The sequence below is a fragment of the Haliotis asinina genome, chromosome 3, assembly GCF_037392515.1.
Source record: "Haliotis asinina isolate JCU_RB_2024 chromosome 3, JCU_Hal_asi_v2, whole genome shotgun sequence".
NCBI lineage: Eukaryota > Metazoa > Mollusca > Gastropoda > Lepetellida > Haliotidae > Haliotis > Haliotis asinina.
This window is the reverse complement of record NC_090282.1, coordinates 39,360,734-39,504,912: the sequence shown is the minus strand read 5'-3', so window position 1 is coordinate 39,504,912 and position 144,179 is coordinate 39,360,734. Positions and strand designations below refer to the sequence as shown.

General features: G+C 40.4%; 3 protein-coding genes across 5 annotated transcripts; all 3 read left to right on the top strand.

The window, feature by feature from the left end:
• The first annotated feature begins 35,951 nt into the window (after positions 1-35,951).
• Positions 35,952-104,454, top strand: LOC137277981 (uncharacterized). 3 transcript variants are annotated; one of them, XM_067810002.1, is made up of 3 exons: positions 35,952-36,287; positions 52,151-52,242; positions 98,544-100,793. In XM_067810002.1, the coding sequence occupies exon 3, from the start codon at positions 98,600-98,602 to the stop codon at positions 100,271-100,273; it is 1,674 nt and encodes a 557-aa protein (XP_067666103.1). In that variant the 5' UTR covers positions 35,952-36,287; positions 52,151-52,242; positions 98,544-98,599; the 3' UTR covers positions 100,274-100,793. The 3 variants fall into 3 exon arrangements, with proteins under 3 accessions (XP_067666103.1, XP_067666106.1, XP_067666104.1); XM_067810005.1 differs by lacking the exons at positions 35,952-36,287; positions 52,151-52,242 and adding an exon at positions 66,737-67,018; XM_067810003.1 differs by lacking the exons at positions 35,952-36,287; positions 52,151-52,242 and adding an exon at positions 81,558-81,672 and having other exon boundaries at positions 98,544-104,454.
• Positions 104,455-110,343: 5,889 nt separating this feature from the next.
• LOC137276826 (trafficking protein particle complex subunit 9-like) lies at positions 110,344-141,603 on the top strand. The gene is made up of 24 exons (XM_067808473.1): positions 110,344-110,408; positions 115,061-115,954; positions 118,348-118,493; positions 119,343-119,483; positions 120,030-120,139; positions 120,467-120,535; positions 127,085-127,156; positions 128,628-128,823; positions 129,298-129,391; positions 130,086-130,262; positions 131,251-131,393; positions 131,631-131,716; positions 132,305-132,431; positions 133,204-133,414; positions 134,040-134,125; positions 134,508-134,645; positions 135,031-135,086; positions 135,262-135,404; positions 135,820-135,930; positions 136,308-136,458; positions 137,690-137,783; positions 138,840-138,938; positions 139,202-139,317; positions 140,088-141,603. Exons 2-24 carry the CDS (start codon positions 115,113-115,115, stop codon positions 140,421-140,423), a joined length of 3,744 nt encoding a protein of 1,247 aa, XP_067664574.1. The 5' UTR covers positions 110,344-110,408; positions 115,061-115,112; the 3' UTR covers positions 140,424-141,603.
• On the top strand, positions 123,460-125,593 carry LOC137277221 (mucin-2-like). Its single transcript, XM_067808892.1, has 2 exons — positions 123,460-124,110; positions 124,307-125,593. The coding sequence occupies exons 1-2, from the start codon at positions 123,460-123,462 to the stop codon at positions 125,591-125,593; spliced, it is 1,938 nt and encodes a 645-aa protein (XP_067664993.1).
• Positions 141,604-144,179: the final 2,576 nt, after the last annotated feature.

Genomic DNA, 144,179 nt, shown 5'->3' with positions numbered 1-144,179 from the left:
ACACTAAAACCTCCATCACACTACAATCTAAACTACAGTCCTCACTACAATCTCATCACACTATAATCTCCACTACAGTCTCCACTACACTACAATTTCCACTACACTGAAATTTCCACTACAGTCTCCACTAAAATCTCCATCACAACCTCCACTACACTGCAATCACCACTACACCACAATCTCGCTACAACGGCTTGTGAGTGTGTGAGTGAGTATTGTTTTACGTCACTTATAGCAGTATTCCAGCAGTATCACTGCGGGGAACACCAGAAATGGCCCTCACACAGTGTACTCATATGGGGAATCGACCTCGGGTCTCCGAAGCGATGAGTGACCACTTCAACCATTAGGCTACCCAACCGCCCCGCGACTATAAGAAAGTCTGTTAATTGTGTTCATAATTCTATCTACACATTAATTAAACTAATAAAAACGCTTTTGTATTTTTGACAAGAATGCCAAGTTTAGGATTTCATGTCAGGTGGCCATATAGATGGAACATTGCTGAGCGCGGCGTAAAACTAAACGCATCCACTCACCAGACAAGTACGTGTCGCTCATTTCAACATATTTGCGTAAACTGAACATCTATTTAGCAACGTTATTTGACTGCATTTCTGTTTTAATGAAGCTTTCTCACAATGCACAACACCGCTAGAAACAATGTTCAAAGAATAAAACGACTCTAATAACACGCAGATGAAACACGTGTCAAAATGTATTGTTCACCGTCTGTCACAGACGTGATGCAGCTTGACCAGTGTCCAAGGTTCCCCTTGAGTACGCAATAAGGAGACTGACCACCTGATCCCTGACTAATATAGTCCTCATGCATACATAGGCCCCCACTTCAGGGAATCTGTTATGGCAGTTTTGACTGCGACCTGCGTGTTTGTGCGAGGTAGGGATACTGGGAGCTCATTCAAGGGGATGTGTAGGTATTCTTTACGTGTAACAGACAAAATAGATTCAGGAATAAGTCTGTTTAAAAAAAATCTGGATTTTGTGTGTTATATTTGATTGATAACTAAAATTATACCAAAACTCAGACGTTAGTTATATGATTATACACCGTAAGCCTTAAAACCAATGTGTTTGACTGAAACGTGAAGTGAGTGAGTGAGTTTTAGTTCTACGCCACTTTAGCAATGTTCCAGCAATACCACGGCGTGGGACAACAGAAGTGGGGCTCATTGTACCCACGAGGGGAATCGAACCCGGGTGTTCGACGTGACGAGCCACCAAGTGTCTCCACCGGAGGGAAGAGAGGGCGGTGGGGTAGCCTAGTAGGTATAGCGTTGGTGGGTTCGATGCCCTACATGGTTGCAATGTATGAAGCCCATTTCTGGTGTCCCACGCGCTGATATTGTTGGAATATTTCAAAACGCGGCGTAAAACTAAACTCACTCACTCTTCCGGCATCAGGATAACTCCATAAATGGTTTATTGCTCGATTTGTCTTACTTAACATTAGCGGTCACATTAGATTCAAGCATATGTCATTTATCTAACACCATGCAACGCTACAATTGATTTTGCTTCGTTCTGATCAATAAATCTTTTACTTAGAATGTGTGAAACTCATTACTTTTTTTGTGTTCTTAAATATCCAATTTATTTCCCAAATCGCTGTGTGCAACAATCGCAGCCGGCCGTTAAATATCAGTACTTAGATCGGTGTGCGCTATGCCACAGCTCACCATCAGATACTCCGGGCACCACGTGCATAAATACAGCACATGAGTTATCAGAAAATATTGGATAGAAAATCCATTGATATTGTTACTGTTTCCGTAAAACAAAGTCATAAATATTGATAAGAGACTGACTCATATCTAAAGAAACGTATTGAAAACCATGATGCAGCGAATTGACTTTCTATCTTACAGCGGATTTTCTGAGTCATTTAGTTTCATATTTTGTTTAGAACGTTCAATAAAAAACTAATTTATTGGTAGTCATTTCTGCAGTCTTAAAAAATATTGATTATTAATTCCCTGGGAATATCTCAGTAATATAATTTGATTCTGATGCTGAATCTAACGATTATCTTTTATCGGTAATGCATAAAGGAAATTGAAAATTGCATATTTTTTACAGGTTGTGTAATAATGTTGAGATTCTAGATGTGCTTTGTTCGTTTGACACTTTCAAATTGGATTTATTTTTTTTATCTTGAAAAATGATTGTGTTCAGTTGTTTTATTCCGACGATCGTGGTTACACGTTAAACAATGAATAATTTATCAAGAATAGCATATCTGTCAAATCTTCTTTTAAAACTGTTGACACGTTTTTGACGTTTAAGGAGTCTGTTTTCTTTAGTTTTCTTCAAACTTTAAGTATTTTCACAACCACTGTCCATTATTCTTTTTCCGAACAAAATAAAGACAATATGCAGTTGCGTCAAAATGAAAGTACGTTGTATGTATCTGCATGTTGTATCTTGTGTGGACGCTTGGTGTTGATAATCAGATATTCTAATTTATTCTAATTAACGTCAGTCAGGATTCAGAGTGAGTGAGTGCGTAAGTGAGTGATAACGCTGTGTTGAACATTATCATGCAACATAAAAAGTACATACATGTATATTCAACAGAATTTCCTTAACATGTAAGTGATGGAAAAACGGATTACATATGTGCCCAAATTAAAATGTTTGCAGCTGAACACGGCAAACATAAACTCAAGTCAACTAAAACTGAACTTTGATGCGTTTATTATATATCTAATACACAGGAAAAACACCATCGTCAAACATGGCTGTATGCGTTCTTTTGCCTCGATGTATTTTGATAATTTCATGTAACGTCGAGACCATTTCATTGCTTAGTGCGGTGGTAAGAAAACTTAATGCTAAAGTGTTCTCTCGTAAAGCTGAAGACCCTTTTCGATTCCCTACGTGGGCGCAATGTGTGAAGGCCATTTCTGGTCTCCCCCGCCCTGATGTAGCTGGAATATTGCTAAAGGTTTCCTAAAACCATACTCACTCACTCCTTGTCCAGTCATCCGAGGCAGTGATCTGGTGATTGTGCCCGTTTAGCTCTGAGGAGGAAAATCCTTAGTGCCTCTGAACGTTCCTGATACCCATAGAACCGCTACTATGTCGAGGTGATAGTTTAATGCCCGAACAATGCATACTGAACAGTAAAAGAAACGCAACTCTGCCTTTTTGTCAAGTTTTAATAGAAACATGAACGCTTACTTTTATGAAATTTATTGTTTTCGTTTCTTTTGGTGTTTAGTATAACTTGTTTCATCTCACTTACAGCCGCACGCTAGCCAAATAACCTAAACCAAACACCCTCACTAATACAATATACAATTCACCACTTCAACACTTATACTGTCTTCACTCGACCTCTTTCCAACAACACAGTTCACAACCACCAACCACATTCAGCATTTGTTATACTGTTTACACGGGCAGCACATAGTTTACGATCTATAACCCAAAACGAGAAATCTTTACTGATAGATTTCCCTACCTATAGCCATCCACAGTCAACAATGTCAACAGTCAACTTGCAACAGGCAACAAAGAGTTTAAGACATACAACCCACAGCCACCAGCCTTTAACGAGTGAAAACAGCCCGTGAAGATCCGGGTAGGAATTGATCTTCAGCAATTCTTGCTTGTCGTAAGCGGGGGCTGACGGGATCGGGTGATTCGTCGACTTGTTTGACACATGTCCGAATTGCGTAGATCGATGCTTATGATCACCGGATTGTCTGGTCCAGACTCGATTATTTGTATTTATTTACAGCGTTAAACTATAACCAAACCAAAACTAGCAAAACACAACGCGCATTTCACAAGCAACAACCCACAGGCTTCAGTCCTCACCCAGCAGTCAATATCATCAACCGTTGAAACACTCTCAGGATCCACAAACAAACAACAACCAGACACCCACAGTCTAAAGCCCCCGTTCATCCCTCGCCGTACAGATACACTGCATTAACTTAATCCCAGCAAAGATCGCATTCCGCCATCAGCGGATTCAAACACCAATCTCCTACAGCTTACAGCTAAACCAGACAGATATTAGGCGCCCGCTTAATGAGATATCATGCACAACACCCACTGAATATTGAATAATTCCTGCAAATGGTTATGATATTCGATAATTTCAAACTGTTATTATTTGACCCTTGACATTGCCCAGAAATGTGATTGATAATGCTTCGCGTTGTAGAAACTAAATCTATCGGGAAATCGGTGAGTAATAGACATTGCTGCTCTTTATGAGTCATGTTCGTTTGTCTGCCAGGGTTAAGAAATGATATAAATCAAATTAGTATATAATTATAGTTATATAATAAAGATAAATGCATTTAAATTTAATTTGCAAAGTAATATTTACTTGTAGGTGCTTATAACATAGGTTCCGAAAGAGTTCAATATCGGTGATAAATTGGTCAGGTTTTGAGTTCACGAAATGTCACAGTGAAACTCATTCTTATGCTGTCGAGTAAACCAATTAACGTTTGATTGTGTGGCTATAACCCATCTCGACGTCTCATACGAATCAATTTAGTGGCCACTATGAAACCAGGTGTCGAGTAGTGTTCTCATTATGCGTGTGCTGGAATGGGTCTGTATGCTCGTTAGTGGTGTAACTCGAAGTGAGCTTAAACAGGAAACGCGGGAGTTGAAATAACGGAGAATATACCCACATCGTAACGACCAACCTGTGTCTAGCGGCGGTGAAGAGAAATACTAGCTTTCCCAGTCGGAGAAGCATCGAGTATAAACATCACTGATGCGGAATATAAGCATCACTGAATGCTTATATACTGTGAGTGATGTGGGAAAATTTCCACTAAATGAATTCGCATCAGCTTAGTGAAAAGAGGTGTTTGTCCGACACTGCGGTGGCAGAAACTAATAGTAAGTTTTAGTTTTACCTCGCTTTTAGCAAGATTCCAGCAATATCACGGCGGGGGACACCAGAAATAGGCTTCACACATTGTGACTTATGGGGAATAGAACCCGAGTCTTCGAGGTGACGAGCGAACGCCTTATCCACTTGGCTACTCAACCGCTCCCAGAAACCAAGAATCGTATATTATATAATGAGGCCGGGTATGAGATTTGAACCAACGATCATATGATTCTTGTTGACCTAAGGGAGGTAACACAGATAGTTGGACCGACCGCAGTTTTATACTTTGTTCGTGGTGGTAATCTACCGTGGTAATCTACCGAGATTACAATAGAACGTGTACAATAGCATCCGTTGTAGTCCAAGTAGTTGCAACAGCAGCAGTCGCAGTAGGAGTTGTGAAATTGGGCCGGTGTAGTAGTAGTAGTAGTAGTAGTAGTAGTAGTAGTAGTAGTAGTAGTAGTAGTAGTAGTAGTAGTAGTAGTAGTAGTAGTAGTAGTAGTAGTAGTAGTAGTAGGCGGGAAAAGCAGCAGCAGTAATAAAATATTAGCAGTACTAGTTGGGTTTACGTTGTCTTTTGTAGATGTAGTAGTAACTACAACTATTGTTGTAACAACGGGTCAGAGCTTGATAGATAGAGTGAGTTAAGTTTTACGCCGCCTTTAGCAATATTCCTGGTATATGAGAGAAATCAGAATGGGGTTCACACATTGTACCAAGTGGGGAATTGAACCCAGGGTTTCGACGTGACGACCCAATGTTTAAACCACAAGGCTACCACACCGCCCCAGCTGACAGTAGTAGTAGTAGTAGTAGTAGTAGTAGTAGTAGTAGTAGTAGTAGTAGTAGTAGTAGTAGTAGTAGTAGTAGTAGTAGTAGTAGTAGTAGTAGTAGTAGTGGTGGTGGTGGTAGTAGTAGTAGTAGCAGTAGCGGCAGTAGCGGCAGTAGCAGCAGCAGTAGTAGCAGCAGCAGCAGTAGTAGTAGTAGTAGTAGCAGTAGTTGTAGCACTCATGGTATCATGAAATGTCCTACTTCTATTACGGTTAACTTTAGTCTACATTTTAACAGGGAGTCCACTTCTGAAGCAGTCAGTCAGTCTCACATGAAAACACACACTGGAGGCAGTACAGCCCATCTTAAAAACTGAACTACGTCAATAGGTGTGTTTGGATAGAGGCTTGGCTAATCAGACCACCCCATCATCCTGTAGAGATGCAATCAGTGCCTGCCCCCGGCCGCCGTCACCTGTTGGGCCATGGTTTATACATAACATTATTTACCTACCTATGTAGATAAAACAACAGGTGAACGCAGTGTTCAGGCAGTGCTCTGATAACGCTGGAATTTCGCGCCTTGTTGGAATACCTGAGAAAATTTAACCTATGTCACATGTGTATTAAACTTGTATATTGGGAATTCCTTTTAGAACGCCCTAATCATTAAACGTTGAAGCCTGGCGTGCCGTATGGTCAGATTTGATACGTATACTGACCCGACACAGGGGTCTGGGGCTCTGTCCACGTATGTGACCGTGATACAGACATGATATTGACAAGATGGACACAAGGTGACGTGTCAAGATGATTGTACACAAAGGAATAAGAATGACTTGCGTACATCGATGCTCATGATGTTGATCATTGGATTGTCTGGTTCAGACTCAATTATTTGTCCACTTCTGGAATATTGCGTTTGACAAACAAACAAATAAACAAAAATGGGTGTTAATTATATTTTCTTTCTTTCGTGTCTTGGTTGGTTAGGGGAGTGGGGTGGTCTGACGGTATATATTGGCGGGGTTCATCCTGTACTAACTGTTGTGACATGTGAGTTTCATTTCAGTATGACATAAAGATTGCATGACTGACATAGCTGATCACAAAAACAGGGAGCTAGGGGGTTGTGAGAGAGGGCTGTGTATGTGAGGGGATACGGGCAATGTATGGTCAGGACTATACTTACAACTCGTCTCCGAAATGAACATAATTTACAGAAACAAGTTCATACTAAAAAAAATAATAAAATGTGATGAAAAGGGGCCGTGAAACTATCTTCTTTTTCAGAGACTGTGGAAATCTAGACTTGCCACATTTTCCAGACTTGCGTGGGCTTTCTTGGATATGTTTGCTTCAACGTCTGTCTCACAGGCTAGATCAGGACGTGTGCATTACTGAAGTGTTATACACACGGCAACTGCATATTGACTTAACACGTACTGCATGAGGTGTGCTATTGACATGGGAACCATATATTGACTAAACAATGGCTGCACTGGGGTATGATATAGGTGTGTTATCGACATGTTATACACACGGGAACTGTACATTGACTAAACGCTGACTGCATTAGGATATGGTATTGGTATGTTATTGACAAGCCATTAACACGGGAACTGTATATTGACGCGACACGGACTGCATTAGGATTTAGTGTAGGTGTATTATTGACATGTTATATGTCTGACGTATGATCAGATGTGCCATTTCATATACCGTAATTGACAAGTTATATCGACATGTTATGTACAACCATTGTACATTGACTGGACACAATTGCTGAGCAGGGACATCAGACAGCTGTGATGTTGACTGGGACTTCTATTTCTAACTTACCTAGAGATGTACCTATAGGAGCAAGTGATAGGTGTGGTTTTAAAAAGACGTACACAAGTAGGCTATACGGGTATTTACATACTCCTGCTGTATAAGAACATAAGACAAGTGTGATATTAACATGATATACACAAAGGGACTGTTCACTGAAGACCAACATGAACAGTGCGATAACTGTGATATTGACATGTTGTAAACTCATCTGTATAGTGACGTAACATTAGCTGTTTATGTGCTTGAGGTAAGTGTGATATTTACATGTTATGTACAAAGGCGGTCACTTTACATTGACAGGAGAGAAAGGCATGACACCCAAGAATGGCTATCAGACATGTGATACTGCAAGTATATATATTTACATGAAACTGACATGATAGTTTGATCCTTCTCATCAGTCTCATTTCATTAAGACGTTCACCATGGTAGCTCAATGAACGGTATAAAATAATAAATATACACCACAATAATGAACGTCAGGACTAAGATAACAACCCCGCATGCCGATGGTATTCAAACAGATTAGATTCAACAGCCCAAGACCTGGAAAACATGATACTGTTTTGAATAAAAACATCTCATTTGGTGCGGTCTCCCTTGGGTCAATAACGTAATGTCATGTATTCGGGGCTGTCGTGAATCAATCATCTAATTATCTCCCTTGTACGACCATAATTCTTCATGAATAAGGTCAAAACGCATTTTAAACGCGTCTTGATTTTCTTGAGTATAATTTCCTAAGACTGCATGGCCGCATTGTTTAGGAGCACTGATCATCAGTGTTATATTGGCATTAATCGAGGCATACTATGGTTGGCTTTCAGTTAATTATGTTCGTCCATACCGCTGACCATCGTTGCCAGCAGTCATTGGCAACTGGTGTAAACTGTAATTAGGTGGACCAGAAGCTAATGTGGGCTGACCGTGGCTTATCTTGGCTTCAGCATCTCGATGGTCAGTTTTCGCAATGGACACGCTAGCTCCGTGCGTTCCAACTTCTCTGGTCGTGCTTAAGGCAGGAATCAGTGCAATCAGGTTAAGTCTGTGCTTTGTATCAGGACCGCGTTCCACAAAACGATCGAATCGCTAGGTTGACCCTAACACCCAAACTTTAACAGAAAGCTAGATTGCCTGTATGTCTGAAATTGATATTTTTTCGGTGCTCTGCATGTCGTGTTTTTACTTACGTTTTGCACATCAGTTTTAAATATGATACCCGTATTTCCCGGAAAACATGGGCTGGTTTATAACAATGAGTGAGTTACCTTAAGTAACCTACCTTAATTCAATCATTGAATACTCACTTGACTGCTACTGAAAATTAACCCAGATCACGAATTGAAAAAATACCCTGGTTGAATTATGACACGTGTATATCATTACTTGACTTTTCAATATATCTAAATTCAGTATACAGTTTGGAAACAGCGACGGTCATTTTCAGCTAAGGTATCTTATCCATACGTGACCCGGATTAATTTTCATTACGAGCCGGTTGTTTATTCGATGTTGAAAAAACACCATTGGCGCTGAAAAGTGAGTACGGGTATTAATTCAGTGTTGAACAAGTACCTTTATGTGCACGGGTATTATTTCAATGTTATACCGGCAGCACAGGTTACTTCAAAAAGTGAAAATTCGGAATTGAAAATGTCTCACAGATTATTGAACAGGAACCAAATCAATTTGGGTTCGAGAAAACGTTCTAGTCCTTCGATGATGAGACAAAACTATTTAATGCACTATGAAAATGCGATGTCTACTTTTACTTTTAACTCCAGTTCTGCATTAGCGGATATTACCCTCCCTCGGAGAATGTATATTTTTTAGGCCCGGAAGGATCTGTTGACGACAAAATGAAAACGGCCGCAGTGCTACAGCTGATTGGGATATGGTTGCTCTCGTGGGGCGCATTGATCGCAAGAAAATAGTTCTCAAGACAAGGCGTGAAATGAGAGAGAATTTCAACGTCAACATCGCGTGTGTGACCGTCTGGCAGGTGTGAAGAGGCAGTCGTTAGGCACACGTGCATCTGAGGCAATGAAAGGCGATGACAACATGTGACTGGTGTAGAGATATCATCCAATCGCTTGTGGCACCTGATGCTTCAGTAAACTTAGGTGCGTAAACGTCAGTAGGTTTAAAGGAATAGCGAGACCTGCAAAATGTAATGACCCCTATAAACGCGTGCACGATGCATTTAGCTTTACGTATTTTTACCAATATCCAAAAATTATCTCTGTGGGTGATACTGACAAATTGACGCACACATTATTCCTAATTTGGCAATCCAATTCGAGCCATCAGTGTGGCGGGCGAGTATTTTAACCACTAGACTATTCACTGATTTTTTACCAATTACACAAACCAGTAGTTGATATTTTATGAGCAGTGATCAGAGGCTTTTGAGTAAGAATACAGCCTGTATCACCGTGCTTACATTGAATGTAATCTTTGAGTAGACACCAAATGACGTTTCTGCACCTGAAATGTTATGGCTGCTTTAAAAATATGTGTGGTCACGTATTAGCAGCGAAACACCACAGCTTCCTTTATGGTGTTAAATCTACATATCTATCGAAATTAGCAAAACTATTTCTTGGAGTATTGATTTCATAGTTTGTTGTTCAACGCTACACTCAGCAAAATATTCCGTTTGTAAATAATCGAGTAAATAATCGAGTCTAGACCAGACATATCCCGTGATCAGCAGCATGCACATCGATCTACGCGTTAGGGATACGATGACATGTGTCAATCATGTCAGCTAGCCTGATCAAGCAATCCCTTTAGACGTTTCATACGACAGGCACGGCTTAGTGAAGATCAGTTCTAACAGGGATCTTCACGGTACTGTCGAAGTATGACACCGGCAACACTAAAATAATATCTTGGCGTATATGTCTTAGCAAATCTTTATGTTAGATAAACTGTTAAGTATTCTCACTGAGTTGGGATTCTGTACAACGACATGGTATAGAAAGGTTATCAAATGTGCCTGATCGTTTACATTTATGTTCAACTTTTTGTGAGACCCACCACCACATGGACCACCATTCCACGATTATAACGACATCCCGTAAATAGGCATGTGTTTACGGGTCGATATTATGAGCATTGAGCCATGTGTTGTCACAATATGGAGAGAGCGAACAGACCAAGCATCGTAATCAGATGAGATGTTGAATGAACCACAATCAGAATGTGTCTTAGATGCGTATTTCAACGAACAGAAACTACAACGTTTGATATTCGGTCACCCAAATCTTCACCGAACTCCTTTGAGAAGCATTTTAGACGTCGTATAGGTGACGAAAAACCAAATTTTATCACTGATAATCTATAGCATCCGTGTCTTCTGTTCTCCCTGGTTCTGTGGCTAGTCAACTTCCTTATTGAAATAACGTACTAGCACCGTTAACAAGCGAATGATCCTCTTCACTAAAATAAAAAGTAAAATTAAAACGTTATACTCCAATACTTTCTACATGTTCGGTGACATTTCTGTACTAACTAGCCTTCCTCACACATCTAAAACTTTGTAGAAAGTTTGAATGACTTCACCAAATTAGTTATATACCATGATGACTCTTCCCGAGGGACCATGAAAGTAAGAACTCCCTTTCAACTTGAAGGATTCGACACCAAACACTCGAGTTTAAGGAACCTTGCTTAACATGAAAAGAAACTTAGCTCATAGGAACTCAAAGTCCTCATTCTGGCATCCAGCCCAGTGGTAACAGGCCCATCACTCGGCATCACTGGAAATAGATCAAGGCACGTTGGCAAGGGTTCTGTGTCAGTGGGTTTTAGATGTCCCTAGAATCAAAAGGACAGGTTTAATGAGTGTATAAGCAGGGTTTCCTATCGTAGCAGAGTACTTGTAATGGTTGCGTCATGTTGGTACTTAACGCCGCGTCCATCGCCATTCCACGATTACAACGACATCCCGTAAACAGGCAAGTGTTATAAGGATTGATATTATGAAGACTGAGCCATGTGTTCTCACGCTACCTACCACGTGATAAAGCCTCTCGATCCGTCTCGCCACAGATGGGGGAATGGGAGAATTCTACGATGGACATCCTAGGGAAAGATGTGTTAATGTGCAGCCTCATTGAGTGTTACGAGTGACAAGCAATCAAATTAACAACAATTTATGTGTTGTTCCACGCTATAGTATATTGAATAGCGAAGGAAACGCAAGTCAAGGTTTTGAATAGAAGATATGAACGCTTATTTTTTATGAGATTTCTTTTATTTCGAAACTTGCTTTTCTTTTGCTGGTCAGTATATAACATTCTTATATTTAGCTTGTGTTGAATTACCATTCCATTGTGATCATCACAAAGCTTAGCACCCGAAATTAGATATTTTACATTGATTTCTCTCGCGGATGACATCCATTCGTTGGCTGTCGTACATTTCTTTAAACCTGAAAATTACATGCTTTCACTAAATGTCTATCAACGTCTTTGTTTGGTTTCTATGTTTTATGAATCTATCAGTTTGAATTATGCTTGAATCAGGATGCCAGCTGATTACATGTAGTAGTCATCATCATCGACATAAAAAAGAATGGAGAAAAAACATCTGTCTGAAATATATACAAGAAATGAATGAAGACAACACTTTGAGGGTTACAAATATTGCCTTCACTTTTATATACATCTGGGAATCGATCCAGCACCGATCAAGTGCATTATCTCAGTGTACTGGGAGACCGTGACTCCAACTGGTAATTGGATAAACGGGATGAAATTCACTTTAGTGGCTGCTGCCCTTGCCTTGAGACACTATGTCATGTATCCGGGTTTAACCAGTAGTTACCGTATCATCGATAGCTGTTGATCACAAAGAAGCATTCACTATTACACACTCAGTCAGTACACTTCATTGCTAAGTTAACCTTGTATGAACTAGCAATTAGCTACCAGGGTCAAATTCCATTGATCTTTGCCTCCAGGAAGACAACGCGGAATTAAAGAGATTGTAGATGTCACATACCATTGTCTATATCTGCTTGTTAAGCTCCACATTCACGCAGGTTATTATTCGTCCAGTACTTGTTGACGTGACCTCGTTTGACCTCAGGAGCAAAGGGAAGCTGCATGGAGTCTAAGGCACGAGTCCCAAGTCAAATACAAACAAACATCTAGTCTATTAAATAAGCGTATTTTACAGACTAAAATACAGTTAAGAAACAAAATATATGTCCTCGTACTTAAATTATAACAGTTCTGGGCGAAAGTGTGCCTTATTACACTATACATGATGGTATTTAACGAACTGTATTTCTTATGCAGTGTTTGTCATTAAAGCACGCTTGTCCCGGAGTCCATCATTTGGCAGGCCCAATCACTGTGTTCACGGCATCTGCACTTTGTCAAATTATCGACTTCAAATATTTAGTTTCGTGAACTAATGAACATTTTCTGCCCTTAGAAAAATATTTCTGTAATGAATTGCATATATATAAGGATTAATGCGTCATTATAGACACTGTTGACCTCAACAAAAGTGATATTGTGTATGTGTGTGTTTGTGTGTGTGTGTGTGTGTTTGTGTATGTGTGTTTGTGTTTGTGTGTGTGTTTGTTTGTGTGTGTGTGTGTTTGTGTGTGTGTGTTTGTGTGTGTGTGTTTGTGTGTGTGTGTTTGTGTGTGTGTGTTTGTGTGTGTGTGTGTGTGTGTGTGTGTGTGTGTGTGTGTGTGTGTGTGTGTGTGTGTGTGTGTGTGTGTGTGTGTGTGTGTGTGTGTGTGTGTGTGTGTGTGTGTGTGTGTGTGTGTGTGTGTGTACACTTTGTGCTGGAAAACCACCGAAACCACTAAATCCAATATGGTCATTTCCTGTTACTCTAAGCAAAGATGATAGAATCCATTCACCCCACACCCGGGGTGATCTCAGGTGATGAAGCTGCTCTGCGTGATGTAAACATGTGGCTAGAATGGCATCTATTTAAAACGATTTTTTTCTAACATCCAACATGTATGTTTCTAATGAAATCAGTGTGCGCATCGGGATCTTCATCCCAAACAGTGATCTTCAACCAATCGTGTCTAACTAAATTTCATCTTAATGGCGATCTCTCGTCTTCCCTTTGGCATGCAACCATACACATTTTCAAGTTTAGATTACTGCATAATGACAGCTATCTGTTTTCAGGAATGAGGTCTTTGCCTCAGAAACAGGAAATTTAGAATATAATATTCCCATTTCATGATTACCTTTGTCTTCTGGGCAAACGTCCTGGCCCATTGCGTGAGTTATTTTCTTGAAATTTTTAAAGTTGTATTTTTACTGAGATTTTCAACGCATTCATATTACCGTACTAAGCAGGATGGACATTGGGCCACATGGGAGCTGCCATATTGAGTGACGTGTGGCAGCACCCTGACCTCATTACGTAATGAGCGCAGGAAGTCACGGCGCTCTAGAATACCGCAGAGTTTGGGTTAGTGTGGATTTCCTCAAACGGCAGTCTCCAGTTATTGATGTGTCGTGTGAAGAGTCACTCTGAAGTATTTTAAAATTTACAAATGGGTGTCTGAAGATTTGAAAAAAAGCGAGTAATAGGGGTGTGTAAAGTGAGCCGTGGAGGGGATATGTGAAGTAAGTGTTAAAGGCGATTATGTGAAGTGAGCGTTTGAGGAGGGAAATTTGAATTGGCTGTTGGAGGTGGGCATCTAAAATAGTTGTCTCAAGGGGATGTCAGAGGCGGGTATATCAAGTGGATGTCAGTAGCTGGTATATCATGTGGATGTCAAAGGCGGGAATATCAAGTGGATATCAAAGGCAGGAATATCAAGTAGTTATCGAAGGCGGGTATATCAAGTAGTTATCGAAGGCGGGTATATCAAGTAGTTATCGAAGGCGGGTATATCAAGTAGTTATCGAAGGCGGGTATATCAAGGGGATGTCAAAGGAGGGTATGTGGATTTCGAAGGCGGGTATATCAAGGGGATGTCAGAGACGGTTATATCGAGGGGATGTAAAAGACAAGCGAGCCTAACATCCGTACAATCCTAGCTTGAATTTTTGCCTGCCAAAAGGAAGGTAGCAAAAGGTACACTCGGTCTTTTAATGTCTTTTGGTGTAAGGTGACCGCAGATCTCAAGATAGGCTCCAACCACTTGGCCTCATATTATTGTGCGTTATTCCCCAGGATGCGTGTCTGGACAGTTAATTACGTCTGATCGCCTAAAGTCGTACTTGTAAACATATTCAGAATTAAAAGTTATTCCTAACTGTAATTTTAAGAAAGAGAAACCATACGACCGCCCAAGGAATACAACTTCCAAATTCGTAGCACGGTATCAGCCTCACCTACTTTGAATCTGCAGTAAAACACATTCATTTCATGTGTTGCGGGGCAATACTAATCGATAAAGGCTTTTAAAATGTGAAACGGCTAGAAATTTTCTGCATGACCCGGAGGGAGAAATTTACTTTAAACACTTGTAACTATTCCAGGGTTCGCAATGTGATTAGAAATTGGTGAGAAACTTTTAGAGAAAAACAGATTTCGTTTCTCTGAAACTAATTAGCCTTGAAGTCCTTTTTGAAATGTACCTTTTTTACTTTTAAGTTTCCATACATGAAAATAGTCGGCGTGGATAGCCCGATGACTCATGGGGATTAGGATTTTTGTGCGGTGAATTTCTTTAGAGAAATGCAGAGAGTCTCCACTCAAACCTGCAAAATTCTGGTTTCAATAACCAGAGCATTCTTTATAAAGTCAAACTTGTCTCTGCCCCATGAATCTTCAAGCGTTCATATTTTAAGCGCTTCTATTCCACCTGGGTGCATTTGGTTAAATTGACTGGTAATTAAACTGGGATTGCCAGACTTGCTGGTCCCCCTTCTGGTTTGAGTGAGTTGTGTTTTACGCCGCTCTTACCTATATTCCGTCACGGCAGGGGATACCAGAAATGGGCTTCACACATTGAACCCATGTTCGAATCGAACCCGTGCCTTCAGCGTGACGAGCGAACGCTTTAACCATTAGGCTATCCCACGACACATATACATTTAAGAACATATCTGACAATGAGAAACGTGTCATTTGAAGTCGCTAAGCATCTTTTATGAACCATTACGGTTTACCCTAATTCTCGTGAAGAACACATCTCTAGACCATCCTGTTAAATCTGACATGGACAATATTTTGTCCAAAATGCTGTTATTCATTTAAGTTTAAATCTGAAAATTATAGTGATGCCACAGAAATTGGGGATATCAAAATGGCACCCAAAACAGTCATGTTTCTTTAACTCACGTAATTAAAGATTCCTGACATTCACATTTTTATCAAACTTTGACAACTAGCAGGTCTTTTCGACATGTATTGATTTCCTTGCGTTGGGTCACCCCTTGGTCATCGCAGTGTTTGTCATTAAAGCACGCTTGTCCCAGAGTCCATCATTTGGCAGGGCTCATCAATCTGGTCATGGCATCTGCACTTTGTCAAATTCTCGTCTTCAAATATTTAGTTTCGTGACGCAACTAATGAACATTTTCTGCCCTTTAGAAAAATGTTATAAAAATATTTCTGTAATGAATTGCACGCTCAACATCTTTGCCTGTGTTTTTATAATATAAAATTAAAAAAAGGATAATGTGTCTTTCAGTGAGTACGAAAGTATCAACCATGAGTATCGATCATGTCTTATAGACAATGATGTATGTATACGTAGTATGTGTGGGACAGCAGACTAGGGCGCAAATAAAGGTGCAATGCCGCTCTGAACAGAGTCATCTCCCTTTTTGTTTGTTTGTTTGTTTGTTTGGTGTTTAACGCCGCACTCAGCAATATCCCAGCTATATGGCAGCGGTCTATAAATATTCAAGTCAGGATTAGACAATCAAGTGATCAACAGCATGATCATGGATCTGTGCATTTGGGATACGATGACATGTGTGTACCAAATAAGCAAACCTCACCACCAGATAACGATAGTCGCCTCTTACGACAAGCATGGGTTGCTCAAGACCAATTCTAAACCTGATTTTCAAGTTCATTTCTTTAAATTGAGCAAGACCTTAGAATTGAACGACTGGGTGAGTTGATCAAATTGAGTGAGTTGACCAATAGGTATTGCTGTTGCTTTTATTGCGGTTCTTGTTGATGCTGCTACTATCAAAGTCTGATTAAAGCCCCGTGGCACTCCCAGACAGACAGATATCAGTCCCTGTGTGTAATTCTCCTGGATGTTTTTGGTATGAGCATTCGTTGTTGTTGCACCTTTACTGAGTGAGTGAGTATAGTTTTACGCCACTTTAGCAATATTCCATCAATATCACTGCGGGGGACACCTTAAATGGGTTTCACACATTTTATCCATATGACAATCGAACCCGGCTCTTCGGCGTTAACGGGCTCACGCTTTAACCACTAGGCTATCCCACGGCACGTATACATTTAAGAACATATCTGACAATAAGAAACGTGTCATTTGAAGCCACCGAGCATCTTTCACAGTTCCAAATCCGTGCCAATTTCGCCCTTATCATTCTGTGATGTCAAAGTCTAGATTTTCTTCAGGTTCAGGTTCGGGTTCAAGTTCAGGTTCAGGTTTTGAATCTCCCACTCACCGGTGCTCTGTCCCAGGTTAAATGGAACATTGTTCTATCTAATATGTCATCATGTTTTCACGAACTAAAATTTAATAGTCTAGCAGGCACATGGCAGCGATATGGTCGACCTCTCAAACGAGGGTCAGTCGTTAAAATGCGATTTCTGTGTATATTGAGTCCATCCTCATTATGTTTCTTTCTTCATCAGAGCCTAACAGGACCTCATGGATTTCTCCACAGTTGTAAAGACCTACCACATGCATCACCACAGGCTAAAGCTGATACGTTGCGATGTATTTCACAGTGTGTTGTTCAGTAACAAATACAATTTGATGCGAGTGACTCGTTGTGTTTTTTTCTCGTGAGTTCAAATCTTCAATTCATACCGACGATTCTCTTTGTTCTGCCAACATCTTACCGTGACACCGTATTTCGTTGATGTGGAATGTTTTCGTGCTGTCGACCACTGGTTTGTTTTGGACGAGATTGCGAAGATATTGCGATTACACATCTCCCTCACATACTCACTTACTCAGCCACTCACGTACACACTCAACTGCTCAGTCAACCACACAATAACAGATAGACTAACAACCGGTCTCTAAAATAAACATATTTTACAGAAAAAAGTTCACAGTAACTAAAATAAAATATAATGAAAAGAAGTCATGAAACTTTCTTCATTTTCAGATTATTGATCCTTTCACTTTTGATTATGATAGCACACCCACTTGTCCATATGCACCCTGTCTCTATTTTAACATCTTTGTTCAATGCACAATGACAGGTTGTTCTGTCCTGCTCCCGAGACTGCTATGCATATTTGACCGTGCCCATGAAGGTAATCCCATTAAGTCTTGAAAATTCCCTCTAAATCCCCCAACGGCCAAGAACCATTTCCATTGGCCAGATCCTGTGAGTTACGTTCAAATATTTGACTCCTTTATTGGAGAGTTATCAAGGGGGCATAAATCAGTAATTCCATTAAACGCTGAAATGTCTGCACGTCGAGCGTGTGTATTATTACTATGAATATTAGCTCCCATTCATAAGGAGACAGCACGTCTTGAGGACCAGACGTCCAGGGCAGTATCTACATTCAAGATGGCGACACGTTCGGGCTTGCTCATCCGGGGCCTTTACATTCAGAAACACGAGGCGTCGACTGATACTGTAGTTGCTTGACGTGGATTGACTGAGAATTGTGTTTGTTTATTTGTTCTCACCAAACACACGCCGCTTAAGAAGGTATCAATCATCGTTATGGCATTAATAACTTAAACCTGTTAACGTTTTAGGCGGGATCAAGTTTGCACGTGCAGAATGAAGGCGTTTCATTGATAACTGGAAGCCAGATGGGAACAGTGTTTAGATACTGATGGTGTGAGTGTGTACGAGAGCTACTGTATGAAGCCCATTGTGAAGGTCAGATGAGTGTGCACGCGGGGACACACTATCAGGCGTCTAAATTTGCTCCGAAACGCAACGTACAATCTTGGAAAAAATCCCAATTCATATGAATCATGACCTGTAACTGAATTGGAACCTGTCTTAAGTATAGTTGAAACGACTCGGATATATAGATGTGTTGCAAATCGTGCTAAATAACCGTTTACTTCAGCAGAAAATACATCACCAAATGGGCGAGGCATCGTGATTCAGACGCATCCATTTAGCATACCTGCGCAACTCTATGAAGGAATGAATGTTTAGTATTCTTACGAACAGGGAATAGATGGGGGGACCCTAAAATGAATTTACCAAAGAAAGCTCATGCAAGTCTAAAATATGTGGCAAGTCTAGAAGTCTGAAAATGAAGGTCTCCGGATTCCCTTTCATCATACTTCATAATTATAATTTAGGAACTTTTTAAAATGTGATCATTTTATAGAGTAGATGTTGGTCTAAATCAGCGTCTGTAAATGAATGTGTTAATAAAGCTGCCAGACTGTACAACTGTGGAACGAATCAAGACATTAGCTGCAGAGGTACGCCAGAAACAGATGGGATTTGAGATTCAGAGAAATTTGTCAAGTGGTTTAAATGAAATGTTCAAACCGCATCAATCAACCGGTTTTTCCCTGCATCTAGAGCGGTAAACTGATGTGTGAAATATTCTGGCACTGGAGACAAACGCTCTGGTGTCGTACTTGAGCTGTTTGGCTTCCCCTCAAAGGGAGACCAAAGCAGCCCATGTAAGTGTAAGTCAAATCATTCAAAATGCATGTAGTGCGTCTGTTGTTTCAAATGCTATTATGGATATTAATGTAGCAGTTATTGGTTACCATGGCAACACAGAAATAATGTCTCAGTTGGACATAAGACACTTATTACAACGTCTAGACGGCTACAAGAAATGATCTTCAGGATATCTGGAACTAGTCTCAAGTGTTTACCATTCCACACAGTTGACGAAATGGTCAGAAACTGTACTTATTCTCTGGGTGTTTTTTCGATGAGGTCCATTTGATAGACCTATAGAATATCCAAGGGTCTAGAATTCTAACTGTTCCTTTGGTATGAGTGGCCGAAGCCTTATTATGAACCCCTGATGTCATCGCTGGTTTCCAGTGGTATATTAATGTAACATTGGCTATCGTTTAGCATTTGGCACCAACAGACGTCGCTAGTTTCCAATGGTCCATTTATGTAGCTTCACAATTGTTTAGCATTTGCTTCCAACGGACATGGCTACTATGGTCCATGCATGTGGCCTTCGCTATTGTTTAGCATTTGGCACCAACGGAGTCTTCAGTTTGGTCGGAAAATCGAAAAAGATATTAGGCCGACACTTTATAATGTTTAAATTATGGTGAGTTTCAATCAAAAGTATGTTCCTTAAAAATACTAATGGTCTGACTGAGAATAATTTAAGAAAGGAATCCATCTTAGAATTATTGGGCACACGAAGACTGGTTCCGCTCTTGGCTGACATTTGGGTTTAAGCTCTTTTGTTTTTATCATATTTTGTACTTTTATATCTTGAATAAAAATCACAATATGCAGTGAGTCATGATATCTCCTTGAGGTTGTTTGGAAGTCCGCAGACAGTGAACGAGGCCCCTCTAGTGGACAGATTGATCTTGGGGGGAGATAGACACATATATGGGTATATAAACACCTAGGACATGGTGAGAGGCGATTGATGTCCACGCTAAAATTCTAGGTTTTATTCCCAGAATTTGGCGCACTGTTTTAGTCAGTGCCTAGAGTCACACTCAGTTCCTGAAATAAACATTTAGTTAATTCCCGACTTGATAGAACTTCTTACGATCGTTATATCTTTTTCGGTCACACATTCACCGAGAACACGAAAGGCTGCTGTACTGACATACTTAACGCGTGCATCATTGTATAAGTGTCGATATGGATCGGTGTATATGTCTAGAGTAGTTGATCGACATTCGGGAGCAAATTGCATTGTTATCTTTTGTATTTGGGACATCACTGATAGTGTGCGACATCACACTAAAGGGTAAGCAGACCTTCCATAACAAACCCAGTTTCCCATATGAATCACAAATCTAGCATTTTGTCACTCTTTATTGATTTTGAGTTAGGAACTTTAACCAACCGATCTTAAATTAATAATCGCTTTAGCGTTATCTTGGTAATTTAGATTTCAGGTTTTTCTAAGAGGTTTACTTCATGAAGAGCAGCTTTATTAAATCAGTTTATCCTGACAATGTGCCGATATTTCAAGAGCTTCATTATCCTAAAATCATCCTGTTCCATTTTAGCAATATTTTGATCTCTCTGCGAACAGCCAAAATATTGCCTTCTGGTGAGAACACTTTTCACTCACTATGAGGAAAAGGCGTGGATTGTCGTGTGTTTAGCAGTTCAGTTTCGAAGTTTTTATAACTGCAAAATCAGCAAACAGTAAAACGAGCCCCAGAGAATTCAACGGGTTGGATTCCAAGGAAATGTGCATAATAAGAACTGGGCGATCCAACCGAAAACATCCTCGATGGCGTTATCAGCGGTTTGCCAACAATTAGAGAAACGGACATCACCCTGCGTTCATGTTTAACTGACTGTAACTCAAGAGCAACGTCTCCGACCTGAATCATCACGAAAAAAAACCTTCCCATCGATCAGGGGACACGCGCCATGTTTGCTCACGTAATCAAATCAAAATGGCCGCCTGGTTAATAATATGACGTAACGAGCTGTCTGAATGCGTCGAAATTAGAGCCGAATTCGATTAGATGACCCGCTACAACCACCAGGCAGGTCATCACATGCAGCCTATGGACGTTATCCGAGCAATTCGTCATTGTTTCCGCTCACTGTTTTGCTGGAACTTGAAATTTGTTGCGTGGATGATCTAGATTTATTCTAGCTTAATAAGTCGTACATCATGTCCGATGGTATTAGGATCGAAAATCAAATCTAAATCGCCGCGATATTTCAAATACCAACGGACTTAATTTCAGTAATTTGTAATGAAGTAACATAGTTTGTTTGAGTTAAAGATTATTTCTCAGCATGTTTTGTCCTTTCTGTCTGTATGCATCTCAGTTGCGAATTATCATCAATTAAGGTATAAAACACGATGATTATGTATATAGGTCCTGCAGTTAGGCTATGAATAAAGCTGATAAAAATCTTGTTAAAATATTTATCTGTCCACCACAGATCTACATGGTCATACATTTGACATGGCAAAATTATCAACCAAAAAATATTTTAAACATGAAATCACCAAGGAATAGTTTTAAAAAATATGATTATAAACAAACAAATCGAGTGTTCATTTTTATTTGGTTAACCGATCCTTTGTTTGTTCTAATCGAAATTATCAGCATTCCCTTTAATTGTTTGTGTTCCCCTCGGGTCTCAACGAGTTCAGCACGTGCAAGTAATTCATAACTGTTGCAGCAGGAATTTCAACTGTCTCGTGAATTACGTCACGTACTCGCATAATCTCATTACTGCCAAATTAATTTCGGTTAGCATTAACCGCGAGTTTAATAAAATTAAACGGATGACAGAAATAACCCAGAGATTTGATCCATGATTCTAAATGCGCATAAACTTGATTCGTCTTTTCGGTGTTTCACGTTGATGTCGTTGTATTATAAAACCTAAGTTGAAAAGAAATATTATCATAACACTGTCTCCGGATATGACATAAATCGCCCAGTATTGTTTGATCTGTCGACACCGGCATACATTAGTCATGCCTGTTTGAATGATGAGGTTACCCTAATTATCAAGAACATAAACACATTAACAACCGCTTAAAGTCGGACGGTTATCCTGTTGTGCGAGGACACAGGACTACCCGTGAAATAAACGTTATCGTGGAGCGCAATTTCAGAGGATTCCAACGAAGTGAGTGAGTGAATTAGGTTTAACGCCGGTTTGAATAGTATTTTAGTTATATCAGGGTGTGACAGACACGGATGGGAGAAAATTCCGAAGTGATGCGAATTGTAGTTGGCTGGTTGTTGTTTAACGCCGCACCTACCAATATTCCAGCGATATGGTTACGTCTATAAGTAATCGTGTCTGGACCAGACAATCCAGTGATCAACAGTGCGAGCATCGATTTCCATAACTGGGATATATGGCATGTTGCAATCAAGTCAGCTAGCCTGAACACCCGACAAGCATGTGTGCTGAAGGCCAGTTCTAACCCGGTCCTTCACGGGTTTGTACACAGCAGATGTTGATCACTTTGGTGTAACCCTAACACAAGAGTTTGATGCTAACAAAATCATAAACATTTTATCGTGACGAATGGGATATCGAATCCAGTCACGTGGTTCTAGCAGCCTCTCGGGCCTCAAGTAGACACAGGGGTTGCAGTTTTACGATGTTAAACGGGTAATCCGGATGCAGGTACCCTCTCTTGTGGGTCATTGTAACTTGACTTCACAGTGATGCTCACAATATCGACCATTAGTTAAATTATAGTTTATGTTGATGGTATATTGATCGATGTTATGAAAACAAATAGTCACTTGCTCTGCGAACGTTCGGGACACTGACCCACACAAATACTCACTCTACACGGAACATTCCCACCAAACTACTCACTCTGCTAACTTTAAGGACAAATGATGTTTCCATTATATATCGATATGTTTTTAAACGGACATGTCCGACACAGTTATTACTATGTTACTCAAAAGACGTTGAAAGGTATTTCTTTCATCCATGTATTACAATAGTTAAGCAACACGGAAGATCCTGGTTACATCATCAGCCCATGCTTGTCGTAAGAGGTCACTATCGAGATCGGGAGGTCAGCTTCGCTGACTTGACTGATACATGTCATCGTGCCCCAGTTGCATCGATGTTCATATTATCACTGGACAATTTACTCCTAACTCAATTATTTATAGAACGCCGTCAAGTCACTGTATTGTTGCTGAGTGCGACAAACAAATAACACACGACCACACGGCATGGCGTTACGCTCTTGCAGAGGGGATTGACACACCAGCTAGCACGGCGTATTTCATCAACTCGCTTTGGTTGTTCGCGAGGAATGGCTTCTCTTAGGAAAAACATTGATGTAGTATGTTAGACTAACGCGTAGTCTCTGAATATATAGAACTTTGATAGTTACAAACAAACCCATTCAACTTGAAAAGGAGTCCTAGGGAAACCAGAGATTCAGAATCTGAAGACATCTAGTATATGCTTCTTTTAGGGCTTTGGCACTGCAGGGAGGGCTAGACAGTAGGGAAAATAATGTGGTTCATGGACTGTGAGATAGATTAGTAGCATGCATTTGTAGTTAAACTGTATTGGTCACAGAAACAAATGCACTGACTTGTTATGGATATGAAACTGATACTATGTGTACATTTCATATACTCGAACACTTATTCGTCGATTCCACGGTTGATTACAGCCGTGGACTCTACCCATTCTTTAGTATAGCGAGGGTCTACCACCAAGACCACATGTAGACCTTACGTCACACTTACAGATCTCCGACTTGCTACACATAATCCAGGAAGACGCTATGACTTGCGTGTTTGACCACTGACTTTATGTGTTTGCGGTGATGTCTCTTACTCTCAGAGTGTGGGTTCAAATCCCGGGAGGAACTCAACCCAAAAGGACCCTAGAATCTGCACTTTGTTGTGAAAGTGTAATCCCAAATGTAACACGTTACATATAATCAGTCATGGTAAAATCCTCACACGAATATCTGACCTCATATTTAGCGACGGGTAGATAAGGTGTTGGCGTATTTTCCCTTCTGTCCAGTTCTTTCTAGAGTGAAAAAGTCCTACACCAAGGCATTCTCTTCCCGCAGAGTTGACTCACGTAGGAAGATATGACTTGAGTAACGCTGTGGGAAGAGAACGCCATAAAGCATGTGTAGACATCAGGTTCTTAATATCCCACCTGGTTCTATCTTATTTTCAATTTAAGTAAAGTTGTTTGTTTTCAGCATTATATTGTTCAGATACTAAGCAAGTGTGTGGGAGTTTAGTTTTACGCCAAACTCAGCAATATCCCAGCTATATGGCGGCGGTCTGTAAATAATCGAGTCTGGACCAGTGATCAACAACATGAGCATCGATCTGCGCAATTTTGTACCGATGACATGTATCAACCAAGTCAGCGAGCCTGACCACCCGATCCCGTTAGTCGCTTGCCTCAGATACTAAGCGTTAATCTGAGACGCGGTTATGTAGTTACTACAGCTGAGCTTACCGAGGACCTACACTGACAGCCCGTGAACATCCGGGTTACAGCTGGTCTTCGGCTTGTCGTAAGAGGCAACAAAACGGGATGTTGATACCAGGCTTGCTGAACGGATGACACATGTTATGGTTTCCCACCTTGTGTGGATCGATGTTTATGGTGTCAATCACGTGTTTGTCTGGTCCGAACTCGGTTATTTACAGATTGACACCATATAGCTGGAGATTTGATGAGTGTTGTTTTAACCATCAAACCCACACCGTTCTTCACTACCCGCACGATGACACTAACTACAGAGTTAGTTTTAGTGAGTATAGTTTTACGCCGCTTTAAGGAATATTCCAACAACATCACTGCGGGGGATACTAAAACTCCCCTTCACACACTGCAACCATGTGAGGAATTGAACCCGGGTCTTCGACGTATCGAGCAAATTCTTGAACCACTAGGCTACCCCGCCGCCACGTAACTACGGAGAGACATTAGTATACTGACCCCGTGTTTCGACTAAAGATAATGCATATACCGACATTACCTACATCCCCTGTGACAGGAAACAAAGAGATGGTGATACGTGGGGCTTTAGCACGTCTTGCCGCCAGACAACTGGTTGTTGTCGTGAGAGATTACAAAGCCAGCCACAGTTCATCCGATGGCGACAATGTACGTCAGTTGTAAAGATAACTGGGGGATAATCCCCAGCTTGTGTTATACATAATCCCAACCCCCTTTGTCTGCTAATACATCGAGGTTTTGAAAGACAATGTCGTTTTCGGATAGATCCACTGGTTTAAAACTAGGTTAAGTTTTTGGCATGAGGGTAATTTGGAAGGTACACATGTGTAAGTCACAAAGTGGTCATCGGTCTGATTTATGTATATGCCTGAAAACACACAGTCTGTTCTTTCCATCACTATTGTTGTAATTCTGTTTTAATATCAGCAACGTGCCTGTGCGCTGACCTGAAATATATTATACTACAAATGTTGAGGTTGTAGCACTGTGCTCCTGTTGCAACCACTGCCGCATCACCTTGGTGCCTTCGCTGACCTTTACAACTGTTAACACTGTCACATCGCTACCGCGTCCATTGTCACATCGCTACTGCAACCACTAAAGCCTTACAACTGTGAACACTGTTACATCGCTAGTGCAACCACTAAAGCCTTACAACTGTGAACACTGTCACATCGCTAGTGCGTGCTATTGTCACATCCCTACTGCGACCACTGACGTCTTACAACCGCGAACACTGTCACATCGCTACTGTGTCCATTGTCACATCGCTACTGCGACCACTAACACCTTACAGCTGTGACCACTGTCACATCGCTGCTGCTACCACTGTCCCTTTTCAACTGTGAACACTATCACGTCACTACTGAAGACTCCTCCACACCACTGAACTCCTCAACTACCTCTGCCTGGCACAAAAGGCGGAAAATGGATCAGGTAGTCCCAGCCCAGTACAAACCATAGTACCTCGAAGGTATGACCTGTTGCCCTTTTCAACTAAAACTATGTCCAGTCTTGATAATATTAACATAACTTGGACATTGCTATACGTGGTATCAAACAACAAACAAAGATTGGTACCACTTTGATAGCTCAGCAGCTGTTGCAGATGTCGAAATGCTGACACAATGTTGTGTGAATGTGCTTCCTTTTCTACCTTATATTGTAATCAATACTGTCTTTATGCATGATATTAAGCCGTTATAAAAGAGATACCAAGATGATATTACAAGATTAGATTGCGAGGTCATACCGGGTGTATGCGAACGGTTTGCTTCAATATGGTGTCTATAATGGTCCTTCGTCACGAAAGTACCTTGGAATGTCTCGTAGGTATGTACTGGAACCCAGTCCTGCTAGACCCTTTCACATGTATATCTCACTTAATGTGCGCATGTCTACAGAGAAAGTGGATTAAATATGAGATATAGACTGCGATTCCTTCTATAGCCGAGGTGATATTTATTATTTTAACCTTTGACCTCCCTACGGTGAAAACCAATTTTCATGGTGAAAGGTTTAGCAAAAGCATAACAATAAATTTTATGTGTGGCGGTATGAGTTCATTACAAAGGCATTAAACAGACACAAATCATGGTTTATTTTCGGTGACTACACCCATCGCTGTTATTACAATGTTATCAAGGTTGAACCTCGGGTCAATTAGTGACCTTACACTAGACAGGGTCCCGCTGACCTAGGGTCAAGGCAAACGCTGACCAATGACTTATGTTTAGACAAGAACAAGTCACAATGGTCCTTCACACGTTTTGTTAATCTGAAGAAGAGGCATGGGACTTGTAGGGGTATAAATTATCAAGTCATTGGACGATCAAAGACATGTTTGTAACTTGGAGAAGGCATTTCGCCACATTCAACGTGGCGTATAAGTCAGAACACATCATATTTATAAATAAAATTAACCTCACATTCCCAGAACCGCATAATGTTTCCTTTTGTATAGCCCCATACAATGCGAAAGCTCCAAATGAGCAAGTCTAGATTCCCTCAGGTATGAATCTCCAGTGTCATATGGGGACCTTTTCAGTTTAAAGGGAATTATTTGTTCCTGCTCACAGTTATATGTATTCAGCGACTAAGCATTAGTTTCAGATCAAATCTTTGTTGTGTGTGTCATATCAGTTGCAGGAGACGTGTGTCACAATTATTTGAACAGGGATTTAGTTATATGACTGATTGTAAGCTTCACTCAAGGTCAGTTGAGATGAGGCGAGAGTTGTTGCTATACGTGGTCCCGTTAAAGGTGACATTTAGCGCAAAACACAACTTTGCAGATTCTTATTCCTTTCGGTATGGCGGCGTAAAACTAAACTCACTCACTCACTCACTCACTTCGGTATGGACTAACAGTGAAAAATTATCAAAACTGCAAATTCATCCTGTTAAGTTGGAAAAAAGCGCGATGAAAAAAGCCCCGCGAAATCGGAGTTCATTAAGTCCATCATTGTAACTCTTCGACATCGGTCTTCGACATCGATCGGTGCTCATGCTATCAACCACTGATTATGCAAAACCCAGGTTTGATCAGTAGAGACTTCGTTACCTCAACAACTAGTTCGACTGCCAAATCCTGTATATCAGACTTTATAGAACTTATTCATCCATCTCATCTATCCCTACTCGAAAACCATCTTCAAAGAAACTCAACATTGAGTAATTACAGCTAAACGTGCTTCCTTCTATAGGCTGATTAGTCTCACCGTGAAAGAACTTCATTTACGAAGAAACAAACCCACCAACCCAGTCGAAGAAGCCACAGATTGCCTTCCAACGTAATTAGATATGTCGATTTCAGATGTCACTTCTCTCATCCTTTGACATTTCACTTTAAGCTAGTTCTATCTATATCTGCTTGGGGTTGGATGATCGGTGTTCCCTTTAAACGCACATTCCGCAATACCGAGTTATTGTTTCTGGTGGTTTTATTTCAAACGGATGCTACTCTGTGTGTGAATATTTTATACGAAAGATACATTACATTAATTGTCTTTCCTATTGAAAAGTCCTCCGGCTTATAGATATACTTGAGTTCAGTTCCAGTTCGATGTTTCGTAATCGATATCTTTGATTGGTTCCAGTATCTAAGTCATGTTTGGGGAGGGTCATCTGCTTTTCATGAATATGGGAAACATTTTTTAACCATTGTCAACATACGCTTCATAACTACCTTATTTCAGAACGATGTACATGGGACCTTCATTTGACCTGCAGAACAAACCACTCATTTGCATTCACTACTGTCAGCATACTATTTATTTCTGCCTTTTTTCCGAACAAACTATTCATTTGGCACCAGACATCCTGTGATTGACTTCATGAGCATCAATGCGCAAAAGGTTACGATGACATGCATTAACCCAGCTCGTGGACCTGGCTACCCGCGCCCATAAACTACCTTTTACGACAAGGGTAGACCGCTTAACGCTGAGCCCAGATCTTTGCAAAGCTAAAGCTCCAAAATGAAGCAAGTCTAGATTTCCTTAGTTCTGAATCTACCATTTCACTTGGGCTCCTTTTCAAATTATATGGGATTTGTATTTGGTGCCATCAGTGAGTGAGGAATTGTTTCACGCGAGTGAGTTGGGTTCAACTTTGTCTTGAGCAGCGTTTCAGTTGTATTCAGTTGTGCAAAAGATATGGCCAATAGGAAACGCTCACTATTTTGGGAATCCCAGGAGCAGGAGTTTGTTACTCACAGAGAAGTGAGCATTAACAAAACCAAAGGCTACCGAATCCTTTCACTACTACGGGAAGCAACTCTGCACACAGAGACGGGCGCCATCGACCTCTAAACTGACTCTGTCCTTTCATGCTTTCAAGACCAGTGACGTGACATAACCTATCTACTACAGACCTGTTACTCCTTTCTTCTGATACCCATGAGATATGAGTCACCATTCTCTCACGATAAAACGTGAAAACAGAAACGTATCTACACACTGTTGTACCCGCGAAGATCGTGTTATCCGTTAGAACTGGCCTTCATTACCCTTGCTTGTCGATGAAGCGACTAACGTGATCGGGTGGTTAGGCTCGCCGACCTGGTACACGCATGTCATCGTATCCTAATTGTACATATTCATGCTCCTAGTGTTGATCACGTCAGAGGGTTGTGTCTGGTCCAGATTTGATTATTTACAGACCGCCTCCATATAGCTGGAATATTGCTGAGAACGTAACAAACCTAAGCCAAACCTTTCTTTTCAGCAGTATGTCTCTCGGACTCTTAGCGGCGATACGTCTATATCATATTGCTCAGCCGGGGTCATAGAATCGTTTTGCTCGTGAAGGCAAACACGAAGCACATCCCATGTTTCAGATTAATAAAGCATTTCTAATCCTTTAAATATGTATGAAATGCACGGATATCTGTAAACTCAATTAATCCACGGACTCCAGGCAGAGACGTAAACACAGTATATATCAATCACCTCATATTTGCATCATTTATAGAAAAATGCCTTAATCTAAATTTGCAATTACCGTCTTTGAAATTCAAGTCTGTAAAATCTATGGAAATGAGACTGTACTTTGAATGAATATAGCGCTACATGGAGAGAGGAAAGTCTTGGCATGAAAGGAAAATTGCCATATCAAATCTTCTTTCCGAAACGAGACCTTGGACGCCAATATTACGTTGTCTCTCAGATCTGAGACTCACGCAAGAGATTGTTTTTGAAATAACGGCACCACGCACTTGCCTCTCCAGTGCCAAAGCTTCTGCAACCATTTCAGCTTCTTGGAGCCATTACTGGAATATAGTGACACATATGATTGAAAAGCGTTCTAACTGTATCACTCCTGCATGTCACCAACGTGGGGAGGATTCTGCCTCACAGCTAAGGTTACCGAGACTGTCATCAAAAATTTAGTACAACCTTGTACTGGTCATCACAAATTTAATACATACTTGAACTGGTTTGTTATGTAATATATTACCCGTACAGATGGATATTGAACATATCAGTATACTACTGTACTGTGAGGTTTATGTAAGTTTATGCTGCAATCCGATTGGTTTCCGTTGATAAATACAAGCCTCGTTTGTTGGCTGAGTTCGTGTTATCGGTATTTTTGGCCTTCAGTGTGCATCTTTTGTGTTAAGCCTTGTTTAGTTTTACTGCTGATCACAATGCATTATTTCTTTTCATCGACGTTAGTTATATTATGAAATGGCATCGTTGACATAGTAAGCTAACCGCAGTTGCCTTCGAGATAACGTTTTGACCAACCTTTATCTCATCGCTATTACCTCCTGTACCGTTATCTCGAAAATAGTTGCCCAAATACCAACTTGTGGCAATATCAGTCTCAATGAAAAAATACGGTTGTTAGTTATTTCAGCTTCAACATTTCGAATACAGTTATCCCCACCATAATTATCTCGAACAGAGTTATCCCAACCAAAGTTATCTCGAAATATTGAAATCCCTACTAGCGCTAAGTCAAATATGGCTATGTTAAAACAAATATGTAGCTATCATCACATCGGATATGATAATCATGAACACCATTTTATCCAATATAAATACAAATATCATAAGTACGGTTTTCTCGAAGGTCTGTCTAACAGCCTCTTCCTTCAAAAAGTTTCATTACAGTATTTTACAGCTCTGGATGAATTGTATGTAATCTGAAAAGTTCACCACGAAGTTCAATAGTTTTCTAGCCTGGAAGTCCAGATATGCAATTTCAGAGACATGGAATGAGGTTCTAATTTAAAAAAATACGGTTCGATATATCAGATACTTCCTTTTGTATAATTAGAACACAATAAGACTACAATACAAGCACACATGTGTAAAAGATAACTTTCTGCTGGCAGAAAGTGTGGTCCTGTTAAAGTAGTATTAAATCTGTAAACTCATCGATTTAGAATAATCACATTTGGCGGAAAAGGATACAAGAGGTCTCCCGATGGATGCCAATCACGGGGTGTTTTTTTCCTACCGACTTTCATTATCGTGGTCTTTTACTGAACTTATCAAATGATAGCGGGCATCGATTCAGCAGTTTTTACTCATTAAATGCATAATTAGGTACCTCAACTATGAGCGAAAGGTCCAGAATTGAGAAAATTAGCTCTTCCCTGATCAAAGGCGGCTATCGTTCTCTTCGAGTTATTTCAAATTTTTTTAGGCGAGTTTAAATCGATTGGTTGGGCACGCGAGGCTTCAAGTGAACATTTTCAAATTCAGTTTTACGAATGTAATTATAAGATTTTTTTCTCTCTGGTGATTTTTTAAAATTTTTAAAATTTTGAAATTTGAATCATACGAAATATGCCTTAAGGTCTTTTTTTAAAAAAATTTCTAAGAAACTAAATTGAAACTGATGCTCGAAGTTCGATACGCTGACACGCGGGGGAACAGGAAAATATTCAGAATTTTAAATTCTGGCACGTTTTTAAATTAATTTAAGTCAGTTTGAATAAATGCCATTGGGGTCATTTCCATGCTAAGAGAAACCCGGAAAGACGTCGGCATTTCTACACACAGATATGCACGTATTTAACATGATGTATTTACAAATGCTTACAAATAACGGGTGGTTCAATGCATTCATTGTTTTATATTGTCCTGTCGCTGTTCCTTGTTAACTACAAATAAATATCACAAACAAATGTGGGCGGTGGGGTAGCCTAGTGGTTAAAGCGTTGGGTCGTCACGCCGAAGATCCTGGTTCGAATTCCCACGAGGGTACAATGTGTGAAACTCATTTCTGGTGTCTCCGCCGTGATGCTGCTGGAATATTGCTAAAAACACGGAGAAAAAACACACTCACTCCAACAGACTTAAGCGTACGTTTTCCACACAAAACCCAAAGAATATGTTTACAACAAAAACATGTGTATTTCAGTTCATTACCATGCTAGGACGCGAAAACTACTAGGAACCTTCACACGATACATCTAGCGCTTTTTTCTAAGGATGTAAAAGTTTAACGGAAACTGGAATCTTCTCCGAGTGTGGGTTGAATCCTACTGATCTGTTGGTCCTGAGTTCGAATCTTAGGTTAACACCTACGATGCACCTTTGCTTGTCCCCACCTTGCCAAATTACATCTTCTTGGTGCATTCTCTTTGAAAGGGGCTCCATCACATCCCATTTAACCGTCATCCATTAACAAAAAGACTAACATTCATTTATCATTGGTACCTTGTAAGTTCGTCACACTTTCGTGCAGACATTAAGCTCAAGCTATTATTTGGGGTATCTCTGTATTAACATTTATCTTCACCAGAAAGTGGTCCTACGAGGTCGCGGTACGTTCCCTTAACCTTAACAGGATATGCTGCTCAAACTCAATTCCAACAATGCCACCGATAGTGGACATATATCTATGAGAAAAATATATAGTATATAATTTCATGGATTTCGCGATCTTCGAGAAACGTTTACATATTGAGTTTCCCAGCTGTAATAAATATAAAAATGTATGAATTGTATTCAGCCCGATGAGACAAAACAACGGAAATGTTCAATGACAGTGGGAATGCTTCTTTCCAGAAAACACATGCTATACTAAACATGTGTTAACAGGAGTGTCATCTCCCACAGTTTATATAGCATTATTCGGTCTTTTTCAACTGCTGACGTTTTATCTAATTACATTTCGTTTCCATCTGTAAATCCTAATGAAAGCGTCAGTATTTTGACAAAACCACAAATTCCTTTTGAATTAAAAAAATGTAAACCAAACAATCTGTGTCAGTTTCACATAAGAAACAGTAAATGTTACAGCAATAAAATAGAGCAATATCTACGTGGGCAATTTGATGTTACCAAATATTCTTAAATTTGCATAACTTGTGTACCACAATGTGCAAAAAACGCGAGGGTTAAATGTATTTTCTGACGTTAAAAAAGGAATACAGCAGGATTAAATCTACGAGTCATAGATCAAGTGGGAATTATTTTTTTTCAAGTTAGTTAAGAAAACAGAATTACTTCAGTGATTTGAAAATGTAATTTACAAGACTCATTTGGATGAAAGGTGTTCTTTGAGGGAATTGATTATTCATCTCATGTACAATACTGAGATTTTACAATTGATGAAAGTTGAGACATTTAAGTGTTCCTGTCTCAATAATGTAACTTGCACATCGTTTGCTCCGTGGATAAAAATCTCTATGTTTTCGCCATGCAAACAACAATGAATTATTTAAGGTCTTTCCAGATTTAAATGTCAAAGGGTCCCCGTCGAGTATCAAGCAGAATAATCCATTACCTATCTGCCGTGTATGTCCATCGCGTCCTTAATTCAGTGTTAGGTTGCAATTTCTTAAATGTCAGGCTTAAAATGTTCTTATATTTGCTGTGTTTTTTTAAAATCTGTTTGTTTTCTCATAAAGAAAATTGCTCTTGCAGTTATGACTGACAACTTACCCTTTTCACCTGTGCAGTTACGAAATATGATCTTGTACCAAAAGGTTATCATGTCGATGATGAAAAATGCTTATTTGTCAACAATTTTCCTGAATTTAAGCATACCATGGTTTGGAGACAGATGCCCATTTTACATATACCGTGCATTACACTTCTGTATGATAATCTACTATTGCATTACGCTCTGCTTGACAACTTAAGGCTCAATAAATACATTATGCTTTAGTTTGCATTAGGCTTAACCTTTGCATCAGGCTTTACCTTTGCATTAGGCTGTACCGTTGCATTACACGCTATCTATGAATTACTCTCTACCTATGTATAACGCTTAACCTTCGCATTGAGATCGATGCTCATGCTGTTGATCACTGGTATTGTCTGCCTCGATTCTATACAGACCGTCGCCATATAGCTGGAATAGTGCCGTGTTCTGCCTACAACTAACCTCACCCACTAACCTCATTGTTCCCGACCTATGCATTATGTTTTACCAGTGAGAAAACCTTTGCATATATTCTTCCTGTGAATTACGCATCTTTGCATTGTACTCTACCTGTGCTTTGCTTTACCTATGCATTACGTTTTACCTCTGAATAACGACCTACGTGCGCGTTACGCTTTACCTCTGGATCTCCTACCCTTCGCTTTACCAGTGTACTATCCTGAACATGATACAGATTATTCGGTAATACTAATCCTACAAATATCCCTAATGTGACCTCAAATCAGCAGAGTATCCCAAACACCAAGCCCGTCATTGTTGCTGATTGAAATAGCCGTGTTTGAGCATAAGTCATCATAAAAATGACGTCCAGAATAGTGATAAAACTGCCAAATCATTGTCCTCGTCAATATCTGGAACTGGAGGCATCAAGTCACCATTCAGGGTTGAACATGATCTCCTTCCCAAGCTATTGACCGAAGTGAAGCTACACATTACGTTGCTAGGCATAACGTCATGATGTAACGCTAAGTGTTGACGTTGACGCCATTCTGTCGTGGTATTGATTGCCATTTACACGAAAACAGCGGGTTTAGGGTGATGAAGAAGACTTTTCATGATGAAAGCTAGCTGCATTTACAATAGATATGTCACATGCCAAGCGGAGAATAACCGTATCAATAGTCCATGGTGACACGTTGGAGACTTGAAATTCGTCAATAGTGCCGTAAAATAAGTTGCATCCCTTTGGCTTGTCAGTATTGTATCATAAATAAACGCTTGCTTCGATTTTTGTATTGCATCTCCTATGGCATTCACTTGTGGTTTTATTGCCTCGTTTGACAGATCCAGGTTCATTTATTTCCAGTCTCCTGTGACATAACCTGCTCGTATCCGACATGTAGCGTAAAACATCATTCATCCACTCGCCTTTGCGAAATGTACAGAACTGGCTTCATGAGCACCATGAGCTCATGCATTAATTGTTTACTTGAATGTAGGTAAAGGTGAGTCAATGACAGCTCCTCCAGCCAGGATCTGGAAAGCATGTATTGCTCGAACCCTGGCTCCCTATCAGGATCACCCGACTATTTATTAGCATCATCGTCAGTGTTGTTTACGTCGTCCGTGTTGTTTACGTCCTCTTACACAGACTCTTGTATTATGTACACTGAGCTCGCCATATTTGCAATATCATCCCTCAAACATTGTTCGAAGTCGCATAGTCTTAGCCTCTCAATATATGTACTTTTCATAAATCAGATAATTCCGTTTCGATCAGACCCTGTACTCGAGGCAGTCTAGACTTGTTTCATTTGGGGGTTTACCATTGCAGCGAGAGCTTGGCAGCAGATAAAATAGTACTACTGCAGTTCAAAAACTTCGAGACAGACTAGGCGTCGAATGTTTAAGATCTCATTAAATCAAGTAACTGTGGAATCGAGGATGTAAGTGAGTTCACCAGTGCGACAATAACTTTGAGTATTTAGTACCGTATTTAAGGTACTCCAGCTAGATCCCATGTAAAGGGAGACATGCTCATTAAATCTGAATCAAATGTCAACGTCTGCCAGATAACGCCTTCTATATAAACGTACAGTCGAATAAACTCCAACCATGTCAAGTCCAGATTGGCAGTACAGACGGTTTAAACAGTAAACATCTCCCGCGGGAAGAATAGGTTGGTCTGAAACGGCCATTAAACGCATTTAGCCTCTCACTACCTAAAAAGTTTCAATGTGCCCGTGGAATTGTACAAACATCATATAGTCCGTGAAAAAGTTGCATATTAGTAATTCTTCTTCCGCACAGCGAACGTAAAACTGTGAAGCCATTGAGCAGATGTGTCCCTCACTGGAAGCTGACGATAAGTAAACCGAAACCCACACTAACCAAACGAAATTAGCCCCGACGATAACTTCAGAAGTTCCTGTCAGGAGCGAAATACGCCAGGTAACTCCTTCAAGCCAGGGGTGTCATCATAGCTCAACATTTTCGGAGCTTTTCACTCTCGTCTGCTTTTTCCCGCCTTTCGCCCACTATCGTCTGCTGCGCTGAAGCAGAAGTGAGGAGATCGTCTGTTGCAAACAGCCCGCCACATTTAGCAGCTTTGTGCTGGGCGCAGTGGTGGCACATGTTCGTTTGTGGAACGGTATACCTACATGCACAGTAAGTTCGTTTTGTTTATTTTAGGTCTGGGCTATTTTCAACCTGTGCTTTCAACGTTAAAACGAGTTTTTGTCAATTTTACGCCCGGTTCAAATTGGAGTAGAATTTACCCGAATGCCTCTCTTATTATCAAATATCATTGGAAATATTAATATATGAAGGACTTCATTCCATTTAATATTTCATCGTTGGTATTTCGTCTCTCCAGACGCTGGATTTTATAGATACTTGAATGCTTCTCTCTGGTGGTAATGGAGTCGCGCTGAGTTAATCAGATGTACATAGTGATTAGTGAATCATGCATTCATGAATACGCCCTTTCGCCAAAGTAGAGCTCTAGAGATACAAATAGTAACAGGTTCAGTGTAGCGTGTCTGGTCAGAATGGGAGATTATCTTTATTGCTGACGAACGCAGCGAGCTTATTTACGAGACATTCTTGAAATACATTATTTAAATCGCGTACATTTCCCTATCACATTTCTCATCTTGAAAATTAATATCATTGTTTGATATTAGTAATTTATGTCATTATTCCAATGAAAAATATGAGCTGTTAAGACGCTCGGAAAATGTTTCTAATCGTGAATCCTCATGGTCACTGAATGTGTGTGTATTCAGTGATTAGGATATTGTGAAAACTGTTGGTGTGAGTTCGTGTTCATTAGGAGTGTATGTGTGTTCAAGGTGAATAAGGAGATAATTAACCCAGGATGTAGACACACGGTTGTATGATGGGTAATGTTTCTACATGTAGCAATGCCCACTGGTGTTTACACCCAAATCAAATGGCATACGAATGTTGAAGTGAGTGAGTGAGTATGGATTTACGCCTCTTTCAGCAATATTCCAGCAATATCACGGCACGGAACACCAGAAACCCACTTTGTACCCATGTGTGGAATCGGACCTGGGTCTTCGGCGTGACCAGCGAGCGCTTTGGTATCATGCTCTGTTTTGTATATCATAAATGGCACAGGTTTTCAGTCATTTTGGAGTTAGATGGCTCAACACTTTCGGCTCCAAGATCTGCGTATAGGAATCTCAGACACTCTCATTACTTAGGTGCGAAATTATTTCTGCTGGGGTTATAAATTGTTAATTTCACAGTACTGATTGCAGTGATGTCATTCATGAGATTGTATGTTAAAATTACTTAACTTGTGACCAGTGAATGTCAGGGGTAGAATAGGCCTTCAGCAACACATGCTTGTCACAAAAGACGACTATGCTTGTCTTAAGAGGCGACTAACGTGATCGGATGGTCGGGTTCGCTGACTTGGTTGACACATGTCATCGGTTCCCAATTGCACAGATCGATGCTCATGTTGTTGATCACTGGATTGTATGGTCCCGACTCGATTATTTACATACCGCCGCCATATGGCTGGAATATTTGCTGAGTTCGGTGTATAACTTAACTCACTCACTCACGTAACTAGTATACCGTGACGTGCATTGAAACGCGAGCGATAAATTGTCCTATCTGACGTTGAAACGTATAACAAATTTGACATACGAGTCGTAGATCAAGTTGGGATTACTTTTTGAAATTTTTTTCAAGTAAAGATATAATGAAATGAGTAGGCACAATTAGACAGAATCGTCTTCGTTGGTTTCTCGACAGTGGTAAATGTTTACGAGCACCTTTACATGTTTATTGATCTTTAATCTTTTAGGGGCTGTGGGATATCCAAGTGGTTAAAGCGGTCGCTCGTCACGCCGAAGACCGAGTTCGATTCTTCACATAGATACAATGCGTGAAACCCACATTTTGTGTCCCAGCCGTGACATCGCTGGAATGTTGCGAAAAGCGGCGAAAAAGTAAACTCACTCGCTTTAATATAAACCTGAAATATTTAAATTTTTAGCATACATCAAAATGTGTTAAAACGAAAACTTCAAAGTCTAGCAAATACAATGCACTGTTAAATACAATGGTATGTTGAACCCAAGGTGTGATCATCAAACTATAAAGCTTTGCGTGTCAGGTGGCGTTTGAAGATCTACATATGTTAACAGTCTGTCTGTTGTCAATCAATGCCCGTGCCTTCGCGATCCTGGTACATAAACGATCCTGATCACATTATCCTTGTGTTATCCTAACATTTACCTTCAATTACAACGTTAACTCGAGTATAAGTCGACCATAATCCCTTGTCTTGGATGCAGGGTTAAATAGCTGTATCGCTTATTGCCTAACACATAGGGGATATTGACGGACATCTTTGTATCCGTGTTATAATCCTTATAAAGTTATTCCTGGCACATATACAAATTAATCTGACATATTTGCTGTAAGGAGATAGGATTAACCCATTACGCTATGCTTAAGTTGTTGGCAAAAGGGAACAGTCCTTGATGCGTTGCATCAAAGCCTCCAGGGAACAACACTAAACTCTCGACGGTGGTTATGTCTTTTTCGACGTCTGGATTTAGAGTCAATCAGTTATTCTAGATTGGTTGTCTGGAATATATGATTAGTGACAGACTGGTGAGTATACTTTCCATGTACCCCATACTCTGAGTGAGTGAGTGAGTTGTATTCCTCTTCTATCAATCTCACAAGCCATACCTGTGCGTAGAATCGAAAGAATTGTCTTGATGACCTTGTAATTTTGGTCTCAGGTGTAACCTGAGAGGTAAGCGATGCTCCTCTATCTTCATCTGTATTTATAACCATATGAATTATTCGTGCTGATATTGAGACTTAACAAAACTAAGAAGAACAGTTTGAAACTGATTGGCTCTCAATACCTACCTTTCGATATGGTTTTTTAATTAAAATTTTACTTATTTTAGGCATAGTTAAACAAGACATATATCTATGCATCATATCACCACAATACAAGCAAACCTTTCCTTACAACAGTCGCTGTATTGAGCTTTTTAAGGTTCAACATTTTGTGTGGTAGAGAGCTCAAGCTTACTGAGTAACTCATGAGCAACACTTTGAGTCTAATGTGTCACGACTGCTGTTCATTACATTGCAGCAGAAGTAGTGTAGCTTAATATTACAGCGTTCGGTCCTCACGCCGAAAACCCGAGTTCGATTCCCATCATGGGTGATGCAAACCTCTGGTGTCATCCGTCGTGATATTGCTGGACTATTGATAGGAGCAGGGTAAAACTAAACTCACTCATTACTGCACATGAACATTACATTATGCATTACAATATATTTTGAGAAAGCGGTGGGGGTACTTTGGTAAAAGCGTTCGCTCGACACGCTGAAAGCCCGGGTTCGATTCCATAGCGCCACAGACCACTAAATAATGGTCTCGGGCGGAACAAATCGTTATTCTCACCCGTTTCTACAGTTCGCGTTATACCGTGTTCCTAATTATGTGTCCCGATCCCCAAATGTGTTATGACTGAAACCTCTCCGTCCTTGACCCCGACTCGCATCGTGTCTATTGCATAACTGGCTGATGGCTATCTGCAGGAGAAACATGTAATATATTCCATGGCATTACGTACGAAGTTGGCACGCCTTGTCGATTTCATGTGCAAGATGTCGATTTCACGTGATGTATATTTCCCTTTCCCTCCAGCTGAATGCAATGTGAGCGTGGAATATGCCACTGCACGGTGGTATATATCATACTACCAGCAGTGAAAATGGTATCATTATGTAGTTATAGTCCGTTTCTCAGAGAAGGTTGCAGTCAAAATGTGAAAGGTATTCATGTCTTAAATCTATAAATACGTGTACATCGAAGGGCAAAGTAAAGTATTCAGGTTTCAGAAGATCATAATAACTATCACGTGCAACTTTACCATGTTTCATGCAATCACTGTCAAAGCCTGTACGTTCTATAGAAAAGTTTTTGTCATCTCATCGAAAGTTCCAAATGGCAAAGGTTAGGATATTATGTTTTGATGGAAACTAAAATAGGCTCCTCACTTAAAGGTTAGCCCTCGTAGGTTGAGCTGTAACAAGCGAGTTCTATGATGTACATCCAGGTTGACTGGTATATACATTAAGAGGAGGGGAAAGGGTTTGCTTAATGGTTTGTATCATGCGCTCAAAGGTTCAGATTTAACAGCTCTGATTAAACACTTTGGTGCTCCTATTCAGGTGACCTGTGAAGATCTGGGATAAAACTGATCTTCCGCAACCGAGTGATCGGGCTTGCTGACATGTCATCGTATCCCATTTGAGCAAAATGATGCTCATGCTGTTGATCACTGTATTTCCTGTTCTATAAACGAGTATTCGCAGACCGCCGTCAAATAGCTGGAATATTACTGAATGCGGCGTTATACAAAGAGTCAATCAACCAGCCTCTTCGAGTGAAAGGCTGTCAGTGTGGTGGTTAAAGCGTTCGATCACGTGGAAGTCCTGGGTTCGATTCTCCGCCCATATGTCGCAGACTGTTTCCGGTATCTTCTTTCGTGATATGGCAATTATTTTCTTTTCATGTACATGTATGTTGGTAGGTTCCAACTGAACGAATATCAGTCCGCTACAAAAAATACTATTTTTTATTAAATGTATGTTTTGTTCAGGTCACATTTAGTACGATGAGGCAGCCTGATGGTTAAAACGTTGGCTCCTCAACCCGAAGACCTATGTTCGAATCCCCATGTGAATCCCATTTCTGGTATCCCTCGTCATGATATTGATGGAATATTACCAAAAGCGGGGTTAATCTAACTCAGTCATATCAGTGCAAACATATACTGTGACAAGTATTGTAACATCACATACAATGATGATGACTAAACTTTATATTACACAAAACGTAGAAAATATGTTTGCATACTTCCTAAAATGAATTATGTTCTTTCTGTATGCACAACAAGCCATATATTAGATAATGTATTTGATGCATTCTCGAGAGATCAAACAGGTAACCTAAATGATTTTTCAGCATGCAGGAAATGACCAACATCCAAACTTGAACCTTATCGTATTTCCTTAAGAACCATGTAACTGGTGTTAAATATGACGTAATCAATGTGTTTATGTAATGTTAATTAACAGTTAACGTGTTTAATTACCTCGCGATGTTCCGCCACCCACGTGTTGATATCCACATCTGTGAAATAGACAACATCCTGCTGATTTCATTACCGTGTCCAATGTGGAGTCGCCATGTTCATTTCAGTAATACGTTTACTTACTGCGCCGACTGTGTGGATTGACTAAGCGCGGAGTGGCGGCTATTGCGGTTTGTAATGAGTCAGTGTTAAATGGGGTGAAATGAACAAGACGCACGTCAACGCTATTTTCTGTCGAATAAACAAATGTTAGCATTGTCCACGCGTATAGATGCTTGGTGCTAGCAGATGGGCTGTCGATCTGTCTGATGTCTGTCCATGTCTGTGATACAAGTATTTCTTAACAAGACGGAAAGAATGGTAAATCCTTTACAAAGAATGTAAACTTTCTTTGCTTGTTGTTTAACGTCTCATTTAGCAATAGGTTAATATACTGCAGCGATCTGTAAATGACAATCCAGTGATCAGTATCACGAGCATCGATTTGGTTACGATGACATGTGTCAACCATCTCTGCAAACTTTACCACCCGATCCATTTTAGTGGCCTCTTACGACAAACATGTGTTGTTGAAGATCGTAAACGCAATATTCTGTTGACATCTTAATAACCTTAACTCGAAATCCATTGCCTTCACATAGGATAAAATATGATCTGATGTGACAGTCTTGTCAGCCGCAGAATTCTAATATCAATATTCTGTTATTTTGGTATAAAAAAGGACGACGTTATATCAATGTGGTCTCATTTTTTATTTTGAGCTGCACCGTTGCTTTGTCAATTTCAGTTTTTAAATAGCTATTCGGTTTTACTTGACGCATAATAAATGATGATAGCCTGTCAGTTTCGATGAGTTGTTATATGAAAAGTAAGAACTCACACAGAACTCACACAGCACCGAAGTGCATGTTAAGAACGATTTGCATTTAGTGGCTGCCTGTGGAATCCTAGGGATGCTTATACTGTTTGATTTATCCGCAGCTTTCGATACAATTGACTATGAAGTGTAGACGCAGTATGGCTTGTCAAGACGTGTTCATGGTTGGTTCTCCTCCTACCTGTCAGATCGGTTCCAGAGTGTCAAAACACACAATCGTCAAGGATTGATCTGTGTTGTGGTGTGCCCCCGGGTTCTGTGTCGGGACCAGTACTGTTCACGCTATATACTTTATCACTGGGAGAGCTTCTTAATAAGCATGAAGTGCCACACCATTTTTACGCAGATGACACATAGCTGGTGAGCAGTATTTCTCTTGGCGTCGGGCATGCGACTTTTGCAACAATCGCGACTTGCACAACCGATGTCAAATCACGGATGACAGTCAACATGCTGAAGGTGAATGAGAGCAAAACTGAAGCCATGGACCAAGACGGGGACTCAAGAAACAAGACGTGACTTACATCCCAGTAAGTGACATCACAGTTCCACATTCCGGATCCGTGAAGAATATGGGAGTATATCTTCAATCAGATCTTTCGATGGACAGACAACCCTCAGAGCTCTGTATAGTCTCAGCTACCATCATTTCAAATGTTCCCATTCATTTCCTGTCTTCGTGGCATGCATTGTATTGTAATGCGAGTAAAATTCTGGAAATATACAAAGGAACAACTGTACTTTCGTGTGTTCCCTAGTCATGTCCATCATTATATATGCCCATACTCTCAGCAGTTAGTCCCCATTTTGCTAGCCCTTCACAATGACTGGAATACGTTTGATTTACTACAGCAATCAGCTTTCAATTATTAAACCAACATCTAAATATCTTCTGTGTGTTTCTTCAAAGATACATTATGTATAACGTAAGCTGTAAATAATGAGTGGAAAGGATTCGTCTGAAACGTCCTACGAGAATCAGGATCGTTCATTCTATTCTGGTCTGTCAGTGTCTTCCCACGCTCGATTTATTGTCTGTGGGGATGGTTGTATATGCTTATCTGCTGAAGGCGTCTACGCACGCCATCAGCGGATGACTCCAGTGGTCATTATTCTTAGTAGCATGTGTCGTGGTGGAGATTGCAGGAAGACGTAACAGCAATTTACAAATGCCTTCTAGCATGTGTCTGATTGGAAACACATTTCCACTCGCGTCTACACCATTGAAATAATTGAACGGGACGCATCACTTGTACGTTTACACGAAAATATATACGTGTCCAATTCGTTTCTTCTCTTATTTCCTACTTTAACATTTCCTCGCCCCCAGGGTGTAAAATCAGTGGTGGAAAGGTTATAGATTTAGCAATAACGTCAAACGCTACGTATTCATATAAACATACGTGAGACAGGCGGCTTACATCGACTACAGGGATGTTAACATGGTGTACACAGACCTCTCATGTATAAACCATATCTGTTTACAGAACAAATATGTAATTATCACATCAACGCTCTGGTGTATTCTATAGTAATACAGTAAGTTATGACTCTATATCGTGCGGTGGAAAGTCATCAAAAGGTATCGATAACATTCACGTCAAAGCATGCTTTCCCACTTAAGGGCTTGAGTTTTGGTATTCTTCTCGCTACTCTGGTGAACAATAGTCTTTGACATTTACCGCTTGAGTCTTGAGACGTCTAAATGCGAGGATTCAGTGGTTAGGACGTTGTTAGTTCCTTTGGCCGAGAACCGCTCATCAAAGCACTGAAGTGAACAATGTGTAGAGCTCTAGGTATCTACAGGGACGTGGCATTAAGGTCCGTAGACGGATTGGTATTAAGTACTGACAGCATTGTGGCCGTGGTTCACGTGTAACGACGGAAGCGGTGATCGGTTTTTAATGGCTGTTTTCATGTACAGGGCTATCATTGCCTATACCTGCTATGTCTGAACAACGCCGAGATCAAGACCACAGCGCATGTCCTGCCCTTGTCTCCGGAGCTTAGTCTGTGGTGACAGAGGGACACAATGTGCTTGACGCTGCGTCAGAATCAGAGGGCATTGCCAGACATGACAGAGTGGTTCCTATATTTGTTGCCAGATCAGATTCTCTGGCCACAGAGTTACAGGAATGTGCACCCTAGGTTTATTTTGTTTTTGCAAGATCAGATTCTGTGGCGACTCAGACACTGAGACACAGGAATATGGCCCGTATGTTTGTTGCAAGATCAGATTCTGTGGCGCCTCAGACACAGGAATGTGGTCCCTATGTTTGTTGCTAGATCAGATTCTGTGGCGACTGAGGCACATGAATGTGGTCCATATGTTTGTTGCTTGATCAGATTCTGTGGCGACTGAGGCACAGGAATGTGGTCCATATGTTTGTTGCTAGATCAGATTCTGTGGCGACTGAGGCACAGGAATGTGGTCCCTATGTTTGTTGCTAGATCAGATTCCGTGGCGACTGAGACACAGGAATGTGGTCCCTATGTTTGTTGCCAGATCAGATTCTGTGGCGACTCAGACACAGGAATGTCCTCCTACAGCCCTCTACTTGATGCTATATTAGATTCTGTTGGGACTGAGACACAGAATGCACCCCGTCTGTGCATTCAGTTTCTCTGTTGCCAGAATAGATTCTGTGTGGCTTGAAACACAGAATGTGCCCCATGTGTTGGTCGCAAGATCGCCTATATCAAATTCGTCGGGAACAGAAACAATGTGTGGTCTTTTTATACCAGTAGACCGCGATAATAAATATCGGCGCGATGTTGCTTCAACCGTAATATTAAGTTGGAAGTGATTCTGTGGAATTTGGTCGGCGTTCCACAACATCGTGGTCTATTTATGTTAATGGATCCATAAACTGAAAACATATCACGCTCACCAACTGAGCTTTGTTTTCTGGTTGACTGAGGATTATACTGACCTCTATAGCGAGTCTATTAACCTGGTGATCACCATTAAGCACCAATGAACCCGGTCAAGGAGTCAAATGATCACATTTCTGACGTAATATACACAATAAGTGAAAAACTGTTCATTTTACGACAGACCCGTGAAGCCCGGGGTAGAACAGGCCTTCAGCAACCCATGCAACCCATAAAAGGCGATTATGCTTCTCTTGAAAGGCGACTTACGTGATCGGGGGGTGAGGTTCGCTGACTTGGTTGACACGTCATTGGTTCCCATTTGCACAGATCGATGCTCATGTTGTTGATCACTGGATGGTCCGGTCCGGACTCGATTATTTACAGACCGCCTCCACATAACTGAAATATTGCAGAATGCGGCAGGAAACTAAACTCATTCATTTTACGAAAACTTTATTGTTACAGCTATTGTACCATCTCATGATGATCAGAGACCGCCTTTTAGTCTGTGAAACAGATCCTTACACAAACGTACTTAATACAGCCCATGCAAGTCTAGAGTATGTGGCAAGTGTAGATTTCTACAAATTTGAAAAAAAAGCCTCTGGACTTTCTTTTTCATATCTTATTAATATATATTAGAACCCCTTTTCCTGCAAGCTATGTTATTTCAGAAACTACATGTTAGTCTAACCGGCTTTGTGACCGTTGATTCTCCACTATATTGTATTAATTTCTCATTTTTCATATATTTTTTAACTCAAACGCAAAACAAACGTGTCCCACTTGTAAATGGTTTGTAGGTGCCGGGAAGCGAGCTTAACGATAGATGGTGTTAGCTCCGCAATTCAACATTGTCCTACCACCCGTAACGCTAACTGACTTCCTTAATTTCTGTACGCAAATTGATCGCAAGATTCCTAATGTGGTAACGCCCATTGTTTGACTTACATGGACGGAAGTCGTAGCGCTAAGAACGCCTTGTGAAACGGGGTCTAATTATGAACAGTTCTGTTTAGCAGGCTGCACGTGTACTGAGTGTCTGGCACGTGGACGGTGTTTATCAATAAACACTATCAGTTTATGCTTTTGGATAAATGTGAACTGAGCCATTTGTCTGATTCTGTCTCGTCGCTTGTTTGTGGATGTCATTAACTGCTATGTGTAATGACAATTCACAACGTGCAATACGAGGGTAATTGCCTTTAAATGTGTTTTGTGAAGCAATGACAGTGATTCCTCTCTTGAATGACAGCACACTTTACAGGATGTAAACAAGCACATAATGTTGTATGGTCAACTAAGAAGAGTTGATAGAGTTGGATTTAGCAGGGTTTATACGTGGGCCCACTGGCACAAAGTGATCTTAGCGCTACGACTTTCTTAATGATCGCTTTGTGCAAGTGAGCCCAGGTGTTAGATAGTAGTGGGGGAGTGGGGGGACGTCATACAGATAGTGACATTCTGGGCAAATCGGGATTCGAACCCAGAATCACAGAATTCTGGCATTTCCACGGGAAGGAACCTTGCACAACGATTTGCTCGGGCTTTAGACGTTTAATCGATCCGTGCGCTCTGACGTGTACTGAGAGTCCAGCCATGCACTCTGACGTGTCCTGACTCCAGCCATGCACTCTGACGTGTCCTGACTCCAGCCATGCACTCTGACGTGTCCTGACTCCAGCCATGCACTCTATTTCTAGAATAAGTGGCAAGTCTAGATTTCCAGTTTCTGAAAATGATGAAAGTCTCAAAGCTCCTTTTCATTTAATTCTTTTGAGTATGAACTGTTTTTTCTCTGACAAATATGTTCATTTCAGAGACTTGTTGTTTGTCTTACTCATGTCCACCCAAACATCACCTTTGCATTAAAATGCAGTTCAGCATACCGTTGTACATGCATCACATTATCCGTCCTTTGTACGTTCTTAAATGCTGATGCCTCCTCATCATCTTCATCTTTTAAAATCTCTCAATCGCCATCTTAACCTAATTCCTTCATGCTTCACACCATGGAGGTCATCTATGAGAATTCAGCCCCAAGGCGTTTCCAGAAGCAACAGTCATCTGTTTGAGACTCACCCACCAGTTATCCCCCAAAACAACATGGCCGGTCGTGCCTCTGACAATGGCCGCCACGTTCCGACTTCCTACATTGGCGTGGCAGTGTGTGCCGGACATGTCAGCACCAGTTGTTGATGGATTGCACGCGACTGACCAGTAACCGGACATATGAATAGTGGGCAGTGTCGGGATCGATAGGCTTAATGGACAAAGCGTCTCAAAGGGACGCTTGACCTGTGTCACACCATCGACGGATTCTACAATGCACAGACATTTTTATTGCAGACCCTATTGAATTACTTTGATATAGTGATTTGTCATGCCAGTAAATATTTCATCCCAACCGTTTCTCACTCCGGGATTGAGAAACATGGTGTCCACGTGTTTTATTCGAGAAAGGCGTTGATATCCAGGTTTATGCCTCGTGGTGATATGAGGGTTTAGCCGTGAATAATACGACGCCATTGTGATTGAGAGAGACCAGTCGTTAAAGACTCACTGTAAGTCCTGACGGTTACTACAGATGCCAGTCAATTACAAACATACATTTAGTCCTCTATCAATCCAAGTGAAATAGAGGATATTTTGTACCAAAACATGTTCTGATTTTAACGTATTGATATTTTTTGTCACTCCACATCACTTCTGAAACTGGTACTCCACCAGGATCCGTTTCTTATGCATCTAAAGTAGGTATCAAACCAGTGCCCTCTCCTTTCACCCGAAGAGTAAACATAGTCAGTCATTAAAAAACCCCATCCCTATTCAAGCCGAAATACTTTGACATCAAATACATAATGTATTTTCCTATATTCTTACGCCCTTTGTAATGATGAAACGTATTGTTTTACATAGAACATAATAATCTGGTCTCTGCTTGAAAGTATGCCATAAATGTGTAACTGAAAACAAATGCATCCTTTGATGTGGTTGATAAACGCTACTGTCACATCGACAATGAACAGCACGTCAAATCAAACATATTATTCAATACATTACACAAAAAGGGACGAATATGGAAGCATGAATGCATTCTATAATGTTAATATAAATAAATATACATTCATAATTGATATTGCGTAGGGTGAGTAGGTTGCGCTGTATTTTATAATTTGCTAAAAATTAACGACTATATTTACATAAGAAAATTAGTCATGGCTGTTACAAATCAGTGATCCCTCTAACACCCCCACTCCCTTCAAACTGTATCGCCCGGGGCTTTAATCATAACGTTCCCTGATCCAATTTGGATACAAACAATCTTGGATTTTGCTCACTAATGATTTCTCTGGATTAATACCGTGTGTAGCTTTGATGTGTAAGAGATGGGCCCCTGCTTAGGGGACGTGTCCTGATTTGTCTGCGGAGTAGAACATCCTTTTAATCCTCAGTCGGAAAATTGGTCCATTTGTCGGCCGAAAAGTGTTATTATTTCGTAATGGTGCCTGACATCCTCAAACGCTCGTTTGACAAGATATTGGCGAGCTTTTATTTCCGTTTACTTTTCCCTCATCAATTTCTCTTCGTTCATTCTTTCCAGACGTTATAGAGATTCAATGGATCCATTAGCTATCGGTCGCCATCGTGTTGTAAGACATCCACGGTAAATTCTGTCTGATGGGAAACGCGACAGTTTATATTAAACTCGTATCTTTGATCTTGCGTACATTCTGGCACAACACTATCAACACGTTTTCATTCTGGAGGAATGAATTCCTCATGTGGAATATTCATCTGTTTGTTGATAAACGCCTCATTTTCTCACAATATAGAGTCAGTGACGCGAAATAGTAATGTTACTTCAGCCTTGCAGAAAGTCACTAAACTTTGTACATGTATTATATGTAATACGTGACACAACTGAAAAAGAATCGTATTGTTGTTTATTGATAAATCAAACAGTCAAACATTTGAAGACACGGGCGTGTGTAATGGCATGTGTTTCCCAGGTGCAGAAGATAAATTGAAAATATATGTGTGTAACTGCCTAAAGTGAAATTAATTTAAAGCTGAATGACTGAACTGACATCCGTCAGACACCATGATCGAATAGACTCACTCAAGGAACGATATCTCTCAATATTCGGACAATCTTAACACTCATAAACCGAAAGATAACTCTAGTATATTTTACCCTGTGGAACCAAAATCCCTTACAGGTGACGTTACGAATGTGATCTCTCCAAGATTTAGCGTTCGAGTTTTCTCTATTGGCTTAAAGGAACCGTCGTCTTTTAGATTGGTTTCCGGCATGTCATGAACCTTCCTCTCCCATAAGAGTCGGTGATTAAAGTGCTGTCCCATGTCTACAAGACCCGTGAAGGTCCCGGGGTAGAATAGGCCTTCAGCAACCCATGCTTGCCATAAAAGGCGACTCAGCTTGTCGTAAGAGGCGACTAACGGGATCGGGTGGCCAGGCTCGCTGACTTGGTTGACACATGTCATCGATTCCCAGTTACGCAGATCGATGCTCATGTTGTTGATCACTGGATTGTCTGGTCCAGACTCGATTATTTACAGACCGCCGCCATATAGCTGGAATATTGCTGAATGCGGCGTAAAACTAAAACTCACTCACCATGTCTACAAGGCTTTACTAGCGCGGGGCATGAAAGATCTGTCCCCATCCCATCACTTGTTGGACGATGGGGTAGCCTCGTGGTTAAAGAGATCAAGGTCCATCCCGTTGCTTGCTGGACGATTGGGTAGCCTCGTGGTTAAAGAGGTCAAGGTCCATCCCGTCGCTTGCTGGACGATGGGGTAGCCTCGTGGTTAAAGAGGTCAAGGTCCATCCCGTCGCTTGCTGGACGATGGGGTAGCCACGTGGTTAAAGAGATCAAGATCCATTCTGTCGCTTGCTGGACGTTGGGGTAGTCTCGTGGTTAAAGAGGTCAAGGTCCACCCCGTCTCTTGTGGTACATTGTGGTAACCACGTCATTAATGTCTGCTTTCGTCAGTCTGATGACTCGGGTTCGGTACATCCATGTGGGAATGTTCCTAAAGCGGCATAAAACTATAGACATTCACTCACAAGCCATTTGCACGTCTTAAGCATGTTACTTTGGTATCTGACTCAGAGATGATCCTCAGACCTCATGCCTGGTAGTGTCAGTCAGACTTGTGTAATTTACACATTAAGTGACTCGGCATGCGCCCCTCCCTACGACTGTCGCCAACTGTCACCACTTTTACCCGTCGTTTGTCCCAATTATTTCATTAAATCACTCCACACAACTGATTGGGCACGAGTGTGGGTCGTCCAAGTCATCACTTGATTGTTTTCAACGACAACAGCACCATGTAAGTGTCTCCGATAGTTAGGGTCCGATGATGGCATCGTGTTACATTTTAATACACTGTTTGTTCGTGCTAAATTACTGCGGTTTCCCTGCCTGGTGCGCGAGTCATAGGCAGAGGGCGTGTCGCCACCTAATTTCGTGGGGTGTAGAGGTATTGGTTTCAACGCTGGATTGAGATTTGTTTAGTTATGCCAAAGCGTGTCGGTTGTATATGGGTGAAGTGGGTGGATTTGGGTTTACGCAGACATGAAGTGTTTCATCTCTAGCACCATGTTGCAGTGTGGCATCTAACGAGGGGATGAGTTTCGTCAAGCGCACCTTGAGTTGTAGTTCATCTGTGGCACCATGTATCAGATTAATGGGAAAGGAGAGAGTGACTTTGGGCGGTAGCAGTAATTCTACAGCAAGTGTCAGATCGATGTTCAATGTTAAGGGTGGTTTTGGTTAAGCAAAGCTTTAGCCATATGTCAGCTACATCTCCACGTGTCAGCATGTTTTTTTAATGAGCGAAGCTTGAACAGTAGTCCATCTCTAGCACCCCGCGTCAGCTTGGTGTCGAATGAGAAGATGAGTTTCGTCAAGCGCACCTTGAGTTCATCTCCTGCAACACGTGTCAGATTTGTGACTGAGGACTAGATGTCGTTGGTCAAACGCAGCTTCAGCAGTAGTGCATCTACAGAACCACGCGTCACACCCGATATTCGATGTGAGAGTTACTTAATGAGATATTCTTTCAGTTACTTCACCGCGTATCAGCATGACTTGGTGCGAATGAGTGCCGTTCGTTTCAACGCTGCGTTGAAGAGTATTTCAGCTTAGGTAGGAAAGTTTCAGCCAAGGTGGAAAAGTTCAAAATCAGGTCTTATACACGTTTCCTACCCGGTTTAACCAAAGAGACGGGTAAGCATGAAGATCCTCGGGAACCTATACGTGTAAGAATGTAATGTGACTGTGTGATAAGTCTGGTTTGATTGCATGTCACGTATCACTTGTCAGAATAAGCAATTAACGGATTCGGCACGTCAGGCTTGATTATTCGTCACCCAGATCGATTTTCACGACGTCAGTCACTTTATTATCTGGGTCAAACTCGATTATTTACAAGTGATTTGAATACTCATTAAGGTGGCGTTAAGCAACAAAGAAGACATAAAGTTATCTCAGGATTGCTAGCCTCCGTTCTTGACGACGATCTTTATTGTTTGTGAAAAGAAAATTGTAAATTCTGCTATGAACACTTATCCATTACTTTTGTATCATATATAGGAACAATTTAGGTAAAGTACACATTTGTAACTCCCTACAAGCGTTTCACAATTCATGACAGAAGCACTTACACGAAACTATGTTACGCTCTGGCCTTCAAGTTTCAAAGCAGTAAAAATACCGTCCATTATCGCTGATCCTCAAGACCACAAAAATACACCTTGCACGAAACGCTGCAACAAGAGAAGCTATTGAAGTCTTAATTGGCGCATTCTATTGCGCATTCGTATGAAACTATTTACATATCGGTTAGAGTGTCTCAAGTGGTGTATGTGTGATTTACCCAGAGCAGACGACAATTGGAGTTATCGTCTGCTCGCTGTTTGTTTGCTTGCCACCCGTTAGAATCACAAGTTGCTGCATCAGCGTCTGGGGCTTATTAATGAGAAGAATATTTTTGTTTGGTCAGCATTTCTTCATCTTCCAGGAACGTCTCTGAAGGCCTGAATTATATTGTGAGACTATTTGTTTTAGGAAATGGAATATAAGAGAGGGAGTCTCTGCACACGGAAACGGACGAGGCAGACGGATCTTTGAAGACTCGCCAAGGGTTCCCAAGGCTGTAGGTTAGTGCAGATATATATGTTCAATCATGTTTTTATTCATTGGTTAGACGTGCCTCAACTGTATTATTTACTACAGTGACATAGTTCATTTCCGACATGTAACGTAAAACAACATTTATCTACTCGCGTTGCCGAAACTCGCAGAGAGCAATATAACTTGAAACTTCGGTGAATGAATGTTGAGTTTTAAAGTTATGGTGTTATATTGTTTCTTTAACATACAAGATTAGGCTGTGCTCGATACATTCCACTTACCTCAGGGGCAGTGATGTAGCTAAGTGGTTAAAGCGTTCGTCGTCACCCGGAGGCTCGTGTTCGATTCCCCACATGGTACAATGCTTGAAACCCATACTATATTTAACTCTAATACATGCATGGATCAGCTGGGCAATTGCTCGAAGTCCAGAAACCCTATATTTTGATTTCATAATAATCACCACTTTTAGCGCCAAAGGATCCATTAGCTGCCAGTCTTACGAACCAGGATCCGTTGTAATCTTCAAATTGATCGCCCCTGCCACTACCGTACACCACACACTGCTTTTGGTTTGTGTCTTTGTTGGTTGGCCAATGCCGCTCTCAGCAAGATTCCAGCTATATGTCAATAATCGTGTCTGGACCGTATAATCCAGTTATCAGTAGCAATAACAGCGATGTACGCAAATGGGATATAATTTGTGGCAACTAAGTCAGCAAACCCGACCAGCCGATCCCGTTAGTCGCCTGATTTAAAATTACGACAGGTATGGGTTGCTGAAGATTAAACTAGCCCGGATCTTCACGGGTACCAAACACACTAGTTTCAACACCGTGCTGACATATGGCACCTACCTCACTTTGAATTTTCAACTCGTATATCCAGCAGGTATTGCACTTAAAAAAAAACATGCCCATAAATGGTAGGATCTATTAACTAAACACGGTGGCGATGTAGCTTGGTGATATACAGGTGACGCCGAAAGGTGGATTTCCCACCTGGTTGCAATATATGAATCCCATTTCTTGTGCCTTTTGCGATGCTGGAATATTGCTACACCTGTGTAAAAAAATACTCACTTTAACTAACCACAGAATCCATGAAAGGACGTGAATGAATCCATCGGGAACCTTGACACCAGCCGCGTGTGCACACGGAAAATCGGGATAAACTTTCCTCTTCGCATTTAATTGCTTCTGTTGTTACATGGAGCCCTTTTTGTTCACTTCCCACTACCTTGAATGTCTCGACTGTTTGTGCATGTAGGAAAATAGCTCGCAAACTTCTTCCTACAATTTTGACATTTTTGACGTCCAACACCTGATTTGAATTTCACTACGTTATTCTGTGCACGTTACTTCGTTTCGTCCAAAGTAAATATTTTGGTCTTCAGTGTGTTAACAAGTGATATGTTTTTACGCGACCTTTGCTTGAAATAGCTCCAGGTGCTCGAGTCACGAAGCGTAAACAAGTTTAAATTGGGCCGTACGTGAAGAACGTAGTTGCATAAGACAATGCTAGGATGACTCACATCTGAAACAAGAGTCAAGGCATAAATATTCCGTGTTCCTGCTGATTAGGTTTATTCTAGTACAACTTTTAGTACCAACCCAACTTGGAGCCTGACTGTGTTAACACTGTATGTCAGTATAGTGAATCAGACACTCTTATGAAAACACTGGACCTGTAATTACATGTAATTTTGTTGGTAAGCAATTTGAAAAAAAGTACTTGAAGATGCGGTGAGATCAGATATAAAGGCTCACGATTTTTAAAGTCGCTTTCGTTGAAAAAATCGCAACAAAGAGCTGTCGGAGAAAGCTGACTTTAACGCCATGGAGATGTATCTGCAAGGAGTTTGCAAACATTACGCTTCCAAGTGGCCGTGCACTTTGTATGGTAAGGTAACATAGGGTGATTCATTCACGCCATGGAGATGTATCTGCAAGGAGTTTGCAAACGTTACGCTTCCAAGTGGCCGTGCACTTTGTATGGTAAGGTAACATAGGCTGATTCATTCACGCCATGGAGATGTATCTGCAAGGAGTTTGCAAACGTTACGCTTCCAAGTGGCCGTGCACTTTGTATGGTAAGGTAACACAGGGTGATTCATTCACGCCATGGAGATGTATCTGCAAGGAGTTTGCAAACGTTACGCTTCCAAGTGGCCGTGCACTTTGTATGGTAAGGTAACATAGGGTGATTCATTCACGCCATGGAGATGTATCTGCAAGGAGTTTGCAAACGTTACGCTTCCAGGTGGCCGTGCACTTTGTATGGTAAGGTAACACAGGGTGATTCATTCACGCCATGGAGATGTATCTGCAAGGAGTTTGCAAACGTTACGCTTCCAAGTAGCCGTGCACTTTGTATGGTAAGGTAACATAGGGTGATTCATTCACGCCATGGAGATGTATCTGCAAGGAGTTTGCAAACGTTACGCTTCCAGGTGGCCGTGCACTTTGCATGGTAAGGTAACACAGGGTGATTCATCTGAATACCGTTGATGGACTGTGTACTCTGAAGTCTAGACGATTAAAGGAGATGAAGAATAAGGGCTGTTTTTGTGGATATTAAACTTCAGATCTATATTCTATACATAGATTCTAATGTCGTTGTGAAGCAAGTGGTACGTGAGATATAACTTTGGGAGATATATAATGCAAGTCAAAGAAGGAGGAATTACACTGGCCGTTAAAATGCATGGCCACTGGCTACATATGTCTGAATTGTGGACGGCGGGGTGCTTAATACGCGTCTCAATACTTTATTATTATTATTTTATGTATTGTATTTTAGGATGTTTATACAGCGCACATATCCATGCAACTACTGCTTGCTCAAGACTTTGGTGTTTGTTTCCCTCGATCATTGGTTGCCAATCTCAGCGTCGCATTGCATTGTCAATCCCAACTGCCTGGGGAATATACAACTCTTGATGCCGATCTAAAAATCTCCCTATACTACTGCCATCACCTTCCTCTACTGCCTCTCCTTTCTTCTACGCATACATCTCACCCTGCTACTGCCGTCACCTTTCTCTACTGCCTCTCCTTTCTTCTCCACACATACATCACACCCAGCTACTGCCATCACCTTCCTCTACTGCCTCTCCTTACTTCTACACATACATCACACCCTGCTGCTGCCATCACCTTCCTCTACTGCCTCTCCTTTCTTCTACACATACATCTCACCCTGCTACTGCCATCACCTTCCTCTACTGCCTCTCCTTTCTTCTACACATACATCTCACCCTGCTACTGCCGTCACCTTCCTCTACTGCCTCGCCTTTCTTCTACACATACATCTCACCCTGCTGCTGCCATCACCTTCCTCTACTGCCTCTCCTTTCTTCTACACATATATCACACCCTGCTACTACCGTCACCTTCCTCTACTGCCTCTCCTTTCTTCTACACATACATCACACCCTGCTACTGCCGTCACCTTTCTCTACTGCCTCTCCTTTCTTCTCCACACATACATCACACCCTGCTACTGCCATCACCTTCCTCTACTGCCTCTCCTTTCTTCTACACATACATCACACCCTGCTGCTGCCATCGCCTTCCTCTACTGCCTCTCCTTTCTCCTACACATACATCTCACTCTCCTGCTGCCATCACCTTCCTCTACTGCCTCTCCTTTCTTCTACACATACATCACACCCTGCTACTGCCATCACCTTCCTCTCCTGCCTCTCTTTCTTCCCCACATATACATCTCACCCTGCTACTGCCGTCACCTTCCTCTACTGTCTCTCCTTTCTTCTACACATACATCTCACCCTGCTACTGCCATCACCTTCCTCTACTGCCTCTCCTTTCTTCTACACATACATCTCACCCTGCTACTGCCATCACCTTCCTCTCCTTTCTTCTGCACATACATCTCACTCTCCTGCTGCCATCACCTTCCTCTACTGCCTCTCCTTTCTTCTACACATACATCACACCCTGCTGCTGCAATCACCTTCCTCTACTGCCTCTCCTTTCTTCTACACATACATCTCACCCTGCTGCTGCCATCACCTTCCTCTACTGCCTCTCCTTTCTTCTACACATACATCTCACTCTCCTGCTGCCATCACCTTCCTCTACTGCCTCTCCTTTCTTCTACACATACATCACACCCTGCTGCTGCAATCACCTTCCTCTACTGCCTCTCCTTTCTTCTACACATACATCTCACTCTCCTGCTGCCATCACCTTCCTCTACTGCCTCTCCTTTCTTCTACACATACATCTCACCCTGCTACTGCCGTCACCTTCCTCTACTGCCTCTCCTTTCTTCTACACATACATCTCACCCTGCTGCTGCCATCACCTTCCTCTACTGCCTCTCCTTTCTTCTACACATACATCTCACCCTGCTACTACCATCACTTTCCTCTACTGCCTCTCCTTTCTTCTACACATACATCTCACCCTGCTACTGCCATCACTTTCCTCTACTGACTCTCCTTTCTTCTACACATACATCTCACTCTCCTGCTGCCATCACCTTCCTCTACTGCCTCTCCTTTCTTCTACACATACATCTCACCCTGCTACTGCCGTCACCTTCCTCTACTGCCTCGCCTTTCTTCTACACATACATCTCACCCTGCTACTGCCGTCATCCTCCTCTACTGCCTCCCCTATCTGCTAAGCTTGTATCACACTCTACCCTTTACTTCCGCTTTCTGATAGAGTTGGATCTCAGCATAGCCGACAGCTGCCATTTTCCCTTGCTTCCTCTTTCTCCTGCACCTGCATCGCACCATGTACGACAGCCGCCATTTTATGTTCATGTGAAAATAGCATAAAGGTGGGAAATCGAATCAGTATACCGTATTTGGAATATAGTAAAACAATAATCATAATCATCAGTTCCATGTTGCGTGTTTTAAAGAACTTTCGTTGATTTAAGCGTTGCTCATTTGTGAAAATGGTCAAATTGCAAATGACACAAATGAAGCTTTATTCTTCTTTAATAGAGTAACAGATAATTTATAAAGGCTGATGTCGAAGCCAAACGTCATAAAGACACTTTTGTTGTTTCTTTCGTCTACAGTTTCAAACAAACTGTCCAATTCATGTTTAAATACTTTTTCAGTACCGGGTCATGTGACTTCTCTTTTGGTTTAATTAATCGCGCACCAAGGTCACGCCGTCGATGTCATTTTTTGACCTTCCTGACCTTGATGTTACGACAGCGCGACTTGGAATGCCACCCTTGCTTAGTTTCGCGAATGGAGGTCACGACAGGCGGCGCTGCGAACTGCAGCAGACGGTACTTACCGCCTGAAATTGCCGTCAGGTATTTGGCACCTTTTTCTCGTAAGCTCGGAAGATTTGATTCAAATCTCTGTGCAACTACTTCGAAACATGGAGAGATTGCGATAGTTCAGTTCATGGCGGCTTGGGTCGTTCACATTATTTACGGAATCATACGAAACTTAGTCACGTGGCTAAGACTCTGACTGAGTGTGTCTATTGATAAATAACGGAGGGATTTATGTATTTGGCGGAGGAATAAAGAGGGATTAGATGTGTTAGAGGGTCATGGGGAAATAAACAATAATGCACTCGGAATACTGACTAACCAAGTTTTGAGACGGTTGAAATAGTCTCCTTGTTTCGTGTGTTTATTAGATGGAAGATGTTAGGCCCTTTGGCGCCAGATATTTGCCTCACTCATCCTCAAGAGAGCGATTGTGCACATTTATTGCACATTATAACACACAGGTTTCTGAATTCAGAGCAATTCTCTGACAAAAGTCAACATCGTGTCGTCGTAACTCTGGGGTAAAAACTGGGACCATCTTTCCTGGGATCGTAAATAAATGAACTTAATTGTAAACATACTTGGATTTAACGGCGATCTAGACAGAGGTCACCGTCGATGTAGTCTCCTCGTGACCTGTGTCAAGAAGGAGTATATGTTGAGGGAGTATTCACTTTAGAAACATTTGCTGAAATGTGCGTTCAAATGAAGTTAATTCATTTTTTACCAGCACCATCGCGAAGGCTATCCCAGATAAATGTGGATGTGAATGAAATATGTTTATATATCAATGTCATTATTACCATCGTTATCATCGTCATCGTCATCATTATCATCATCATCATCATCATCATCATCATCGTTATCACCACCACCACCATCACCATCGTTATCATCATCATCATCATCGTTATCATCATCACCACCACCACCACCATCATCATCATCATCATTGCCATCATCATGATTCATTCATTGCTGTTGTTAAAGTTTCAGTCAGTGAAGCATTGTTTCAGACTGTTCTTTTATTGTTATCGCTTATATTCATAGATCGCTACTCTTGTTGTTGCTGTTAAAAATGAAGTCCTTGCTAAATTGCTGATTCTTTCAGATTTGTTATAATTTATATACATGTTTTATCTATCTAAAGACTTAGGTTCCATGGCTCGGTACCCTTTATCTACTCCTTGTTGACATCGTGGGCATATCATTAGATACAATAGGTTGATATTATATCTGGACTAAGTGTTCACATTCCAACGACTGTTATATCTATCAGGAACGATGAGGTAGTCTAGTGGTTGAAGTGTTAGCTTGTCATGCCGAAGACACGGGTTCGATTCCTCACATGGACACAATGTGTGAAGTCCATTTCTGGTGTCTCGTGCCGTGCAGTTGCTGGAATATTGCTATAAGTGGCATAAAACTAAACTCACTCACTCAGATATGTATATTATGACCTCCTCTTTTGGACTTGTGTGTTATATTGTTCTCACGTTTCGCCGAAAACCTAGTTCGATTCCCCTTATGGGTATATTCACTTTCTGAGGCCACATTGCTGACAAAAATGCTAAAAACACCGTGAAAACATTCACACACTCTTCACGACTTCACCCCAGCCGTTAGCGGTTACTTCTAATATCTACATCACAATCCATCTACCATTACTTGTCTACACTTAAGTGAAGTTTGCTTTCCGCTTACCCAGACGATACATTCCATTAACCTACTTCTCAATCGGCGTGAACAGTTGGTCGAAAAGGAAAGCCAAAAAAAAAAAAACGGCGCTTGCTGTCGTGACAGCAGGTGTGCAGTGAATCTAGACAGGTATCAGGCGGTTTAGACAAAAATGTTAACCGATACTTATCGCTAAAACGTCTTAGTGGTCTGGGACTCCACGTATAATCGAATCTAGCATTAATGAACAATAAACCAAGCCTTTAAAGGGGAGACCACCCACACGTTTATTGGGTAAGGAATGCGTTTTATTGAAAGGATTCTGTAATTAATCGGCCGTGGTTTACCAGTTATTAAGACACTGCAACGTGTAAGTTATCCAAATGTGTTTTTCTATGAAGTCATTTTAGGAATACTGTTGGTATCATGTTTATGGGACCAATAAGTATCATGACTGATGATCAGCGATCATTCATACAATTTCTGCAGCTTTGTGGCATTTTATCCAAATGTAATCTGTTGAGTAATCAAGACAACATAGCTTCAGGTGTTTTTTTTGTGTGTGTTATTATTTAGACTACTTCATTATTATGTGTACAGGTAACAGGTAGTAGCCGATCTGTTCACTGAACCGTAATAGTAGTTGTTTTAAGGCGTCTGCGAACTGGCTGTCTGCGCAATGGGAGGACACCACCAAGACTGGTTATTCCCTTGAGCTGATATGGTAGACTACATCTTATGCATATAGTAATGGGACTACCTTTGCATACTAGTCTGTCTCACAGTCCCTGAGCCGTGTTATCTTCGCCCTTCTTCACCCTCCCTTCAATGCGAAAGCCATTGAAGTAAGACTAGATTCCCCAATGTTCAGGTAATAAATTTCACTGGGACTCCATAAATGTTGAAACGGAATTTGTGTTTTTATCAACAATTATATATTCAGAGACCAAGATCTGTTGACATATCCTTATCATTTTTGCATTATTTTAGTAATTTAATGCGATTTATTCAATTCCCTGAAATAATTGAAGTAATTCCCTTATTTTTCTGGTTTTAGCATGAGTGAGTGAGTGAGTTTAGGTTTGCGCCGCTTTTAGCAATATTCCAGCAATGTCACGGCAGGGGAACACTAGTAATGGACTTCACACATAGTATCCAAGTGGGGAATCGAACCGGGTCTTCCGCGTGACGAGGGGGCGCTTTAACTAATAAGCTACCATACAGCCCCTTGTAATATAATTTCAATGCAATATATGTTATAATATATATAATTTCAACCCATGTACAGATCAAGGCATAAAGCTCCATGAAGGTTGAAACACATACATATCAATATATAATTCGATACACTTTCACCTCCCGCTACGTTTACAAAGGTAAGTATTAAAGGTGCGTTTATGGCGACCGTTATCTGTCCCCAGATTGATCGAAATATGAATATCTCATAAACAAAGAACATTACTCCTTCCCTGAAGGTTTGTAATGCTCTGGCTACCTGCGCAATTTTGTACCAAGGTAAGGGCTTAAGAGCAGTAAGTGTCTCAAGCATGTTTGGCTATCAATAATTAATTAATTGCAACCATTGGAAAGCATTATCAGCGTCTTTGAAGTCTTCTTGGAACGCCAGGTAATTACCTGTAATAACCATAATTTGTAATGCTGTTGAGTGTCGGGACATCTCGCCGTTGCGAGACTTTGATCACGTGACGTATTATGGTCGTTAGGGTCTTGTTCTTCTGAAAGGGTTCGATTTTGGAAACCAAGTTGTGTACGAGGGTGGTAGTAATTTGATAAGCAGGTTGGAAACACACAAAGAAATGTCTATGGGGTTTAATAATGTAAGAGGAAATGACACTTTTGTGTTGTGATTACATGTAATTTACATCAAGTCATGCATTTAATGACATAAGAGAATGAATCATCAATATACAATGCTTTGATGTCATGTCGTCAGCCGAATGCTTCATATTACTGAAAAATATTTAACGAGGTATCAGTTATGAACTGCTCAACAAAAGTTAAGAATTTTTAAAACCCAGTTTTTCACATTACTGTCGTACATCTGTCTTTAAATGACAGCGTATCGCTAATAGGAAAACGTAACCGATAATTCATTAAATTTACTAGTAAAACATGATGTATAACATTAAAGTTTTCTGATGTGATGCGAAATTGTGTTTTGTGGTAAGATAAGGCACCAATTAAAGGTAACATTTTTATTCAATGACGATCAATAAATACCTTGTCATATTGACGATCAGGTTACATTGTACTTTGAGGATTAAATGCCATCGTTAAGCCCACAACGAATTGATAATTTATACACTTGAATATATACGTTCTTTCATATCTATAAATTGATTGCTCTGCTGGCCTCGTTTTCAGATTAACTTGCCAAAACCTGAACTGAGCATGAGACTTTTCAAAAAATGTAATTTACCGTAGATAATTGATTAGAAAGATCGTAACAGTTGCCAGGCAGAATAGTAAAATATCATAGAATCTCAGAAAGGCAGCATCTTCTTGCCGACATTTGTAATACAAATTATTCGTTATGGATACTTTAATTTGAAACAGAGTAGCATCGTGGGTTATGGTGCTTGCGATCAAGGTCATAATCCCCATTCTCACGGCGAACATCCTGTACAGTTTAACCTCTCTTATCCAGACCTCCTTCACCCGATAGACCAACTACATGAATACACTGCAGACAACTCTGTACTAAGGACCCTGTTAATCCGGACTACCAGGGTTTCCAGTTTTCAGGAGAGGTTTCGCTGTGACATATAACATTACCCCGGTAACTAATTATGGTTAGGTTAAATATGTTAGCGAATCACCTCATATGTATAATAAGTACACTGTGATATAAAAAGCCATATTTCATCAATAGGTGGGCTTTAATGCCTTGAAGCCACTGTGCGGGGGATATTTGATATCTGTAACTCTACTACCAGACAGGTTCATCATTGTGTGGATTTATCTGATCTATTATATTATAAACTGGGTGTCACCGTTCCGCTGATATAATGGCAAAACTATGTCCAGCATCGGGGCTTGCATAAGTGGCCGAACCTATGCTCTCGTGTATGAAACAAACAAAAAACTATTGAGATGGTCATGTGTGGGGATTGCAGTTGATATTTACAGAGACCATATACCGTCTGATATTTATGAAATACGTGATAATGATGCTAAAGAGAGACCTGCGTCATTGTCTCATTAATATACTTACGTTTGTCTGTTTACGCTCGTTTTTTGCTGTTTTAATGGCCCTGAATATGAATCTACAATAATATAATATATTTGAATTCCTGGTGAAGTTATACTTGTTAGTCAGGGTACTATTAACATGCTCATGAAGGGCGGTAGGATACAACTCACCGGCCCTAAACCTGATTTTGTGTCAACAAACTCAGCTCATGCTCTACTGCTAAAGTAGCAGTTGTATTTGCATCTTGAAGTCCAAACCAGATGACCTGCATCTCTCAACTCTAACCCCTGACCTTGGGTCACACGGGGAGGGTTCAGGTATGTTTATCTAGTGGTTTCTTTGCCTGAGTGAAAAGGGTGAACAGAACTTGGTCCGATTTACCGGTGTTGGAGCAGACGGCATGTTTGCCAAACGGTTCGTCTTGGCCAGTAACGTGGAGGGTGTTGCGGTCAGTTTACACATAGCTTGACCAATGTAACTGCACCCTCTAGCCAGCCTCGCAACGCCAAGATGACCTTTGAGATCCCAGTCAAGTCATTTGGTCAGGGATAACAATGTGGCGAAGGACTTGGCTTCGTTTTGACATGGACAAATATACTCCATGACATCGCAACAAAGGACATGTCTGGCTGTAAGTACATAGCTGTAGTTCAAAAGTAATGTGTTAGTCTAGAGGTCACTGGAAAAACATCAGTCAAACCATCACTTGTTAAACCGCGAACGATAGCAAGGGAAGTATATTGAGTATCGCTTGTAGAAGATGTTTAGAATGAAATGCCTCGTCTAGATGATGATGATGATGATACAATGATGATGCTTGAGCTAGCTGATGATCATAATGATGATGATGATACAATGATAATATAATGATGATGATGGTGATGATGATACAATGATGATGGATGAGCCAGCTGCTGCTGCTGATGATAATGGTAATGATGATACACTGATAATATAATGATGATGATGGTGATGATGATACAATGATGATGGATGAGCCGGATGATGATGATGATGATGATGATGATGATGATGATGATGATGATGATGATAACGACGGGTCTTCCTATGGCTGCTTCTACTCTCCTATAAAAATACATCATTAAGACAAGGTAACTGTCATGTTTCCTACTTTTAAGCAAGCCTGATTTATTTACACTTCTCATGCAGTAATTGTGCTTTCATGTGGCATTGCCTCTAAGCCTGCCCAACGATGGACTGTATAACATTCCGATAAGAAGTAGCGTAATGTAATCATTCCTATTTCAAAGGCTGGTCAAAAGGTCAGCGCCATAGGTATAGGTTATAATTCAGTGTGTGTACTTACCTTATTACCACAAGCTGGATCGTGTACGTGCAAGAAGTCAGTCCTCTTAGCATAGATTACTTTAGTCGAAGGGCATTGGGGTTTAATGTTCGTTCAAGAATATTTCCATCATGTCATGTCCCGACCTGCATGCACGTGTTTGGTAATGCTTGCACTCCAAACGTCTGCCGAGTTATCATCTTAAATCAACATATCATTCCCCCTGATACAGAGACATGAGAGATACCTCACGCTATCAGATCTAGCTATACAAAAGTGAGTCAGGTGTCACGTTATCCGACTTAGCTGTCCATCTACAAATGTGAGTCAGGTGTCACGCTATCAGACCTAGCTGTGCATCTACAACCGTGAGTCAGGTGTCACACTATCAGACCTAGCTGTACATCTACAGCCGTGAATCAGGTGTCACACTATCAGACCTAGCTGTACATCTACAAACGTGAGTCAGGTGTCACACTATCAGACCTAGGTGTGCATCTACAAACGTTAGTGAGGTGTCACGCTATCACTTTTCGTCTTTATGCGTGATTAACGCGTTATTGCTACCTGTCAATCAAATGTCCAACTATAATATCCTTCATACCATGTAACGAGACATGTTCGACAACAACCTGCATGGATTTATAAAGGTAAAGGTCGTGGAGAACTTATCTTGTAACGCCTAAACCTCCGTCAACAATAGATCGACTTATCCATAGTTCGAGACAAGGCGAATCGATAGGATAGCCCAGTGGTTAAAGGGTCCGTCAATTCGTTACGTCGTAACCCTTGTTCAATTCCCCACCTTGCGAGGAAGAGGCTGTGTGATAACTCGCTGAGCCTAACAAGCTGCGTGAGGGGAATACTACCTAGGGAGTTGAGTTGGTTAAAAGAATTGTAGAAAAGAGGCATCCGTTGACCAAGGGAACACTAGTTGCGTAGAAATGTGCGCAATATATATACTATCCTACTTCATGGCAGTAGGATTAAGTTAATCCTTTACATTGGGTTGTGCTTTTGTGGGTGATTTTTTTCTGTTCCTGCCGTTTTACACACTTTACTCACCAGGACAGTTTACCTGCTCGCAATGGTACAGTGGACCCGTGAAGAGGTTAGAATTGGTCTTCAGTAACCCATGCTTGCTGTAGGAGAGGACTAGCGGGATCGGGTGGTCAGACTTTCTATTTCGGTTGACACACGCCATCGTATCGATAGATGTAGATCGATGCTCGTGATGTTGGTCACTGGATTGTCTGGTCCAGGCTCAATTATTCACAAACCGCCGCCATATAGCTGGAATATTGCTGATGGCTGCGTTAAACAACAAACAACTGAATCCACTGGCACAGCGATTGGACGGTATATCACCCACTGTTGAAATCTGTTATTCCGAAATAGAAACCGTCGGGTTGCCCACCATTGCCTTACTGCTTCATGAAACACCACTCACCCTTTTACCACTTGAATGAAGTGGTATAATACAGGGTGTGTTGTATGAAAGTGACAACCTGATATTCCACGTCGTCAATAAAACGGTGCAAACACAGAAACTATCATAGCTGAATAATGTTCTCGGGAAAGCCACCGTTCCTTGACGACAGTATCACATCAGTATCAAATGTTCGTATAATTAGGTAAAACGTCCTTCATCTTCCTATTCATGTATTCTTTAGGGACTTGCTCATGAGAATAACAACGCTTTCTCAAATATTTCTAGAAATATGGGCATTAATTATAATTTAGCTTACATAAGCATATAGATATTGAATTGAAGTGTCTTTAGATACGCCTGCTCCCGACATTATTGTGACATCGCAGACATAAAAGTTTCAACGAATAAATGAAAAAAAAAACCATCAAATTTTAAAGATGATAAACAGTAGTGGTTTGTTCTGCGGCTGTTGTGTGGAACCCGAAATGTCACTTAGAATCGACCACCATCACATACATAATTGAGGCAACGTATGACTCAAAGCGTGTAGTGTTGCAGCGGTTGAAAACATTCATGTTCTACATGTAAATTTAACCCTTCCTTTTGAAACGAGATGGTTATTGTTACCTGAATGAAAGGAGACTATTTCAAGCGACGTAGCATTTTCGCAACCCATCTACGTTTAGGGCTATTATATTGATGAATACAATGATAAATCTGTTTGAGGGGATAATTCTAAGCTCTCGTCGCCACAGAGTCCGCATTTCTGTTTCAAGCCACGATTCAGATGTTGTATTCAGACGGTCAGGCGGTGTATCGTCTGCTCGTTTCCTAGCAACCGTGTATGACAATATTGACGGATGATACGAGGAAAACTAAGCGATCCGCGACTCGACTTAACAAATTGACATGCCTTACATGTTTGGTTGAGAGTTGGCTTTAAAGGTGATACAAAGTTGATCCTGATGGGGAACCTTTGAAACACACCAGTGACTCTCATTGCCCCAATGTGCCATTCATCAGAAGGAACTGTTTATGGGTGCTTGTCGGGCTAGAATCCCCCACCTGGCTTCCAGGAACAAGCTAATTAGTACCTGGATCGATCTTGGAATGGTTCAAAGCATTATTTAACCCAGGAAAGAAAGACAATCTGCAGAATATCAACATGTCGTGGTTTCAGATGGTGTCGTGTTCGAGGGCATGGTTGCCTGAGCTGTGAAGGGGACCTTATTCAAATTATTACTTTTTGCTGATGGTGCTATGTACAATGATGACATTTGAGAGTGTGGATATTCATGTGTGTGTCAAAAACAATGGACGGGTTATCAGTTTTAACGTGGAGTAAATCCCCTGGTTTCTCGAGCTGTGATTAATAGGTCTGTGGTATATAGGATTATACTTGCTGACGGAGGAATTTCTGTACAGAGCGGCGAGGAAGGACTCTGTGCTTATGATACCCTGGGATCTCACTCGTCAGATAAAAACCCTCGAAGCTACAAGTGGCAGTTTAATTGGATCGGCAAAGAATAGGATTTGTGTCAATCAGTCTTGAAATATCCTACAAGAAGAAGACTTCTGGAACTGTCGTACAACTGAACTTGAAATTGACCTGGAGAAATCTACATCTCTAAGTGTTCGGTATAACGCTAGGTGGGCCTCCTCTCGTGAACAGCGACCTACTTCATCGCATCACAGCTTCACAGCAACTTAACTCTGATACCGAAATATTTGTGTCGACCAAATATTTGTCGCTTCACCTGAAGGACAGCCTAGTCCCGAAGCCTGGGAAATACATTGATTTTTCGGCGGTGATTTACCGGCTAGTAACAACACATCGGCTGGGACCGTACACCTGTAATCTGAACCTTCCTTACCTGCAGACGAACCGAAACAATGGAGGTAATATTGATTATTTGAGTAGAATGAACAGGGAATCCTAATGTATTTAATGTGATAACACGGTCGATTTCAAACCGAATTTAGTGGGATTACGTTGTCAGGTCTGTTAAAGTTCGTCGTCTAGACGTGTATAATTAACTTATTTCAAACCAAGACATAGACTGTATAAAATAAGGGTGACCATCAAATATCACTCTGAGATCAATATACATAGAAGTCTTAAATGGCGAGTCTCTGGCCTCTAATATTGGCTTAGAATAACTAACTGAAAGCAAAATTTGCAGGTGTTGAACTTAACCCAGTATGTCACGATGATTCGACTCATATTATTCAATTGTTCGATTCCCACATGGATAAATGTGTGAAGCCAAGATTTTGTTGGAATGTTTGATAAAGGTAAAAATCACAACTAACTCACCAATGATGAAGTTCAATTTTGAAGTTTTGAATGTTATACGTTTCCGCTGGATTAACACCAGTTTCTCATGTCATTACATATTAATAAAAAACATCATGGTATAGTAATGTTGTATAATCCTATATTAGCCCCTCAAGCATGTACTAGCTGTGTGGGTATGCGCGCTACATAAATATCCGATAATATAATAAATATATGTTTAAGTATGATAAGACATCAATTGTAGGTTGAGATGGTTTGAAGCGTTGAGGTGGAAGATGCATGGCCTTGTGGGTGTAATTCGACTTGTGGGTAGTTAAACAGCTTACAGTTTTCTTATTAAGTTTAACCCAATACTGTTATAGTTGTCTCTGAGTAAAGTGTGCGATGCTCCTTGTTAGGTGTATTCGTAATCGAGTGTGCCTAAAGTCCGTCTGGCGAAGTGTCGCTTTGTAGTATTGAAGTAGCCATTACTTTCTATTATTAATTTAAAGACAGTCTGTAAATGTGTACGTTTCACGCTAAGGGACCCTTGTGGTTTTCATTTCAGACCGTAGTGTTGCTTCAACCCATCTGAAAAACGTAATTTTGTCAGCAAACATACAACAGAAAAGATGAAATTAAGTTTTTTCGTCATTAGCAAAAAAATATTACTTGCTGAAGTTCACGCTCTCTTAATATAGTGTTGAGACCAAAAGGAATATTTTAATACACGTGTTAGTCTTTGGTTACCGGATTGAAGAGGTTGTAGCACGTATACACGTACGCTTTAAGCACGTTTTATGGATTAGTTTATAACATACTTATGTGCTTGTACTTATGTACAGAAAATAGCTAGGATTACAAACATGACTAGGTCGAACAATGCTACAGACGCGGAAACTCGGATATTAATATCATTTAGTGTTTTACTCGGTTATTGTATTGTAGATTATGGAGGCAAAAGGTCGTGTATATGTATATATCGTTACATATAATACGTTAATATAAGCATAACTTTATTAACAGGAAGATTAGGTACACCACCTAATTTCTGTTTTATCGTGCTTTTATATGCGGGTGAGTTGTTGTAAACTTGGTATCGGTTCTTCGATGAGGTTATAAAATGTACTTCTTTTTTACGGAAATGGAACCGAACACAGAGTCTTTGGGTGTAAGTGAGTATACTGTTACGCCACATTTAGCAATATTCCAGCAATATCACAGTTGGGAACATGGGAAATGGGCTTCACACATTGTATCCATGTGGGGAATCGAACCCTGATCTTCGGAGTGACGAGTGAACGCTTTAACCGTTGGGCTGCAACTCAGAGGCCCCCAGAGTGTTTGAATGATAGAACAGAAGAACTACTTTTGAGCAACATTATCGCTTGTTGTCTGTTTTCTGATAGAGACTGAAGAATGAAGAGATTTCCGAATTCACACATAAACTGGCGAGGTTAATTTTAACTTATTGCATATTGGAGGAGCCCATGAAATTGTGTATGAATTGAAAAATCTATTTTCGTATATTTCGTATATTCACGTAAGTAATTTCACAACATACCACACACATCTTCATGACAGTATAATTCCTTGAATATTTCAGGTCCTTAGGTACTTTTCTAGCTTTACATTCTAGATATGAGTACATCAAAATGTGCTATCTACCTGGTGTGTATTACACTTTCTGAGGACGGTTCAGTAGACTAGTGGTTGAATCGACGATCCAGGTTCGATTCCCCACATGGATACAATATGTGAAGCTTATTTCTTGTGGCCCTTCCACGGTGATATCGCTGGTATATTGTTAAAAGCAGCGTAAAACTAAACCCACTCATTCGCATGACATTTTGTCCTGGGCCTTCTTTCACGAATCAATAAGGGGATCGTAAGTCACCAAGGTAACCTTATCGAAAGAGAGTTAAGGTTGGTGAAAGGAGTCGCCGATGACGAAAATGCTGTATGTGGTGATAATAATTCAGACTAAATCATGTAGTCTTCATTAACTAGCATAGGAAGGCGTTACCTTCGGATGTACATCTTTATTATCAGTTCATCGTTTCCATTACTTAGGAAATGTCATACATTTGTAGTACGCAAAATAAGAAAATTAATTCCAATACCCTGGGGGATGGAGCTCTGAAATATCCACGGATGTAAAGTTGTCAAAGCTACAATCAAACAGCCATGCAAGTGCCAACGTAAATATTGTCGATTCCACTGGCAGCATTTAAACGGGGTCAACTGCACATTAGTGGGTTAAGGTGAAATCGACACTGTATCCAGGAAATGTCTAACAAGGCGTGATGCAATAAACACGATAGCTGCTTCTCTACCTAACAACGCATGAAAGCTTGTCAATGTCGCTATATTTTCGTATCCATGTTCCTAAATGATAAGATAATATATGGGGCCTGGTAAATGCGTAGCTTCTGATGATTATGTAGCGGTGACCTACGGTCAGGCGGGTTATGTCATTCACGCTAGCTGTATATTGATACTCCACGATAATATATGGTATAACAGTATATATATCAGTGTTTGACAGGTGAGCTTGAGTGCGAGAAACTTGCTATCGGTGTTGTCTTCAAAACTAAAGGTCAACCTTTGTGAGAAGTAAAAATCCAGAACATATCCACAGCAATTTTTCGATCCGTTCAATATATTTGTCAATTCAGCTCAATTATTTATTATGGACGTTCTCTTTGACCTTGATCTGGTATACTATGAAAAAGGGAATACATTGGCGTGTATATCTTTGTACCTCGTAAATCAACAGATTCTTTGTGCAACGTTGCATATTTCAAAATTAACAATCCGTGCTTAGGAATTCAACATATCTAGTTAGAATTAAGGGGATGTATGTAAATAAACACAATAATTTCAAAATCCATGAGAAATCTCATTTAAGAGCAGATTCCTTCGAATGTTCCGTCTATGTCGCAAATATGCGTTTATGGATCACTGTTAACCAGTGACGGACGACATCACACAATCGTTCCCAAATAGATGACTGTATCCTGTCCGCCAGGTGCATCTGTCACAAACGCACGCAAATACAAGTCAACTGTTCACCTGAAAAGTAATAGCAAACAAAACCGTAAAAGGAATCCTGGCATTTTCCCTTCCCCGTGAGTCATGATGATGGGGTCCTGTGGTGTCTAATAAGTTCCCATGATTACTTGCACTTCGATATTTAATCCACGTATTATGTTCGATAATTCACATTATTTTCAAAATTACGACAATCTTCATATTTGTCCCATGTCTTTAGTTTAGGAGTTTTTATGTTTTCTAATTAACTTTCAACCCTTTGATGTACTGAAACCTTTTAATCCAAATTAAATCACACATGCCGCGGTTTTTTCACTGATCGTCGCTGCATTGCATTGATGTGATTTTGATAAGAAAATTAGCATCCTGTCGTGATTGAAATTCACAGTAGCATTAAACAGCTGGTCCCTCAAACATGATATGTCGATCTCGCATAGGAAAAAACACGAAGCGGGGATTGGATTACTCTGCATGAGCAAAACATGTCACGAAGAACTCTTTTAATCAAACTTAAGACATGGCTTTGTATTTACTTGCCTCACTGAAACAGGTATTTCAATTTCAAATGCCGGTTGATGCAAGTCGGAAAATACTCAATCAACTGCTGGTGTGTAAGAAATTCGTCTTGAAGATCTGTTTAACTGAATAGAGACTAACAGACCAGCATTTAGTCTCGGAAATGAACATATTTACAGATAAAGCTCCTAATTTACCGTCATTTCTTAATCAAAAAAGGAAACCAGAGACTTCTTCATTTTCAGAATGAAACTTCGTAATCTAGGCTCAGTCCAGTGATCAATATTGTGAGCAAAATTTCACGCCGTTTTGGTACAAAGATACTACCAAATAAGTCACTTGCCTGACAGTCGTGTCCTCATGTTAGGTTATTGATGACCCATTCTAACCCGGAGTCCTCGAGAGGTCCTTTCAGGCTTATATCTTATAAAAGAGACTTGTTGAATCTGACCTAAAACAGTGTATTTAGCCCTGTGTGGTGGGTGGTTGAGGTCGATTAACGGCGTCGTCAATACTCCGGCTTTATTATTAAAGTATATGATCGAATCCGGACCAGACAAACCATCAGTCCATTAGTAAACGTGTCCAACATGCAATTAATAAAGGAACAAGATGTTGCACACGATGTTCATTCATGTCTGATATGGTCGGTATTGTTTCCCATTAACATAGGATACCAGTGATGTAACTGAAGGATTGTTCAATGGTAAACTGGCTCGCAGTGGTATAACTGAAATGTTGTCCAATGGTAAACTGACTCGCAGTGGTATAACTGAAATGTTGTTCAATGGTAAACTGGCTCGCAGTGGTATAACTGAAATGTTGTTCAATGGTAAACTGGCTCGCATTGGTATAAATGAAATGTTGTTCAATGGTAAACTGACTCGCATTGGTGTAACTGAAGTGTTGTTCAATGGTAAACTGACACTCAATGTTATAACTGAAATGTTGTCCAATAAAGGCTTTGTGTCAGTGGTATAACTGAAATGTTGTTCAATAAAGGCTTTGTGTCAGTGGTATAACTGAAATGTTGTCCAATAAAGGCTTTGTGTCAGTGGTATAACTGAAATGTTGTTCAATAAAGGCTTTGTGTCAGTGGTATAACTGAAATGTTGTTCAATAAAGGCTTTGTGTCAGTGGTATAACTGAAATGTTCAATGTCAACGCTGACTCTCCAAAGCAGCGAAAACCAAATTCAATCACACACTCACTCTCCGCCATAAAATAAAATATGCGTTGCAATGACATTTTGCAAATGTAATGTTACCACTCCAACACATACGAACATGTATGTAGCATGTATAACAGTAAGTGGTGAAATTAAGAACGTAATCTTGTACGTAGCATTTAGGTATCAAGCTTGCATCATTGGGATATATGTTTGTTTCAACACGTCCCCACATATCTTCCTTCACGAGACAAGCTCAAGCCACCGATTATCCATAGCATGTCTCCCGGTCAAAGACGAACCAGCATGGTGGCAATGTTTACTTAACGCTGGATTGAGTAAAGGAGGCACGGTGACAGATTGGGGGGAAGTGGGGAGACAGCGTTATCTGTGTCGACACGAGGGGATATACAAGGGTATGAAATAGACATTAAACACGTTGTCTACATCACGGTTACGCGTGCCAAGAACATGAAACTACTTTAGTTCTCAGTATGTCATGAGAAGACTTAGGATGTCTTGCAGAATGGTGGGCAACTCAGCTTTCGTGAATCAAGAGTGTTTCGGTTATGTAGGAGAGTTCACGTGTATACGAAGCGGTACATCGAAATTACGTCAAAACATCAACGGAACGCCGCTACTGAAGGTAAGTTAATTAAATTTAACGACAGGTCCGTTTTCATTTCGGCAAAACTGAATTTGATTACCTTCGAAACGTTCTTTCGTGTCGCCATTGTATCTTAGCTGCATGCAGATCAGCTGAGTGCAGATCAGCAGACTCTATTAGACTGGTTTCCATAACGCGGTTAGTATGTCTGTTGTGATGCATTGAGATTGATAGGGATATGTACAAATGAGGAGATGAGGTATTTGTGATGTATGTCATGCTCTTCACGGTGGTATGTCAGTAGTTTTTTCACCAATGCCGTATGTCACGTCCGTCATACGTGTAATGCCATAGAGGAAAGCATGAGGTTACACAAAAATAAACACTTTCATTGACCATTCACTTCTATAGCAATGCTATTTTGTTAAAAATGATTCATGTATTTGAATGCACAGTCTGGTCTTAATGCATGTATAAAAACATAAAGAAAAGGACAACCTTAACCAATGCCTTTACCGAGTACAGGATGCTAAACTGACCAACCCAAGTTCGGTACAGAATAACACCCGCCTGGAAATATCTGTGGTCAAATTCAGGAAAACCCACAGGTGAAAAAAGACAGCATTAAATATTGACAAATATGGTTAATGTAAATAGCTGATGGTTGTTAAGTAAAGAAACACAAAACGCTAACACAAAATCATCATGCGATTCTGCACTGAAAACTACGGATTCTGATTCGGTGTAGGATCTGATATACAGTGCGCCGAGTTACCTATCCCTAGTTCCAAGGATTCGCTGCTTTGGTTTTATCTAAGTGTAAACATTGGTCTGACGCGCCGTGATAGTATCGAAACACAGTGAACTGTGCAATCTCATTCAACTCAGTCAAACCTTGAGCGGTTCCGGAGCCTAGCAGTTACACAGTGTTCACGCTTCACGACAAACCACCGAGTTAAACTCTAAGGTGTTATTACTAAGACAGCTTACTATGTCCCCTTTCGCCAAATCTTAGAGTGTTATCATGATCACAGCTCTGTCCATATGATTTTCAGGGCGATGGGTTAGCCTTTGGTTAAAGTGTTCACTCTGGGTTTGATTCCCCATATGGGTACACTGAAACCATTTTCTGGTGTCCCCTGTCGTGATGTTACTGGAATAATGCTATACACACTAACTCTTGATTTTCGCACAAGGTTTCCGTTTATGCACAGTAGATTCTATTTCTGTTATAAGCTGCAAAGGATCGCAAGGCATTCTCTGGCGTTAACGTTTCATAAACAAACGGATTTCGACGTAATTTCGCCTTTTACTTTGTTCCGACTGGGCTTCGGCTTATTTCTTGACGAGTTAACTGCGTGTCAACTCTATCTTGGTCAATTAGAACGTTCAAATCACCACATTAATCTAAATTGAGCGAAATGGCTGTCCGCATACTTAGCGTTATTTTCTTCTAGATCAAATTCCTGGTCTTTATTTTTGTGGTTCTGTCATAACCGTCACATTCATCTGTTTCCGTAAATCTGATTTATATTACAAACTGTCTGATATCATAAACCCACTCTTCGCTGAGCTGTATATCGGATCATAATTTGCACATATATTCTCGAACCGCATCAAGTCAAAACCTAATGTAGCGCGTATAAGTTTCGAATCAATCGCAGTCTATTTCATTGCGACAGCGCGCTTTGACAATGTCGATGTCACTCAATCAGACTGGCAGCAATGAACAACAGTCTGGATAGGCCTTATGAGTATTGGTTGAAGTGGTGCTTATTTCCCTAGTGCATTTCGCTGACTGATTACATCAATTTCAGGATGCATCTTGGGAGACATAGGCAATTTATGTACAAACTGTCTTGGATGATGATTATGTTGGGGAACCTTTGTCCTCTATTGTCTCACGCGAAGCCCTCTTTTAAACCTTGTAATCAGGATTAATATGACGTGGGAATACAGTCTGTGCATACATATGGCATCTCCGACTATTACGTTCATAAGGGTGTTAATTATTTTCGTGGTTTGTGTTATCACTAAAGTTGAATAGTGTGATAGAAACAAACAACTCAAAATTAGGAGGGTTACCAGTGAGCAAACATTAAGATACAGAAAATAAGGAAATGTATTGCAGAAAGGTGTTAGTGAGTGAAGATGGTTTTACGCCGCTTTAGCAACATTGCAGCAACATCACGGCGGGGAACACCAGAAAAGGGACTCACACATTGTACCCATTTGGGGAATAGAACATTCGGCATGAGGGGTGAATGATTTACCCACTATGCTACCCAACAGGCACAATTGCAGAAAGAGTTAGTGATGTGTTTCACAGACTCAGAGTCAGACCGCTGCATGGATATTTATTTGTTTTATTTACTTTTATGTTAAGTATGGATAAATAACCTTCCTGGCTTAATTTATAACTCCAGTGGAGTAGAATAACGTGAAATGTGTGTTCAAAATATAGTATTTGTTGGAGAACGTTCATGGGACATTTTAGCAGTTAACCTGAAACAAACTGTCGAAAGGTGATTGGTTTGATGAATAATTGAACATTGCAAAGGTTTAATTCAATCAAGTATTGAAAAACAAAATTAATACCTGATATATATTATCATGTTAGTCTTTCATATAAGCCGTCTTATTGAGCAAAGGAATGGTATATATACATTATCAAATGAGTCAATGAACGCTGAATGAATCAATGAATGAAGCATTGCAAGAGTTTATTTGTTTTCGAATTACGTGAACACGTTGAAAAAATATTATTGGCTTAACTTCTTTGTGAAATGTACAACACCTTCCCGTAAAACCAGTTAGCAAGTGCTCAGAATAACTGCCACCATTCATGAAATGTCGTACATATATTTTTTCTTATCAGTTTTCGGTTTCGTGAAACATTCAACAACAACCCCTTGTCTATATCCAGAAGGTCGTTGTTGAATCGTCATTGTTTCATCACACGGTGTTGACAGTCCCGCTGGAAGACAGCTGATGATGAAATAAACATCGCCACGTGGTGCAATGGACAAGTATGTCACGCGGAGACGCGAACATCAAACAAGGCATTTACGAATTGAACTAGAAACAAACACAGGCAACAATTCTGAATTGTACCAGCGTTCCGTGCGAGCTAAATATTGTCTGGTAACAATGAAGTCACCGGTACTGGCTCTTCTCGTGTTGGATGTATATTTAAACCATTCTAATTCTGATAATTGAGGGACTGCACTTTGCTGTTTGCAAAACGTTTAACCTTGATGGTATTTGTTTGAGTATCTATGACAGATATTTTTGGTCGCCGGAAAACCTTTTTATGGTGAACTTTTAACTTTTTGAAGTTGAGTTTTAGCATTTAGCAGCTTGTGTTGAGTTTTTTCGGTTTATATCATGTTGAGTTAACCAACACGTAGTTTCCTTCATTTGAACGGACTTCCTGTGGAAAGGCGGGTGTTAGGCTCCTCGTGGACAATGGGTTGTAAAACACACGTGGATGTGATTGGCAGCTGTAATAGATCGACATTCCTGTGATTAGGGCTGACGTGAGGACTCATGACACGTTTGCTGGAGAATCAGTTTGGATATGAGTTGAGGTATGAATATGACATTTACATGCGATATTCTTCCGTTGCCATTTGCCCTGTTGCGTTAAATGCAGACGGGCATTTGTTTTGAACATTATGTAGTCTATTGACGCCATTTCATAATATATATTATTGTCACCCAGCGTCGTGAAGTCTTCAAAATGTATTTGGATTCTGTGTCTAAGGCGTGCTAGCAGCCTAAGATACTAACTCATCCGTTAAGATCCGGGTTGATCATCATCAGTACCCCATGTTTGTCGTAAGTGGCGACTAACGGGATCGGGTGGTCAGACTTGCTGACTTGGTTGACACATGTCATCGGTTCCCAATTGCGTAGATCGATGCTCATGCTGTTGATCACTGGATTACTGGATTGTTTGGTCCGGACTCGATTATTTAAACATCGCCGCCATATTGATGAATGCTGCATCAAACTACCCTCACTCACCCGTGCAAACGCGTCTGTATATAATTATAACCTACTGTTGTTGCTAGTTTTAAAAAATCCCTTCCCATTAAGTACTGTTTAATTTAAGTCACACATTGTCAGCACTGTTAGCGACTTGAAGACTAGTCGGTCTTCTAGACGAGACCCGAAAGATATACTAAAATGGAGCCCATCTCAGGTCTAGAATGATTTTGCACGTCTAGATAGCCCCATCTCTAACACTATATTACTATAACACTATATGCTCCATTTTGGATGGTGTTTTCATTATGTAGACATATATTTTAAAGTAAGCTCTCCGTGATCTCAGTAGGTCCTCGTTCCCCGCCCCTGTAGTTATTCTATCAGGGATGTAATAGAGTATCGCGAAAAGAAAGTATCCAGAATGTTCGTCTACATAAACTATGATTAATATTGGTATTTAAATCCTACACCCATGGTTTGCATGCGACGCGGTAACTCTGGACTCGTGACGACCTCGTCCAATGTTTTTTTTTGGAAAACCGCAATAAGAGACTAATGCGCCCTTATGGTCTTGTACTGTCTGTCAAGGGACCACAGAATGTTGTTATTAGCGTTTTTATTTCTCCTCCTTTCGGTCGTTAAACCGTAGATCGCTGCCTCACTCCAACGCAAATCTGCCGTGCACCTTTAACGCTCTCCGGAACTGGAGAAGATCGTTGCGGTTCGCCTGCCAGTGGCTCGTCGAGTCTCTCAGTGCTCGCTTCCTAGTTTCTCTATAGGCAGGTGTTAGGGCAACACTGTCAGTTGCTGTTTTTTCGGCCGAAACCTTGTGGCATTCCCTTTGAAAACTAATCAGTTTGCCTCTGAAGTCCGTGGTCTGTCTGTACAGCAATTTCTCGCCACGACAGCGAAAACTAAAAAATTCATAAGCTGTGTAAAAATTTCTGACGTGCTGTTTAGGAGAGCATGGCTCAGCACTCGGATCACATTTGTTGCTGGCTCTCAGCTGCTGCAGGCGGCAGAAACCGACAGGGATATCTTCATAGATGCGTGATCTCGATGAGATGATATATTGTGATATCGTTAATGTTTATAGGATCTCATAGTGTTCTTTAAGTACCCGCAATCGACAACCTGGTAATTTAATTGTTGGTATTTGCAGTTTTATAGTAAAAACTTTAAAGGAAATAACAATATATTGTTGTTTGATCTCTTCCTGGCTGTGAGTTTATTAGAGCATGAATCATGGGCGCTTCCACATGATGTCCTTGAACTCGCACAAAGACCGTTGTGAGCTTATGGTAGTGTAGGCTTCAACATGCTCCACAGTGTTGGAGATGTGCTGTCTTGTTCTGGTATAGGTTTAAACATATGCTCCATGAAATTCGACCCAACTTCAAAAATGGCCGCGTGGGAGCCATATTTGTTACGTCTGTTTTGCCGCTTGTCAAAGACATGTGATTTCATCTCATGCAAGTTTGAAAAATCTGATTCCAACCTTTTGTTCACACCCTTAGATGTCAGGATCCGCTGGACTCGTACCCAATTTCATCATTTAGACGGCTAAAGTTTTATTAACACACCATTGTTCAACATAATGGAGCGCTATCGTGTGAACGGAATTTTGTTCTAAGCGATGTTAACGCAACTCTCTGTATGAAAAGCTAACTAGCTTCGTCAGACCGTGTAACATTGTCCAAATCTTTCACCTCTCTGCTATATTTCATGTTGGGATTAACCAGAATCTGCTATACCTTCATAGTTTTGAGTTCCTGATACCTTCTGTTACCATTCATCACCATCATCCAGCTCGGAATTTTCTGTATTACGTTTTAACCCTTTGATTCCGGACTCAATGCGATCAGTTTCAAATCGACTGGATTCATGAATGTCCGTATTAAAGAATCTGGGTCAGCAAATCCCTCCTTAAACAAGTCACCGTAGCTAAGAAAACCTCATTCCCTAATGCGGTCGTTCCCTCCTGTCTAAGTGGAACACCTTGCCACAATATCTTCTGTTTGAAATGTGACCCCCTTGAACCAGTTTTTGGTCATGCACTTGGCTGATAAGTGTGTCCGCGGCTAGCAACGATCGCCACTGGAGCAGCACACGAAACTGTTTCCTTGTTACCACACAAGAACCAGACGCTAAGAACGATTTCTGTAAAATTGGCACAACATTATCTTTGTCCGAAAGGTACAGTTTACAGTTTAAATTGGTCCTGTGTAACGAGGTTTCACCGTATTAGAAATACATGACTCGCAGGATCCCATCGATTCATTTCCCAAATACCAAGTGTATCCGCTGTACCTACACTCTCATAGACTGAGTTCATTGTGCTAGAACTAATATGTGAATGTCGTTGTACAAAGCGATCTTAACGCTAAGATGACCTTAACTCCCATATCTTAACATGACCTCACTACAGTCTTAACGCTGATGTTGTTTTGCGGCGGTGGGGTACCGTAGTGGTTAAAACGTTCGCTCGTCACGCCGAAAACCCGGATTCGATTCCATACATGGGTACAATGTGTGAAGCCCATTTCAGTTGTCCCCGACTGTGGTATTGCTGGAATATGGGTAAAAGTTGCATAAAACGTTACGTTCATTCATTCATTCATTCATTCATTCATTCATTCATTCATTCATTCATTCATTAATGTTGTTTTGTACAGCGACACCCTGTGTCCGAGGCCGGTGGTGAGACGATCATCGTACAACAACGCAAAGCCCCTTTGCACAAAGGTATTTAGCACTAAGATGACCTCATCTCACCCACCCCCAACCCATACGTTAACATCAGCTTACGACAGTCGTAGCACAAAGGGCGGATTGTACAACGGACCGTGTCCATACACCTAATTTCTACGTTTGGCTTTTTGACAAAAAACACTTAAGTAGACACATGTCGTAAAATGTATTTATTTCATTGCGATGCTGTCCTTAAACGAGTGTTTTTTGGACATATATCCTGCATTTACATAAGTGTACATGAGCGGTGGGTAGTCTAATGGTTAAAGCGTCACGCTGAATACCCGGGTTCGATTCCTCACTTGTGCCAGTGTGCCAGTCAAGAACTGATCTCAGTTGCAGCAATATCCTACATTTCTAATACACCCGGATCTACTTCAGCTTCTACTTACTTGTTGGGGCGGTGAGGGTAGCCTAGTGGTTAAAGCATTCGCTCGTCACACTGAAGAGCCGTGTTCGATTAGCTACATGCGTAGAATTTGTCAATTTCTGCTGTCCACCGCCGTGATTTTGAGGAAATATTGCTAAAAGCAGCGTAAAACCATACGCACTCACTACATTAGTTGACGGTTCTGTGTGCTGTAATCGTGGCACTACCGCAAACGGATCTTACGACAAGACCATCTTTATAGGGGAACAAATATTGTCGTACGCATCATTATCGCAGCTGTAGTAACGTACGGAAATAATTAATTCAAAAATATGCAGTTTTATGTAAAACGCACAATGAAGCTTTTTTTAGAACAGCCTGTCCTGATATCAAGTAAACCCGTTTATTTACAAACAAGGCAAGTCAGATCACGTGATATGCAAATTAGCTTGTAGTAGTCGCTGCGCGGAGTGTGCTGTGCATGACGCGATAATAGATCTCGTGCCACAGATACACCGTTGTGGGCCACGTCTCCGGGGTATGCTGGGACACGTGGTACTATATTCCACGTCACATGTATTGTAACACAACCACTTTGAAATTAATGGATAAATTATCACTGTAGATTTCATGTTCTAAGTGTCTACATATGGTAATGCCAAAACACCATCATCAAAAGGAATGTAAACCTTATTCTCGCTGTCGTATTAATAAAACATAAATATTGCTGCAAAGCGAAATATTATTTTCAAAATGTAGATTAATTTGATGACGCAGCGATATCTGTAATATCTAGGCTAATTGCCTTGTGACATAATGCTCCATGCAGTAGTATTGCCATTGTTGGTGATCCATCGAGTTTTATATTAATATTCAATAATAAATAATTCATGCTAATGAGATATATTGATCTGCTTTTACTACAGGATTTGTTCAGAAAATGCTGATCAGTTGCAGATGTCTGTTCAGCAGATCGACAATGATAAAACCGGTTTTGAAACATTAAGGTACATTTAGAAAGTAAAAGCTGCATTTGTCTCATTATTTGAGCTTTTCAAATCTTTCATTTTTATTGACGTGGATCCGGCAATTTTCTATCGGCAGCGAATCATCTTTATTATTTTCTTTTATATTCAGGGAAATATCAATGACTATCATTAAAGTTAATGTTTCTCTCAATCTCCCGATATTCGAGTTTTACTCCATCAGGCAGATTCGGAGGTATAATGCGCATTGGAACGTTACGTCCAATATCACGGCCACCGTATTGAATCATGTCCGCCTTTTAATAAGGCAATTAGAAATTTTCATAAATCATGCCCGCATCCCGAGTTTAAGACGTTCCTTCATTTTTTCAATGTCGGAATTCCACAAGAAACAAGTACCAAACTGCCACCATTTGCTGCGAGGGATTCCGCCAAGTGTATCGGAATGGCGGGAATATTGATCGGGAAGTCGTCTGCTGGTGCTTCTTCCATTATCCTCTGGGGGAGATCCCTGAGATTTGGACGGGGAATCGGGGAGGGAGTTGGGGAGGGGGGTTCGTGGCTTGGGATGATGTCAGAGACGGCCGGGGAAGCCAGTGGTATCGATTGGTGTTTCCTCCCTCGGCGAATCACGGGCTGGGTTGTGTTATATTTATGTAGTTGACCCGCGAGACTGTAGGCATAGACCTATGAGATGGTATTGTAAGCCCGTAGTATGGAAATCCTCGCTTGGCGAGCCAGCGTCACTCTGTGTAAGGAATGCCATTCAGGAATGAGTTCGGTGCTAATGGAGGCGGAAGACGAGCTGGAGTATGCTCGACCGTGCCAAGGTAGGAGAACACTCTAGGCTTTTCGAGGGCGTTTTCCAGAAACGTTTTGTATATGGTGTTTCAAGTGCGGTCGCTATGTTTAGATGGGGTATGTAGTCATTATTGAACTAAATGTAGATTGTGGTAAATGCTGATTTGTACATGTGATAACGTGTAATTATCCGAATTCGTTAATTAGGCACCTGTTTGGATGCGACGCGAGTTCCACACTGGGTTGATTTTGTTTGTTCCGTGAGAAGTCCGAACCGAATAGAAAGGGGTGCCTTTGATTGCATGAGTTTCCCTTGAGGTGGCGTTTGTTCTTTAATTAAGATGGTTTAATACATGTTCCTTTGTATTTGGTAAAATACCTGTTGTGTTTGTGTCCCAGATGATGTATGACTGGGACTGGTATCGGGATGACGTATGTTTTTGAGTATATGTATATTCCATCAGGATAAGATTTGTTACCATAGATATACAATTACTGACACTTCGTGGTACAGAGCAAGAGTATTGTTGAACATTAGTGACTCGATAACTATCACACCGCCGCCGTAGAGCTAGAATGTTGCTGAGAGTGGCGTTAAACAACAAACAAAACATAAGTGACCAACTGTTTTATCTGATGATTGATGTAACTGATAATATATTTGTATAAATCCTTGATCATGTGCCATTCAAACCTGGTTAAACCTTCGAAATGTATCTATCAAATTAACTATCATTTAAGAACAAACTCGCTTTGAACTATAACCCGTCGACTACAGTGCTTTCGGTATGTAAATATATCTGTATTTAAATAAAAACCCACTTTAATTTCAAGAAAATATTGGTTTGCCATAACCTTTAATCATTTCCTTTCGTACAACGACACGATTCCCTCACCGAAGTATATTGCATGTCAGTCTTTCATTTCAACAACTTGTTAAAATGTAATGTACAACATGAAACTGACATCCACCGCCCGATAGACGCAGCAGGCGTCAAACTCTAGCATCGGGGAACAGCCAGCGTTTGACTGTTGATGGATGGTGTGTGCATAGCAGTGCTACGATAGCGATCTATTTGAGTGACGTGTGCCGTTATTCACACCAAAAAGGGGCGATATCCACCACTCGTCATATATGACTCAACTGATATTGACACTTGTTAATTGCAACATAGTGCTGTCTACCGCGGACGGCCTGCAGCTACTTACTGACTTGTGGATAATCTAGTTATGTTGCGGAACTCTAATTACGTTTCGGAGGCATCTTGTGTACACACTGTGTATACAGTCCATGAGTAACATTGTGACCTTTGTGAGGTGGTTAGTCAACGAGGTTAACTGGGACTGGTTTGTCATGTGCTCCGGAGGTAAACGAATTAGTAAGATATATGTGTTAGTCATTTCTTTCAATTAGATCAACGGGTTATACTGCTGTAATTCCATTAATCAAACAGTTATGGATTCCAGTGAATACACTCGGAACTATGTTTGATCGGATTTCTGGAAGTTGTTGAGTCGACAATGAAGCATGCAGCGACACTTTCCGTGTAGAATATTGCACTGTTCTCAACCTCAAAGTTCCGAAAGCACCTTTAGCTTGATATCTGTATAAATATCTAAACTGAAACGTCGCTATATGCAATGAACAAGCTTTTGTAAATATTTCACTTAGTTTTGCTGACGAGAACCAGGTGTTATGGAAGCTAAGTTATCACAGACCCAAAATATGATAAAGTTATATGGAACAACTTTCTCTCCCGAATGGATTACGCCTCTTTCAGCAAAATCTTTTAAAAGACGCCTCTGGAGAAATCCATTTTCGATTTCGAAAAAAATCATGGAAAATTGTTTTTAGAATGGTGATGAAACCGGGTGTTCTTGGAAAAGTGAGCGTATCATGCCTTATTCGTTACGCTTATTACAAGCACATTCAAAGGAAAGTCAAGTGTTCATCCGCGTCAGCACGCCATATCCAGACATAGCGGGACATTACTCTCTGTGAGAACTCACTGATAGCTAACATTCCCATACAACAGATGACCTGTGGAGGTCTGAGTAACACGTGGTCTTCAACAACTCATTCTTCTCGTAAAAGCCGACCGAGGGGATCGGGTGGTCAGGTTGATTGACACATGTCATCGTATCCCCATTGCGTAGATCCATGATCATGCTGTTGATCGCTGGATTGTCTGGTCCAGAGTTTGTTATTTGCAACCACCGCTATATAACAGGAACAATGCAGAGAGCGACGAGAAACAAATTCACAGTAATCGATCGAATCGATATTCGACTAGCATGTGTACATAAACATATACACATTCAAGAGATAATGTATTTTGTGTTTACCGAGTTGCTCAATCTGAACCTTCCCAGACCCAGTTATGTGATGTACAGTAATCTACCATATGTCACATGGCTTCACGCCAGCACACTCCTTGTCTCAGCGTTACTGGTGTGGGTTGGCGTGATGTGTGGGATGGTCTGTACCTATCCGATGGCTTGCTTCATAACGGGCGGTGGGGTAGCTCAGTGGTAAAAGCGATCGCTCGTGACGCCGAAGAACGAGATTCAATTCCCCACATGGGCATAATGTGCGAAGCCCATTTCTGGGTCCCCCGCCGTGATAATGCTGGAATATTGCTAAAGGCGGCGTAAAACTAAACTCACCCACTCACTTACTTCATAAATGAACAAAATGGAAGATTTCCGTCAAGTTTCACTTCTAGTTCTCAATCACGTCATCACAAAGTGGGAATAAAACCAAAGCCAACAAATCCAAATGTGTAGCATGTACATCAAAAGACGAAAAATTGATAATTTTCCAGGCAATGATGTGAAGTAAATAAAATCCTAGCATTACATGGGGATATCACTTGTAAAAAACATTCATGGGATAATACCGTTTCATATTTGAATAATCTGCATCAACTTTTCAACAAGACGAAAGTGGTTTCGTTTCTATATTAATCGCAATCTTTCGTTTGATGAGCGTATGACTTGTACCGTCACGTTTCCATATCGCCCGCGGTGTTGACTGTGGTGCTTCAAGTACGTATCGAACGGCCGTGACTACACGGTCAAGACTACTGAGCATTCTGCAGTGTTTCCCCTATCAAATCCGAATGCTTTTATCAGCATATCTGTTTCTACGAACCGGAACATCAAACGGAAGGATTCTGCCATCTGTTGTGAATACATAATATGATCATGTTTGAAGGAATTAAAGAGCTCACATCTTCAAAGGAGCTATGTTCTATTCGGAGTTTTGAAGAAATATGGTTGAAATATTGTTACGTAACAGTGCTAAATGTCTGCGGAATACTCAGATCTGGGACTCTAAGAAAGTAATGTGGGTGTCTGAGGGGTAAGCAGGATTTATGTGACTTTAAAATTGTTTTTTTTTAAATGAATGCTTAAATGGGGTGCGCGGACATTTTTGTGTGAGTAAGGAGTTTTCTACTGAATCATTGCTTACTCATCCGCTTTACCAATATGCAGTAGCATCCGCCACGCCAACATCTCACACATAGACGCACCCATGTATCACTTAAGCAAACCCCACTCGGCATCATCTTGCCCTAACGCTGTGTAACTTCCACACGCCCCAACCTCACCACGTCCCAAAGTATGATAACACAACAACGCCCCAACGCAACCTGAATGACCCCTAAACATTCTGTCAAAACTGCAGCTCAGTCTCAGATTTTCAACTTTGTTATTACACTATGACATAACGTTATAACATGACGCCATACTAACGTTATAACATGACGCCATACTAACGTTGTGACATGACGTTACCATCTACAACGTTCTCACAACGTTGCGGAAACATTGTGTGTCAGCTGGGAACACGCCCACATGCACCTTGACCACAACACGCCTCAACACAGCCCATCCTCACCTTGCCCCAAAGTATTCAGACCTTACCTTTCCCTAATGAAGCCAAACACCACTTTAAAAAAAACGTAAATCAACATCACTTTGCCCCAATGCAGCCAAACCTTACCATGCCTCAATGCAGCCGAACCTTACTTTGGCCCAATGCAGCCGAACATTACCTTGCCTCAATGCAACCAAACCTTACCTTGCCTCAATGCAACCAAACCTTACTTTGCCCCAATGCAGCCGAACCTTACCTTGCCCCAATGGAGCCGAACCTTACTTTGCCCCAATGCAGCCGAACTTTACTTTGCCCCAATGCAGCCGAACCTTACCTTGCCCTACCTTGCCTCAATGCAGCCGAACCTTACCTTGCCTCAGTGCAGCCGAACCTTACCTTGCCTCAATGCAGCCGAACCTTACCTTGCCTCAATGCAGCCGAACGTTACCTTGCCTTTTCACACCATGTTAACAAACCGACTCAAAATAACCTCGCCCCAACTCCTATCAACAAGCAGCCACACTCATCGCTCCATCACCACCATCCTCAAGCCGTATCTGTGTAAGAAGATGAAGATACACTGCGTGAACGCTGTTGTTCAGTGAGGGCAACTTCGACATGTACAAAGTTCATTACTTTACAGGCAAGCCAGCCACGCCACGTGATTCAGGAGTTTTTATGATTATCCTCAATTTTCTGGGAAAATCATGACTCAGTTTCGATCGACATGAACCATTTCAATCAAATTTTCATGCAACGTTGTTCTGCAACAGAAAGAGGAGAAAGAAGACTCACACCCTAAGACCGTCATCCTTCTAAAAGGGCGAGAGGTTTATTTATGTGATATGGGATAATGTTGCACGTATCAGTGCTAACGTCTACTGATACTTTAAACACCCACATTCAGATGCCGCGCTAACGTCAGCTTCCTCATCCCAATAGCTAATCAATGATGCCGTGACGAAGCGTCATTTGCCAGGCAACTTCCCCCCAACTCGCTGCAAATGTTACACAACAATTTTCTCAGCGGCTTTGGCGTAATTGAGATAGTTTACTTACGATGTTGGTTGCTAGAGTAAATTCTCCATCAGTGACTGCAAGATGATTGATTAATTTTCATAGAGCGCCAACACTGATGGAACATTGGGAACGTGGCCTAGCTGCTGATTGTCATATGTCAATTGCCTTGTGAATTTCAATGAAATGAGCAAACACTGATGATCTGTCAAGTGCCTCTCTGGCTTATCAAACAGCATTAAGCTTCTTACTCGTTCACGGATAATTCCTTGCATGTTATGTAACGACAGATAAGCACGTATTGACTGGAGCGACAATCATTGACATCTTATAGCCAACCAATGCTTGAAGTAATGGAATTAAACCGCATGGAATCTCAACGGATCACGGTGACATCAAAGGATTCTTTGATTGCATCTTAAAACCCTGACAGCAAAGGCTGATGATAAACACACTTCTGTGACTTGTGTGGGGAAGCTACCAAGTGCTAAGCCATTTACAGTGCTGAAAAAGTACGAGTGCTCATGATTGTCGTAAAGGTGGATCAGATGTGAACATATTGTGTTCCACAGACCTTACCTGTATGAAATAATACTTTGGGCGACACCCCCTTTAAGAACATTTGACCTTCTAAACCGATTGTGTGACATGGTCATCGGTCTGTATGGTCATGTGTTGGCAATGTTGACCACCCGTGTGATCCAGATAGGGTGACGAATATCTATCCGCAGTTTCATACACCGTCTCATCTTTGTTACGAGATGTGTGGACGTAATCATCAAAATCAATAATACGTACTCAAGGCCCAGTTAACATTTTCAAGAACACGTTACCACTAGTAAGAACTGGAGTGGCTTACATACTGCTCATAGTAGTCTCGGGGCAGTAGAGTAGCCTAGTGGTCTAGTCATGTCCAGGACCAGGGATTCAATTCCCTACAATGGCACAATGTGTAAAGTCAGTTTCTTATGCTCCTTCCTTGGTATTGCTGGAATGTTTCTAAAAGCGTCATAAAATCAAACTGATAATAAGTCTCACGTAGTTTCTTGTATGTTTTTTGTGGGTGTTAGAGAGAACAATAACTATTGGGATACGAAACTTAAGTCGGAAGTGTTTTGTCTCGCTGTATTGTTTTCATTAACCACTTGAAGAGCCGTTGAACGGCGAAAGATCTTGTGGGCATATAAAGGATTTTTTCAAGAAGATATAAATGGATATATATACAGAGAGAGAGAGAGAGAGAGAGAGAGAGAGAGAGGGGGGGGGAGATATTGACAGTTGTCACATTGATTCGTTTGTTGTTGTCGAATATAACAGTTTAAATATAAAATTAACACTAACTTTGACGTTAGTATTATACTCAAACAAACTGATGACATTTTTATCGATTTTCCATCATACAGTATCACATCGTGCTATCGACTTCTCAACACCGAAAAAACTAATATCCAGTCTCGATTAATGGTTTTATTTGCTGATAGAGCCGTCGATAATTACCTTGCAATGAATCCGGCATATCACGGAACCACTACAAAGAGAACCTTGCAGTATTTCCATTGAACCGAGCAAATATATTTTAAAGGTTCTCCTGGCTTTAGTAATATGGTGTGAAGTTCACGTGAGGTTTCTTCTTTTGATATCAAATAATTGCTTTTGAGCTGTTTTGTGGCAAAATACAATGCATGATTCAAATACTGCGCTATGACTCACGAAGAATGAAAAACGAACTGACACATTGATGCTGTCAATAATCATAAATTTCTCTGTGGCAACCCATTTAATATCCCGATATCATTTGTTGTCTGAACAATTTACGAACTGCTCCAAGGACCCTGAGGACGGTTTTGTCAAACTGAAAATAATACGACGTGATATAACCAATACCATTGTAGGTGGTACAGTCAACACTGCACTGATGGCCGTTTTCATGTCAGATCTTCGAAATTTTGGAAATTTCGTTGTTATCTGTTGAATTTCATTCACTTCGATGTCAGTCATTTAATCAGACCTTTCATTTTATTCAAGGCCCCGCATCACTGGACGTTATCTGGCGATACAGAATTAATCATTTGCGAATGATGTGTTAGGTTTAATTATAATTTTATGCTATTCTGTTGACTCCATCGAAACACATAATTTAAAATACAAATTACTCTTATGATTACAAGTGTCCAAAAAAAAATCCTTTAAACAAGAAATATTATGCCAAAGTGACATTTGGACCCTTCACACGGCTCTCATCCACCTCCGAGACTTCACGAGATGAGCAGGCCCACAGAGCAACATGACAGCGCATGCTTCGTTAGCCTTATTCTTTCGGAATCGATTTTTAGCCTAATGATTGCAATTCATTTTCTCATTATTACATTTCTGAGATTCCGCGACAATCGCCTCACCATTTCCCCGAGGCAAAGAAGCCACAGATTTTCCCTGCCTTAATTTTGCCGAATATTGTTTGGAAATTAGCACGTTAAACTAATCTGCGCCAAGGGCGTTGTTTTTCCCCCTTACTGTTTCTGTATCTAGCGGATTTAGTGTTTGAAAGGGGGTACAAATATGTTTGCCATACCTCAGGTTTTTGTGTTTCTTAGATGCATGGAAATACATTTGCGGCTGTACTTGTATATCGTTTCTGCAGATAAATGGATCAAGTGTACGTTTGTATTAGATAGTAGCAGTTAAAATATCTTAACGCGGAGTCCTGAAAGTCACAAATATATACAAAGTATGGACACGTATGGTGGCGTTATTGTTTGAAGAAGATGAAAAATGGTCAAGTAAATGTTATTCAATACATATTCAAATAAACAGTATTCAATCTGGGGCTGAAGAGGATAGATTTTGTGAATGTCATTAGCTTGAAATTGAAAAATTTAAGGACTCTCACAGTGATTTTGGTTTATTATGACTAATTATCACCAGTGCATATCAAGTACAGCTTTTATCGAAATGAAATCAATGCACCCTATCAAACGGAGACTGTGTATGAACACATGATAAGGAAAAAAAACAAACAAGCAAAAACAAAACACTTGGCTTCCACAAAAATAATTCCGACATGAAATCTCCGAACACTTAACGAAGCATCCCAGCCAGAACATGAAGTAGTACTCCTTCAAAATCTTAATCAGCAACAAGATCATGTGGCGTCATTGAAAACCCCATGAAGAAGAAGAAAGTAGAACATGAGCCATGAACTGAGTCCAAGACACCGTTTACCATTTAACGTATTCAAGTCGAACATGTGAGTACAGATATACCAAGGAATATCCCCTGCCGGTATACGGTATTACGGTTTGAAACACATCTTCGGGATAATGTGTACTCTACATAATGTATTGCGGTTTGAAACACATCTTCGAGATAATGTGTACTCTAATATTTGGAAGTAATGGATTGTTATCATGGGGTGGGTGCCAACTACATCAACTACGATAAATTACTGGAGGGTCAATGATAGTCATGTGGACTTTATAACCTTTTCATTACGACAACCTTAATGTTCTGTCAGACGAGTGCAGCATTACGTGTTTAATAGTGTTCCTGTAACTTCAGAATGAGACAAAGTCAAAATAAGCTCTCAGGAAGGTAGTACTATGCACCCATTACCGTTACATAACCAAGTAGTTCTAATAGTCAGTTGTATAAGTGAGAGCTGCGGCCAAACTAATGAAGCATGGCTCTGTAATTGATTCCTCTTCTGCCAAGTAGTTCCTGCAAATTGCTTCATCTTCATCCATCATCTACAGAGATATCATTCTTTAATGGTTGTCCATCCCAGAGAGACAAGCCCTTCAACGCTAAATTGCTAATAAATCGAGCGTTTCAGTGTAGGTGGTTTATGAGAATCGTATCAAATAACGACAAAGATCGATGGATCGGGTTTGCTGATGTTACCTAGCAACAGAAATGTGTGTATTCAGTGCGATATGTAAATTGTTTTAGCTTGTGTTATGTACGTGCTCATGTGAGCCGTTTTCATACAGATGGTGAATGTTTCATATAAATCATATCTTTACCATAGCTGTATAGCCTGCTCGCACGCTTTGTCGATCAGGTTTGATTTTTTTATTTGGGTTATGAGTGTTATCGTCCCGAGGTTCGGGTTAATGTGTGTTTCAGCAATGACTAGCTTCGAAGATAATAAAACAGCTTAGCGAATATTGATTATTACGAAGCCAAAGACACATTAAACAGCATTTCAATTACAACACGTTGTGTTGACTTGGTTGGGGGAGGAAAATCGGAATTGGTGCAGCTTTCTGACGTTTACCACTTTTGGTGAATCCAAGAGCGTTGCTGTGAAAAGGAAGAAAACCTAAAGGAAGAATCTGGACGAATACTGGATTCGAACCTTCAGCCGTTTATTTCTCTAACGCCCATGTCAGTCAACAGCATACAGAAGGTGAACCTCGATCTTAGACGTCTAAGCCACCCATGTACCGCATCATGCTGTAAATGAGTGGACTAGTCTGTCTCACAGTCCTTGAACCACATTATTTCCCCGTCTTCCAAGCCCTACCTGCAGTGCCAATTTAGGTTCTGAATCTCTGGTCTCCCGTGGTTCCTTTTCAATTTGTACGTGTTAATTTGTTACTATAGATTAAACAATAGTCTTTGAGAGGACCCCTGTCACAAGAAACGTTGGATGTCTGGCACCACATAGCTGTTCACTGGTTGAGTTTCGGAAATGGTTAGATTTCAACATAACTGTAGTCATTCTCGTCATTTCGTAATATCCGAATCTGCCTTTGCGCGTGATTAGATCATTTGAAGACAAGCATATACACTGTTACCTCGTCAAGTTGTACCGAACTTCCAGTTCTCCGTTGATCTCGAAAAGTCCAGTGATGCGTCGTCAGGTTGTACTGAGCTTCGAGCTCTCCACTGATCGTGAAAAGCCAAGTGACCTTTGGCCTTTTATGTTCGAATGACAAAATATCCAAGACTGATCATTCTCTAGCCATAGAGCCATGTAGGCATAAATATCTCAAAAAGTCAACACCATTTATGTTTGTTCCAGATTTCACATAGTTGTAGACCCAAGGCTCCGTTCCCCATAGCAACGTCGGCACTACGACAATCGTACTTCTATGCAATGTTATGGGAGTAACGATCAACTCTTACGCTAGGTCGCTTTATTGAACTGGGCCCAGAAATCAGAGACACCATTCTTTACGACCGGGTAACATTATCCCAGTCAGTGTCTGGCCCCCACGTTGACTATTGCATCATTTCACTGGGGCCATCAACTTGTCCAATCTCGTCTGTCAATCTGTCTCTCCTGAAGGACGATGTCAATGTTTCTCAAAACACACAAATGGCATTACACCGACGCGAGGCCTCACTGGATCATCAACCTAGAGGCACCCGGAAGGAATCATTCCCGCTGTGAATCTTAAGCTGATGGCCTCCGATTACGTAAATGCAGACGAAAAGAAATCAATTGATTGTCCCTCTCGGTAATGTCACATGATTAAAAGAGCTTGGTTCCTGGGGTTTGGGAAGGAAAAAAAGACATTTGTTAACACGCTGACAGATCTTGACACGAACATGGTATTGTGCCAGAGACATTGCACAAGGAAAATAGTCCCTTTGGAAAGGGTGGCAGTTTTTTTTTCAAGAAGGTCTTTTTTTTAAGTTGAGTTAAGGGAAATTTGACACGCGAATTTTACATTATGTTTTGAACCAAATCTTAAATTCCCAGGAGTTCAGGAAAATATGATTAATTTTGGAGGAGGTGTCTAAGAAAGAGAGTTACATTGTTACACTGTGGACTAACTTTACTGTTTAGAATTTTTACATGAAAACCTTTTGAACACATATAGGATTCGCAAGTTAATTATATAAAGCATGGTAGCCTTGGACAACAATGATTTTCATATTATGTAAACAGTGTATGTCCAAATTAAGAGGGCACTATCCGGAATGCTAGTCCGAATTCCGTGCCTATTTAGGCAGGAACTCGACCCGCTGAACTATTGGTATGGAACGTCTAGGTCGTCAAACGTGTGGGTGTGTGTGTTATTGAGCTGCGCCTGTGTGAACCAGCATAAGCAGACCTTTTCATTTACTGTTCATGAAGACGAAGGGACAAATAATCACTGTACGTAGTTACTCTTTCATGATATGACGGCATATTCATGTATTGCCCACGGAGACCAATTTCCGAATAGACTCTTGAATAAACAGTACTTGTTGATATTATGTGGCATATTGCCTATCGATATATTACTCGTAAAAACTTGAATGAACCTATAGTTATGCTTTCGTCATATGAAGATCTTTTCATATACTTGAAGACGGTATCGTGTCCCTGATTAATGAAAATCAACACCTGAATGAACCTATGTTATACATTCCTGACACGAAGAACTTTCCATGTACTTGTATCGAAGACCTGTATCAGGTCATGATGCATCAAAATGGGCCCCTGATGTCCTGACACTAGGACTTCTCTATGTACTTCTATTGAAGACCTACCTGTATCGGGTCGTGATGCCTCAAAATGGGCGACTGATATCCTGACACTAGGACTTCTCTATGTACTTCTATTGAAGACCTGTATCGGGCCGTGATGCATCAAAATGGGCCCCTGATTTCCTGACACTAGGACTTCTCTATATAATCCTACTGAAGACCTGTATCGGGTCATGATGCATCAAAATGGGCCCCTGATTTCTTGACACTAGGACTTCTCTATATACTTCTATTGAATACCTGTATCGGGTCATGATGCATCAAAATGGGCCCCTGATTTCTTGACACAAGGACTTCTCTATATACTTCTATTGAATACCTGTATCGGGTCATGATGCATCAAAATGGGCCCCTATATCTACCAGAGTTACACTGCCCCCACAAGAAGATTTTTAATTTGGTCTAAAAGGCCGACATCACGTCGTAATCTTCAGAATACATGAATGGTGATGTGACGCGAATGGTTGAGGCTGCACGATCAAATGGGTAAATAACATAAAAGACTCAGTACAAACCGTCAAAGCAATTTCAGCCCAAGTTAGTACAGAAGCAGAGATGGATCCAGACAAGAGTTCAGTGGGGTAGAAACACACTGTATCAATACTACTCGTACAGATCTATCCGACACAAGACGTGATTTCCGTAATTCCGCTCAATCCAAGTCTCTTCTGCCCCAATAGCCCTCTTGATATTGTCACTACGGAGTCCAATTTCTAAATATCGATATCGAGATTCCATCTCTCTAGACGCCCCCAATTTATGTTATTTGCCAAACAGTATCATATGTGATTAATGCTCTTCGATTTTTACCAGACCACTTGCTTTTAAGTGCCACTGGAATTAGTCTGTGCTGATGCATCAACGTTCGGAAGAGCCAGTGTCTCGACCTATTTGTCTAGGAGGAATATCTGCATTGAATTAACCCCTTTCATCTATCAGAATCTGTCTATAGTCGTAGGGAAATGTTTCGCAGAGAGCAATGTTGATTGGGTCACCTTTGTAGTCACGAATAAGACTGTCTATCTCCTCGCCGAAATATGAAGCCAGTTAACTGCGGCAGACACGATGGAAGATCTTTGAACATGTATCTAAGAGATTTTCAGTGTATTGTATGCTATACACTTTACGAAAATCTGTCGATGTGGGCTTTTGATGTATTTATGCTTGTAACGAGTCCCTTGTCTGGCTTTGGTCTCTCCCATTGAAGTGACTGATGTTAATTCATATTCCTATCATAATCCTGTTGGTCTAGACGGGAAGCAGTTTGTCACATTTAGCTTGTATTTCGATGGGGCAAATCGCCAGTATGGATTTTGCCAAATGTTTAACAAAACTGAATGTAGTTGTTACATCCTCATTGTAGCATACTTCCATTCTCTTTTCTTAAATGCCGCCGCCATATAGCTAGAATATTGCTGAGTGCGGCGTAAAGCTCACTCACTCACTCACTTTTCTTAAATGCCCTGGTTCTATTTACAATAATCAAGTCGTGTTGTTGGTGAAACACATAAAGGAAAACAAACTAACGTACAATCAAACTACCCCCAGAAACAGATGCATTGGAGGTAGCATCTTAGTGAGGGCTGAAGGGAAAATAATGCGGCTCAGGGACTAGGAGAGACTATTAGCTTATGTCCTAAGTTGGGATTGGAGTGATGGATGTAGACATAAAGACCTCGAAGAAAAAGGTAAAGACAAACATTCTGTAAAGTAACCCTCGAATATCGATGACCGTGGCTCATTAAACAACTGAGCAGGGAGAGAGAACAGAGTGAGCGAGTTGTGTCTAACACCGATTTGATTATTCGTGTCGGACGAAAAGTCATGATGCAAGACATGGGGATGACAGTCCAGGTCTGAACTTATACATAATGTATGTGAAAGAAAGGCAACAGTTAAGGTGTTGGCATCACTTCCGACACGAGACTACGTTGATGAATTGGTCCCACGTATAACTGATAGTGAAATACAGATAATACACCCTTGATGGTCGAGGATGCAGTGACTGTTGTCCCAGAAGTATTGTTTGAACACCTACGACATGTCAAGAGTTATCAGAGTACCTGCTTTATTAATATCATCAATAATGTATTTATTAGACATATATCTTCCAATCACATTAGCATCATGTGTAAACCAAGGTGTTGACTTCGGCTGTCGGAATGTGGGCTGGTTCAACAAACACGAAGTAATGCTCACTTTCCTAAACAAGATGTATACAGCATTAATCTTTTCGTTTCCGTAATATTTGTTATCCTTGTATATTAGCACCTTCTCGCCTTCTGGTTTGACGTTTTCCCGCTAAATGCTTGCTTGCAGACGATGAGTGTCGTCTGCTCAATTTGATCGCCTGCCAGAAAGGGTGTTCACGTGTTTCAAGTAATCCTACCTTAATCTGACGTCAATACATGGGACGGGCTTGTTGCTACCGTATTGCACCTATTTGGTACTTTATATATAGGTTCGTTCTAATATAGACAAACTGTAGAGATAACATCTTCTGTATCTTTATTTTGTAGCAACTTCTAGCACTCGAAACACACGAAATATTGAAGTTTTTATCCATTAGTTGATCGGTTTGTTGGTTGTTTAACGCCGCACTCTGCAACATTCCAGCTATATGGCGATTGTCTATAAATATTCTAGTCTGAACCAGACATTCCAGTAATCAACAGCATGATTATCATACGATGAGATACGATGGCATATGTCAAGCAGGTCAGTGAATTTCACTCCCCCGATCCCGGTAGTTGCCTCTTACGACAAGCATGGGTTACTGAAGACCAATTCTAACCTGGACCGACCCCGGTCTGTTATGGTGTTTGCTATGGAATAGCAGTGATTGCTGAGGAACGTTTATTGTGTCTGTTTAGGTCAAAGGAGGTCAGCATGTGATTCCTGGACAATGTTCCTTATATACTAAGGCCTGTTGGTAGTTGTTACCGTTCTCACATTCGGAGCGAGTTTGAACTTGTGCCTATACACGTTTCACCAAAGAGGAACACGCACGATGGTATTGTCATCAACAGATAACTATAGTACCATTCTTCCATTGATACATCAAACTAGCCTTGTCGGATACTTCTAACCCCACTTGCACATCTTACTTTTCCTTTGTATGGATCTATCGATCGTGTTAAAACATGGTTTCCTGGTCCTGGTATTGTGTGTTTTCCGGGATAATCATTGTAGAGAGCTTAGTGTCATGTATCAAGTAGCAACGGAAACTGCTCATATCATTTCGCGTTAAAGAATACAATTATGATTAATAGGGAACAAACAATCCAACGGCCTTGCTCGACCACCCTCGATACATCATCGTTAATGAGCATGGTGTACAATCCATTTGCCTCGAACTTACGGTAACTCAAGACCGTCAGGAGAAAACAGGCACCTCAGCCCCCATCTGTAGTTTTACTTCCTCATTGGATGAACAGATGGGGCGGGCTTCTTATTACCCCTGTCTTGTTACTCAAGGTAGGCACAATGAGCTGCGCACACGTTCCCTCGACTGATTCACCTTTGTCAAGCTGTGCCCGGCTGTAGAAATACTGCTGACGTGTTCAGTATCTATCCGTGCTGGCATATCAGCTTCTATATTTAAAACTTCCTGTAATCAACAGTCGGACTAAACGGAGGTCAAGCGCTGTTGACATCGCTGTGTCCCATGTTCGTTAATTATGTTGGTTTGTAATAATCGAATTTAGCTGTATCCGATCCTTCCAAAAAGATTCCGTTTGCTCGTGATTTTCGAAAAGGTTTTGTCTCTCACAAACTCAGACCTACTCACACAAACACACTCGTGTTAATAACACGTTCAGTTTCAGTTACATGTGCATGCACACATTCTGTAATATCCACCTTCACTCATTCACCCACTCCTTCATTCACTCACTCTGTCATTCCTTCCTTCCCTCCCTCCCTCCCTCATTCTTTCACGCACCCCTTCACTCTCCCGCTCCTTGACTCACCCACTCACACACAGTTCCATTGCAAACACAAGTTGGTGGGCAAGTTCTGATCATTCCTTGTAGAACATGATCCTTCAAATTATTAATTTCTAATACATCTTAAAATGTAAGGAAAAGAACAACAATTGCTGACGGAATACTTTGCGTAACCCGAGGCATTCTGGGAAAAACATTTGATGATCCTTTCAAGTTTCAACCACGCATCCTGAGACATTTAGACATGCAGTGTACAATTGCATTCGTTTATTAACTTCCTTGATATCAACTGTGTAGGTTTCTGCGATTTCCAGAACGTTTGTTCAAAATGTCAAACGTAGCTGGAAATATCATGAGTCTAGTTCATGCGGCCGGTGGTCGGATTTCCACGGTAATAGTCTGTGGTTGCTATTCTGTACTCTATGGTCCTTGTTTGTGCGACTTCAAGAGGAGTTTTGGCGATGTAGTCTCTGCTTCTGACGTCGCATGACGCTGTGTGACGTCGACTGACGGGGGTGTATACGTCTATACACATCTGATGAAATGACAGTAGGGTACTATTTAAGTCCAGTTTGTTTCTGGAGCGACTTCTTTCTTCGTAAATGACACCACTGAGGTAAGGTTTGAACAACGGCTATATATACGGAAAGTATATTTATTTAGCTTCCGCCTCAGCGGAATCGTGTATTCACAATGATGAGCAATGTGGGCGATTGTATTACGGGAGGCTTTAGGATTAGCAGGTATAGAGCACAAAAGTCCTGTCTTTTGTGTTGCCGAAATCTACAGTTTGAAATACGGTAAAGTTCCCAAAGACGGTTGACTTTGAGGATTGTATTTTCTGAGATTCGCCTGTTAGAATGAGCACCGGCTACGTGTACAGAATCATACATCATGTACCATCACTGTGGATTCTAGACAGGTTTTCAAAGCATTAATTGTAATGGTGTGTTATAACAACGGGGTTCCTGTGTTGCTTTCAGGACGAATGCTTAATTATTCCATGTGAGATATATATGTGAAGAAATTAGTTACTTAACGAGAGAACTCAACGACACCTAAAATATATGACAAATTTTTCTACCATATTCACTGACCTGGGCTCATTGGGACGCCATGTTAGGTCTGATGACGGTAGTGACTTAAGCTACAGAATATAAAATAGAATTACCCGAAAGTGTTATTCCTCAGATATTAGCCAATCGCATGTCTCAGTTTAGCGAAAACTCCTAATTCTGTATTTAGGTAACCATTTTTGATGTGTGATATCGTCCTCGTGTCATTCATACACAAATCATATCCTTCATATTCTTTTAATACATAATTTTCTCGGTCAGTACAGCCTTTGAAGTATTGACCAAGGTGCTGTTGTACAAAGCGCTACGACTGTCGTAAGTCTATGTTAAAGTATGGGAGTTAGATCAAAAGATCGATTTGTACAACGGCATTGACCTGATATAAAGGTATTGTATAATGTCTTCATTACGACCAATATGCCGTTGTTAGTATATACCGGTCAGTCTTCATGGGTTGGTTTCATGTGTGTATAAATGTTTGTCTCTTGTTGTTGCAGGTGAAGTGTAGTGGACCCTGGTCAGGTGACGTGACCCCCATGGGACGCCTGGCACGATGAAGTTGCGAGACTTTGTAGCCAACTCCCTACCAAGGGTCCGCGGCAAGAAGAAGAAACAGAACCAGGTACAGCGCACACTTAACAACGAGCGTTATGACGCCAACAAGAACAGGAACAAGGTTCCAGACGCCAACGCATCGTGGGAATGTTGCCATGACAACAACAACAAGTGCCCGCCAGAAGGTAGCTGCGAGTATGCCCTAAATCAGGCCGTGAAAACAGTGTGCGGAGAGATTATCGATACCTTTAAAATTGACACTTACAATTATCGTGTTAATAATTCCCTAGGAGAAGATCAATACACATGCTACAACGACCTCTCCTCCTATCAGAAAACAGAAGAGGCCGACAAGAAAAATGAGGCGGTCAACATAAGCAGCGATAGTGAGAAACAGTTCAACACTGTTCCCAAAACCAGGTCCAGGATCCGCACCAACCCCTGGCTACCTTCTCCCAGAAGCACCCCGTCTAACTCTTCGGGGTCCTCCAGTCCCTCCTCCTCGGCCACCACATCCCCCCTGAGCCCTATCCACCACAAGCTTAGATCGCTATGTATCAAGGATAGCTGTACCCTTTCTACAACCTCATCCGACAGCCTCATGGATACTGACCAATCAGCATCGTCCCCAGACTCGGCTTTGGGCGACGTCGCAGAGGCATCCGGGGTATTGGATCGTGACAAATGGAGCGGCAGATTCGATCTTTCTCATCTGCCCCTGTTTAAAGAGGATGGGGCGTATTCCTACACGGCCTGGGATACAGACGCCTCGACTGACCTTTCCCCCTGTACGGATAACTGCAACTGTAACGAAAATATTGGCGAGCCTGAACATAATATAAGTTTCGAGTATGAGGAAGCTTTAGATGATACGCTTGAAAAAGGGTCTGTAAAGAGAGACATTTCTTTGCAAGATCTTCTAGATGATGATGCATTGAAGGATGTTGCCGTTCAGACTGAGTTTGAGGATTATGATGAAGACTCGGACTGGCTGATTGACGGCAGTTCTGATGAAGGCAGTACCGATCTTGCAAGTGGAGAATGTGTAAAATATTGTTGTGTTAGAGATATCATGCAGGATTCGACTGACACGGGATATTCGAGTTTAGGACGAGATGGACAAACGGAACTTGATGATGAGTTTCAATTTATCAAGCCGGATCAGTATCAGGAAACAGAGTCTTGCCAAGCCTCAGAACCAGAGCAAGGGAAGATAACCCCCACATTAACCAGTATTTCAGAAACAGACTGTGCCTGCGAGGCTCTTCCAACAGCAGAGGTACCTCCCGCCGAGGACGACCTTGACATTGAGAAAGAGCGTTACGTGACGAACAGATACCCAGAGGAAACGTCGGGTCGAACCCTGCAAGAAATCAAAACAAGTCTTGAAGAGAAGGTCTTCCTCCTTCGCCAAGAGAAGAGAATCGTTGAGCAAAAGATCAAGGAGGCACAGGAGGAAGAGAAAATCCGACAGCAAGAAAAGATGAGATTCCATCGTCAACTGAATATCCACCGGAAGCAAATTTTGCTCAAAACCCTTCATGATCTCAAAGCGAAACTGGAGTGTCAGAGTGAACGTCTACAAGATAGCTACAGTGCTGTGCTCACAATGCAAAAGAGGTTTGCCCAGAGAAACTCGCCACTACTTCTTCTGGCTTCCTCTTCCACGTGACTAGCGGTTCAGCCAATCATCAGCTCTGATACGTGTAACTGAAGGATATGTCCTCTATTTTGAATCAAAAGTATTTGGATCTTGTGATCGTAATTTTTCATCTGACGTCTATTAATGTTGGTGGGATTTAGAGTGCTGCGTTACTTTTGGGCTGTGTTCGCTGAGCTGTGTCACTGAATCCAAATCATTCGTTGTATGAGCGCAGTTTTACATAGCTTAAGTGCTGAATGGATTGGAGCGGAAGTGAGCTGTTTTTACAGGAAGCTGAGAGTTGCACGGATCGCTTTGCTGAGAGTGAGGCCGGAAGTGACGTGTGCAATGACAGCTGCGGCAGTGTACACGTGTACATTTGTGACAGCAAATTATCGATGGGTGCTTGAAGTTCATGAGTATACATGTACTCATATTTTTCTGAACGTGATAGCGCAGGAAGAATAACAGACTCATCAACATTGCCATTTCAGCTGAATTGCAAGCGGATTGTCTTTTTTCCCCACTAACTAGAGGCTCTACAACATAAAGAAAATATCATTTTCATATCAAATGTTTTGTATCACTTCGCAATACTGATTCTTAAAAAAACTTCCAAGAGATTCAAATGCTCTAATTTTGCTCCCCTAAATCATTCATAATGAAGAATATTTTTCTATAACAAAAATAGCAACCGTACTCTTGAGAAGTGTAATTTATGTATTCAGAATATGATACAGTCATCAAAAACAGCGTGGGAAATGAAAAGGAGAATCCTTTATGTAAGCAGAAGACTTCAGCTGACATAAACCTTGCGATAAATCAGACGAAACGGCAATGAAACATCGAAATTCAATTTAGGTGTCTGGTGTTAACAGTTTGGCGATATCGTGTACCTGTCGCGACCCTGTAATGAAAACAGGTGGCAATACATTCTTCCTGTAACTGCACGTAAACAGACATTGTGTTTTTGGCTCTCATAAGCTAACTGTAAAGATGCTTTGACAATTTTCCAAGAATTGGCCACATATTTGACAATTCTCCAGTTACATGGCTGTTCGTATTTTGGCCTTTGAGTACTTCTGTTCTCGAGACGTACAATACCGTTGCTGGGCAGACATTTTGCATTATTTGTTTAACCCAATGTCGATAATAACATTGGTAAACGACGTGTTTGGGGTAGACGAATTGACGGCGAAAAACAGCATGAGGAGAAAAAACTGAGACATTTGCGAAACAGTTGTAAGGGTTTTTACTTCAGGATGAGACACTTAGAACGTCTTACTGCATATGCGTGCGTAGTTTTTGTGGCACTTATGGTGAACATCGTGTCGGTTTTACATGTATATTTACGTACGTGGTGATTGATCACATAATCAAGATATACCAACGACATCAAAAGAACCTCTACGAATCCCCCCAAAGAAGGGGGAAACAAGAATGAATTATTTCTGGAAGTTGGTGTTTTAGACCGATTCCTCCACGAGGAATTGTAATGATGATGTGGTATTTATGACTGAAATGGACACCAGTGACATGGTGAGTCATTGTGCAATGTTTACAATAATGTCAATTTCCAATCATTTAACTGCCTGTCAAAGTGCCCACGTGGATGTCGTGCATCCTGGGGCTTAGCTCATTTGACAGCCTGGCCGTGCGACTTGTGCGAATATTGCCAGATTTCAAAATATCGATTGAAATTTAACGGGAGTGCTTTATTTCACACTGTTTGAAATTGTAAAAATTGCTTTAAAGTAAAAAGCAACAGAATTAGCTTTGCCTTTCTTTTCTCCATATTTTCAGATTCAACATAATTTGTTGTATTTTACAAAACAGGACTCATTTTGAATCTTGAATAGTGTTAGGATAACTGAAAAAAAATCAATTTGCTATGCATGCCGCATGAAAAGCTATGGATTTAAGACTATCGATATGTTATGAACACTAGGCTAGAAGAGACAATACTGATTTGTACTGATAAATGTATTACTTGTATTGAATGAATATCTTAACTCTAAGACGCATCTATGTAACTAGTATGTTCGAATTCTGTCATTCTCATGTTTTCATTTCGATAAATACATTTTCGTTTCGTTTCGGTGTCTTTTACGTTCATCGTTTTCGTAAATTTCAGTTTGACACTTTTTTAAAACTGAAATTGGTTTTTTTCCATCTTTCGGTTGGTCTCCATAGATATGGGCGTAAAAGACATATATGTATATATATAAATGCATATGTATCTTCCTTTGACCTTGTTTGTCTCTGATTCTGAATCTTAACAACTTTGTCCTTTGTTTTGTATTGCCTCTATCTCTTTTCCGTGTGTTTGGAAATTGACATCGTTGTCTATTTCTTTTCTTGTCGTTGGTATTTTGAACAAATGGCAGTTTAAACAACGTATTTTGGGCGTGATGCTCTTTTTGATCCACACCACATACTCGTGGCCAGAGCAATGTCGCTAAAACGTGACCTGTGTTCCACGGGTTTAGGCTATCAGTATTGTTTACAGTAAACGTTTATTCGTGGGCTTTACGTATACCTCTGTAAGAATTTCCCCAGAGGGAAGAAAGACATCACACATTTGTTCAAATGAGTGAAATTGACAATCGTGTAGTAATTTCACTATTTTGGAATGATTGTTATGTATCCTCAATCTTCACAGTTACTTTTGTCACAGATGTTTCACTATTACGTTAAATAACAATGAAATGATTGATTTTTTTATTTCATTGTGTGGTGAACTGCAATTGAGATAATTCCTTGATCGAGCTGTAGAAATGATACCAGTTGTGGTCCTTTTTCTTTCTTAAACTGACTGTTATACATTTAAAATTTTTTATTACTGTTAGTTTGGTTGCATATATCGTATAGCTAGCTATATGGTGCTAACGCGAGTCTTATGAAATATGGTAGCCCATTGCGGTCACAATTTGTCTGCGTGTGCGGCTGTTATAGTGTATATGTTAGTTGACTTGGTCTTGTATTATAATGTTAATGTGATTACAGTTATATCCCGTCGTCATAGAGTTGTCACTCATTATGCATTTCAATATTTATCGTTGTCATTTCTCAAACACTACAGTTGCATTTTGATAGACTCGTTTACTGCATATGTCATGTTCATTGCTTGGATGTCAGTATCTTATTCAGACCCAAAGACTGGACAAAGCTTGTCGATTTCATTGTTTTGATAGACTAATATTGAAGTTACTGTAATGTTTTGATGTCCATGTTGTATGCAATAAGCGTTCTCTTTCAAATGTCAGTTTCACACACAGCTGGTTGATTAGCGGTAGTGAGATTCGATGTGCCAAATATTTGTAAAACCCACCAAAGGTAATTATTATCACTACTTTATATAATAAATGTTTTTAAACTTCAAATACATTCATACATTTTCTTCGCGTTAATATAGGGCGTATGCGTTGTTGTGATGAGCATAAATCAGTCTTGACGATGAAATGGACGCGATGGCACATTGAAGAAACGGTCAAAGGGAAGTAACTCTAATTTGAAGCTGGAGTAAACAGCATTAGATTGTTGTCGGTTGTCTTTAGTACACGAATCTTATCAACTGAAAAGTAAGACCAAACTTAATCAAATGATACACAGTAATCATTGGTTTAGTTGTTTGACATTTTTTATTTATTTTCTTGAAAAGGAAAAAATCATATTCCTCAAACTAGAACATCATATCAATATGTACAGGAGTGTAAGTATTGGGCGTCCTATCACAAACCACCTTTGTATAAATTTGTATTTTCTGTAAATTGAGAGTGCGATATTTATTATTATGCCTGAATGACAGGGGTGTACATATCACCTGACTTGAAATTGATTAGGGCAATAAATTTTTAAAAGTCCAATAACACTGAAGGATTGTTGTAACTATCACCGTCAATGTGAAAAATGGATGGACATTGTAATTTCAAGACTGCCAAAAGTAAATGCTATAAACATCAAACTTTTTATAAATGTATTTGTTTCGGAATTGTCACATTCCTGTAAGAGGCTTTAACTGTTATGAAGTAATTCTTACGATGCTTCGTATAGATGTACCCGTCTATCTTCCTACATCGGTATGGCGTTTGTGTTGGTTATTGATCTGAAATGCTAGATGGTTTATTAATTTATTGTTTCACAGCGTTACCTGGCATTTGTGTTAAAGTCGCTATGTCTAGTTGACGTGCAAATAAATAGATCTCAAAATATCCATAGTTTTTGCTTTTTTTGTCATCATTATGAATTGTCTTGTTATCCATTTTGTTCCAATCGTGAATAGAATAGATACTGATAGTTGGCGTTAAAGTGGGAACTTCGTGTCAGCAATTGGCAATGCAATATCTCAGCATGCATTGAAGTGCCTCCATCTATGCTCAAATGTAGCAATTATACGGTTGGCCCACGGTAAATCCACCCAGTCAACCGGGAGAGCGAGTAGTTGCGGGGTAGCCTTAGGACTGAAGCGTCCGCTCGTCACGCTGAAGGTCCGGATTCGAATGCCCACACTGAAGGGTTGTGTGAGGGTGGTTTCTTGCGTCCCCAGTCGTGATTATGCTGGAATATTGATAAAAGCAACGTAAAACTACACTAGCTCTATGGACAGCAAAAGGTTGGTGTTTGATCCCCGACCTTGCCATAGCATCAGACATTAAAATATGGTACATGTTGTTACCCTGCCTAACTCTGGAATGAAGGGAATTGACTGTGAATGGTCGAATTTACTGGGTTTCAAGATGCCCCGACAGGGAAAAAGCTCCGGCTGTATCACCGCGCCATAACTTAACGGTGTCTAAAATGACCTGAAAACAATCGCCGGCAGGTCGAAAACCAGTTCCATAACAAAACCGGAATGAGGACCCACGACTACGGACCCGTACACGAGGTCACCATTTTCAAATCTGTATGAGCGCACACCACCACGCCCCGTGCACCACCCTCTCTTACCCGGTAAGTGAGATATTGATACATAATACAGATACAGGTCCGTGCACCATCCCGTCTTATCTCACAGCTTAAATACATTTACACACACATGCACACACGCACGCACGCACGCACACACGCGAGCACACACACACTGTCTTATCTGACAACAGATATATGTACAAACACATGGAGGTCCGTGCACCACCCCGTCTCATCTGACAACAGATAAATTTACAAACACATGGAGGTCCGTGCACCACCCCGTCTCATCTGACAACAGATAAATTTACAAACACATGGAGGTCCGTGCACCACCCCGTTTCATCTGACAACAGATAAATTTACAAACACATGGAGGTCCGTGCACCACCCCGTCTCATCTGACAACAGATAAATTTACAAACACATGGAGGTCTGTGCACCACCCCGTCTCATCTGACAACAGATAAATTTACAAACACATGGAGGTCCGTGCACCACCCCGTCTCATCTGACAACTTATATATTTACATACAGATGAACGTCCGTGCACCACCCCGTCTCATCTGACAACTTATATATTTACATACAGATGAACGTCCGTGCACCACCCCGTCATATTTGACAATAGATATAGTTATTAACACATAGATGCAGTGCACCGCCCTGTCTTATCTGACGAGTGATATATTTACATACAGATGCAGGTCCGTGCACCACCTTGTCTCTGTGTCGTGAAGTTACAACCAATGCATTTACAAAGGCATAGATGGATAACTTTATATTTGCGAACTGAGAAAATGTGAAAACGGGAAATCTAGATCCTTGGTGCAGGTAAATATCTGGGTGAGATAAACATTCGGCTGAGAGCAACAGACTATCATGTTTGATCAAAAGCACAACTGATCAAACTTTTAAATTGTGTATTGTATGTGTTCTGACGTAGATGGTTTTAGAATAAGCTCTTTGTGGCACTTTCCAAACAGTGTAGTCTAAACTAGTTCAAGTCTAAATACTGCACAGTGCACACCGCTACCCTTTATGGAATGTACACGTGCAACACTGTTGCGTGACGTATAACGTATAACAGTTCCTCGTACCACTGTACTTTCTTTACAGTTAATGGAGGACCTTGGTCCATCTCTCAGCAAACGCATCGCTCGGCTTCTTAGTCGGACTGACACGAGTAGTAACGAACTGTATAATCACTGTTGAAATGTGCAATCAGCACGATAATAAACTGGTGACAGATACAATGAGCACATCCTTACAGGCTTTCTCGAGAATGATTTCAGGCAAGTATAATTTCAATCAGCATTTCCCTTAATTAAACAACGAGTAAGGATAGACCGTCGAAGACGAAAATTGTAATGGCAGGACAGCAACATGATCAGGTGGTCGTGGATTCGAACCCTTGACTTAGTCGGAATATTTAGCTGAACCGAAAGCATAACACTCTGGAAGACTCATCGTATCCTAGTTGTGTAGAACGATGCTGATGTGTCGATGTGTCCACACACGATTATTTACAGATAAGACCCAGGACATATACATGGAATATTGCTGAGTACGGCGTTAAGAAACAAAACAAACCATTCAGTCACAATTTCTGTTCAGACCCGTGTAGGTCCAGGGGAGAATAAGCCTTCAGCAACCCATGCTTGCCATAAAATGCGACTATGCCTGTCTAGGCGGCTAACGGGATCCTGTGGTCAGGCTCGCTGACTTGGTTGACTCATGTCATTGGTTCCAAATTGCACAGATCGATGTCCATGCTGTTGATCACTGGATTGTCTGGTCGAGACTCGTTTATTTACAGACCGCCGTCATATAGCTGGAATATTGCCGAGTGTGGCGTAAAACTAAACTCACTAACTCATTTCTGTCACACTTGTCTGGCTAATTTTCAGAGCACAGGAAGCGGAACACATCAACCTCCAATTCCGCACAAAGTTTCACCTACTTGAAAATATCGGTGCACACAGAAGCATAAGTCATAGTGATAAAAATGACAGCACTATATATTAAAAATTGTGGTCAGATATAATTACTGGATGGATGTGCCTTTAAAACACATAAACATCTTACACTATTTCCTCCAATCACAGCTGTCACAGTTCTCTGAGTCTTGAGTTGTCTACATACGGTTCTAGCTCATCTAGTATGTGATTCTGATAAAGTGTAGAAGAACTTTGAGAAGCAACGCACAGGTAGAATGTAGCGTATGACAACAGGAGTTATTTCCCTTTATTTATCTTGTACGTGCGCTTCGTCTGTTATCCATGCAAATGTGCTCATGCAGCGTAATCGAGGAGTTATTAAAGTTTGCAATTGGTTGGTTCTTGTTTAACGAAGCACTCAACAATATTCCAGCTAGGTGTGTGGTGATGGTGTGTAGATAATTTGGACCAGACAATACGGTGATCAACGAAATGAACATCGGTCTACGTCATTGGGATTTGATGTCACAGGGACAAAGCTACCATTGTGAAAAAAAGACCCACGGCTTTCACACGATTGCTGCTAAGAAGGCTGGGCGAGCCCTTAATACTCTCTAGACTTAAAGTTGTACAACCTTTCGCGCTTACACGAAACAGTTCAGCTGATATGCGCCATCTATGACGTATTTGACAGCCGATCGCTTTAGTCGCCTCTTGCGACAGTGAGTGAGTATGGTTATACGCCGCTTTCAGCAATAGTCTAGCAGTATCACGGTGGAGGACACCAGTAATAGGCTTCACTCATTGCACACATATATGGGGAGTCAACTCCGGGTCGGTGTGACAAGCAAACCCTTTAACTAATGGGCTGACGCTAGTTTAATTCCATAGTCTTAATTACAGGTCTCTCAAAGTATTTCACTGCTACAGGAGGAGGAGCAAACTCAGAATTTGAATAGATGTCTCTAAATCTAATATTTAATATCACATATTCGGATTTCTTACATTAGATTTCACAAATTCGAAATGCATTATTTATGAAATATATAATTCACATAAAGAATTCAGTTCAAGGCACAGTAACAAAATACACCCTCCCGTTAGTCAAGCGGTAGAAAGAAAGAAATTTGTTACACGTCAGTAATATTTTCTGACACGGTTAAACGCAGATCGGATCTATTGATGGAGGTGCTGAAAATGAATATTTGCTACAATTGAAAATATTGTGCAATGCTTGATTTATTGTGAAATCAGATTGCTTACTCAGATACGAGACACCTGTTCATGTAGAATTATACCCGAGATATTTGTTAATTTGATTGTAATGAGTGTACGTAAGCTGTGTCCTTATCTGTGTTCCACATGTAGGCTGCATCTCACTTTTATTGTTTTATTGTCATTTGTTTCAAAGAAAACAACGAAAAGAAAAAAAAATAACTACATATGAAGGATGTTGTGGAACAGTTCATGGAATCATATGGAAATCAGTCTTGGACCTGACCCGTGAAGGTCCTGGGGTAGAATAGGCCTTCAGCAACCCATGCTTGCCATGAAAGGTGACTATGTTTGTCGTAAGAGGCGACTAACGGGATCGGGTGGTCAGGCTCGCTGACTTGGCTGACACATGTCATCGGTTCCAAATTGCGCAGATCGATGCTCATGTTGTTGATCACTGGATTGTTTGGTCGAGACACGATTATTCACAGACCGTCGCCATGTAGCTGGAATATTGCTGAGTGTGGCGTAAAACTAAACTCACTCACTCACTATCTTGGACCTGGCAAACCAGACTGCGATTCACAGCGTTTGAGGTATTGAGGCACCAGATGAACCCTGTTCATCATGATCACACAAAGGATCGCTTCACCTCTAAAGTACACTTCGCTGGGGATCTTTATCTTCCACCCGTTAAAAAGATAAACGTGAGGACTGGGTTAGAACTGATCTTCAGTTTCCCATACTCGTAGTAAGAGGCGACTGACGGGACTCTCTGTCTTGGCTGACACGTCATTGTATCCCACTTGCGTTAGATTTGGTCTTCAGCAACCCATGCTTCTCGAAGGAGGCGGCTAACGGGATCGGGTGACCAAGCTTAGTTGACGCATGTCAGTGTATCATCCCAAACTATGTTCCACGGGAAATATCGCTTGTGTGAGATCATATGTACTAAACTCGCTTCCGTGATAAACCATTTTAATATACGCGTGAAAGATTTAGCATCAAACTTTCGCTCGTTTGATATAGATACCAAGTCATTAACGCATTTAGTAAAAATGTTATCACATGGAAGGTCGTTTAGTATCCTCTATGTATTACATGGAAGGTCGTTTAGTATCATCTGTATGTCTCTTAGATAGGAGATATCGTTTTGACAGCAGATTTTATACAACGCCCTGACAGTGCCATGACCTCATGGACTTGATGACGTCACAATGCTATGACATCGCTGCACTGCAAGTCTAATGGTAGTACAGTGTTAAGAGATGTACATTTGCCATTGGAAACCACTTTTAACGAAGAATGTTTTTTGATGATAAATAGAATCTCACCCTCGTGTCTACTGATATCAGTAATATCAACAACCATTGATAAAAGTTAACAAGCCTTGGAAATCTGTAACTCAACTCGTGTTGTATATTTTGATGTCAGTAGACACGTCAGTGATATTCTCTACCTAACCAAATTGCGTAAATCGATGCTCATGCTGATCACTCAACTAACAGGTCCAGACTCGATTACTTACAGACCGTCGCCATATAGCTGGAATATTGCGAGTGCTGCCTAATACTCACTCACTCATCCCCTCGCCCCTATAGTATTGTAAGCAAATTAGACAATACAGTCTATTTTACAGACATGCTGCAGTTACATTTCCGAGCGCTGAAAATAGTAGAAACTTAAGAAAAATTGTTGGATTAATTTCTACATAAAATGTGTATAAGTACATTAAAAGAAAAACAAAGTGTCTACTACTTTCAACGAGAATTGTGTACATTGTATCGATCTGCGTTTTCGAAGTAAACGGTATTTCATAGCATTTTATTCCTGTACTTCGAAATAGGTGTCTGAGTAATTTCATGTTCAGTATTGAGATAAAAGCTTAAGGTCACAGTGAACTGTCATCTCTAGCAACCAGCATTTCACCGATGCACGTTGTATTATCGATTATGTCCTTCCTCTAAATATCACAACCAAACGCGGAGGCGGAATGTCTGTTCTCGTTCACGTCTCGCTGGTGCGTTTATTCCCGAGATCACACGAACCAAGATGGCTGCCAATACGCGATGGCCTGAGAAGTCGAAGTTGTTTGATGTGATGTAGGATGATATTTCTCTGACATTACGAGATCATGTATATCCTTGATTATATGTGTCACATTCGTGCAAGTGTGTGGTGGCGTGGATAGGGGTGCCATTAACGTTATTAGCAGTTACCCATTTTAACGATCTGTCAAAGTCGAGAAGTTAGGAATAGGGGTGGAATTCGATGGATCATAAGACGTGATTTCTGCATTCTTTGCACAGTGATTTCTCATTGTGACACAAGCGGGTTTGTTTCAGTGTCATGTGTTGTGTAATTTTGGATGTTTTAAGTGCTTTTTTATTTTGAACTGAACTTAGTAAACAATATGTGATGCTTGCATACGACAATGCATTCTGAGTAACTTAGTAACGACGATCCGAGATATGCTACCATTCATTTTGACGTTTGTGAAGCGTGGTCTGTAAACAATAGTAGATATTCTATGCTTGCTCAGGTTTGTCGCCCCATTCCTAAAGAGAAGTTTCTGATCTAGGCGTTGGTTTACCACATGATCATATGTATCTCTTGATATTTGTAAACAAACACTGGAAATATTTGTACTATGCTGAAAAAAACACACAGGTCAAATGCAGGTATTTTGGTATTCTTTAAAAATTGTTTTGCTTAATCACATGGACAGACTACAACAACTGGAAAAATGTTCTGCTTTACATCATATATCTTTTTACATCCATGAGACGGTTTTGCTAGCTTACTGTAGAGATTTGGTGACAGCAAGTGGAAGATAGATTTGAAGATGGATAAAGCTTTTCATATGTTAGGATATATTCTGAATGAAAGTTAAGTTTATTTCCTTTCATGTTCATGAAAATGTAACTTAACAAAACACATGTAAGTTGTCATATGTTAGAAACACTAGGCTTCCAACAAGGAATTTTGTGATGGGGAATGAGTGGCATATATTTTGGTATAGTTTTCATTATTCTGTTAATGTGAATGTACACATCTGCTCTTACCATTGAAAATAGCATTTATTATGAAAATGAAACAGTTCATTATATACTAGTAGCTGTAATCATATAAAATCAGTGTCCAACTTTTACTTTCACTTTCACCTATTACTAGTCCTTAACTCTACATAGATGATACACCATTAACAGCCAAAATAGAGCATTTATCAGCAAGACACCTTGCTGCCTATATGAGGCATCTGACAGGAATAGGAGATCATAATCAGGAATGTTGGTCTGTGCTGAGTTTCGCAACAAACAAACATCTAAATCATGCAGGACAAAGATAAAGATTAACTGTAGTTCTCCATATGCACATGGTATTTACTCTGTCCATGTTTGATTCCACACTTTGGTACACTTTAAAGCCCATTTCTGGTTCCCATGTTGTGATATTGCTGGAATATTGTTAAAAGCGGTATAAAACCATACTCCTTACTGTCATGAAGGGTAGCATTTGACTAGTGGTTAAAGCGTACAGTCATCACGTTGAAGACCAGCGTTTGATTCCCACATGGGTATTATGTGTGAAGCCCATTGTTAGTGTCTTCTGTCATGATGTTGCTGGAATAATGCCAGAACTACCAAAAGCGGTGTAAAACCATACTCACCCACTAAATGTCCATATTGATGTTTTAAACTATTAAGCCCTAGAGGAGACTGTGAGTAACTGTGTGTAAGACTGATTTGGAAAGAGGGAAACACACCTTTCAAATAGCAACCATCAGGCCATGCTAAATACTTCTCAGTCTGTGAGCCATAGTAATATGCAGTTTGGTTTGTATGTATCATTGTTCTATATTTATTAACAGCACTGTGTCTGTTTATGTTACACTGAGTTACCCATTCATGGCAATTTATGAATTATTAATGTCATTTCAAGTTCTTGCTTCTCTTCTATTTATGTACATGCATGTTGTTAGCTTTTACTGTGATGAAATGAAGTTTATGTTGATTTATATCAGATTATAGAATTATTGCATATTTGAAACACTGCCATGAATCTTGTCATGATTTATAAGACTTCAGTGTATAGTTGCATTGATAGCCTTAATACCTGCCATCATAAATTACCTCTTTGTAGATATTTGTGGTACATGATTTGTTTTAGTTATTGTTATTGTTATTATCCATGCAAATCAGTGAGACTCTGACCACATTTTAACATCATGTCAGCATAATGTTTAAAACTCCCTTCCAAGACAGACAGACAGGCTGGTAACTTTAAAAACTTACCAATCCAGATACAAACTTGCCTTCTGGTTTTCAGCAATATGAAAAAGTCAGATTTCTAAATCACTTATTGTTTGTAGGCATTGCTATGAACAGGCAATGTACCAAGTTTAGGTAAACTGAAAAGTACATGTTGTGATTGATTAACATAACATGAACTGTCTAATCATAAGTAGTTAAACATAATTATCATAATACCTTAAACACCTCAAACTGCTGACAAGAGAACCTGTGTGATATCATGAAAAATTTACTGTTAAGGGTAAAAATACCTACCTACTGGCTGAGATGAAAATAGTCTATTGCAGATGTAATACATAGAATTTGATTGTATAATTTAAAGCTGTCCTATGTGGAAACATACTCAATATACACACACTGTATTTAGAATTTTGGGATACTGACTGAAATATTTGAAATTGACCTATCAACGTGTAACAAATGCCTAAGAATAAGATATATGTTCTTTCAGAAAGTGGTCTTTGGCTAGTGTTACTTCTGTTTCTGTGGAAATGAAATGATTCCTTCAAATGATTTGATGGGAAAAGTTGTATACTTTCGTAAGTAATCTTTCAGCAATATTTCAAGAAAGAATAAACTCACAGCTTGTTTTACTCTTTAACCATTACATGTGAAAGAATTGTGGATAGTTTTAAGCAGAACACCAAAATCAGTCTAAAAAGAGTGTGGTTAACTAATACCAAGTGTTTAAAAGTTGCCCAAATGGCTTCTACTTCACTCTTGTCCACCAACAAACTACAGACAGGTTATTGACTCTGTCGTCAGAGCACAGCAGTTACATCATGTCAGGAAGGATTTTCAGTTAGTTGTATATAAAATGTGTAACAAACTCATCAATTTGCTGATTTCTTGGCATAAACAGAGACATGCCTAATCGTTAGGTTGCAGTGAAATGTTCTCAGGTGTTAGGTGATGGTGTCACCATGCGCTGATTTCCCCGGGACCCCTCAGTTCATGCTAAATATGTTGTTTGTGAGAGAGAAGTGAGTGTTGTGGAAGCCTGTACTATGAAATTGGATGGTTCGACACCTACCTCGCTTCCAAGATAGAAGATGCTATTTTAATTTTATTTTCATCGAGTTCAGAAATCAAAGCAACTTACTAGTTGTAATAAATGATTGATAAACAAAATGATTGTGCATGACACAACTTGCAGCAGAACGATTTATAACCATAATGACAACAAGAGCTTTTGAAAAGAAGTTGTAACTCAGAGAATAAGCAAAGCAGGTGACAAGACTAAATGGCAGTAGATAGGTAAGGCATAAGGCTTTCATATTTCAAAACAATTGTCACAGTTGCAGATTTAGACAGACATAGAATTTAAACAAGATAATGTACCCCCTGAAATGTACATGAATACTACAGCAACCTACATAGGTATACCTCACATTATGTCACGGAGGTGTACCCCTCTGACTGGTTGAAATTTCATTCACGGGAGAGAATTGTGCACTGTCATCAAAAAGTCGATTTAAGATAATTTAATGTCAAAATGAGTAGTTGTAATGGCAGGATTTCATTTAGAATGATGTCAATAAATGATTTATGTATTTGTACCCACCTAGAGTATATGTGATCTTTAAGGTATAATTCTTTTAAAATATGATATACTGGTAGGTATTTCCTGTTTTACCATGTTGGATAAATATCAAAAGTATTCATAACATGATAATAAGCATGATGGCCAGTATTGTGTGAATGTTCATCATTTTGAATGCTGAATGCTAAATAAACTACTTCCTCCAAAGTGGTAATATTTTGCTTCCTGTTAACATTTTCATTTCAGTGGTGATCAAAGTCCAAAGTAACACATTCAGTAAACTAAAGCTACATGCAGAGATAAAGTCTACGTTGAGTAGTTTCACAACATGACTTTTGGGCAGCAAAACATTTTGCATCATATTTTCGGTGATAGACTTGCTGCCACTGAACATGGATCTGAATTCTTCTGTATGGATAATGGTATTTCCTTGTATGACTGTAGATACTGGTAGGTCAAATTTTGAGGACCAAAAATAGTAGTCCATAAAAACAGGGCCAGCTTATCTACAGCCTTTGCTTTCATTTTGTCAATTTTTTTTTCTGGAGGTAAGAGAATGACATTGTATCATTGACCTTGGCTTATCAACAGTGATATAAAGTACTTTCTTTTTGGATATGAAGGTAGGGGGAATTGGAGGGGCTAGGGTCATGGGTGGCTATCTAAAGCACTGTCAGCCAATATACAGCATTGCTTCCCTTTTGAGTGTGTGATGGTGTTAACTAATGTTAATGAGAATGTATACAAAAAACAGGCACTTTGCAAGTCATTTTTTAAAGTGTAAGCCTGGTAAGGCCCACCTTTCATAGCAAAAATCGTGTTTAAGGCTTTTTAGCTATGACAATAGCTATGCCCCTGGTATACTGTTAGTATCTTTTAATAATACCCATTTTTGCAGATGCTTCACACCAGATGTTTCCCCCAGTTGCTAGAACACAGTGAGCAATACCATGTCTACATCCAGCAGTACCTCATCTGCACTGAGTTGTGTCGACTATGGCCAGACAGCAGAGGACCACCAGTCCCTGCTTGTTCTAGTTCGCCATACAGGTGGCAAGCTCAAACAGCAGAGCTTTGCCCGGGCCTGGGACAGAATGAAACGCCTCAACTGCATTCACATCCAGAATCAAAACCGAAACATCTACGTCCGTTACAAAAGAGGCTATCCTAAGGAAAACAATGAATGGGGAGATTTCCAAGCACATCGAAAAGTCCTCGGTTTAATATCTGTTGGACACTGCTCAAACCATAAAGAATTTGAAGATCTATTTGATCATTACAAACGGGTGAAGGAGGAATATGCCAACACAATTTTCAATTCCCGTTTAGTTGTGTTTGGTATGAACACTGACGGGTCACCCCTTGCTGAGGAGGAAGGTAAAATTGGAGACAGTCGAGAGAATAAGGTTGTGATGGAGAAGACAGTTGTAGATAATAAGGAGGAAAACGAGGGCAGAACTTCCCCCAACAACAACTTGAAAACGGATCCTCTGTCAACCAATGGAGAGAGGGACATGACAGAGAAAGGGCAGAAGGATAAAGGTTTACCCAGTGTAAAGAGACAACACAGTAATAGTTTGACTAAAGAGAGCACAGGGGCTGAGGTTGTGTTTTATCCGGATCTGGAACATTCAGCTGATCTAGAGGACAGATTGAAGGAGTTCATTACGTCATTGTTTTATGTCTTGGAGGGCAAAAGACTGGACAGGTCATTCGAGCGAGCTGACCGTCTACATCTACTTTGTGCTCCATTTGAGAAGAAAGATTATGTTGGGGTTGACCAGGAAACCAAGTAAGTTGTTCTGAATTCCATTTGAACATTATGAACTTCATCACTTTAGTCAATGTACCTTTTTGCAATAATTCTCCTGTATTGTGTTTTGTTTATTTGTATGCACAGTACCATAGTACACATATAAAAAAAACATGATAATCATAGCAATTGGCCATACATTTCTTCTTATACAGTGCCATGTAGGAGAACATGTTCATTATCATCCGCTATGCATTCCTTCATTCTCCATGTGTACGTCTCGAAACACACCATATATCAGTAGTTCCTTTACATTATACTGAATGCAATACTGAGCATTTCATTGAAGTCATTGCAGTAGTGTTCTAAGAATATTGAAGTTAAATGTTGAAGCAAGTATTTAGGTGTTTAATTTGTTCTTTCTGCTGTAATATATCAGGGCTTTAAATGTTTTTTAAGAAACCACTTGCCTCAGGGCAAGTGATTTGAAGAAAGTGAGTTGTCCTGACTAATTTTCCACTTGCCCTGATTTCTTTACATGATGAAGAGTGATAAATAGCAAAGTGAGATAACTCTGCTTTATCATTGTTGCAAAAAATACTGGCTACATTTTGAGCAGATGTGAAATGAAATCCAAGTTTATTTGCAGTTTGAAACAGTAAGTGGAAACTATCTAGTAGCCCATGGACAAGTAAGATATTGTTACTTGATTTGCCAAAATGAAAATTGACATGTCCCGGGCATCAGGCGATGGGATTTTTGAGCCCATGTATATATTTTCAAGTTTAAGAACAGACAAAATATCACTGCCTCATCACACTCATCTTATGATGACTTTTATTGACTAGTTTGACCTCATGTTCCTGACATTGTGTTACATAATCACATATGTTAACTGATGAAGCAGACAGTACATTAAAACTCACTCAGGACCCTATTTTCAATAGTGCATGTTTCTGCAATGTCAACATGGTTATTGTCGATATCGGGTTAGGAATAATATTCACCAAATCATGCCCATCAGAAGAAGCAACCATCATTAAAACTGGAATCAAGTTGCCAGACTGACTGACTTGGTTCAAGTTAGTCGTTGTATCCCATTTGCGTGTATTGATGTTCATGATGTCAGTCACGGGATTACATGATGTCTGGAAGTCACTGGATTACACGATGTCTGGAGCAGACTTGCTTACACTCACACTACACATGCGTGTAGGTGGAATATTGCCGACTACGACAGAAATATGTCACACTTCTTGTGGTGGTGGTCTGATCAGTTGAAATAATGAAAGATTGGTCTCAATGACTCAATGAAGAAGGAATCTCATAATTGAATACAAACAGTAATGGAACACTTGTTTGCAATAACAATATTTTATCAGTTTCACCAGGCTGGTTTTGTATGTTACATTTCATAAGCACTACAAGCTCATTCTAAGTGATTAATTTATTTTTAATTTATTTATTCAATTTTATTGATATGAATTTGCAAATGCATTTTTGCATTTCCATTTTTGTGCCCTTTGAAAAAAAATTAGAAATCCGAAAGCGCTACATGTTTTTTTCTTTAGTGTATTCTTTGTGCATTGACAAACATAACCAGGACATTTTTATAAATATAAATGACACTAACCAATTGTCTTTGATGACTGACTGGTTGTAATGAACAAAATCACCAATTGTGAGATTTGAAACAATTCCCAAAACCAATTTCTTGGTCGTTCTCATTAGAAGTGTTGTCAATTTGACCAGCTTTAACATAGATAGATATGCTAGATAATTGGTCTGAAACCACACTCACTCATTTTGTTTGTCTTGAAGTAATGCATCATTCTGCATCATGTCAAACCTAAGGACATGCTAGGTGTGTTTTAGCAGTATGGTAGAGTACACTTAGTCAGAGAGTATTGTTGTGTTTCTTATATTGTATCATCAGTATTTTCATGGTTTGTTAAGGACGTCCTTGTTTCAAATGTCAGTCCCAATAACAGGGTGATGAAGTGTGGATCCCTATTCTAATCAGGCTTATGACTCCAATCAAGCAACCAATAATCAGCTGATAGGACCTCAGTGTTGAGCATTATTGTTACTGCCAGAAGAAACAACAATAGTCATTATCATCAGGAGCCATGAACATTGTATAATGCTCTATATCATATACAGTGGAAGCTGTCTAAACCGACACTCATTGGGGCAGAAGAATTAATCCGGTTTAGACAATGTGCTGGATTGTAGAGCTGATGATAAATGTACAAGCCTCAGAAGGGACTGAGATTTTATGCCAATGATGACAACTCGCTAGATTGGACGGATGTCGGTTTGGGCAGCTTCCACTGTACATGAAGGGTTGGTTTAGTTTCTGATTTGAAGGGACACATATGTTTGCGTGAAACTGTCTGCATGTCTATATATACATCCTGTTCCCAATGCAGGTCTTTCAAGAAGAAGTGTATGGGTCGTCTACGTAAACATCTGGCTGATCTATGCCTCCAGGCAGCCATGCCAGGGGAGGCAATCCTGCACTACCAGACTGCCATGGACATGCTGCGTAGTGTTAATGACTTCCTTTGGATTGGAGGTATGAAGCCAAAATAACTGCGTTCATGAATATGATAGTGTAGATGGTGCATACTAATCAGGTCAAGATAAAGCTGACCTGACAAATGCCCCTTTAGAAAACATGCTATATGGTGTATGCCATATATTATGGTATGAACTTACTAAATATAACGACTGTATTGTGATAACACTCCTGTTGCACCCACATGATTGCGGTACATGTGGTATTGTGGACTCACCATATCATTGTGTCTTAAAAACATAATATAACATTAAAAATCCCGAATAACAGTCTCAGCCCCAAGTAAAAGTCTGGCTCCCCAGTAACAGTTCCAGTCCCCAGTAAAAGTCGGGCTCCTCAGTAACAGTAACAGTCCACAGTAAAAGTCAGGGTCCCCAGTAACAGTCTCAGCCCCTAATAAAAGTTTGGGTCCCCAGTAACAGTCCCCATTAAAAGTCGGGGTCCCCAGTAACAGTCTCAGTCCCCAAAGTTGGGGTCCTCAGTAACAGTTCCAGTCCCCAATAAAAGTCGGGGTCCCTAGTAGCACTTTCAGTCCCCAATAAAAGTCGGGATCCCCTGGAACAGTTCCAGCCCCCAGTAAAAGTCTGGGTCTTCATTAACAGTCCCATCCCCCCATAAAAGTCAGGGTCCTTAGCAACAGTCTCAGTCCCCAGTAAAAGTCTGGGCCCTAGTAACAGTCCCATCCCCCAATAAAAATCAGGCTCCCTCGTAACAGTCCTAGTTGCCAGAAAAAAGTCGTGGTCCACAGTAGTCCCAGCCCCAAGTAAAAGTAGGGGTCCAGGCCCCCAGTAAACTGACTTTTGCCAGATACTGCTGTTACCTGGCCCTGACATGTGTGTGTTTCAGGTTGCTATGAAGGACTTAGTTCTGCATCAACCATTCTGACATACCCACGGAACGGCAGCAATTCAGTCCCTCTGCGAAGGAACCAGTCATTTTCTGTCAAGAGGGGAGCTGCTCTCATGAACGACAGCCTCCCTTCAAAGTGTAGGTTGCCACTGAAACTGTAGAAGATAGTTGCAGACAATAAGAAGTTAGGGTTATGATATGATGTATCTGAATGGTGTTTAGTAATGTATTTACAGGGATATGTTTGCTTGTCTTTCATGGGTCCCATGATGACTTCTGTATCCTTCTTCATGACTTCTGACTGGTGACACTGCATGTTTGTTCTTGATTAATTACAAAATGCTTGTGGTGTCACATCAAAGTTCTAGTATTCGCTGTTGCTTTAAGAATAAGATTATTAATAGACACATTGCCAAAAATCAAATTTTGAATGAATAAAACCTGGTTTGATACTTTGGTCTTCAAACAGACATGCTTTTCTAATCTATTTTCTGTATATTGGCTGTTACAAAGAACACTGGGTAAATATCAGGTGCTCAATATGTTAAATGCCCAGAAGGCCCTACGTGTGTTCCTACGTCAATTTTATGAAATACAGTGAAGACCCATAATCACTGATGCTTTGCATACTGACATTTTGCTACATGAGTTTGACTTTCTTATGTTTATGTCTTTACTGTTTAGCACCGACCTATGCGAATGGCCTTGACCTAGTTGATGCCACTGCTCAAGGTGGCCTTCACCCTGATGACATCATTGAGAAATACAAAGACGCCATTATGAACTACAGTAAAGTATGTATGCTGATATGTAATACATATTATGTCTTCTAAACTCTGATAAAAACTGGATAAGTCATTCATTTTGTGATTTCATGTCAAAATAGATCCCAGTTGACACAAGTTGTATTTGTTGTAAACACCAAATAGTATGTGTGAGCTGTGTTGTCACTGCAGTTATATCAGTGTGTGTCAACCAGAAATGAGAGACAGAACTGCTTAGACTACTGTGCTACCTGTGTGGAAATGTTTCACTTTTTGTGGTATATCTAATTATGCTTAATTTTCATCTGGTTCGTGTGTTTTATACTATCAATATTAATTTATGACAATTATTTGCAGTACAAGAATGCATCTATGATAGAGATGGAGGCAAGCTTCAAAGCATGCAGAGTTCTTATCATGCAGCGGGTAAGATTGTTACCATGGATACAGTTATGTTTAAAGCATTTTTTATAAATATTTTCTTTTCATTTTGGCTCATTACACCAGGGCATTACACCATGATAAAGTGATATCTTGCCCTGGGGCATGTTATGAAAAATATGAACCCTGATATGTTCGCCCTCTAAGGTAATAAATTGCAAACTAAACCACTTATTGCCAAATGTCAGTGTCGTAAGGGGCCTCGACAAAATAACACAAGTTATATTACTGCATACCTTGGCTGTATTCCAGTTTGCTTCTCTCTCTTAGATAAGCAACAAAGTAGTTCGTAGTAAAAATACAAAAATATGAATTTGTTCAGAATTGGATCGGCGAAGAAGCATAATACTTGTATGAATGCCTCTTCGAATGAAGCATTTATGTGACTTAATTTCATAACAATATTACAAAAAGTAAATGATATCAGAAATAACAATATGCACACAATATACATGAACATTCATATTGCCAAAATACTTTTAGTTGTGCAAAGGGCCAGATGAAAACTTAACACCTATTAAATTTTCTTGAACTGGTAATAAAGGCATGTACAGATTCAATATTGTCACGATTTACAGATCTAGGTAATTCCAAGTTACCATACAGAGTGTCATTTATGGTGTATCCATGTTTGAAATAAAATAAATTGTTTCTTATGGCATCATAATTTGGACATGCCAAAAGATAATGAAGGGTGTCCTGGAAGGCAGCACCACAAGTACATGATGGGTTTTCGGATATAAATCTACCTTATGTGTTCTCCTTTCATTCCATCATGTTATAACTGCAAGATGGAAAGGTTGTTATAAAACAGTCTTGTTTCTGACAGGGTAACAAGTTCCAGTTGATACCAATAAACAAAAACAACACCGACATGTCCTGTCATGTAACTGACAAGAAACTTGAAACACTGATCAAGTAAAGAGTTGACATAATAAAAAACAAAAACTCAATGAATCTGCAAGTTGGCACCCAAACACCCTGTATTTTGCACTGCACATTTATCAACAGGAGTCAGTTAATATCGATATTAGGACCCTATTTAGCTCTAAAGGTATAAAGACAAACCATTTTTCGTACAGTGTTTCAGCAAAATAAATGATTATGTTCTTTGATGATTTATTAAACTATTAGTGATGTACCTGTTTGAGTATTATGGAAGAATAGAGTAGATACTGTACCTTTGTGGATCAGCTGATAGTCTTGACTGTTTAAACTGTGAGTGGAGGGTGAACCCCTGAGTTCCAGCTGCCCTACATTGTTGTAATAGCTATCAGCTGTGTTGTTATTTCAGATTATGATGTAACTATCAAAACATATTCTGTCTGTGTTGATTGTCCTGATTGGCTTAAAGCATGTTGGTTAAGTTATCTGTCTTGAGTTGTTGGAAAAGATGAAGCTTTTGTAACTTTTAAGTCAAGATGTTTAATTACAGTGAATGTCAGATTTCAGGTTCTTAATATGTGTCTGTTCAATGTGGAATGATCGTTGTTGTAAAATTAATGGGTAGAAAAATATTTTCTAGTTGTTAAGTGTTTACGATATTGAATCAGGAATGTAAAAAGCCAAGATGACATAGTTTTACCATACAAGTATTTTTTTATTCAGTCCAAGTAAGAATAAGATAACTATCTACTTCATTGCACAATCTCCACTTTATTTGCAAATTTGAACAAATTAAACCAGAGAGAGTGAAAAGATAAGACCAAATATTTCACAGTTCAATTTATTATTTACAGTTACATTATTAAATTCTGGGAGAAAGCAACCACTTCAGATCTACCTAAATTTCAGTCCAGTAAACCTCTTTAAGTGAATCCTGTGTCATCTTACAGTATTTTGTGTCAGTTCCTCCCAACATATGTGTGCAGCATGTGAAAATAGTTTGATTCTTATGAAACAGTTTTATGCTTACACACCAAATGACACTCTAAACGTGGTATGGTATACTGGTAGCACAGCAAGCATAAGTGAAGCCCGCACTTCACACATCCATGTACTTTCTTCAGTAAGTACAAAGATCTTGAGACATTAAACACCTTTCCAACCCTTCTATGCAGTTTGAAATCAGAATGGGATAGTTTGATGCTGGTCATTCTTACCTTCGTGTTGTTCTTTTTCATGACTGTACAACATCAAGGCCAGGTGGTAAACCAGCATCTTCAAATGTTAACAGTCCAGATATATTAGATCAGAAACAGAGAAAACTTTCTAAAACATGTGATTTACATTTGTTTTATTTCCAAATTGTTTTAGTGGGTAGCTTGTCCTTAAAATACTCAATAGAATTAAATCTGTGGTTCATTTGAAAATGTCCCTTTGAAGTTTCTGGGTTTCCACAATCAACGGGACTGGAAGCAAGTTTGTAAAGCACCAATCATCCATACCGAATCACATATCAAAGATCAAACAGCACAGATGAACGTATGCACTGATGTTTGCACAACAATTGATCATTGGCTTGCTGCATGTTTTGCTTATTTATTAGTTTAATCCCTAATCTTGGGCTTGTGGCAGTTAATCCCAACCCAGCACAAGGTCCATGTTGTTTTAGGGGGGTGCAAGGGGGAGGTAACTCTAGCTGGTCTTTGAAGCCACTGGGTGTAGATGAAGTTGTTTGTACAGTAAGAGAGTAACCAGTGACAAGCTGGGCCATGGCTGTATTGTATTAGGTGGGTAGAGTAATTGGGGTCGTTCTCTGCTCATCCCTGTGTTTTTGGAAACCAAACCGGAGGACTTTGAATGTGACAGGGAAGCCTCTATCAGAGTTGATAGGTCTTGCTAGGGTTTGGTATATAACCCTGGGTTTCATGTTCAGTCATCATTCATCTCTGCATCTTGCACAGTGATACATTAAGAGTTCAACCAGTGATTCAGACATTCAAAGTTCTTGGATACCCAGTTGTATCATGGCGCACATAAATACTGACCGTCCCAGGAAGATTGATACGAAGACTTTGCTCCAGTTCTCCCCTCTGTTCATGGCTCCTACTCTGACCAGTCTTAGGTCGGAGCTGTCCATGGCGGAGTCAGCATCTGCAGCTTTGTCCCACAGCTTCAACTCTAACCTGCCTTCCAGCCAGTTGCCTACAGTCGATCACCTGCGACCATCCCCAGTTACCAGATCTCCAACCTGTACCATCATGCATGGGATGACATCTACACCTACGGCCAGTGCGGCTCCTTTACCAGCTCCTACTCCTTTGTACCCTTCCATGCAGACCCCCATGTCATCTCTACCCCACCCAGCACAATTGATGTCCCATCACCCATCACCACTGGCATCATTTTCCATGCCACCATCCTCATCCTACTTGGCCTTGTCTGCTCTCACCTCAACACCACAGTCAACCGAGATGTCCACCCTGCCGCGTACACAGGGATATTCCCCCTCCATGGCCACCCCAACTACACAGACACTGTCACTACCAGCCCAGTTCCCCACCCCAACAGCTCAGATTCAGACCCCAGAGAACCCCAGCTGCCTCGACAGACTTCAGAGCAATCCCATATTCCAAGATCTACAGAAGCTTCTCTCTCAGGAGTGTAGACACTTACAGGTAAGTGATGGAGTTTTTCAAAATGCCTGTTATCTTTTCACTATTGCCTGGAATTTCTGTTTGGTTTTGCATGTTAATAATTGATTGGAAGTAATATTTTCTTAATATTTAGATTTGGTAACATTTTTATCCTCCTTTCCATATTGTTCTATATTTTGTCCTGCAAGATTCTGAATCTTTTCTCTTTCTACGATAGGTACCTGCCAGTCTCATCACAACAAGTTGGAATTCCAATCAGCTGCTCACTCCTTCAACTGTTGACACCAACCAGAGAGTTGCCTCCCTTCATGCTGCTCTCCAGGATGAGTTCCTGCATCTCCACACTGACACAGCACTTCGTAACGACAGCCAACAACTTGAACATTACTACTGCACTGAGGTTGGTCGCATTGAGATGGAACGCTACCAGGCCCTGCATGCTGCCCTCTGCTCTGAACACCAGAAGTACTCCATCAACATCCACTTCGACAATGAGAGAATTTCCCTCTGCCAGCATCTTGACAAGGAAATTCAGCATCTGAAGCTCACAAGGAACCCAAGTGTTCCCACCCACCAAGATCACCTGTCTCCTGTTAGCGACATTTCCAGCCCTCTTACACCACCATCTGTTCTTGATTCTCCCACTGAGTCAGTTTCATCTGCACAGAAGAGCTTCAGCATTGTCGACTTCCTGTCACCAAGCTTGTCTATTGATGCATCTGCCAAGTCCCCAGATTTCTCCGGATCTGTGACTGAATCCTTCACCCAGAACCTGTCTGCTGACTCAGGTATCCACAGTCAAGAGTCCTCCCCTGAGACCAGCCACCATACAGTTTCCTCCCCTGTTGAGCCAGTTACTTCCCCTACTGAGTCAGTGAACTCATCTGTTGAGACCACAGTCATGGACAACACCTTGGAGAACCACACTGGCCGACTCCTGAAGTCCGAGACAACCCGCATCCTAACCGAGTGGTATGACGCCCACATCAAGTATCCCTACCCAAGTGATGAAGACGTCAAGTACCTCTCCAACAAGGGAGGAATTAAGCCCGCACAGGTCCGTAAGTGGTTGGCCAACAAGCGTGTACGTTCTTTCAACACACTCTCCATCACAGGCAATGACCATCCCATCAAGTACAAGTACCAGGGACGCACCAAGAAGACTGATGCCTCAGCTCCTAGTAACCGGCGCTCCCAGTACAAGCTCCTGACACCAGCTGCCAAGAAGATCCTCACTGATTGGTATGAGAGTCACCAGGAGAATCCCTACCCCACAGAAGAACAGAAGGAAGAGCTGGCTGACCTTGCACAAATATCCAGTGCCCAAGTTAAGTCCTGGTTCGCCAACAAGCGGAGCCGTAACAACAACACCAGGAAGCAGATCCCCAACTACTTCATCAAGAAGTACCCAAACTACACCCCCATTGTTGAGATGGTGGGACAGATGAGAGCTGCCAAGAAGCAGACCAAGTTTGATAACGTCAGAGTTTCCCTCTTCCAGTGAACTGTTAGTGACTGTTGATTGTTAAAGGAACTCCTTGTTATTGTTGATATGCTATAGTGCTTTTGTTGACATGTAGATATGTATATACCCGGAAGCTGTCTGAGTGAACATCACCCCATGAAATGCTGTCCTAATATAAGCTGGTGATAATGCTATGTAAATACAGTTTCTAGATTCATGAAATAAATTTGAATTGAAATGAATTTGTTTTCCGTGATTCATTAGCTTATGTTTTCTTTACGTAGCAGAAAATTAGTCAGACTAGAACGTAATGGTGTATACTGTGAAGTATGATATTGGATAACAAATTCTTTCTTTCATTAGTGTGATACAGATTCTTGTCCTGTTTGACACTGGTACAAGAATCTGTATTGTAGAAGAAATATCAAGTACACATTACAATAAAGCAGGTGTTATCCCCAAAATTCATCAATAGTGTATTATTCAGCTGATAAAATCTTCTGGTAATATACATTGGTCTTGTAAGTTGTGAACTTGTAGACCTGTTAAGAACAGGTCTTCAGCAAACCCATGCTTGCTACGAAAGGATACTATGCTTGTCATAAGAGGCGACTAACAGGATTGGATTGGCAGACTCGCTGACTTGGTTGACACGTTATTGGTTCCCAGTTTCATAGATTGATGCTCATGCTTGTAATCACTGGATTTTCTGGACCAGATTCAATTAATACAGACTGCTAAGTGCAACGTTCACCCGTTCTGGACTTGTTGGTAATCATGAAGTTGAAATGGATATCGTCTGGGCAAATCATTGAAGTGGAAACCAGTTAACAAAATATATACATTGTGCTGATAGCACTATTCCTCTTTAAGGGGTCTTATTCAACGGAAGTATGTTTATAGAGCAGTGTGAGATAACAGTGGACAGCAAGTGTACTAACCAACTAGCTGCTTCACAGGTTTTTGTTGGATTGAAGTGTGTTTTGTTTTCAATATGTGTTAAAATATCTGTTGACATTTTTTATATGTAGCACATGTCTAAGAAACATTTCATTGCGTGATTTAGTCAGTCATGTCACATTAGAATGCTGGACTACTTTTTACATTCATATTTTTTAATACAGATACCATGTTTACAACTTCAGTTACTCTTGTTTTTTCCCTCAGACACAGAAATAAACACCAGATTTCAGTAAATAATAAGATATGTCACGTTTTTGTAAACGTTTGTAACGTTTGTTACATGATTTGTCAGGATACGACTGGTTTAAATTGGTGTTAGAACCTTGCCCTTGCCATGTATGTGTTCATACACTTCCAGACTATATTTAGATTGCCTTCAACAATGGAACTGTTGGTTAAGCACTGTTATTAAGCCTTCTTAAGAGAATGGGGTAATAAAGAAATGAGCAAAGTCACACAGATGTCATTGTATTGCAAATTTTTTCAGCCACTTGTGTTTTAAATACAGTATGACATCTTTGTTTTGGTATTAATCTATATTTCTGACAGTCCACTTGTTGTTTTCAGAAATACCTTCAGGCATCAGATTTTCTACAGAATGTGGTCTACATTAACCTGCAGTCCTCTGAAGAAGATAAGGTTGGAACAATAATTTTTTTATGCAACTGAAAAAGTCAACTGGCTTATTATGCTTATGGCATGTTTTTCATTATTGATTATTATTATACTCAAAAAACGTTTTTTAACAAAAATTGGTAGATATAGCAAACAGAACCTAAAGTGGTGCCTTTTGCCATATACAGATTTTTGTCATTTTTATTTTTTCTGGTTTCCATTGAAATATTTTGGACTTAGTCTTAAAGGAAGGGGTCATCTGTTTCTGGAGCACATCTCGAAAATTTCTTGATATCTTTCAGCAAAATTTATCAGATGTGTGAGGCAGATCCAAAGTACTGCTGTCTGCAGATGTTTTGCATTATTATTTTTTCCTGTCTTTGAATGTCATTTAGAAGTGAAAAATACATAAGAATGAAGATTTTTATGGATATCAACTTCTTTATGTGAGAACACAACCTGATGAAGGAGTAAGCATTAACTCCGAAACGTTGTGTTCTCTCATAAAGAAGTTGATATCCATAAAAATCTTCATTCTTATGTATTTGTTCCTGGTTACCCATGGAAACAATTCAGACTTGGTGTCAAAAGGAAGGTGTGGGCTTCATTAATGGGGCACAAATCAAACACCATTGAATATCTTTCAACAGCACTTGACAGATATATGAGACAGTATTGCCCTGTTAGTAATGTTACTATTTGCAGATTTTTCACATTTCACATATTTTGTGAAAATGATTTGGACGCCCAAAAAGTCAAGTTGGACTCTAAGTAACTGTCAGTTTGTTTGTTTTTTTATTTATTATGGTGGGTGTGGGGATTTGTCATCTTCTAGTGACACTAGTTGACCTCTTTTTTGAAACTACAAGATTCCTTCCTGGTTCAAGGCATGTCTCTAAAAATTGAGCACAGAATTTCCGTTCAGCTTTATACATGGCCATCCTGGTAGGCATTTTTTTCACAACATGGTTGTTTTTGCATGTATCATTGCTAAATGTGAGTTACGTATTTCGGAATAACATGTAATGCCTTTTGTGACATTTTGATTTTTTTATTTAGTTACATGCCCTGTAACCTTAACACTGACATTCTTAACATGACACATGTGTTTTTCCCATGGTGTTAAATATCTTCTATGCTGCTTGACTGATAAAACTGAAAGTTGCAGGTTTCTTACTCAAGACATCTAACATTGATGAGTTGGATTGTCTTGTGATTTCTTTGACTTTAGACAATATTTTTGAAATCAAAATTACTGGAAGTTATTAAGAAAAGTTTTGTTCTCAACTTCATTGTGTTAAACAATGTTGCAGATACCTTGATTTGTTGGCGACGTAGATTAAGTTACCCTCATTGTTACAGTTTCTCCTATGTCCAGTCAGTAAGAACTGGCTCTGGTTGCCCTCAGTGTAGTAGATACATTATCTCAAGTCTGTAATGTAGCTTTAGTTGCCTAGTCTGTAAGAACCAGTTTAACATACTCTTTGTGTGACAGATCCATCGGTACAGCACGCTGGCTTCCTTGTACACGCAGGCGGGTTTCCACCGCAAGGCTGCGTTCTTCAAGCGGGTAGCGGGGATGCAGTGTGTGGCGCCAGGGACGTCGGTGGGCTGGCACCAGTGCTACTACTTACTGCTACAGGCACTAGCGGGATACAGTATTTCCCTTGATCCTAAGGAATTTCTTACAGGTACATCCACTCAAATTATATCTTATTCTCTTCAAATGTTCAGGTTGTGTGTATGAAGTGTAGTGTTTTTCATTTTTTGTTATTTGTTAAAAGGTAATGCAATAATGCTTCATTTAAAAGTGATATTCTTTCCTTATTTTTGAAATGGAATATGGATACTTTTTGTTTCAGTAATTGATTTTTAAACAATTCCTGAATGGAATTTGATAGATGCTCTTCCCTGCACTGAATTTATAAATAATTCAAGTAAAATATTATGAAATTAATTCAATAAAAATATTGGATGTGTAAGCCATGACTTTTCAAAGGAATGAAGATTGTCACAGTTGATGAACAATCTTATGTTTAAATACCACACACATATGATCCAGAAAGCCAAATTAGTTTGCTAGTCCTATAGAAGAAGAAACCTGATGTTGTTTTATTTCAACCTGGTGTCTGTGTCTGCAGTGTGAGAGCTTGTCTTTGTTTCAGATCATCCCAATGGATGGCCCGTGATCCAGTACCGTATCCTGCATGAACTAGTGTACTCTGCCCGCAGGATGGGCAACCCACAGCTGGCTGTCAGGTGCGATCACATACATGTACACAATATAGTTGTCCCGCAATACATGACAATACTGGGTACTAAAGAGTTAATGTTAAATGATTGACCAAAAGGGCTGTGGTTGAATAGGCCTTCAGCAACCCATGCTTGCCATAAAAGGCGACTATGCTTCTCGTAAGAGGCTAACGGGATTGGGTAGTCAGGCTCGCTGACTTGGTTGACACATGTCATTGGTTCCCAATTGTGCAGATCGATGCTCATGTTGTTGATCACTGGATTGTCTGGTCCAGACTCAAATATTTACAGACCGCCGCCATATGGCTGGAATATTGCTGAGAGCGTCGTAAAACTAAACTGACTCAATCACTCATAGTGTATTCATTGCGGCCCTAGTTAACATTGACATAGCAGATTTATGGTCAAGCTTTTAAAATACGCTTAGGCAAGAGTGAAAGAGTGAAAATTTGGTGTGTTGACTGATGTTTCTTCAGAGTAGTGTCGGGACATGCATGTGCTTGCCAACTTACATAGTCTTAATACTGGATTAGTCCGATTATGCTTAGCTCTAGAGTTATCCAAAGGTAGTAATTTAACATTACTCCCTGATACTTTAATGATGTTATGAACTTCTATGTACAGAAGTATTGTGATACAATTACAGTATTGTTTAGCAATGAAACAAGGCCACATAACTGTAAGTTCTGTTTTTCCACAGACACATGACGTTCCTATTGCACACAATGCATGACAAACTGAGTATATCTGAACGCCGGGATGCGATCAATGGACTGGAGACTTTGACAGCTAAATGTGAAGGAACACCACACCCTCTTCCCTTGGAGAACTGTCAGATTTTGCCTCCAGTCCCTCTCCTCAACTTCCCTATTGTCAGGTAGGTGTTTACTGGACAGGGAACACCTCACCCTCTTCCCTTGGAGAATTGTCAGGTTCTGCCTTCAGTCCCTCTCCTCAACTTCCCCATTGTCAAGTAGGTGTTTACTGGACAGGGGAACACCTCACCCAATACCCCAGGAGAACTGTCACTTGGTGGATGGCAGGGAATGGGGTTATTGGGGACGATGGTGTCACTTTCATTCTCATTGCTCTGTTGCCTGTGTTCAGGTTGATTGAAGATTGTATTTCCTGGAATGCCTATGAAATATCTGTTTCTTTTTTGAAGATGCTCATCATTTGCACAATACAGTCATGCTCCATTTATCTCAACATTTGTGTTTTTCTTGAAATTGTCCCAACAAACAAATTTACGGACATCTGAACCATGGACCATATGTACATGTACAAAGGAACATTCAAAGAAACGAACATAATAGGTCTCGGACGAAATCTTATTGATTAATAACACATCAACAAGGTCATGATGCTTCACCTTCATATTTCCTGCTCAATACACTATGTCTAGACACTCTACGGTGTTAACCAGTCACGAGTTTATAAGCGAATTCTGTGAAACCCATTGCCATCGCCAAATGTACATGCTTTTTCAATTAACATTTCGTCAGTGGCGGGCAAATTGACATGCCTCAAAATGTTTTCAGTCTCACACTTCCAAGACTACTATCTTCTTTCATGTTAGGGCACAGAAGGCCAATTGGTATTTGCGTGTGTAAACAGACTGACAATTACTCAGCCATCCGGATATATGAGACAAAAAGGCATATGATTTAGCGTTTTTGAATATGACTGTCAGGTTTTGGAAACCTCATTTCCAAACAAGTGAGTAATTTTATGACATTGAATTCGTTTTAAAGAATTTTCATTCAGAGAGCAAGTTTTCCAGTTATCTGAGGTTTGGATATAAGTGGTATGACTGTATGTGCATGTTTCTGACATAATGCAGGGTATAAACCTGTATATTGCAGGTTTTTCAAGGTTGTGCCCCCTGTGCCTCACCTGCACCCCCAGAAACTCTCCACTGACTGTGATAAAGCCTCCAAATCAGGAGTCTTCATCTATACACCTCTTTCCCTCGACTCCGATAAGGATGCCAAGACAAACAAGTGTGGTAAGCATCCACTTTGTAACTTTGTCACGAGCATCAATCCTCGCAAATGAGATATGACGACAAGCAGTGAAGACTGTAAGACAGAAAGGAATCAGTGTCCCATGCTTGTAGTAACTTCTAACTTCAATAATATGAGGGTCATAAGGTGTCCATGTATCGTAAACATCAAACCTGTAGCTGCTTAATACATCTTAGTGAGTAATCATTTAAGGAGATTTAATATTATTTTTTATTCAGACTTCCTGTGGGTTGAGGGAGACATGTGTGAAGTGCATCTACATGTGTTTAATCCTCTCCCCGAAGAGCTCAAGATTAACTACATGGTATGTATCTGTGCCTACTTGAGGGTCTTACTGTACTCAATCACATAAGTTGTTACATAAACAAATAACATAAGCTATCCCTTTTGTGATTAGTTAAGGCCTGTTTTTCTTGAATCCATCGGCAACACAACCAGTCATCAGACTTCCATGTTTGTGGAAGCAGCAGTGGCTGAGGGGGCTAGATGGCGGACTCTGTGTGCTGGCAATTAGGTGCCTGACTCTCAGGGTGTGGGTTCGAATCCTGGGTGGGACTCGCGTCTACAGAAGTACTAGAATCTGAACTTTACTGAGAAAATATAATCCTATATAAAACACTTGTTTCCTGTTTTCTTCTTCTACATCTGAACAAGACAGTCCTAATGGTATGGTCATCTGAACAATATGTAATGTTTTTGTCATGTTTTAGAACCTGTAACTTCCTGTCATGTGGGACATTACTCTCATGCATAAGTGAAAATTGTGTCCATTTGAGAAAAATACTTTGTATAATTGTTTTCTCCCATCTTTTTCTGAAACCAGTTCATTTGTTATGTGCGATAGATTCTTCTGTTGTACATGTATATATTGAAACATTTTGTCCTTCTTCAGGGTTTGCTGACAGAAGGTATTGAGATGGAGATATTCCCAGCCAATCCATCAGTGCCTGCAGAGTCCGGTCCAGCCTTCATCAAACTGTATGGCAAACCCAAGTCTGTAGGCCAACTCTCTATACTAGGTATATCAGCATCTCTGAACTGTGCGCTTAGGCCTGTACTGGACATATTCACTGCTCTGTACTGTATACTGCGTGTGCACTGGGTATACTGGCCGAGTGTAGAGTGTATGTGTATGTAGAGTGAATGTTTGCCATAGTATATATTTGCTATGGTGTCCCATAGGTCAGTGTTGGCTGTATGAACGGGTTATCAGTCAAGATTCTATGGATGTTTTGTACAACTGTTCACACAATAAACAATTGTCTCTCTCTCACCATAGTTCTAACCTTAATAGGCAAACTCCACATACAATATAGGTCAACTCTCTACACTGGGGAGATTGGCTTCTCTCTATATTATGTACTTACTCCATTGCTCTGTACTATGCAGGCCAGCTTTTTTGGACTGTGTTGGGTGGCCCTCTCTGTGTGGCCAACTAATACTGGTTATGTAAATTTCTCAGCTTATCAGTTAGAGCAACTATATATTGACTGTTTCTCTTCATGTTGACTAGGTTGGATTAATGAACGTCTGTGCTGGTTAGGTCATCTTCCCTTTGCTAGGTATTTCAAATCTCCATGCACAGTGCTCAGGCCAAATCTCTGTGTTGGATTTCGTATACTGGTAAACTGGTATTTTGTTCATTGGATACAGTGACTTCATTGATGAAAAACAATCCAGTGCAGGTGAAAGCGTGATGTCCTCAGTATATCTTTCTGTTATAGTCTTTTATTGATCCTGCTTTTACAGATTTGTTGGTCTACGTTGTCATGTTACTATCTTTCTGTGCAGGCTACAGTACTCTAGTCCTCGGAGTCCGAAGTAACTGTCGCTTGAAGGACCTCGCTCACATACCTCAGCCTCATTTTGACGTTGATGTTGTCCCTGGCCTGCCCCAGGTGTCGCTGTCATCATCACTGCCTAAAGCTGCCAGCTTCACATCTGTGGGAGATGGAGCCAATGTGGTGGCCAGTGCAACGGCTGTGCTGTATGCAGGACAGAGGTCAGTTGGGTAGATCTTCCTCAACAGTCTTAGCCTTTTCCATACTATGAGGTTCAGTGTTAGGCTCTTCTGAAGAGTACTGGGTATAGGGTGGTAAGTCAAGTTGGGATTTCAAATTAAAGTTTTGGGTAAAAGTTGCAGATCAGATCATGGGACTTTGTCAAAAGGTTGCATTAATTCTTATATTTTGGCATGTTGTTATTGTTTGTAATAATTAGTGTCCTCTTCTGTTGCTGTATAGACACCATTTGTCGTATCAGGTATTTTGAGATCCACAGATGTAGCTCATTAGGTTTATGAAAAGGACCCTGGCATATGTATGTGTAAAAAAGTTTAAAAGTTTCATGCATTTTTTCCTTATTGATGTCTTTTTCTTATGTGTACTAGTAGGACGATGGGGTAGCCTAGTGGTTAAAGCATTTGCTTGTTATACCAAAGTCCTGGGTTCAATTCTCCACATGGGTAAAACGTACAAAGCCCATGATATTGTTGGAATGTTACTAAACGTGGCATTAAACTAAACTCACTCACTCATTATATGCACAAATCTATAACTTGAGGAATTATTTCTTAAGCAGTTCTGCTAGGTAATTAGTTGACTGACTGATTGTTTTGTGTGTAACAGCTTGGAGTGCCTGGTGACTCTCCAGAATGGCTCCTGTCTGCCAGTGGAGAGGCTGGATGTGTCACTGGATACTAAACTAGAGCAAGGTGCGTGCTGACATTTCAAAATTCAGAATATCCATGATTACATGAAAACCCTGTTTAGCAATGTTAATAATGCATGTTTGATTACACTGAAAAGATACAACATTGTTGCCAAGTTGGGGTGCATAATTCTGGTTTCAGTTCAGTTACATATGAAGGACACTGACTTCCTGACATTAAAAGTGTCCTGAGGATACACATCATATTTTGCAAGATATAGAAATATGTCTGATATTATCATATTTGTCTAAAGAAATAGTGAAAATTATTTGCAATTTGCATGTAGTCGATTATCTGATTTGAAGCTAGATTTGTGAATGCACTCAGTTCATCTGCTGCTCTTGAATGTGATATATTCCCAGAACCACTGTATTTTGGTCTACAGATGTAGAAGAAAGGATGTTTTCCTGGTGCATCGACAATATTAATTCCCAGCTTCCACTTCAACCAGCCAATCAACTGTGCTTCTCTGTCTGTATCTATGGTTACAGCGACTTCCTGTCATCAGACCTTCAAACTGCAGGTTTGTACACTGTCTCAGTCAACTGTACACTGTTGATGCAGTATTGTGTATTCTTAGCTTTCACCCATGGGAGTCATGCCGAATTATGTTTGTCATTTGGGCACACAAAGTATGAAATATGGTTTACCAGTTGTCAGACTGTCGGAAGCCATAATGGGGTAGTAGGTTAGTTCTCAGACTTGTTCTGTCAGTTTAGATGCTTACTGGAGCATCTGGGTTTGAATCTCGGAGGGACTTAGTACTAGAATATATATGATTTACTGAGAAAGTGTAATCCCAGATATGACAGTTTTCATTTAGACATAGCTCACAGAAATGCAAGATATTATTTCAACTTGTGTATGTCACATCTGTACATTCCAAATGCTGTATCTACTGGTTTCAGATATGCCTTCTCCTGTGTATTCCAATCGGTCTCGCTCAGACAGCTCAGAAGGAAAGGTAAGTCATTGCGGCATCACTGGATTTTTATTGTTTGAGTATTTCTAACGATTTTGATAAGGGAAAAATATTGTTCGAGGATCATTCCATGTCTCACAGCATTCTGTAGCTGGAAGATAAAAAGCTACTAGTGGCTGTACATGATGGAAAGTTAGAGTGGTAATCTGTGTTGCAGGCAGTGGAGGCCATCCTGTCGGTGCAGTACAGTGGTAACCCTGGTCTAGAGGCTGGGTACTGCCGGCAGTGTTCTCTAGCGCTCACCATCGACATACTGCCGTCTCTACAGATAGTTAACTGGGATGTACAGCCTGCCCACAGGTAGGAGGCTAGTGGGGTTGATAGTCATAGAAACTAAGATGTTTTTCATGAGGTTTGCTTGGATAGCATTTCCAATTTCAGAATTATTTGTGTTGAAAAGATTTAACTTCTGTATCTATGCTCGCACATTTGATAGTCCTTCTGAGTTCTTCTGGCAGATTTTGTTATTAAGTAATGGACATGAACTTGTATCATCAGGGTCATTTTTCGAAATAGGCTCTATTTGTATTCTGTATCTGATCATTGTGTGCAAGAAGAAAGATTTTGCTCTGTTGTTGTATGCAATAACTTTTCGCTGCAGTAAAGCTGTTTCCAGAGCAGTTTCTATCACTTCTGTCAGTACATTTATTATTATGTTCATCTTGTATTACATTTTGTTTCACATGTTAAAGGAGCCATTAATTCCTATTTTCAGCCGAGATCATTGTGTGATACTGTTTGACATACAGAATGTAACAAGCCACCAGGTAGATCTTGAATACCAAGATGGCAAGACAATCATCACAGAACCCCAGCAGTGTCGAAGGCAAGTTACAGCTGTACTGATAGACTACATATACTTTTACTTCATTTTACTATCATAGAAATCATCTGTAAAGACTCTTTCAAAAAAACCCTAAAAACACACCTGTACACATTATCCCTCTCATAGGTTTTTCTTACTCCCTCCTTCAGCACCACTGAGCAAATACTTTATGGAAGCAGGCACCATGTAAATTCATTATTATTACTATTATAGCCATGTTTTGCAAGTTTTCCCTTATATCACCTCAATGGCAACTATGACATAAACAGAATTAGAAACGATCAAAGTGTTTAATGCTTTGAAATCGTTGAAGAAATACTCTATTACATCATGAGGTCTTGCTTAACTATTTTTAAGGAGATTGTTGTTGATTTCAGGATTGCTGTAGAAATCCCCCGTGTTGACTTCCCACCTGAGAAGACGAAACACGACAGTACACCGTGCATGCCAAGTGTGTATCGGCAGTGTCAGCCCATCAATCACCACAGTCAGTACCTGGCAGACTATGTGGACATCAGGTGGACAATTGTATCCTTTCCAAGATGGCTGTACAATGGCGGATGTGCATTCTCTGTTATATTTCATATTATTGGGGGGTTTTAGCACCCTTATCCATGCAACTAGTACAGTGCTCTTATTTTTTTCACTCGATCGTTGGATGTCAATCTTAACGGTCCATCATATTAACCAACTCAAACCTCTGGGGAGCATACAACTTTTGCAGCCACTAGGTGCTCCAAGTTAATGCAGCTTTATCATCCTGCCGTGTAGACTGGAACAGATGGTCACAGTACCTTGTCCAAGTTTACTGCATGTTGCTTTACCTGCAGCCAGGTGTTGGCACACATATTCATGTGGCCACCATCTGGTCATATACCAGTGGAGTTTTGGGTTCTTGTAAGTGCATGGGTTGTGTACTGTACACTAGGGTTTGTGACAATGCCAAAAGAGTCTGCACACATTCTGACAAAGTTGACAACGTTTTTACACCCGTTCAGAGGTGGGCTTGATCCCAACACCTCAAGCTCGCTTGGTCACTAGCCTAGTGCCTTAGCCAGCTCGCCCACCTCATGCCTTACTGAGACAGAAGCATTTACCCCTTTTCTGACTTATTTCCATGTCCAGGAGGCTCTGTTAAGTTCTAAATTGGAGGGTACAAGGCTTGATCATTGGGGGCAGACTTTATGGGACATGCTTTTCCAGAATTGACCCCTGATATACTGTCAGCATGGCATCTGAATCCTGAAGTGGGTTTTACTTTGGGATGGCAGTTTTAGAAGTGAGCCATTTTCATGCTAACTTTTCAGTCTTTTTCATACCAATGTAATTTGGCAACTTATGTAATATGCACTGTGGTGTAAAACTAAACTCACTCACTCCCTGACAGGTTTTTCGGTGACCACAGTGTAAATGATTTGTGTGATTGTGGTAAGTCTGCATAGGAGACAACATGTTGCAGTCTGTAAAGCACAGCTAATATTTGTGTACTTGTAAAAGTTACATTAAAAAATTTGCTAACCAGCCATATATAATTCTCCCTAGGGCTGTGAGCAGGTCCAAATACAACCATGGCATTTGACATCTGTTAATGTGTTTGAACTCAAATGAACATCCCCCAGGTATCTAACCTGGAATCCTTACGTTCATGCCTTGGCCCCACTACATTGCCTTGGATACACTACAGTGCCTTGGACCCACTAAAATTAATGAATAAATTAATTGTTTATTGTGTATGATGTTTCCTTAATAAAACCTTCAGCCTGCCACTAAAGTGCGTGGTAAACTTGGCATTGAGCATCTGACATGGAGCAAGGGACAGCTAGAGTTAATCCAGAAATCTCCTGTAGCATGGGGTAGGTAGACCTATAGCTTGTGGTCAGTTCTTTCAGAGCACACATAGTGTGTTCAGAGTGACACCAAAAAGTCATATCTTTCACAGAAATAAATTGTTGGAATATTTGGGTACAACTTTGATCTTGACATCAATGAATTTAGCTTATGTAATGTAACCTATATTTGTAAGCCATTATTGGTAGCTGACTTTGTACTATAGGCAGGTGGACCTCTTCAGTAATGTGATGAAAAGAAACAGAATCTATATGTCTGCTAAAGTCTGTCTATTGTTGGATAGAAAAAGCCCCTCTTTTAACTGTCCCCCTTCTGTCCGTATACTAGAGGTTACAGTGGTGTCAGAAGGCCCTCAGTGGTGTTTCTTCTCCAGGGTCAGCTTGACAACCAGTCTGAAAACTGAATTCAGACCTAAGAAGCACTAGATTATGAATAATTACCTAAAACACCAGTGAAAATTCGGGTTAGAATTGGTCTTCAGCGACCCATGCTTGTCATACAATGCAACTAACAGAATCTGGTGGTCAGACTCGACTTGGTTGATGCATGTCATCATGTCCCAATTCTGTAGTTTGATGCTCATGATGTCAGTCATTGGATTGTCAGGCCCAGACTCAGTTATTTACTCGCTGTCATCATAAAGCTTGAATGTTGATGAGTGTGGCATTGAACAAAAGCAAAACAATAAAGTAAAACAACTAATATTGAAGAAAGTTTGTAATATGTGTATCTCTTTCTGTCTCTAGAACGTTGAATTAAGGGCAGTATCATACCAGTCACAGTAAGCTCAGTTGCTATTGAACATGCTCATAAGGAACAGATGGATTATACCTACAGCTTCTTCTTCCTGGCAAATTTCTATAAATTATTGTAACGCTGCATGTAATACACTAAGGGCATAGTGAACTGAAGGTAGTGGTCCATACAAGTTTCCTACTTGATTTATTGTCTATCACACACGTGTCAAGATCACATATCAAACAAATCACTTGCATGTGTGATAAAGTCCCAGACTGAATGATCGGTTTTGTTACTGTGTACGTATGTGATTATTGTTACAGAGGTCCGCCTCAACGACCAGCTGTACTTGTCCCCCGATGTGCCAAAGTTCTCTCTCGGTGACATACTGGATGTACAGGTGGCGATCACCAACAGAAGAGGTGAGATCTGCGATACAGCAGATGTATGTTGGCCTAAAGGAGCTGGTGGGTGGCCTAATGGTGCGAGTTTGAATTTGACACACCAAATGCCATTTTAGACAGTGTTCAAATGTAATATGTTTTATTTGGGATTCCACTTTCACAGTCAAGTAGAGGTTCTAGCACTTAGGTTGACTTCCCCAGAGGAATCAAACCTACACTCTCCTATTCTGGTACATTACTGTATCATTTCACCTGGAGTGACTGCTGTGTATGTTGTACAGGAGGTGAGCAGGTCCAGCTGACTCTCCAGATAGAGCCGGTCCAGGTGTGTGGTGACGAGATGAGAGAATGCCAAGAGGTGTCCGTCCTTGGAGTCAATACTCTATGTGTCTCACAGGTAATTTGGCTCTTCTTGTTTACTTGAACTTTATTATTGATTTTTGGAAGGTTGGGTGGGACATATTTAGTCATACTCCTCCACTGGTGTAGGATAGGTCAGATTGTGGTGCTGTTTGTATCAGCTAAGTCAGATACACCAAGATACCCGGACTCAGACAGGCAGACAGACAGATATATGCCTGTACACACACAAAGACACACACACAATATCTATGAGGCAAATATTTCGTAATGATAACTCTTGGCTCTTTTATATTTCAGAGTGTTTTGTAATACAGCTTTCACTTTCACACCGTCAGACAGTTGTAGTTTTCAAGGGATTGTGCAAGTGTTCATTTGCAATGTTCTTTTTAATAACTTCCATCCATCATTTAGCCATAAGCATTTAGATCAGTCTAAGTAAACGTAGTGTCAGTACTTTCCATTACACTCCACTACTGAGTCTAACAAAACCTAGAAGGAGGTCAAGTAACCTTTGAGATTGACCAGTGAGAACACAGTTTACCAACTCGCGAAAGTGGGCATTCGCACATATCTTTTGAACTTTTACCACGGAAAGGTTTGTCCCTGAACGATTCCGAATGCTGCTTTCCATATGATCACTACCAGCTAATGCACAAGTGGCAGACTACGCTGAAAGGTTACCTGACGCGACCTTGTACTAGGTTCTGTTTGACTTAGTAGTGGAGTGTAACAAATAATACTGAGACGAAGTTTACGTGGACTGGCACTGAGATGATCTATTTATTACACCGTGTTTGGTTTCAGCTTCCCCAGTCAACCAGTCTCCAACATTCATGTGCCTTTGTCTTCCACTCCCCTGGCTTCTACAGACTCAATATACTGTGCTACACCTTCATCCAGACTTCATCAGGAGCATCACGACAGATGTCTGTTGTCTCTAGTGTGTCTGTTACGGACAGACAGAGATCCAGTGATAGCGGTGACATTCCATCAGAAGAGAGTCACACCTCTGTGAACAATAATGAAGCAGATGACAAACAGGCATCTCACGTGGCTGGCAGACTGTCTTGTGCCAACATGAACCAGACACAGATAATCTGGAGATGTGAACCAGTCCCTCAGTTTCAGATCATCGACTGATAGTTCCTCATTTCATTATCAACTATCTTCACTGGGATTACATCTGCTTTGGGAGCATCAGCCTGAGATCCTCTCAGTATGGGTAACCAACACAGGGAACCAACACATGCAACAAAATCAGCTACCAACACAGGCTACCAACACAACCAGCAAACATGTGCTACAACACTGGCTACCAACTCCAACAAATCTTGACATCCATTGAGACCTAAAGTATCTCTGCTGCTCATCCAGTGTGTATTACAGGACATTTTCTTCAGTCACTCTAGGACTTTGAACTATTTCAGGAGGTCTAATGAATTTGACCATTGCCTGATGCTGAAGTGAATAGCTTTCAATTTGGTGCTGATGCTGTATTAAACTGAAGTAGCGTCACAGGGTCATCTTGACAATGATGTACTTAACTCACTGGCTTCGTCAACCAATCTTAGCTTTGTAAATGTGAAAAAAGATACATAACTACAAAAAATCGGTTTTGCATAGTAAAAGCTTCAGGATATGCCAAAGACACAGACCAATTTGTATCTTGTAAAAGATACAGAATCAACGAGGAAGAGACAAACTGAGGGATGGTGCTGTTTTTGTTTGTGAACATCTTTTACACATGATAAGAAAGGCGAACTAAGATATATGAAACTATACTGTCTGGTCTGGGCATTTGTCTGATAAGGGAAAGGTTACAAATGGACAGTCTAGAAGTTTTGAAGGTGGTTTTAGGCTGACATTTCATAGCCACCAGATATCAAATACTTGTATAAGGGTATGAAACTCAAAAAAACTTCAATCAGACCACAGACCAGCTTGCTAGCCCTGATCAAAACTTACCTAGCCTCAAAATATCTTCATGTACACATCTAAATTTTATCCCAATAGTCAGGCAAGTGAATTTGAGAATCTGGCAGTCCGTGCTAAAAATAACCTGTTCCTGGCGGCGGTCGACCTTGCAGGTATTTCAAGCACTACATATATCTGTATTAATACAGGTTATCCAGCTAGCCTTTGATTAGCACTGACCGGAACCATTTATCAGTAGAGTGCATGCAGCCCACAAGAGGCACTGTTACTTTTGTCAAGAGCAATGATAATGACTGATGTACTGATGACATTGTCCCTCAGTTTTGGATGATGGACTCTATTATTGGTGATGTTTCAAGGACAGCAATAACATGGTGTGAATGGATCAAGGATTTATTTATTTTTCTACAAATGTACACATTTAAATTAGTCTCTCAAACATTGGTAAACTCTGTACTCATAGGTCTAAGATCTTGGTAAACCCTCTTCATGTTTTAGATGAATATCAGAGATCTTAGTAAACCCTGCATATATTGTGAATCAGTCATTTGGAGTAGTCATTTAGAGTTTAGTGAACAGTATGTATACACATGTGAATAGTTTAGTTTAGTTGCTGAGATCTTAGTGAACCCTTCCAATATTGTGAATCAGTTACTTAGGCCAAGGCGCATGTGGAATTAGGTTCTTAATTCTTAGTGTATATAGTGTTTCAGGACCAGAGCCCCTTTTCACAAAGCTATCAGTGCTACAACTGTCATAACTCCTATACAGTAGCATAAACTGGTAACAGTTGAAACGCTACGATAACTTAGTGAAACAGGTCCCTGAGATCTTAACAGCTTTCATATGTTGCGAAGATCTTAATGCAAGTATTGTGAATTAGTTTCCCCGATGTTAGGGGACTGTAGGTTTCTACACATTCTGAATCAGGTATTTAAATGTTAATATCTTAGTTTGAATCGGGAATTGGGATCTTATTAGTTCTGTTGCTTAGATCTTAGTGAATCTTGTCCTCTCTGAATCAAGATCTAACAATCCTTGTAGAAATTTGTTCTCAGTCACTGGGAAGTTAACAGGATTTCATTGATGTCTGCTTGTCTTGATTTAATTGATCCGGTCTGTTGATTAAGACGTATTACACAGATTACTTACGTAATAAACTCATAGTTCAGTATTCATTGAAAAAAGCTCTCACACTCCACCATCTTGGATTGATTGTTGACTTCAGCTGTATTTCAGTGTATTTAGTGTTTCATGATCATGACAGCATGCTTCAAGTATTTCCACGCGGTGAACAAACATCATTGTTATTTACTAAACAATTCAGTACCACAGAGGTACGTGTAGATGTATTCATGTGTGTAAATACTGTCTATTGTCATCATGGACGTGGCTTGGAGAAGGGATGAACTCAGACAACTAGGGGCTGAATTTGGTTGAAATTAAGGTTCTAGGCTTTATATATTCTGGGGCTGATGACTGTATTACATCGACATGTTAGGATCAGTGAAGAGGAACAACCTTCATTTTCCTTTATTTGGGTAAAACATGAGATTTAGGCTAGAACTCGGAAACTCCGCGTTTTCCTCAAATAGCAACATCTTGGAAATTAATCATTCGCATGAAAACATAGTAGACTGAGATTTTGTCTAGAATTGAAGTAAATGATTTGATTTTTACAAAATCAGACATCTGTAGTACTAAATAGTATCTGTGTGTTGAAGTTTCTAAGAACAGATAAGATATGGTAACAGGGAAGAAAGATTGTATAGAGACAGGTGTAGTTGATGAGAAGCAGTTTCCATTGCTGCAACAAGGCATTAGTGAATCAGTGTCTGTTCATTTGAATATTGCTGAATCTCAGCTGTTTGTATATTTTACTTATAAAATTGGACAATCAAAATTAGTGTTTGATTTCTGTGCAGTGTATTTGATTAATTTTCTTGTGACATTCCTTTACTTAGAGACTAAGCTGACTGAAGATGTGAGCAAGGTTTTAGTTCTTTATCATTGACTTTGTGTCTGTTCAGGATTCAGTATTTCATGATAGTGAAAACATATCTAACTAGGCCAGCTTCAAGCTGTTTAGCTGTGGGGTAGCCTAGTGGTTAAAGCATTAGCTTATCATGCTGAAGACCTGGGTTTTGTTCCCCATTTCTGGTGTTCCCTGCTGTGATATTGCTGAAATATTGCATAAATCAGCAATCTTTCACTCTTTATTTATGTTGTCTATGAGCTGGTTTTGAGTGTGTTGTAGGTTTTCACTGCCCCATGCGGCATGTGTTCCAGGCTTGCAACATAACCTCAATTACACTAGTAACCGATTGTCTGTTAATTGTCTATGATGTGGAATATAAAAAAGATACAGAGCAATATGTATTATTTTAAGCCTATTCTTGGTGGTCTCTTAAATCCTTAGCACATTTCAGCATAGTCTCGACTCCCACTGAACTGAAGCCTCTTGACATATTATCTTGATGTACAACAGTATATCTTCTATTAACTTCATTGCGGAAGAATTGTGACATTTATTTAAAAGTTTAGAAGAGTATTCTTTCAATTGCTCTGGCTTTGTCCCACAAGCAGCTGAAGAGTTAGAGGATTGAAACTCAAGCTTAGTTTTGATTGAGATTGTGAAGATATTGTGAGAGAATGTTTTACAGAATCATGTTAATTGAGGGCATTGGTTCTTAGCCTAGTATTCAGGGTCTATTATTGATATTATGTTTCGTGATGTTCTTGAGTCAGTGACCATCATATGATTCACTAGTCACATAATTTATATGTGTTAATATGTTGGAACCTGATGTGTCTACTTTTGTGTTTTCTCAAGGAAAACTCAAAACTCCTTTGTATTATTTAGTTTTTAACTGTGGATAAAAATGTCTGCTTCACTTTATAAATGAAGTAATGATATGTAGTTTATGACAATACTTTTAAACACATACCTGTATAGTATGA

Excerpts from the sequence above, each read along its gene's own strand:
- LOC137276826 (XM_067808473.1), top strand. The coding sequence starts at position 115,113 with ATGTCTACATCCAGCAGTACCTCATCTGCACTGAGTTGTGTCGACTAT. Across the intron at positions 119,484-120,029 it reads CGACAGCCTCCCTTCAAAGT|CACCGACCTATGCGAATGGC; the intron begins GTAGGTTGCCAC and ends TTTACTGTTTAG. Across the intron at positions 128,824-129,297 it reads TCCTAAGGAATTTCTTACAG|ATCATCCCAATGGATGGCCC; the intron begins GTACATCCACTC and ends TCTTTGTTTCAG.
- LOC137277981 (XM_067810003.1), top strand. The coding sequence starts at position 98,600 with ATGAAGTTGCGAGACTTTGTAGCCAACTCCCTACCAAGGGTCCGCGGC.
- LOC137277221 (XM_067808892.1), top strand. The coding sequence starts at position 123,460 with ATGGCGCACATAAATACTGACCGTCCCAGGAAGATTGATACGAAGACT. Across the intron at positions 124,111-124,306 it reads AGGAGTGTAGACACTTACAG|GTACCTGCCAGTCTCATCAC; the intron begins GTAAGTGATGGA and ends TTTCTACGATAG.